At 40.3% G+C, this 116,215-nt stretch overlaps 3 protein-coding genes across 9 annotated transcripts in view; 1 reads left to right on the forward strand and 2 right to left on the reverse strand.

Moving 5' to 3' along the window:
- The window catches only part of CD86 (CD86 molecule), a 63,419-nt gene extending 61,633 nt beyond the window's left edge, over positions 1-1,786 (reverse strand). For 4 of the 7 annotated variants that reach the window (XM_040250590.1, XM_040250598.1, XM_040250566.1 and 1 more), the window contains exon 1: positions 1,636-1,766. In XM_040250590.1, coding sequence (XP_040106524.1) covers positions 1,636-1,649 — 14 coding nt within the window. In that variant the 5' untranslated portion in view covers positions 1,650-1,766. Of the gene's footprint in view, positions 1-1,635 lie in introns of all 7 variants that reach the window. The other 3 variants (XR_005722918.1, XM_040250559.1, XM_040250570.1) reach the window with 1 other exon arrangement.
- Positions 1,787-28,948: 27,162 nt separating this feature from the next.
- Positions 28,949-63,183, forward strand: ILDR1 (immunoglobulin like domain containing receptor 1). Its single transcript, XM_040250823.1, has 8 exons — positions 28,949-29,128; positions 43,345-43,515; positions 44,837-44,986; positions 48,505-48,624; positions 48,908-49,054; positions 55,508-55,639; positions 55,856-56,691; positions 60,773-63,183. The coding sequence occupies exons 1-8, from the start codon at positions 29,074-29,076 to the stop codon at positions 60,812-60,814; spliced, it is 1,653 nt and encodes a 550-aa protein (XP_040106757.1). The 5' UTR covers positions 28,949-29,073; the 3' UTR covers positions 60,815-63,183.
- LOC120871121 (solute carrier family 15 member 2-like) lies at positions 61,426-100,881 on the reverse strand. The gene is made up of 22 exons (XM_040250809.1): positions 100,716-100,881; positions 98,800-98,887; positions 98,000-98,141; positions 96,890-96,982; positions 95,719-95,818; positions 93,604-93,694; positions 93,253-93,330; positions 84,200-84,282; positions 83,700-83,786; positions 83,438-83,527; positions 83,301-83,345; positions 81,366-81,398; positions 80,566-80,654; positions 79,195-79,276; positions 78,488-78,622; positions 77,374-77,538; positions 77,176-77,222; positions 75,221-75,331; positions 74,463-74,559; positions 71,581-71,727; positions 70,860-70,964; positions 61,426-70,529 (listed from the first exon to the last, which is right to left on the reverse strand). Exons 1-22 carry the CDS (start codon positions 100,851-100,853, stop codon positions 70,353-70,355), a joined length of 2,223 nt encoding a protein of 740 aa, XP_040106743.1. The 5' UTR covers positions 100,854-100,881; the 3' UTR covers positions 61,426-70,352.
- Positions 100,882-116,215: the final 15,334 nt, after the last annotated feature.

Here is a 116,215-nt window from a genome sequence, read left to right on the forward strand (position 1 = left end):
GACATTTATTTCTAAGATTTTCCCTATGAGAAACAATGGCAAGAAAAATATGCTTGAATCCTTACAATAAATTCCTAAAAGTTGAACTACTTGGTTAATAGGCATATATATTTTCAGAGCTTTTGGTATGTATTACTAGATTGTCATCTGAAAGATTATCATTGTATTATCGTTGTGTTATCATCAACAAGTAACAAGGGTATAAATGTTCTTCCCTCCTTAGAAATGCATAGGATTCTCGCTTGCTTTTCAACATATTTGTCACTTTGCTAAAAGAAAAATGTCATTTCACTCTTAATTTGCATTTCTTTTATTTCAGATGGGACTAAACGATATTGGCCATTTATATTTTAAAATTTCCTGCTCATGATCAATTTTCAAGCACTGTGAAACAAAAAGAATCTGAACAACAACAATGTACACAGTGGCCTTTGGTTCTACACACATCTGTAGCATAATTAAGGGGTATCACTTCTATGGTTCCACACAATCTGTAAATTCTGAAATTGCTTACTTCTTATATGGGCAATAATTTCACTGGAGGCAAAAGAAGTCTTTACTTGGGAATTAAATTCTAATCTTCTGAAATAAAAGCAGAAAAGCTATCTACCAAACCAGTAAGCACTGGGTAGATGAGGGTTATGTAGATTTTCAAAGAATAGTAACCAGTAACCCCAGCTGCTACCATCCAAGAGAAGGGTATGTGTGACTTCCAGTAAGTCACTGCCTTGGGGGCCTGCTAGGGCTTGGAGAAACCCTGTGGTGCAGGGCAAAATGGAAAGAAAGATCTCAGCTTTACTCCTTCTGACCATCGTGATCTTTAGTTAATTATTTAGCTCCTTTAAGCCACAGTTTTCTCATCTATAAAACACAATGATGATATCATCTGTCTGAGAGTCATTGCAAAGATTAAAATACAGTGAAATCACAGTAAACTTAGAGTATATCACGCATATTTAATACCCGGTAGCAAATTGAATTATTCCACCTCCTTCTGCTACTTCGCCCTGCTCAGAATCTCCCATGGCCTGTTTGTGACTCACTATCTGGATTCTGTATTTTCTTCTTACACCTCTTCTTATTCCTCTTCCTTTTTCTTGGCCTTTCTTCTACTGTTTCTACCTCATTCCCTACCCCCAGGCCAAACTGAACTTGGTGTCCACTGAATTTACTCCCTGACATTTGTTATACCTGTGCAGACATTTAAAAATTTCCTGATTTGTGAAATCAATAACTGCAACATTTAAATATTTAAAAAGCAAATCTAAAAAATTAAATTATGTAAAAAACCCCTAACAACCAATAAACATTTTGATATGTCCAGTAATTCACATCTTGAATTAGGAGTCAAATGTCTTTGGTAGGAATTTTTTTAAATCTCCCCTGCCTTGGAGGTATGGGATCAACTTAGAATGGTAGAGCAAGAAGGGAAGAATGCCTTCAAGACTTTAGCGAACCTTCCATAGCATAGATGGAGCTTTCTCCCAAGTTTTCCTGTCACATAAGTATGCCCTTAACACATAATTAGCATTCTTGGGCAGGGAGGACAGAAAACAGCACTATCCTCAACCTCAGCCTGACACTGAGGTTACCTAATTCATAACTGCATTTCAAAGAATAAGAATGATCACTCACCATTTGAAAAGCATTTTCGCTATTTCTGCTGTTGGGGTTACTTCTGGGAATGGACTGCGCCTGTCTGTCCGTCTGTCTGTCTGTGCTAGTCCGCTTTACAGTGGCAGGAGGAGCAACCCCTCCTACACTCGTGAAAGCCTTCCTCCTCAATGACTGTATAATCTGTAACTTTCTGTATTAAAGGCTGTTCCTCTTTTTTTCTACAGATTTTGCCAACACTTGTGGAAGAAATTTAACCCTTTTCTTGCATTTGAATGTTTTCACCTAGGTCTAAATGTATTTAAAAAATAATAATTCAGTGGCTTGAGTTCCAAACATGGCATCAAGATGAGACTAAAAATCTTCCCTCTTGAAACTCCCTCAAAAGGCCTAAAAATTAACATAATTAACAAGAGGGAGGAAAAAGACCTCTGCATTTATAAGATGGAATAAAATAATATCCTATAGATTATGGTAAGACAATAAAAATATGATTTAATATGGATGCGTATTGGAAGTGGGTAGCCTCCCCTTGTGATTTCTACCACCAAGATGACAGAAGATTTCACTGGACTTCAGGGACAAGGGGAAGTTCTCATGTAAGCTCTGCACAACCAAGGAGGGCAAACAAAAACCACCACTTTTATTATGTCACTCCTATTATGGCCAAAGATTAAATTGGTCAAAGAAAGGATCCTGAAATAGAGATCTGAAAAAAAAGCAGTATCCTAAAATTAAAAGATGTGCTCTGTGATGGCTAGATGGGTGGGTTGGGGGGAGGGGAAGGAGCGAGGGAATATATAAATTCATATGGCTGATTTGGGCTTCCCAGTTGATATTGGTGATAAAGAGCCTGCCTGCCAATGCAGGAAACATAAGAGAAGTGGGTTCAGTCCCTAGGTCAGGAAGGTTCTCTGGAGGAGGGCATGGCAATTCACTCTAGTATTCTTGCCAGAAGAATCCCATGGACAGTGGAGCCTGCCAGGCTACAGTCCATAGGGTCACAAAGAGTTGGACACAATTTGAAGCAACTTAGCATGCACAAGACACAATTAAGGAACTCAAAGGGTTCAAACTGTCAAAAATATTTTTAAGAAAATGATTTTCATTTCAAGAAATCACCTTGAACATTTTGAATTCCCAAAACAAGGAAAACTAAAAAAAGGAAAGAAATTCAAGTGGGATGAATGCAGAGAAAGCTAAACCAGTTTGGCCTCTTAATCAACACTAAATGTCAGAAAACCACAGAATAATAGACATAAATTTTGAGGTAGTGTTCTCTACCCGGATAAGATGGCTGTTAAATGTGAGATCAATAGGAATATATTACCAAACAGAAAAACTGCAGCAATAAAAGACTACCACTAAGATAACCTTCCCAAATAAATTATTAAATATGTATTCCAGAATAGTTAAAAATGAATTAAAATTGAAAGTCTAAGAATGGAAAAGCTATGGTTAAAGAAAGCAACCTTAGGTGAGCTTGAAAGTCAGTAAAACATATAGAGATAACACTAAAAATAAGTGTTGTAAATTAGTTTAGAAGATTAGAATGTTTAGAAAAAATCATTAGAGATAGATTACCTGTGTTTTTATAGAAATTTGAAAGTAACAGGTGATAGGATTTGGGGAAGATGGCAGAGTAAGAAGCACCAGGAATCTCTCTCATTACTGAGACAACTGCAAAGTCAGACTTTGTCTGATGTAACTATTCTGGAACTCTGCAGTCTATTGAAGGCTCTCAATTTGCAAGGGAAGGTTTGGACTGTAAACTGTGGTTAATTTCTATACATTTCAGCTGTTGGCACAGAAGCAGATACTCATCGGCCACTCCCAGCTCCACTGCAGGCAACTGGGCACAGTTCCTGGAGCTGCTTGCACATAGCTTGCATGAGTCAGAATGGACAAGAACAAGGCCCCATACTCCAAATATCTGGGATTTATGTTCTGATCCCTGACGGCTGCTTCTGATACACAAGCACAGAAAAGAGATGAGAAGCCATTTTGTTCCACTTCCCCCTAGCTGAAATGGCCTACAGAGGATTTAAAGGACTGGTCCCCTTTCTCTTCCTTCATTTTTCTCTTTTTCCCCTTTTTGGAGCCAGATGTTAAAGACTAAGAAATTCAAAAGCAACTGCATATATGGGGAAATTGTGAAAGGCAAAGATTCACAAAAGACCTGTGAGAACCTTAACTTTATACCTCAGTCTGATCCTTAGCACAGAGACAAAAAGGAAACAATGTGAAAGGTAGCTAATCCGATCTCCAGGGTTAGTACATTATTAAGATTCAAATGTCCAGTTTTCAGTAAAAAAAATCATATCCAATGTATATAAAGAAATATAAAGTATTAAAAGAAAAAAAATAAATCAACAGAAACTGCTCTTAAAGACTTCACGGCACATCTACTAGACAAAGACTTTAAAGCAACTGTCTTAAAGATGCTCAAAGAACTAAAACAGGATGTAGAGAAAGTCAATAAAATGATGTATCAACACAATGGAAGTGTTGGTAAAGTAGGTACAAAACCTAAAGAGAAACCAAAAAAATTATAGAGCTTAAAAGTACAATAACTGGTATTTTAAAATTCACTAGGAGTCAAACCAAAATTTGAGTAGGCAGAAGAGTGAATGAACTTAAAGATGAGACAAAAAAAAATTATCAAGATTGAGAAACAGAAAAAAAAGATGAAGGAAAATTTTTAAAGGCTAGGTTACCCGTGGAACACCCTGACATTAATCAACATATTCACTGTGGGAGTCTAGAAGGAAAAGAGAGGGAGAAAGGGGAAGAACACGTCACAAATTTCATGTAAGACTTAAATATAAATATTCAAGCAGTTCAACAAACTCCAAGTAAGATGAACTCGAAGAACCCTATACTGAGACATATGATGAAATTTCTGGAAAGCAAAATACAAAGACAGAATTTATTTATTCATTTTTGGCCATGTTTGGTCTCATTGCTGCGAGGGCTTTTCTCTGGTTGTGGAGAGCAGGACTGCTGTCTAGGTGTGATGTGCAGGCTTCTCATAGCAGTGCTTCTCTTGCTACTGAGCATGGGCTCTAGGCATTCAAGTGTCTTCAGGCTCAAGAGCACAGGCTCAATATTTGTGGCTCATGGGCTTAGTCGCTCCCAGGCATGTGGGATCCCAGATCAGGGATCGAATTCATGTCTCCTGCATTGGTAGTGGACAGCGGATTCTTTACCACTGAGCTACCAGGGAAGCACCAGAGAACCTTCAAAGCATCAGGTGAGAAAGACTTGTCATATACAAAGTGTGAGTCACTCAGTCATGCCTGACACTTTGTGATGCCTTGGACTGTAGCCCGCCAGATTCCTCTGTCCATGGGATGCTCCAGGCCCAGAATACTGGAGGGGGTAACCATTCCCTTCTCTAGGAGATCTTCCCGACTCAGGTATTGAACCTGGGTCTCCTGCACTTCAGGCAGATTCTTTACCTTCTGAGCCATCAGGGAAGCCCCTTTAAGGTCCTTTATAAGATTATCACCATAATATTAATACGTTTTAGATTCTTTGGAGGCCAGAAGGCCATGGGCCAATATATTCAAAGCACTAAAAGAAAAAAGAAAAACCTATCAACCAACAACCCCATATATGGAAAAACTGTCCTTCAAATGTAAGGGAGAAATTAAGTCATTCCCAGGTAAACAAAAGCTGAAAGGATTGTTTACTACTTTATTTTCTCCACAAGAAATGCTCAAAGGAGTCCTGCAGGGTAAAATAAAAGCAAACTAGAAGTAACTCAAAGTTGTACAAAGAAATAAAGATCTCAGGAAAGTCTAATAAACTGGCAATTCTAAAAGCTAGTATCATTAGAACTCTGATTTGTAACTTGATGTTTTGTTTTCTATATAGTTCAAGAGGTTAATGCATTTTTTCAAAATAAATAAAACAGAATGTACTCATTTAAAAAGTGGAATGTTAAAAAATTAGCTGTATAAGATATACATCAAAAAATACCTCACAGAAATGTTGAAAATAAAAAAATCGAAAAATATATACCATGCAACTACTAATCATAAAAAGATGCTAAAACAAGATATTAATGCATTTAAAAGACTTATTAGTTTGTATTTTGGGCACACAATGAATAAAGATGTAATTTTGTGATGTCAACAACTGAAAGGGGTGGTGACAGAGCTATAAAGGAGCAAAGTTTTGTTTATTAAAGTTCAGTTCAGTTCAGTTGCTCAGTCATGTCCGACTCTTTGCAACCCCATGAATCGCAGCACTCCAGGCCTCCCTGTCCATCAGGAGTTCACTCAGACTCACGTCCATCGAGTCAGTGATGCCATCCAGCCATCTCATCCTCTGTCCTCTTCTCCTCCTGCCCCCAATCCCTCCCAGAATCAGAGTCTTTTCCAATGAGTCAACTCTTTGCATGAGGTGGCCAAAGTACTGGAGTTTCAGCTTTAGCTTCATTCCTTCCAAAGAAATCCCAGGGCTGATCTCCTTCAGAATGGACTGTTTATTAAAGTTAAGCAAGTATAATTCAAATTAGAATGCTACAATTTTAAGATGTTTAAATATAGTCCGCAAGGTAACCACAAAGTTTGGTGGTTATATATACATAGCTATATATAGTTATATAATATATATAAAATGATATAAGAAAGAAATTTGAGCATTTCACTATAAAAAAGAAAATACAACTAAACACAAAAGGAGACAATAGGGTAGGAAAAGAAGGACAAAAAAAATGTATAAGGCACATGGAAGACAAATAGCAAAATGACAAAAGTAAGTCTCATCAATAGTTAGTTGAAGACTTCATTAGCCACTCTCCATAATGGGTAAAACAACCAAATAGAAGATAAGCAAGGAAATAAAGGACAGGAATATAAGCCTACTAGATCTGATTAACATACATATAACATTTACCCAACAGCAACAGCATTGATCTTCTCATTAACGCAAGATATTTTCTAGGACAGACTATAAGTTAGGCCTCAAATTCACATTCAATGAACTTTAAGGGGTAGATATAACACAAAATATGTTCTCAGACCACAGTGGAATAATGTTAGAAATCAGTAACAGAATCAAAACTAAAAGTTCACATATTTGTAGAAATTAAGCAACATATTTTTAAGCAATCAGTAGACCAAAGGGGAAATCCCAAGGCGTATTAGAAAACCTTAGAGACGAATGAAAACAAAACACATCAAAACTTATGGAATACAGTGAAAACTAGGACTAAGGTGAATATTTATAGCTATAAACACTGATGTCAAAAAACAAGGATATCAAATTGACAACATAAGGAACCAGAAACTTTACAACTTAAGTAACTAGAAAAAGAAGAACACACTAAACCCAAAGATAGCAGAAGGAAGGAAATAACAGCAATTAAGACAGAAATAAATGAAAAAGAGAATGGAAAAAATAGAGAAGTCAATGAAATTAAAATGCTGTACTTTTTAAGAGATTAAAAAAATTGACAAACCTTCAGCTAGTTGGATTAAGAACATAGAAGATCCAAATTACTAAAATCTGAAGCAACCAAAGTGTCAAAGAAGGAATTTAGAAAAGGAATCGCAAAGAATCTTGAGACAGACAAAAATGAAAACACAAATTACCAAAATTCATGGTATACAGAAAATGCAATTCTAACAAGGTAGTTGACAGCAATTAATGTCCATATTAAGAAAGAAAAGAAGTTCTCCTTTAAATCTTTAAGAACTTATCAGTAAATTTTAAAATTGTGCTATTTTTGTCATCTATTTTACTTTACCCGTGCTTCAAACAGTACATTGTTATTATTTTGTTTTATACAATCACTTATTTTTTATCACATTTAAATCTAAGAAAAAGATTCTATTTTATTTATTCATTATTTCATTAAATTTTTTGTGTATACATTCATATCTCATTTTATTGCACTTTGCTTTATTATACTTTGCATATGCTTCATATTTTACAAAATGAAGGTTTGCAGCAACCCAGAGCTGTCAGATAATTGTTACCATTTTTCAGCAAAAAAAATTTTTTACTTAAGGTATATTCATTTTTTAGACATTATACTAATGAACAATTAATAAGCTACAATATAGTGTAAACATACCTTTACATGCACTCGGAAACCAAAAAAATTGTGTGACTCACTTTGTTGAAGTGATTTGTAATCAAATCAGCAATATCTCTGAGGTACGTCTGTCAATTTCTAATCAATACATATTCCTTTACCTAAATGACTGTTTTTTTCACATTTCTTGGGGATGAATTTTATCAACATTTATCTGAAATGGTATTTCTCCATCATTTCTGAAGACTGTTTTTTGCTGAGTGAAGACCTGGAGGGAATTCCTTGGTGATCCAGTGGTTAAGACTCTGTGCTCTCACTGCCAAGGGCCTGGGTTCAATCGCTGGTCAGGGAACCATGATCCCACAAAAAGAGTGCCCTCACCCAAGGAAAAAAAAAGAATTGGAATTGACAGGTTTTTTTTTTTTTCCAGCACTTTATTTTTTATTTAAAAAAATTTATTGGGGTGATAATTTGTTTACAATATTATGTTACTTTCAAGTGTACAGCAAAGTGAATCTATTATACATTTATCCACTCTTTCTAAGATTCTTTTCCTATGTAAGGCCATTATAGAGTAGTGAATAGAGTTCCCCATGCTCTTCAGTAGGTCTTATTAAGTATCTATTTTATTCATAGTAGTGTGTGTGTGTCAATCCCAATCTTCCAATTTATCTTTCCTCCTACCCTACCCCATGTAACTGTAAGTTTATTTTCTACATCTGTAACTCTATTTCTGTTTTGTAGATAAGTTTATTTGTAGCCTTTTTTTTAGCTTCCATGTTTAAGTGATATCAAGTGATATTTGTCTTTCTCCGTCTGACTTACTTCACTCAATATGACAAGATTGGGTCCATCTATATTGCTGCAAATGGTCTTTCAGCACTTTAAACATGTCACTCCATTGGGTTCCTACTTGGTTTCAGGTTTCAGGGGGAGAAAAAAAATCTACTGTAATTCTTTTTTTTCCTGGCTGTGTCATGTGGTATGTGGGATCTTAGTTCCCTTACCGGGGATAAAACTCAAGCTCCCTGCAGTGGGAGCATGGAGTCTTAATCACTGGACCGCCAGAGCAGTCCTAAGTCTGCTGTAATTCTTATCCCTGTTCTTCTGTAGGAACATTTTTTCCTCTATTTTTAAGATTTTCTCTCTGCTTTTGGTTGTCAGCACTTTGAATATTGGTATGGACTGAACTGTTCCCCTCCAGAGTTATATGTTGAAATTCTAACCCCAAGTACATGGAATGTGACTATATTTGAAGATATGGTCTTTAAATGAGGCTGTTAAGAGGGTTCCTAATCCAATCTGACTGATATCCTTATAGGAAAGAACGTTTGGATACAAAAAGAGACACCATGGGTGACAGCCATGGACAAAGTGATGGCCACGTGACCAGATAGCAAGAGGTCAGCCATCTGCCAGCCACGAGGAGATGCCTCAGATGAAGCCAACCCTACCACACCTTGATCTTGAACTTGGAGCCTTCAGAACTGTGAGAAATTAATTCTGTTTTCTTAAGTCATCCAGTCTGTGACATTTTGTTATGATAGCCTAGCAAATACAAATACCAACCATGCTGGCACCCTGATCTTGGACTTTCCAGACTCCAAAACTGTGAGAAATAAATTTCTGCTTAAGCCACCCAGAATAAGGAATTTTGTTATAAGAGCCTGAGTCAACTAGGACAGCCTCATAATTTTTTGTTTAAAATCAGATGTTTTATACAAAATAATAGATGCTGAGGTAAATATGTTTTGTGCTTAGAGATAAACATGCCTTCCTTCTGCTAGGTCCTTAGCCATGTGGGAGTTTGTGTTAATTTTGTCTGGAGTTGAGTTGGGTTTGAAGTTTGTTGTTGATATGGCTCACCTCAGTGTACCATAGGCTTCAGATTTCTCTAATGATACCTTGTGTGGGCCCACACAACCAACACCAGGGTGTTTCTTCACATGTCTGCTCGGCACATGGTTTTAACTCATTCTGTTTTGAGTCTTCCCTTTGAACTGCTCCCCAGGAAGAATCTGTCTTCTGCAGTTCTCCTAGCTATCAGTTAAATTCACTCGCTCAGTCATGTCCGACTCTTTGCTACCTCATGGACTACAGAATGCCAGGCCTCCCTGTCCATCACCAATTCCCAGAGTTTACTCAAACTCATGCCCATTGAGTTCGTGATGCCATCTAACCATCTTTTCCTCTGTTGTCCCCTTCTCCTCCCGCCTTCAATCTTTCCCAGCATCAGGTTCTTTTCCAATGAGTCAGTTCTTCGCATCAGGCCAAAGTATTGGAGTTTCAGCTTCAACATCAGTCCTCCCAATGAATATTCAGGACTGATTTCCTTTAGGATGTACTGATTAGATCTCCTTGCAGTCCAAGGGATTCTCAAGAGTCTTCTCCAACACCACAGTTCAAAAGCATCAATTATTCGGCACTCAATTTTCTTTATAGTCCAACTCTCACATCCATACATGACCACTGGAAACACCATAGCCTTGACTAGACAGACCTTTGTTGGCAAAGTAATATCGCTGCTTTTTAATATGCTGTCTAGGTTGGTCATAACTTTTCTTCCAAGGAGTAAGCGTCTTTTAATTTCATGGCTGCAGTCACCATCTGCAGTGATTTTGGAGCCCCCCAAAATGAAGTCTGACACTGTTTCCACTGTTTCCCCATCTGTTTCCCGTGAACTGATGGGACTGGATGCCATGATCCTTGTTTTCTGAATGTTGAGCTTTAAGCCAACTTTTTCACTCTCCTCTTTCACTTTCATCAAGAGGCTTTTTAGTTCCTCTTCACTTTCTGCCATAAGGGTGGTGTCATCTGCATATCTGAGGTTATTGATATTTCTCCTGGCAATCTTGATTTCAGCTTGTGTTTCTTCCAGCCCAGCTTTTCTCATGATGTGCTCTGCATAGAAGTTAAATAAGCAGGGTGACAATATACAGCCTTGGCGTACTCTTTTCCTATTTAGAAACAGACTGTTGTTCCATGTTCAGTTCTAACAGTTGCTTCCTGACCTGCATACAGGTTTCTCAAGAGGCAGGTCAGGTGGTCTGGTATTCCCATCTCTTTCAGAATTTTCTACAGTTTATTGTGATCCACACAGTCAAAGGCTTTGGCATAGTCAATCAAGCAGAAATAGATATTTTTCTGGAGCTCTTTTGCTTTTTGATGATCCAGCAGATGCTGGTAATTTGATCTATGGTTCCTCTGCCTTTTCTAAAACCAGATTGAACATCTGGAAGTTCACAGTTCACATATTGCTGATGGCTTGAAGAATTTTGAGCATTACTTTGCTAGCGTGTGAGATGAGTGCAATTGTGCGGTAGGTTGAGCATTCTTTGGCATTGCCTTTCCTGGGATTGGAATGAAAACTGACCTTTTCCAGTCCTGTGGCCACTGCTGAGTTTTCCAAATTTGCTGGCATATTGAGTGTAGCACTTTCACAGCATCACTTTTTAGGATTTGAAATAGCTCCACTGGAATTCCATCACCTCCACTAGCTTTGTTTGTAGTGATGCTTCTTAAGGCTCACTTGACTTCACATTCTAGGATGTTTGGCTCTAGGTGAGTGATCACATCATCATGATTATCTGGGTGTGAAGATCTTTTTTGTACAGTTCTTCTTTATATTCCTGTCACTTCTTCTTAATATCTTCTGCTTCTGTTAGGTCCATACCATTTCTGTCCTTTATTGAGCCCATCTTTGCATGAAATGTTCTCTTGGTATCTCTAATTTTCTTAAAGAAATCTCTAGTTTTTCCCATTCTATTGTTTTCCTCTATTTCTTTGCACTGATCACTGAGGAAGGCCTTCTTATGTCTCCTTGCTATTCTTTGGAACTCTGCATTCAAATGGGTATATCTTTCCTTTTCTCCTTTGCTTTTTGCTTCTCTTCTTTTCTCAGCTATTTGTAAGGCCTCCTCAGACAGCCATTTTGCTTATTTACATTTGTTTTTTTGGGAGGATGGTCTTGCTCCCTGTCTCCTGTACAATGTCACAAACCTTTGTCCATAGTTCTTCAGGCACTCTGTCTCTCAGATCTAGTCCCTTAAATCTATTTCTCACTTCCACTGTATAACCGTTAGGGATTTGATTTAGGTCATAACTGAATGGTCTAGTGGTTTTCCCTACTTTCTTCAATTTAAGTCTGAATTTGGCAATAAGGAGTTCATGATCTCAGGCACAGTCAGCTCCCAGTCTTGTTTTTGCTGACTGTATAGAGCTTCTCCATCTTTTGCTGCCAAGAATATAATCAACCTGATTTCAGTGTTGATCATCTGGTGATGTCCATGTGTAGAGTCTTCTCTTGTGTTGTTGGAAGAGGGTGTTTGCTATGACCAGTGCAGTCTCTTGGCAAAACAAAAGGTAAAGCCTTTACCCTGCTTTATTCTGTACTCTAAGGCCAAATTTGTGTGTTACTGCAGGTGTTTCTTGACTTCCTACTTTTGCATTCCAGTCCCCTATAATGAAAAGGACATCTCTTTTGGGTGTTAGTTCTAGAAGGTCTTTTAGGTCTTCATAGAACTATTCAACTTCAGCTTCTTCAGCATAACTGTTTGGGGCATAGACTTGGATTACTGTGACATTGAACGGTTTTCCTCGGAAACGAGATCATTCTGTCGTTTTTGAGATTGCATCCAAGTACTGCATTTCAGACTCTTGTTGACTATGATGGCTACTCCATTTCTTCTAAGGGATTCTTGCCCACAGTAGGAGATATAATGATCATCTGAGTTAACTTCACCCATTCCAGTCCATTTTAGCTCACTGATTCCTTAAACGTTGACTTCACTGTTGCCATCTCCTGTTTGACCACTTCCAATTTGCCAAATTCATGGACCTAACATGCCAGGTTCCTATGCAATATTGCTCTTTACAGCATTGGACTTTGCTTCCATCACCAGTCACATCCACAACTGGGTGTTGTTTGCTTTGGCTCTGTCTCTTCCTTCTTTCTGGAGTTATTTCTCCACTGATCTCCAGTAGCATATTGGGCACCTACCAACCTGGGGAGTTCATCTTTCAGTGTCCTATCATTTTGTCTTTTCATACTATTCATGGGGTTCTCAAGGCAAGAATGCTGAAGTGGTTTGCCATTCCCTTCTCCAGTTGACCACATTTTGTCCCTTCTCCAGTGGACTACATTTTGTCAGTATTAAGCAAGAATACTGATTGAGTACCCATCCATCTTGAGTGGCCCTACACGGCACAGCTCATAGTTTCATTGAGTTAGACAAGGCTGTGGTCCACGTAATTAGATTGGTTAGTTTTCTGTGATGGTGGTTTTCAGTCTGAATGCCCTCTGACGGAGAAGGATAAGAGGTTTATGGAAGCTTCCTGATGGGAGAGACCCACTGAGGGGGAAACTGGGTCTTGTTCTGATGGGTGGGGCCATGCTCAGTAAATCTTTAATCCAATTTTCCTAGCTATATTCTTATTTTACTTGGTGCTTATCAGAGTGGTTACAGAGGAGGGGTGTGAGGAAGGCAGAGTTCTCTGATGTTCTCTTTGTTTCAGTTTTAGTCAGACATTGTGAACCTCATGGGCTTTCACTAGTGTTCCCATCCCTCCTTCAAATCTAGTGCTGGGCTAGAACCTACTCTTGAATTTTTCTGAGGGGTAAACATGGTTTTTCTGTTTTCTTCCCCTTAGTAGCAATGGGCTTCCATCATGCCTCACAGACACAGTTTTTGTTTCCATTATCCCTGCCTTTTGCTCCCTAAGGGAGATAAGATAAATGGGTTTGGGCAGAGTTTTGGCAGCAATTTCTAATCCCCATCATTCACTCATTCCTGTGAGGAAAATTTCCTCAAGATTTTCTCCAGTTTTCCTTGTGAGCTCCTGCTGATATTTTTACAGAAAAACCCTGAGAGAAGATGAGAACTCCCAGGGACTTCACTGTATCACACAAACCTGCACTCACTCTTTAGCAACTTATTACAATTTTCCAGCTGATTCTTGTTGACATGAGGCATCTGGAGACCTCTACCCCAACTAATCGGATTCCTGGATCAGTTCAGTTCAGTTCAGTCGTTCAGTTGTGTCCGACTCTTTGTGACCCCATGAATCACAGCACGCCAGGCCTCCCTGTCCATCACCAATTCCCGGAATTCACTCAGACTCATGTCCATTGAGTCAGGGATGCCATCCAGCCATCTCATCCTCTGTCGTCCCCTTCTCCTCTTGCCCCCAATCTCTCCCAGCATCAGAGTCTTTTCCAATGAGTCAACTCTTCGCATGAGGTGGCCAAAGTATTGGAGTTTCAGCTTCAGCATCATTCCCTCCAAAGAAATCCCAGGGCTGATCTCCTTCAGAATGGACTGGTTGGATCTCCTTGCAGTCCAAGGGACTCTCAAGAGTCTTCTCCAGCACCACAGTTCAAAAGCATCAATTCTTTGGCGCTCAGCCTTCTTCACAGTCCAACTCTCACATCCATACATGACCACTGGAAAAACCATAGCCTTGACTAGATGGACCTTCGTTGGCAAAGTAATGTCTCTGTTTTTGAATATGCTATATAGGTTGGTCATAACTTTTCTTCCAAAGAGTAACCGTCTTTTAATTTCATGGCTGCAGTCACCATCTGCAGTGATTTTGGAGCCCAAAAAATAAAGTCTGACACTGTTTCCACTGTTTCCCCATCTGTTTCCCATGAACTGATGGGACTGGATGCCATGTTCTTCATTTTCTGAATGTTGAGCTTTAAGCCAACTTTTTCACTCTTCTCGTTCACTTTCATCAAGAGGCTTTTTAGTTCCTCTTCACTTTCTGCCATAAGGGTGATGTCATCTGCATATCTGAGGTTATTGATATTTCTCCAGGCAATCTTGATTCCAGCTTGTGCTTCTTCCAGTCCAGCGTTTCTCATGAGGTACTCTGCATAGAAGTTAAATAAGCAGGGTGACAATATAGAGCCTTGACGTACTCCTTTTCCTATTTGTAACCAGTCTGTTGGTCCATGTCCAGTTCTAACTGTTGCTTCCTGACCTGCATACATGTTTCTCAAGAGGCAGGTCAGGTGGTCTGGTATTCCCATCTCTTTCAGAATTTTCTACAGTTTATTGTGATCCACACAGTCAAAGGCTTTGGCATAGTCAATCAAGCAGAAATAGATGTTTTTCTGGAGCTCTTTTGCTTTTTGATGATCCAGCAGATGCTGGTAATTTGATCTATGGTTCCTCTGCCTTTTCTAAAACCAGCTTGAACATCAGGAATTTCACAGTTCACGTATTGCTGAAGCCTGGCTTGGAGAATCTTGAGCATTACTTTACTAGCATGTGAGATGAGTGCAATTGTGCGGTAGGTTGAGCATTCTTTGGCATTGCCTTTCCTTGGAATTGGAATGAAAACTGACCTTTTCCAGTCCTGTGGCCACTGCTGAGTTTTCCAAATTTGCTGGCATATTGAGTGTAGCACTTTCACAGCATCATCTTTCAGGATTTGAAATAGCTCCACTGGAATTCCATCACCTCCACTAGCTTTGTTCGTAGTGATGCTTTCTAAGGCCCACTTGACTTCACATTCCAGATGAGTGATCACACCATCATGATATCCGGGTCATGAAGATCTTTTTTGTACAGTTCTTCTGTGTATTCTTGTCACCTCTTCTTAATATCTTCTGCTTCTGTTAGGTCCATACCATTTCTGTCCTTTATCGAGCACATCTTTGCATGAAATATTCCCTTGGTATCTCTAATTTTCTTGAAGAGATGTCTAGTCCTTCCTATTCTATTCTTTTCCTCTATTTCTTTGCATTGATCGCTGAAGAAGGCTTTCTTATCTCTTCTTGCTATTCTTGGGAACTCTGCATTCAGATGCTTATATCTTTCCTTTTCTCCTTTGCTTTTCGCCTCTCTCCTTTTCACAGCTATTTGTTCGGCCTCTCCAGACAGCCATTTTGCTTTTTTGCATTTTTTTTTTCTATGGGGATGGTCTTGATCCCTGTCTCCTGTACAATGTCACGAACCTCAGTCCATAGTTCATCAGGCACTCTATCTATCAGATCTAGGCCCTTAAATCTATTTCTCACTTCCACTGTATAATCATAAGGGATTTGATTTAGGTCATACGTGAATGGTCTAGTGGTTTTCCCTACTTTCTTCAATTTCAGTCTGAATTTGGTAATAAGGAGTTCATGATCTGAGCCACAGTCAGCTCCTTGTCTTGTTTTTGTTGACTGTATAGAGCTTCTCCATCTTTGGCTGCAAAGAATATAATCAATCTGATTTCGGTGTTGACCATCTGGTGATGTCCATGTGTAGAGTCTTCTCTTATGTTGTTGGAAGAGGGTGTTTGCTATGACCAGTGCATTTTCTTGGCAAAACTCTATTAGTTTTTGCCCTGCTTCATTCCACATTCCACATTCCAAGGCCAAATTTGCCTGTTACTCCAGGTGTTTCTTGACTTCCTACTTTTGCATTCCAGTCTCCTATAATGAAAAGGACATCTTCTTTGGGTGTTAGTTCTAAAAGGTCTTGTAGGTCTTCATAGAACTGTTCAACTTCAGCTTCTTCAGCGTTACTGATTGGGGCATAGACTTGGATTACTGTGATACTGAATGATTTGCCTTGGAAACGAACAGAGATCATTCTGTCATTTTTGAGATTGCATCCAAGTACTGCATTTTGTTCAGCTTCCTGAATGGCTCAGTGGTAATAAATCTGCCTGCCAATGCAGGAGACACAGGACATGCAGGTTTGATCCCTGGGTCTGGAAGATTCCTTGAGGAGGAAATGGCAACCCACTCCAGTATTCTTGCCTGGGAAATCCCAAGGACAGAGGAGCCTGGAGTGTGATAGTCCATGGGGTCACAAAGAGTTGGACACAACTTAGCGACTGAGCACACATGCACACCCCAGGTAATCAGATCCTGTTTTTCTGTGTAGGAGCTTGTCTCTCCCTAAAATTTGGGTTCCCTTTTTGCCTTATTATGGCATTTCTAAGAATTCAAGAGTCTTCATTGGTTTGCAGTTTATCCATCATTTTCTTATTGTTAGGGTGGGAAGAAGTCTCCTTATAACTTTCTACATCTTCTGAGTTGAAACTAAAATTAATCTCTATAATTTTTCATGTACAATTTCTGGGCTCAACAAAAATGACCAGATACACAAGTTTGCTGAATACAAGGTTAGTATACAAAATCAACTTAACTTCTATATACCAACCACAAATAATAGAAAATAAAAATTTTTAATGATACAATTTGCCATCAAACATTATCAATAGAAATAAACCTCATGAAGATGTATGGCATTTCTACCAAGAAAAAAAAAAACCCTAAAGGAATCATTAAGATAAATTGAAAATATAAAAATAAATGGAGATATTAGAGGGCTCAAAATATAAAATGTTAAATTTCCCAAATTGACCTATTGATGAAAGGCAATCCCAATTAATAGCCTAGCAGGTTTTTTTCTGGAAATTATCACCCTGATTCTAAAATATATGTGGAAATGCAAAGAGCTAATAGTCTAGTCAGTCTTGGAGAAAAAATGAGGTAGAAAGACTTGCTGTAGCAGATATCAGGACTTTTTCTGAAGTTCTGATTAAAAGAATGTGGTACAGGCACAAATATAGACAAATAAATAGACCAGTGGAAGAGAATAGAGAGTCCAGAATCAGATACACACATGTATCAATACTTGATATTTTTAAATGTTGACACTGCTGAGCAATGGAGAAAGGAATTAGTTTTCAGTGATTGGGCTTTGTCAATTGGATATTCACATGAGAAAAGATGAAATTCAACTCACCCTTCCACCCCCTGCCTAATTCACACTTTAATTCTATGTGTATGATAGACTTAAAAGTAAAAACCAAAATATAGTCCTTCTAGGAGGCAACAGAGGAGAATATCTTCATGAACCTAGGGAAGGCAAGTATTTCTTAAATAAAATACTAGAATCTTAAGCACATTAAAGGAAAAGGTTTACAAATTTATATATAATAAATACATAAAAACATTAAAAAATATTTGTTCATCAAACTATATCATTAAGAGAGCAAAATGGCTAGTCAAAAATTAGAAGACATTTTTAACCACAAAAAGGACTATACCCCAAACACAGAAGAAACTCCTAAATATCAAGAAAGTGATAGAAAAATAAGCATAAGATTCCATTAAAGCCAAAAATAAGATATCCAAAAGGCCAATAAACATATGAGAGAGTGTTCAGTTTCATTAGTCATTAGGGAATGCAAATTAAACCACAAGGCAATACCATCACACATCCACCTATAGAGTTATACTTGAAAAGACCATCGGTTTCAAATATTGCCATGGATGTGGAACAATGAAAACTTTCATTGTTCACTGACATATGGGTATGTGGGTGAATTTGTAAAAAAATCTTTGGCGTTTTCTATGAAGATTGAACACATGCTTATTCTACTGGTAATCTATTGTTGATAATAGCAATAGTGTTTTGGTAAATTTAAATAATATATATTCTCTTATTCTTTCTGTGTGTCAGGAATTTGACAGTAGATTAGCTGTAGAATTTTGGGCTCAGAGTCTCTCAGGGTTAAGATATCAGCTCTTCTGTAGACTTGACTGCTGCTAGAAAATTTTCTCCCAGGATAGCTCACTCACACATCCATTGGCAGGAAGCCTTGCTTCCTCAGTGTGTGGGCCTCTCCATAGAACTACCTGAGTATCTTCATATATTGCAACTGGTTTCCCCCAGAGGAGACAAGGAAGAAACTGTAATGCCGTTTAGGACCTAGTCTCAGAGGTAACACAGTGTCACTTCTGTTGTTTTATTCATTAGAAGTGAGTCACTGAGTCCAGTCTATACTTGAGGGTCATGAATTTAGGCTCCCTCTTTTGAAGACAGGAAGGTCAAAGACTTCATGGACATTTATTAAAATCATCACACAGAAAAGGGAACCTATTACACCGTTGGTGGGAATACAAATTGATTTAGCCACTATGGAGAATAGTATGTAGTTTCCTTAAAAAAAAACTAGGAATAAAGCTACCATATGACCCAGCAATCCCACTACGGGGCATATACCCTGAGGAAACCGGAACCGAAAAAGACACATGTACCACCAGTGTTCACTGTAGCACTGTTTACGATAGCTAGGACACAGAAGCAACCTTGATGTCCATTGGCAGACAAGTGAAAAAGGAAGTTGTGGTACATATACACAATGGAATATTACTTTGCTACAAAAAGGAATTTCCTTCAAAAAGGAATTTTAAGTCATTTCTAATGAGGTGGATGAACCTAAGAGCCTATTATACAAAATGAAGTAAGTCAGAAAAAGAAAGACAAATATCATATATTAATGCATATATGTGGCATCTAGAAAGATAGTACTGATGATCCTATTTGCATGGCAGCAAAGGAGACACAGACATTTTGGACACAGTTGTGGGTAGGAGAGGGCGGGATCATATGAGAGGGCAGCACTGAAACATACACATTACCATATGTAAAACAGCCAATGGGAGTTCCATGTATGACTCAGCGACCCAAAGCCCGTGCCCTGTGACAACTGAGACGGGTGGGATGGGGAGGGAGGCGGAAAGGGGGTCCAAGAGAGAGGGGACATATATATGCCTAATGCTGATTCATGCTGCTATGAGGCAGAAACCATCACAACACTGTAAAATAATTATCATCTAATTTAAAAAATATAAAAAATAAAATCACCACACATACCCTATAACCTGATCATTTGACTGACCCTGAAATATAGAAGCGAAAATGGGTTGGTATATGGCCTCCAACTGTGGAAAATTCTGAAAGAGATGGGACTACCAGACCACCTGACCTGCCTCTTGAGAAACCTGTATGCAGGTCAGGAAGCAACTGTTAGAACTGGACATGGAACAAGAGACTTGTTACAAATAGGAAAAGGAGTACATCAAGGCTGTATATTGTCACCCTACTTATTTAACTTCTATGCAGAGTACCTCATGAGAAATGCTGGGCTGGAAGAAGCACAAGCTGGAATCAAGATTGCTGGGAGAAATATCAGTCACTTCAGATATACAGATGACACCACCCTTATGGCAGAAAGTGAAGAGGAACTAAAAAGCCTCTTGATGAAAGTGAAAGAGGAGAGCGAAAAAGTTGGCTTAAAGCTCAACATTCAGAAAACGAAGATCATCACCAGGCATCTGGTCCCATCACTTCATGGGAAATAGATGGGGAAACAGTGGAAACAGTGTCAGACTTTATTTTGGGGGGCTCCAAAATCACTGCAGATGGTGACTGCAGCCATGAAATTAAAAGACGCTTATTCCTTGGAAGGAAAGTTATGACCAACCTAGATAGGATGTTGAAGAGCAGACATTATTTTGCCAACAAAGGTCTGTCTAGTCCAGGCTATGGTTTTTCCAGTGGTCATGTATGGATGTGAGAGTTGGACTGTGAAGAAAGCTGAGCGCCAAAGAACTGATGCTTTTGAACTGTGGTGTTGGAGAAGACTCTTGAGAATCCCTTGGACTGCAAGGAGATCCAACCAGTCCATTCTGAAGGAGATCAGCCCTGGGATTTCTTTGGAGGGAATGATGCTAAAGCTGAAACTCCAGTACTTTGGCCACCTCATGAGAAGAGTTGACTCATTGGAAAAGACCCTGATGCTGGGAGGGATTGGGGGCAGGAGGAGAAGGGGACGACAGAGGATGAGATGGCTGGATGGCATCCCTGACTCGATGGACGTGAGTCTGAGTGAACTCCGGGTGTTGGTGATGGACAGGGAGGCCTGGCGTGCTGCGATTCATGGGGTTGCAAAAAGTTGGACATGACTGAGCGACTGAACTGACTGAACTGAACTGATGGCCTCCAAAACATTTATAAGTATTTTATACCAGCATTATTCATAATAGCAAAATTGTAAAAATAAACAAAATATCTATCAACAATATAATGGATAAATAAATTGTGTATTCTAACAATGGGAAACTATTTAGAAGTGAAAAGTAGTAAATTACAGATTAATAAATTATAGGTACATGCAAAACCATAGAAGAATCTCAGTAACTCTTTTGCTTGCTAACCTTTTGCTTACTAATATTAAGCCAAAAAGACAAACTCAAAAAAACTGTACTATTATTTCCTTTATATAAATATTAAAAGAGGCAAAATCAGAATGCAGTGGAAGAAGTGAAGATGATGATTACCTCTGGAGAAGAGGAAGGAGGGAATGACTAAGAGGGATAATGAGGAGGACCTTCTGAAATGGTGTTAACTGATCTATAACTTGCCCAGAATAGTGGTTGCAAAGGTGTGTTTATAGTGTGATATTTCATTGAGCAATACACCTTTTATTTGTGCAGATTTCAGAATTGTTTTATACTCTAAATTTGGAAAAAGTCTAAAAGCTACTAAGAAAGGAAAAATAAAAATACTCTTCAGGCAAAACCAAAACAAATCTTTGTGCTAAATTTGGCTTGCAAGTAGCCAGTTTGTAATATTTGCTTTAGACCAGGGTTGGTAAATATGATATTCAGTTGGCCTCGAACTATATGGGTTACAGTAGCCTTTGATGGTATCGTAAATCTATTCCTGTAGAATTTAGAATAGTTGAATGTTGATTCTGGACGAGAACTTCTAGATCATTTGATCCACCGATTTTGCAAACTCTACTATCAGGCAGAGGCAACCCCTTAGATATTTCACAGAATAGTTTCTTAGAACACAGTTTAAAATCTACTGATCTAGTTTAACTCACTTTTACTACAAATAAAGAAACAGGCTTAGAGAGCATGTGTTACTACTGTTATAATTGTTTAGAGCTATTACCTCGTGGTAATGACCTGACATTCACTACCATTTGAAGGTACTGTGTTGCCCTGATGGAGAAGCCAAAAAAGGGGGAAAGTTACACATCTCAGAACCATGATTTTTGAAGTAGAGACTTCTATTCTGTCACCTGAGACGGTGGCAAAGCAAAGTTACTAAAGAGAAGCTGAGATGGAAGATGTGTTGGAAAGTGTTTCATTTAGGGACTGCCCTGGGGAATACCCTGATTGGTAGCAAATACATGGGGCATTCTCTGATCCAGCACACCCTTCAATTAGCTTCTCAGCTCTGGCTGCACATTAGAACCACCTGGGAACTTAAAAAAAACAAACAAAAACTGTTTCCTGGGCCTCCCTCATAGACTATTGAATCAGAGTCTGGAATGTGCTGCAAAGAACTGGATATTCTGACCCTTATTGAGTTTTACAGAGATGTGCATGGACTGAGCTCATTTTCTCAGAAGAGCTCTGAGTTTACACAGCAAACCGGGCCTTGACAAAAGAGAAGGAAACATGAGAGAGAGAGAGAGAGAGAGAGAGAGAGAGAGAGAGAGAAATCCCTCTCATGGTAGCAAAATTGTGGGCTTTCTGCCTTGGTTGCTATGACCTGAGGTTACATGGACCTCTTCTCTATGGCTCCAGCCTCAGGAATGCAGAACCCTTCTCCCCTCCTTAGAAGAAAATATTAAAGAACCAGATTCTTGACCTTTCAATGACAGGTGTGATTAAGAATGAGTTTCATGCTTTGGCAGAACATGGAGTCTATCCCTCTGCTCAGAATCGGCAAAGCCTGGCAGGACCCTTCTCTGAAGAAGGTCAGTCTTAAAGATGTGTTGGCTCTGTATTTCTCTGTCCAGTCAAGGGACCCTGACGTCTCCTAATCCGGCTTCTTCTCACCTTTGAACTGCAGAATGCCAGAGGTGGGAAGGACCAAGAAGGTTATCTTATGCAGTTTCCCATTTGACAGATAAAAACCTCTATGCCCAAAGTGATTTACATAGAGTAACACTGAATGCCAGTGGAAATGTCGTGACACAAACACTTGGTGTGATTCTACATCCAGTGCTCACTCTCTTTTTTCGTCTTGAAAGTAAATAACTCTTACAATACCAGTTATAAAAAATAATATAACTGGTACCACTTATACCACCTAAATGTAGCTGAGTTTACACTTTTAGCATATTTGTTTCAAATATTTTAAAAAATAAAATATCACAGATTCAGCTAAAGACCCTTCCATTTCTCTCCTCCCTCCCTCTCAGGAGTAACAATACCCTAACACTGGTGAATCCCATTCCCCTGAATGTTTTTATACTTTGTTCTACATATAAATGAATCTTCCATAACACTGCACAATATTATTTTGTGTCTTAATATTTGACAGAGAAGTATCTTGCAACTTCTTTATTTATATAGCATCTTGCAACTTCTTTATTTATATAGCATTATATTTTTAATGTTCACTTATGGTATATATCTAGTTAATTAATTTTAACAGTGCAATATTATCTCATTCCATTTATAAGCCCCATATTATTATTTCCCTCCAGTAGAAAGTTGTTTCCAAGTTTTGCAAAAATTGCTTTGCAATGAACACCCTTGCACATGTGTGCACAAAAGTTAGAATATCTGTGGAGTGGAGACCTAGAGGGGAATCACAAGATCCTAGGATATGTGCATCTTTAACTTTATGAGGTTTTGTCAAATTGTTCTCCGAAATAGTTAAACCAATTTACACTTCTCACATCTTTACCAATACTTGGTAGGTTTAGACTTTTACATTTTAACCAGTTTGTCATATGTGAAATAGCATTTGTTGTTTTAAATTTCCAATTTTTGATTACTTATTAAGTTGAGCATCTTTTAATATGTATAATACTATGTCAGTTCAGTTCAGTCACTCAGTCGTGGCCAACTCTTTGCGACCCCAGGGACTGCATCACCAACTCCCGGAGTTTACTCAAACTCATGTCCATTAAGTTGGTGATGCCATCCAACCATCTCACCCTCTGTCATCCCCTTCTCCTCCCACCTTCAATCTTTCCCAGCATCAAGGTCTTTTCCAGTGAGTCAGTTCTTTGCATTTGGTGGCCTAAGTATTGGAGTTTCAGCTTCAACATCAGTCCTTCCAATGAAGGACTAAGCCAGAATACTAAGAATACTAAGTCAGATTTCCTCTAATGTGCATGGGATTTGCAAGGTCTTCTCATTGCAGTGGCTTATTTTGTTGCAGAGCACGGGCCTAGGGTATGCAGGCTGCAGTAGTTGTGGCATGTGGGCTCAGTAGTTGCAGCTCCCGGGCTCAATAGTTGCAGCCTATGGGTTTAGTTGCTCCGAGGCATGTGAGATCTTCCTGAACTGGCATCGAACCCGTGTCTCCTACATTGGCAGGCAGATTCTTTATCACTAAGTCACCAGGGAAGCCCTGCAAATATATATTTTAAAGTCCTATTTTCCAAATGGATGTTGCTGGTTGTACAAGCACAAGTGACATGAATATACTGACATTGTTTCCAGCAACATTTCTTGTTAGTCCTTATAAATAATTTACAAATTCTCTTCAATGTTCTGTGTGGATAATCATAAAACTGTGAGTAACAACATCATTATTTTTCATTTTCAGGCTTTTACTTTTAATTTTCTTATTATACTAGTTATTCACGTGTGCATTCTCAGTCACTTCAGTCGTGTCTGACTGTTTGTGACCTTATGTTATGGACCATAGCCCAGTAGGCTCCTCTGTCCATGGGATTCTCTAGGCAAGAATACTGGAGTGGGTTGCTGTGCTCTCCTCCAGGGGATCTTCCCAACTCAGGGATCTACCTCCTGTCTCCTGCACTGCTGGCAGATTCTTTACGGCTGAGCCACCAAGGAAGCCCCATACTAGTTTTAATATCCTATAAAATGTTGAATAGGAGTGGTAATACGTTATTTGCTCTCAAACTCCTTTCACTAGATTGTACCACCTGCTGCTTTTAGCCCTGCTCCAAGATAAACTGTCTTGTTATATCCCACTAATCCAGATTTCTCAGTCTCTACTAGCCCAGACCTCCCTATACAGGTATGCAGCTTCTACTAACCTCATCTAATCAATCACACTTAATAAAGATGTCCAACCATCCACAGGAGTTTCATTTGGATAGTCAACTATTCTCTAGGGCGCAATGTGTCTGAAGTGACTCAAAACTTTTCTATATATCTATGTTCTTTAATATACCAGGTTTTCCTGGTGGCTCAGATAGTAAAGCGTCTGTCTACAATGTGAGAGACCTGGGTTCGATCCCTGGGTTGGGAAGATTCCCTGGAGAAGGAAATGGCAACCCACTCCAGTACTCTTGCCTTGAAACTCCCATGGACGGAGGAGCTTGATACAGGCTCCATGGGGTCGCAAAGAGTTGGGCACGACTGAGCGACTTCACTTTATGTTCTTTAAAGGTATCACTGTCCACCTAGGCTCAACAGTCAGAAACATATTCTTCTCTCAATTTCCACATCTAACTTATTAGCAATTTTGTCAATTCTATATTCTAAATATCTGCCAAAGTATTTTCTCCTCTCCTTTCCCAACACTAATGACTGGTTTAAGCCCTCATTGACTATAGTAACAGTTTCCTAACTGGTCTCCTTGCCTTTCATCTCAATTTTCACCTACCATTCTTTTTACTGCTGCCAAGTTTCTTTCTAAAGATAAACTTTAGATCTGATCATGCCTCACCCAGCTTGAAACCCTTCACTGTCTTCCTAGTGTCTATTACATGAAGTCTTAGTTCTCCAGCTGGTCATGCAAGGCCTTTTATTTACCCTGGCTAGCTCTCTAACATACTTTCCTACCAGTCCCCCACCTTGTTTTATAGTCTAGCAGAACTCAAGTGCTTATAATTAAGCTATGCTATTTCCTGGTCCCATGATTCTTGACGTGCTGATCCCTCTGCTTGGATTACTCTGGCAAAATTTTATTTGTTTTCAAACCCAGATTACATGTCACATCCTCCAAAAACTATGGATTAACAGCTCAACAAATATTTATTGAGCACTACCTATATGCTAGGTGTTATGCTATATGCTTGGCATATAAAATGAATGACACACTCCAAATGGTACAACATTAGTTAGCAACTTTCTTTTCTTACCATCCTTTAGCTTTAACTGTCTGAAGCATAATTTTTATTTACATGTTCTTTTCTTTTCTCCTTTCTTAATAAATATGCACATAGATGTATAAATATGACAATATTCTCAAACACAGAGGCATATGCATGTATGCACTCAGTATTGAGAATAGTCATGAATACAGTTTCAACTCAAAAGTACATTTATACATGGTGGGATCATAAGCTCAGTACTTTGTTTTAGAGCCTGGACTAGATGACACAAAGAAGCACAGTATGGCTAGAGCAGTAACGAAGGGAGTGCTCTGAAGATAGATTGCCTAAATTTGCATCTCAGCTCTGTTACTTACAAGCTGGGTGATCCTAGGTAAATAACTGTATCTTTGTGCCTCAAGTTCCTCAGCTATAAAGTGGGGACAATGACAGTCTTTGCCACATAGTATAGTTGAAAGAATTATTGAAGTTAAAATGAAAAGTGCTTAGAATACTGCCTAGCACAATGTAAGTGTTTAATAAATAGTAGCTATTATTATTTTGCAGATGAGGATACTTTTGTCTCAGTCACTATCAGCAGGTCAAGTGATTTTTTTACTTCTATATCTAGCCATGAAAGAACTATTTGTTGTTCTGAGACAAAGGTATACTCTTATGTAATCTTTATTGAATGAGTGGCACAAGGTGGCAAAATCATTGGCCCAGGAGAGCTCATGGCAGTGGAATAGGATTTTTCTTTGGAGCTAAATAGTTTAAGTGGAAAGAAACTATTCTTTCCACATAGAGTCAACTATACACACTGAGACACAAGTAAGTGAGAATGTATGATGGTATAATAGTTAAGATCACAAGGTCTGGAATCAGACTGCCTCACTGAGACTCAAAATTCCACCACTTACCAGCTTTGTCACCTTGGGAAAGTTACTTCTTTGTATCTCAGCTTCCACATCTGTAAAATGGGATTAATAATAAGTTTCTATTTCATACAGTTATTGTGAGAATTTAATGAGATAATCCATGTAAAGCACTTAGGACATTACTTGGTACATAATACTTAATAAGTGGTGAAGAAAAAAAGATATACCATAGTAGACCAAGGACCGTATAAAGTTAACGTAAGTGTTCACTCCAAGGGAAGCAATGGAGGTAGATGTTCAGTTGACCAAGTGATTCCCAAGAGAGAACAAGAAAATTTTTAAATTCTACTGCACTTGGCATAACTTTTGTTAAAGGTGTGTTTTTGTTGTTATTCCTATGGATATACATACATTCCTATGTATCCCCCAGTTATGTTTGGATTAGACCACCAGGCTTTCCCAAAACACATTCCATGGGACATCTGTCCTAAGATATGTATGAGAAAAAAGTTTTTATGGTTGAACAATGCTGGGAAATACTGTGTGACATATTCCCTGGGATATGCAAATGTGTAGTAGCAGCCCTAAGGGATTGACGGGGTCCTGAAAAAATGTTTCATTTAGCTTAATCCAGCATTTCTTGAATATATTTGATCAAAGAGCCCTTTCCCCCCATATACTATTTATTAACATTCCATGGAACTACTGTTCCATGGAGTAAATATGGAGAAATGCTGACTTCAATGAATATCAAAATGACCTTAATACTAAAGCAAGGGCTAAGTGAGGTAGGTTTAAGAAGAAGAGGGCTCATACGTTTTTAGAGTGGAATTGAAAATTTCCCTAGCACAATTCTCTAAGCCAGGAGACACACAATCCTTCAGGGTCACACACAGTAAAGCACCCACAGCGTTCCTGGGAGCATGTACAGGGTACCTGGGAGGTGGGGAGAATCCCTCACTCACATTGCATTCTGTTGCTCCTGCTATTCTGGGATCCCACTGTGGGCTTTTAAACATCCTGTACTATCTGCTTTTAGCCATGCACTTCCTGATTTTACTTCCTACTTTATAGAAGAGAAAAGGCTACAAGAAAAACATTTAAAGTGGAAAGGCCCTATTAGGGAACCAGAGGCCAGACCCAGGAGTAGAGGGGAAGGAGGAGAGTTGGAGAGAAGAGACTGGGTTGAAACCTCCAGTCAGATTCAGGAAAGGATGCTCCTCTGGGTGGAGGAGAGAGGAGGGACTCCAGTAGTGCCAGGAGAAGAGGAACCTTCCCAGCAAAGTAAAACATGAGATCTACTTTAGGAGAAATAACACTGACTTCTAAGGTTGGTGAGCAGAAGGGCAGTTCCCTGAGGGCAGAAGCCATCTTTAGTGGTAGTGTTGGTCACTCAGTCCTGTCTGACTCTTTGCAATCCCATGGACTATAGCCTTCCAGGTTCCTCTGTCCATGAAATTTTCCAGGCAAGAATCCTGGAGGGGATTGCCATTCCCTTCTCCAGGGGATCTTCCTAATCCAGGAATCGAACCCGGGTCTTGTGTATTGCAGGCAGTTTCTTTACAGTCTGAGCCACCAGGGAAGCCCAGAAAACCACGTTTAACAGATCTTTCTTTATAACTATTTTCTTCAGGTAAAAGGTGGTGGCTAGGAGAAAGGAGAATTGTGTTCTTTACATAATGAGGAGCACAGTGAGAAATCCCCAGTAAAGGAGAGGTGTATAAAATGGCTGTCCATTTGTATTGGCCAAAGTTTATGTTACTTTCCAAATTAATGTCATTGGTTGGCTGCTTCCTGAAGGCAAGCTGCCTTTCTCTCTGTTTTGCTTTATCCCTACAGTAGTTTCCTACCAGGGAAGGAGAGGCTGGGATTACATCCTAAGTGGCCTGATGCAAAGAAACTTAGAATCCGTGGCTGAGGTCTGCAAGGGGCTTCTGAGCTGCATGCAGGATGGCAAATAATAAAAAAAAGGCTAAACCAATATTAACGATGCCTAACTATGGGTGGTGGGAGCAGGACTTTTTTCTCACTTCCATTAATTCATATTTTCTAACTTTTCTGTCATGAACATCCTTTTCTTTTAAAGCTTGGAAGATTAAGTCTATTTCTCTAGTTCATACCCCGCATCTTTATTTCAAGAAAATCTGAACCATCATTGCATGTAAACTTCCTATAAGTGTGTTTTTAGCGGGGAAAAAAAGAATTTCCCCAGCATGTATGAGTGAATGGAAACATACGGCAGGAAATATTCCTTAAAAAGTTATATCCACAGAATTTTACAAACAGAGGGAGAAATTTGGTAGGCATAAGATTCCCCGAGAACTTCTGGAAATACACTAACAGGCTCCGTAGACAAAGCGGAGAGTGGCAGGAAACGCTGTTTCACTGAGGAGAAGCACCTGGCAGCCTGCCTGGGGGCGGAGGCAGGTATGAAAGGTGGCCGCGGGCGGGGGCCGGGGCGGAGCAGGAAGCCCCGGCGCTGGGAGCGGGAGGCGGAGCCGCGAGGAGCGCCCCAGGTGGGCAGGAGGCGGCGGTACCTGCCCCGGGCCCAGGGTCGGTCCAGCGGCCGCGCTGCGCCCAGTGAGGGCAAAGCGGAGGGATTCCTTGGAGAAGAGGTGCGTCGCGGCCGGGTCGCTGATGAAGAAACACACAGTGTCCCCGCAGTCCCTCAGCTGAAAGCGGCCGGAGAGCGCCGGCATGGGCCCCGAGCTGCCCGCACCTTGGCTGCTCCTCTTCACCTGGCTCCCAGCAGGTGAGCCATGGGAAAATGGGGCCTAGCCAGGCCCAAGGAGAGAGGAAGCCGTTGTCGCCTGGCCTAGCAGAGTGGGCCGCAGGCGGGACAGTGGAGGCCTGGGCCGCGCTCTGGTGGCTCTTGGCCTGGGCGCCAGGATGTGCGGAGACTGGATCGAGTTTCTGCCTGTGGGAACCTGTTTTCTTTTATTAGGTTAGGCCTTTACCAAACAGGTGCAACTAAGGAAGAAACTCAGAGCCTCTGGCCTCCTCCTGCTCCCTAGGCACTTCTTGGTCTCTAAAGCCGGAGTGATAGAGGCAGAAGCGCCCCTCTTTCAATTCCTAATTACTTTTTCATCTGATACTTGCCATAGGTTTTAGATACGGTGACAACCATATTAGCTCAGAAATACTTATTTCCTTCCTGAGAGGTATATGTATCCTCAGTATATGATGGAAAGTTCGATATGATTCAGAATCTATTAATATAATTTTATAGGATCGCAACAGGAGGTTCTTTGCTAACCATATTCAGTGTCACTTTTCTACGTTGTATCCGCTCACTTCCCTAACTTTACCCCATGATCATTGTCTCCCCATCAATTCTCATCCATCCACCATCTTTCATTTCCTTAACCTCCAGGCCAGTCCTCTGTGCTTTGAAAGCATGGTTTTGTGTGTCTCAGCGTATCAGTAGGGGAAATGGCAGGCTGTGATCTGCATGAGTGAAATCAGGTGGGAAGAACATAGTGAAAGAATGTGTAGGTTTTTTCAGCCCTTTTCAATTGAGATGTAGGTGTGACCTTGCAAACCGGAACCTGAGTTCCCTTGGAAGTTCTGCCCTGTTCTATTTCATTTTACCTTTTTTACTTCCCTCTTTTAGGAATAGCTGCCCTCTCACTTCTTAGTTGTCAGTGGGTGGTCAGCTCAGTTTGCTCACAGACCAGTTTGAGTCTTGTATTTCTCTGCAGGAAAAGATATAATATGAAGGTACAGGAAGAATTCCGTTTTTACAAGCTTGAGAGGACATGAAGATAGCTCAGATGTAATCAGATCTCATTCAGACAAGATTCTATAATTCTTTTCAAGCTTAATGCTGAGAATGAAAGGGAGGAAGAATTGCAAAAGGCTAGAAATCTGTTCTCCCTAAGGTCTTTTGACTTACCACATTTTCTGTAGAATGTGGGTCCTATAAATTGTCTGAAGCTGAGGAGGGTGAATGTTGGATGCTCATGATACACCAGGAAATGGACTGAACTGTACCGACATGGAAGTGCCCGAAATTCTACCAGAGCAGGCACCAGCTTAGACTGTGAAAACAAATTCGTAAAAATCCCACAGTTTTGCACAGACTTCTCTCCTGTGCCTCACGTGTTTAGCTCAAACTCCATAGCAGCTAGGGATTTCTGAAGCTGCTTGAGCTATCTTTTTAGGAAAGTTGAAGTCTACTTTCACTCTGGCCCTGGGCATGCCATCCCCAGAATTAGGACTTGTAGCCAGCAGTCATTTAGGAAAAAAGAATAAGGAAAGAAGCCTTACAGACAAAAATCCCATTAGGGTATAAACCTCAATCCTTAAATCACCAGCATATTTTAAAAGCTGTCCTGTTTTTGTGAGGAATATTGAACACTGAATATTTTTCAAATACAATTACCATAACCAAAGGGTATTCTTAAAGTAAACAGATTGCTAAATGGACAAAGTCTTCGGAAAGTAGAGCTCCATGTGTTCATGAACTAGCCATGCTGTGTGAGTAGCCAGGATGCTGGGGTGGTCAAATAATACAGACTGCCGTGTTTGCCTGGTATTCATTAAATGGAAGCCTACCTGCGTGACACATTTTAAAACCAGAGAATGCTAAACACGGAAAAGTTCTAAGTCCAGAAGAAATATAGTTTGCATTGTGATATGTACACACATATGAGATTTATAAAATAGGAACAAGAGGTATACACACACAAAAAAAAAAAACCAGTCACCATGTTGGATTAAAAGTCTCAAGTTAATATTGCTTTAGTAACATTTAAATTCATAGAAAGTAACCCCCAAGTTAGCAGCATTAAATAAATCTGGATTTAAAAACAAATCCAGTAAACTGATTTTTTTTCAAGATCCACTGCAAACTGAGGTATGAACTTTGGAAAACCCTGCACTAGAATGTATTCATTTTGGTCTGTCACCTTTTTGTCTTCTGTTTCTAAAGAAGAGGCAGCCCAGCCCTCTGATTAGCATCCAAGTTTCTGAAGTTACAAAGTGTGGATCAGTAATGAGATTATGTCAGCTGTGGGTACACTGGGTGGTCAGTGTGGCTTGGCCTCTGACGAAGACTCTGAGGTCAGGAAGTCCTGTGAAGTTACCATAGTCTTTATGTTTGGAGCTGTGGCGAGATCAGAGGGTTTGTGTGTGTAATTCTCCAAACCTTTTTTCTTTAAAAAGAAAGAAATTTTTATCACACAAGTAATTATTTGCTTCTTAAAACAGACTATTAAGTTCCTGCAACCCTTTGCATTAATGGCTAATAGCACTTGTTATCATCATCCAACCTCAAAGTTTATTCCTGGAAAGAAAAGTTAGTTTCCGCCCCCCAGATTCTAAAAGGTTGTGTATCATTTGTGCTTTTGTGAATTTTTAAAAAGATCTTAGAGGGGTGTTAACTTATAGATCCATGTAGCTATCAACTTGTGTTACCATTCTTTGGGAAATCAGACAGCTGACTTCTAAAGAACAAGATTCTTAGCATCTAAACCATTAGCTTTCATTTGGTGGTGGTTGTGAAGGTTGGGATCATACTGAAGACCTAATACACCTTGTGAAGTTTCTCAGTCGTGTCTGACTCTTTGCAACCCCATGGACTATAGCCTGCCAGCCTCCTCTGTTCATGGGGTTTTCCAGGCACGAATACTGGAGAGGGTTGCCATTTCCTTCTCCAGGGGATCTTCCTGACCCAGGGATTGAACCCAGGTTTTCAGTACTGCCGGCAGACTCGTTACCACCCGGGAAGCCCTAGTACGCCTTGGTCCCTGATATAGTAAATAGTAAAGTGGAGCTTCTCAGGTGGTGGATAAGGGACTGCCTACTGCTCCTTTCCCTTGCCCCACCCCTCACCTCCTGTGAGCCTCCCTGAAGTACCTCTCAGAATGCAGTGCTCTGGGAACACAAGTAGAAATCACCCCCAGTCCTTGTCTTCCCCTCCCAGCCAATTTTACAGATAAGTAAATCTGTGCAGAGAAGTCAGGTGTCTAAGGTTGACACAGTGGAGTTGGCTTGAGGGCTGGGATGAGGATCCTGGCATCCTCACTCTTAGTGCATTGCTCTTTCATCTATTTCATGCCATGGAGCAGGTTTGTTCTGTCTCACTGAATCCTGGTAGAAATGGAAATCGACTACCTCTGGGATGTCTGCGTGTATGCATGCTAAGTCACTGTAGTCCTGTCCAACTCTGTGACCCTTTGGACCAGGCTCCTCTGTCCATGGGATTCTGTAGGCAAAATTACTGGAGTGGGTTGCCATGTCCTCCTCCAGGCGATCTTGCCAACCCAGGAATCGAACCCATGTCTCTTATGTCTCCTGCACTGGCAGGTGGTTCTTTACGACTGGCGCCACCTGGGAAGCCCCTGGGATGTCTAACCAGATGTTAATTATTAAACATCTTGCCCCAACAGCAATGCAGTGGGATGAGATGGTGGGTAATTACTGTACTGTTTGCCTGGGTTTCTTTCAGCCTAATACTTTCATTACTTGCAGTCCTTAGGGGAGAAATAAAATTGTGTGTTTTAAGAATTAAAAAGGCTGATCATGTCTTTCTCTGGTACTCATTTTTAGATCTTCCAAAATACAAATCTTAGGTGGTGTCAAGGAAAGGATTTGACACTTTCTTCTTTTCCCAAACCCAGTATCATGTTCTGTTGCTTAATCTCAGCAGCGTAACCATCTCCTTACCTCTAGGCCTGCTACTACTTTGGCTAGTTCCAACCATTCTCCACACAGATGATAGGTTAACCAATCTGGGTTAATTTTTCCCACCTTCACTTTAGTGGGCTTCCCAGGTGGCACTAGTGGTAAAGAATCCATCTGCCAATGCACGAGACATAAGAGACAAGGGCTCCATCCCTGGTTCAGGAAGATTCCCCAGAGTAGGAAGTGACAATCCACTCCAGTATTCTTGCCTGGAAAATTCCTTGGGCAGAGGAGCCTGGCAGACTGCAGTCCATAGGGTTGCAAAGAGTCGGATATGACTGAAGCAACTTATAGCACGTATGCACCTTCACTTTAATGCTCTAAGAACCTCTACTAGATCCCCATAGTCTGTATGAGTGGATTAAAGCTCTTTGGAATTCAAGACCCACTCATTCTGGCCTCACTAACTTGGGCAGCTATGTCTCCACTGCTATGAGCATCCTCTTGTACCCTTCCCACCCCCAACATACTCTCTTCTTCCTTGCTTTTTGCTTCTTCCTTGCTTTTTGTCTGGCCATATTACAAATGGTTAGCTGTAACCGTTTATTTTCTGTACTTTCAGAGCACTTAAAATTTGTTCCAGGCAGTTTACCCTTTCTTGTATGAATTTGTTTATTTGCCAGATGTTTAATGTATACCATGTGCCAGACATGCTCTCAAACAAAAGTAGACATGGCCTTGGACTCCATGGTATTCATGGTCTGAAGGACAAACAAAGAAATGTAGAAATACAGCTATGACAGGGACCATGAGAAAGAGATACAAGGTACAACAAGAGGTTGTAATAGATGGATTTTGCTCATTCGGGAGGCCCTCTCTGGAGAAATGATACTTGAGTTGAGAGCTGAGGTGTAATCATCCCAGACAAATGAATAGCATGTGCAAGGCTGCTGAATAGGAGCTCAGTGAGAATGAGGGATGGCAAGAATGTCACCATGACTCAGAGGAGGAAGCCTTTCCATGTGGTGGAAAGGAGGCAGGGGTTGGTAGGACCAGATAGTGTGGTCTCATGGATCATGATAGGAGGCTTTGTATTTATCCTGAGAACAATGGACAGCTTTTGGAGAGTTTTAAAGAGAAAGATTTGGGAGATGGACAGCAGTGTGCTATCCACATGAAGGAAAACCAGAGTGTGTGCAGGTACCAGTTAACTGAAGCAGTATCCAGGCTTGAAGTGATGGAGTTTGTGCTGGGGTGATGGTGAAAATGGAGAGAGAGGGATCCCAGAAATAGGGAGATAAATAAACCCAATTTGATAATAGATTTTGTATGGAGTGTGAGGGAGAAAGAGATGTCAAGGACAATACCTAGTTTTCAGTCTTGCCCATTGACTGAGATGGGAAATAGGGAAGAACCCAAATTTGGATAGGAGGAGGAAGATTTAGATTTGGGGCCCAACTTAGATTCTGAAACAGCCAAGAAGAGCTATGAGGAGGATTTGAGCCTGGATGTCTGTCTTGGCTCTTATTGTAGAGTAATAGGACTTGTTATACAAAGCTCTACCAGTTTCTAAGCATCCTATAAAGCTTAGCCATGACCAGATGTACCTGGTTTATGTGTTTACTTGTTTATTATTGACTTGCCCACCAAGAGTATAAGTTTCAAGAGTTCAGGGACCTTGTCTCTCTTATCAGCCACTTTACCCCTATCATCTGGAACAGCGCTTGTCTCATAGTAGGTATTCAATAAGTGAGTGAGTGAGTGAGTGACCTCTGGAGGCCCAGGGCACACAGAAATTTGTCATTCTGGTGAGACTTAAATTTGCATGTGCTCTGAGATTAGCATGTGGGTACACGATTGAGTCACTGGCCTGAGCGAATGACTTTGGGAAACCCCACACATCTGCCTCTCAGGGCTTGTTGTCCTCTACTCATAATAACTAAAGGATACCAAATTCAAACCCCCTGAGAAGCTATTTTTTTCACTTAGTAGGTTATCAAAATTTTTTTTAAGATTGATATTCTCCCCTGTTGGAAAGATTGTGGTGAAACATGGGAGTGTCACACACTGTTCATGGGACTATAAATTTCTTTACTGAATTATTTATTAAAAGCCTCATCCCCTTTGACCTAGCAATCTCACTTTGAGAAATACATCCTACTGGAATAAAAAAGCACATTTGTGAAGAGATACCTAATATAACATAAAGGTATTCACTTCAATAAATTATTTTGGCATTGTTTGTGATAATGAAAATTTAGAAACAACCTAAATGCCCATCATTAGCAAAAGGGATAAATTATTGTTCCTCCATGTAGTGAATTTTCACGCAGTCACTAAAAAAATTATATCTATTTATATTGATAAAGAATATAATGATATTTCATTACTTTGAAGAAAAAACAAAATTGTGAGTCAATGCACATAATATGATTAATTAAAAAAAAAACAATGTAGGAAAAGATGTGGAGGATAGACACCAAATTATGGTGCTTCTGGAGACTAGAGTTCATGGTGAGCAAGGAGGAACTTTTTACTTTATACCCTTCTCTATTGTTTAAGTTTCTTATTATTTATCTTATAAAGAAAAAAAAGAAAAAAGGGATTTCTCTACAAAATGATTGAAGTAAATTTGTAAATGTCCCTTAAAGGGTTAAACCTCTGCCTACGAAAACTTACCTAGGAAACTTACCTAGAAGGCAAGTGGTACAGTGGAAATTGTAGGATTTGGGATTTTAGAGGTATAAGCATAAATTTAGTCTTGCTGTTTATTAGCTGTGTGACTTCAACCCAGTTATTTAATCTACCTGAGGATTTTCCTCATCTATGAAACTGAGATGAAAAGAAGGCTGATCTCATGGGGATTTGCCAAGGTTAAGTGGCATGCTGTATAATAAACCCCCAGTACCATGCTGAGTAGTTACCATTTTCCTCCCCAGGGCAGGCTTCTGCCACTCCAAGCCCAACATTGCTAAGTGCACCCAGATCTTTGTTAACCACGTAACGCGTAGACGTAATCCCTTCTCCATCCCAACTGGTTTCTTCTCCCCTTTTCTCCTGCCCTAGCTCTCTCTGTCCCTTAACTCTTGTCCATGCATTGCCAGGCTCTCTTCCTCTGGATTCTTTTCCTGTTTGCACTGTTATCTAAGGAAATATGACAAGTACCGATGGTAAATATACTTGGGGAGATAGCTTGCCCTGACATAAACTCTGATAGGATTAAATCTGTGTACTTTTGTTAACCTGCTGAGTGGAGCAGAGGTCCCTGGGTGCCTGAAAAACAGGAATCAAGACCTTCCATCAAGGCAGCAGTAGGCTACTGCCCCTTGCTGGGAAAGACTTTGCTCTCTGCCCTGCCTGCCACTCCCTTCCAAGCAAGACCCTTCGTGTGAAAAGGAGGGGAAATGCCAACCAGTCCCCTGAAAATGATTTTTAGTTAAAAAAAATTTTTTTACCTAGATCCCGATGCTGTATGGATAATAATTTCTAGAAACTTATTAAACATCTTTCCCACTCTACTACATGGGGAAAACAGGCTGAATAAATAAATGTGCAAAGATATGCATCTATTTGGGAACACATGGCTTTGAGTTGTAAAGATACTCTTCATTCTTTGGTATATTCTCTTTCCACCTTAACACAGAATGATAGTCCCCACTCTGCGCATCAGCGTAGTCTTGGAAAGTACCTCATGGCGGGAAACCAAGAATCCCCTTCCCCTTCTCTCCTTGCCATGGGCTCTGTTATCTCATCTGAAGTCACCTTTCCACCCTTACATGACAGATCCCTCTTCCTCTTTCACAGAGGAGACCAGCTGAATGGGTTTGCCAGGTAAGACACAGCTTTAAAAGCTTTTAATACAGTAACTCATTTTGCAAAAAGAAGGCAATAATGACTGCTTACATTTGTATTTTTTTAATTCTTTCAAAAATGCTTTTGCATGCTATTCTCAGTTCATCTCAACCTCTTAAAATGGGCAAGATAAAAAATGATACAAATAATAGCTGACATTTATCAAGTGTCTATTATGTGCCATGCTCTTTGCTAAATGCTGGACATATTTATCTCCTTTAGTCCTCACTATTACTTTATTGAACACATATTATCATCATCCTAATTTTGCATGTAGAGAAACCACCTTAGTTTGGAAATAACTTTTCAGGTCTTTCAGCTAGTGGGGGAGTGGAAGCAAAATTTGAACCCAGAAAATCAGTCCCAGAATTTAAAGAGAAAATTATAGAGACAACTAGGAAATTCGATGGTGATGAATTGGGGAGAAGGCTATGTCACATGCTGAAGAGAATGAGAACAGAAAATCTAAGAATTTGATAACTCAATAGAACTAAATTTAAACGAGCAAAGATGCAACCAGGACATGTATAAATGGAACACTTATCTTTTTTAATCTCTTCATATTTTCAGCCCAGATTCTGCTGCCCTTAGTCTTTTCTTGAAAACTTTACCTGCTTGGTAGCGTGCATGCCCAATGTGGTTAGTTTTACAGAGAAATTAGAGGCTAAAGGAGAAGATGGGAGGTTTCTGACTTTGAAATGGGCTGTCTTGCTACTTCCCTCCACTTCCTCCCAATCTGGAAATTCCTCCTGCTTTTTGAGAGTCCAGTTCCTGACTTCTGCTTGGAAGGTCAGGCTTGCTTGCTTGGGAAAGATTGAGTTTTGTTGTGAGCAAGACTCCAGTTCAAAATACTGAGGCTGAGAGGGCTTGGCTTATTATAGTCTCTGAACTTTTGCCCACAGCTATGGCCAGGACTGACCCCACCCTAGGGGTCTTTGTGAGGACTGGAGACAAGTGTATGTTTATCACGTGGCACACAGTAGATGCTGAGCTCCAGAGTAGCAGCTGAGAAGAAGGGAGAAAGGTTTGCTGGTCGCTCAGTACCTTTGTCCTGAGAGATGCCCTCGCTCTCCATGTTGGGCTGGGCAAGGGGTGAAGGTCTGGGAACTGTGCAGGGTGCTGTGGGGCTAACAGACCCCTGGAGGGAGTGTGAGTGCGATATGGTCAAATACATGGCAACCTGGCATAATTAAAGGCTTGAAATTCACTTAAGGGATGAAATTAAAGAAAGGATAAAAGAGCAGCAAAGCCAGTTCTGACGGTAAAGGTGAGTCATGTCACCCCACGTGTGGTTTGTCCATAATAAGGGCATTCATGGAAGAGACGCTGAGTGAACATTTGGTAATGAAGGTGATCACCCTTGTCCCCATTCTTCTGCCTCAGGGTGTCAGATTCAACTATCTTCAAAGTTACCCCAGAGTAATTTCTGGCTCCAACCAAATACTTGTCTCTGACTCCCGGCACACCTGTACTATCCACCCCGCCCCCCGCATATATTCCACCTCTGTACAAATAAAGTTGACTGGAGTCCTTTGAACAAGCTGTTGTTTGTATCAGATTACCATTCGACAAAATCAAGGACACGTAGTTTACTAATGACGGTATTAGAGTAACTGCTGCCTGTAGTATATTAATTATTGCCTGTGTAGCTTGGCCCCATGCTCTGATTATTTGCAAGCTATCGAATACCAGACATCTTCCTCTATTTAAAGAACAGCCCGATTCTGCTCCACCTTAGGAAATGAATGACCACAGACAAGCCTCTTGCCTTGTCCAACCTCAGGTTTGCTGTGCATGCAGTGGCACAGCTTGTCTCTCCCCAGGGCTCATAAGATAGTAGAAGGAAATATATGAAAGTGCTCTGTGAGTCTAGGATTTTGTTTAGATTGCCAGTCAGTGTTTTTTCTCTCTATTTCAATCAGTGCATGTTACTGATCAAAATAAACTAATGTTGACAATGTCATCCTATTTGTTGTCAGATCTTACTGCAGCTCCTTCTGCTGTTCAGTTAAAGCTGTGTTGGGTAAAAGCTCCAAGGTTTAATCCAGGTCAGTTCTGGAAAAAAAGAGGTGGTGAAGGTGGAGAAGCAAAAGTAAAAAATCAGATTATGAAATAATCCATGTTAAGCTTCAGATACTAGTCATTAGCTCTTGATTCTTATTGGACTGACTTCTAGGAATCCTACAGGTAGTAGAGACAGCAACTCTTTCCACCGCCCACCCCCCCCACCACAAGCTCCTCAAGGCTTATTTTCAAAATGATGTTCTTTTCCATTCACAGCTAAATAAGGAAGTCATCCATCTTCCTAAAAACACCACTTTCACCTTATTATTCTTTTTCAGAAAAACCTTCAGTGGTTATCCATTAACTAGAAACAGATTCTGCAGTGCAGTTTACACACCACCCCATTTGCCTACTCCCACTCCCCACCATCATCTCACATTATTTATCGTCTGTCTTCGTAAAGCCAGAGGCCCCAGCTGAACTGGTTCCTTCAGATTCCCCAAGGAACGGCCTCTTCATGATAAGTGCCTTTGCTCACTCCTTTCTTCCATCCTGACTCAATGAGTCTCTCTGCCCTTTTCCTGTTTTTCACATATCATCTTAATCCTACCTTGGTTTTAGAATCTAGCTTAACTCTCTCTTCCTTCTGTGATGGTTCCCCACCCACAGGTCTCCCCCTACACTTCTGCAGACCCTCTCTAGCATGGCTGTCACTGGCACATCCTCATTACAGCTCAGCCCTGAAGAGGGCTCAGGTCATTTCTGGCAACCAGAGTCTGTCCCAAGCAGCACAGCATCTTGCTGTCTCTCTGTGGACATGAGAAAAGTGGATGCTGATCCCATCATAAACCATAGTGTTCTGTATTAGGGTTGTGTCTAGAAGGTGAGGCAGGACCCAGCATCATGCTCATGGTTCTGGCCATTGAGCCAGGCCCACTCAGCAGCTCTGAAAGGTGGGGGGTGACCGTTTTGTTTGTAGGAGTAACTCAGTCAAAATGAACACAGCTCCACTTGAGAACTCTATTGGAGAGACTTGTAACTTAAACCCCTTTCTCCATGGCCCTCAGAATAAGGGGAAAAGGAAAAAGACTCATACATTGTCACCGACATGGCAGCATATATGCCAGCACCTTGCCAGTTACCATGGCAGGTGCCAGAAGTGTGGATTAGTTCACTGCATTCTTACAAGGACCTGATGAGGTTAGTACTTATACAATCTCTGTTCATAGCTGAGGAAACACAAGCTCAGAGAGAGTAAATAACTTCTCCACTGTCCAAGTGAGTAGTTCAGTTAGATTTGAACCCAACTGTATCTGAGTCCAAAGCCTGGGTTTAGTTTAGGTAGTCTATACCAGTGGTCCTCAAAGTACGGTGCCCAGAGAAGTAGTATCAGAATCTCCTGGAAATTTATTAGATGTAAGTTCTTGGGTCCCACCCAAATCCTACTGAATTAGAAACTCCTGCTGACAGTGATCTGGGCTGTCACAGGTCCTCTTGGTGATGTATGCTCAAGTTTGAGTACTATTTCTCCACATTAAACCTGCTATAAGAAGGCCCCTATAACTGGGCCTAGAATCCATATTGACACAGGAACATCTGACGATGCTGGCAATGTGTGGACCTCTGACCATGTCAAAGTCCTACCTGACATTTCTGTGCCACCTGGTTCCTCATCAACACAGACTTGGAGCTTTAAGTATATCTGTAGATTTAGGAAGGTAAGGGGAGAAAGTTTTTAAAAGTAAAAGAAAAATTGTTAGTTCCTTGAAATCTTTGGTGAAAAAAAATTGTCAGTCTGATCATTTTTTTAAAAATTTGTTTTGTGCTTATGTTGGACCAGTTGTACTGCCAATTTTCACTGTCATTCATTCCATCATGTATGCAACATGAATGAACATACATTTGTTGGGTGCTAAGGGCTTCACGATGGTGTGATCACTTACCTAGAGCCAGACATCCTGGAATGTGAAGTCAAGTGGGCCTTAGAAAGCATCACTATGAACAAAGCTAGTGGAGGTGATGGAATTCTAGTGGAGCTATTTCAAATCCTGAAAGATGATGCTGTGAAAGTGCTACACTCAATATGCCAGCAAATTTGGAAAACTCAGCAGTGGCCACAGGACTGGAAAAGGTCAGTTTTCATTCCAATCCCAAAGAAAGGCAATGCCAAAGAATGTTCAAACTACAGCACAATTGCACTCATCTCACACACTAGTAAAATAATGCTCAAAATTCTCCAAGCCAGGCTTCAGCAATGTGTGAACTGTGAACTTCCAGATGTTCAAGCTGGTTTTAGAAAAGGCAGAGGAACCAGAAATCAAAATTGCCAACATCTGGTGGATCATGGAAAAAGCAAGAGAGTTCCAGAAAAACATCTATTTCTGCTTTATTGACTATGCCAAAGCCTTTGACTGTGTGGATCACAATAAACTGTGGACAGTTCTTCAAGAGATGGAAATACAGACCACCTGACCTGCCTCTTGAGAAACCTATATACAGGTCAGGAAGCAACAGTTAGATCTGGGCGTGGAACAAGAGACTGGTTCCAAATAGGAAAAGGAGTATGTCAGGCTGTATATTGTCACCCTGCTTATTTAACTTATATGCGAGTACATCATGAGAAACACTGGGCTGGAAGAAGCACAAGCTGGAATCAAGATTGGCGGGAGAAATAGCAATCACCTCAGATATGCAGATGACACCACCCATATGGCAGAAAGTGAAGAGGAACTAAAAAGCCTCTTGATGAAAGTGAAAGAGGAGAGTGAAAAAGTTGACTTAAAGCTCAACATTTAGAAAACGAAGATCATGGCATCTGGTCCCATCACTTCATGGGACATAGATGGGGAAACAGTGGAAACAGTGTCAGACTTCATTTTTTGGGCTGCAAAATCACTGCAGATGGTGACTGCAGCCATGAAATTAAAAGATGCTTACTCCTTGGAAGAAAAGTTATGACCAACCTAGATAGCATGTTGAAGAGCAGAGACATTACTTTGCCAACAAAGGTCCATCTAGTCAAGGCTATGGTTTTCCCAGTGGTCATGTATGGATGTGAGAGTTGCACTGTGAAGAAAGCTGAGGGCTGAAGAATCGATGCTTTTGAACTGTGGTGTTGGAGAAGACTCTTGAGAGTCGCTTGGACTGCAAGGAGATCACCCCTGGGATTTCTTTGGAAGGAATGATGCTGAAGCTGAAACTCCAGTACCTTGGACACCTCATGTGAAGAGTTGACTCATTGGAAAAGACTCTGATGCTGGGAGGGATTGGGGGCAGGAGGAGAAGGGGACGACAGAGGATGAGATGGCTGGATGGCATCACAGACTCGATGGACGTGAGTCTGAGTGAACTCCGGGAGTTGGTAATGGACAGGGAGGCCTGGCGTGCTGTGATTCATGGGGTCGCAAAGAGTCAGACATGACTGAGTGACTGAACTGAACTGAACAGAAGAGCTTCCTGGTGGCTCAGAAGGTAAAGATTCTGCCTGCAGTGTGGGAGATCTGGGTTTGATCCCTGGGTTTGGAAGATCCCCTGGAGACGGGCACCGATCCAGTATTCTGGCCTGGAGAATTCCATGGACAGAGGAGCCTGGCAGGCTACAGTTCATGGGGTTGCAAAGAGTTGGACACAACTGAGTGACTTCAGTTTTTAAGGAGGTGACAGGTGCCAATATGAGGCTCTTGTGTTTGAACAGTGAGCCAGAAGCAAGCCCAGTAGGCCTTCTCCAAGCCTACAGTAGTCAGACCCTCCCCAAGAACTGTGAAAAGTGCTGCCAGAGGTAGGACAGGGCACTTTGGGAAAACAGAGGAAGTCTCCTCTTCCAGACTCTAGTCAGAGGAGGCAAGGGTACAGCTGAAAACCTAAGAAATAAATCTTGCTCAGCCTGGTGAAGGGAGTGGAGTGGCAACTGGTGATGTGGAAGAGTGCTCCAGCCAAGAGATGTACACCTGGGATGACCTGGGGAAGACATCGATCCTAGCACGAGAAGGACAGAGGCAAGGCTAGAGTGCCCAAAGCCCTCTGTCAGGGTGGGGCATGAAGGGAGATGAGGCCCCAGAGAAAGGCTGAAAGCAGACCTGACTGGTCTCCTAGGCCAGGGTGCAGAGGGTGAACTTTATCCTTAGGGAAGTGGGAAAACATTTTACCAGGAGAAGTAACATGAAAAAATATCTACACCAGCAAAGTCATTCTTTTATGGCCTTCTTTTTATCATTGTTGGATGTGTCATCACTCCATATGGACTATAGCCAACTTAGGAGTCATGATTCTTCCTCTTTTTTTCCCCTCCATCTCCTCCAGGGTGTCTGTGCAATATCCACCACAACCCCTCCCAGGCTGAGTAAGACAATTGCCTATGAGCTGCTCCCAACCAGCCAGGCAGTGTGTTTGCTTATGGGCATTGCTTTTCTTGCCCCATGAATATAAGGAAGTCACCCCGTAGAGTCCTGGTCTGCCTTCAGCATTGCCTTCTGCTCTTGGCTGCAGGCTGCACGTCCTTGCTGGTGACGGTCCAGCACACGGAGCGCTATGTCACCCTGTTTGCCTCGGTCATCCTCAAATGTGACTACACCACCTCTGCCCAGCTCCAGGATGTGGTGGTGACGTGGCGCTTCAAGTCCTTCTGCAAGGACCCCATCTTTGACTACTACTCTGCATGTGAGTGCCCTCCTCCCCACTCTTGCCCCCAACTCTCCCAAGGCCCCCCACTCTCACAGAGGGTGAATTACTGCCATTAGGGTGTAGGAATTATTTAGGATCACAAATCCTTATAGTGAGAAGAAGCCAGAAAGATTGCTTATTGCAGTTCCCTCATTTTATGGATAAGCTGAGGCCAAGTAGATGACATAACTTATTCAGGGTCACATACCATTAATTTATTTTAAAATTTCTGTTCCACTTTGTTCTAAAAAGAATGAAGGCAGCTTAGACATTAAGTAAAAGGGCAGAGCAAGTCCTGCATCCTAGTTAATGTCTGGTGCACTCGTATCCCCCACCCCACCCACTAGCCACAGGATGAATGAGGAACGGTCATTTGTGAGCCTCCCGCCCACTGCCACATCCCCTTCTAGGGCCAGCCATCCTGTAGACAGTCATGCCTCTCTTAGTGACTGGGAGCACACTGGCCACAGGTAGCCTGTTCATTGTGGGCATCTCTGAATGCTGCGCTGCTCTCCCCTACACTTAGCCAAGTTCTCCCTCTCGGTGACAACTGCCCAACTCATGTCAGTCTTGCTGTCTTGAACTTAAGTCCTTCTCTCACTGCCCACCTCTGCCTCTCTCGAGAAACAGAAGAGCCCAGACTCCCACCACCGGCCTGGGACAATTGACCTTTAGAAATCTGGAGAATAGAAGTAGACCCTGTTCACCCTGAGCTTCCCAAGATGAGACAAAGGAGGGGGAGACATCAGCTTTACCATATTTAGCCCCAACTAGTATCTTGCAATATGAGCTCCAAAACCTAACTTACTGAGCCACCCACAGAGCCTCACCTTGTTCCCAGAACACCCCCTTTCTAAATTGAAGCACTGTTTCCTGGGGGCTATTCTTAAAATGCCTGCATTAAGTGGGAAGGTAGGAGGGACCAGGTAGAAGGCATTTATCATCAGTAGATTTAACAGCTCTCAATACTTTTATTGAGAGGTCAGGTTAGAGGAACCATTTGGGAGCAGATTCTGGAGTCACTTTGGAAATGAGGCAGGGGACATTTGGATGGGAGGTGGTGATGCAGTTCAGGATTTGGAAATTTTGGCCCAATAGAGGGGTCTGGAGTCTTGCTGCTCAAAGTGTGAGTAATGGTTTCACCTGGGAGCTCATTAGAACTGTAGACTCTCAGATCCCCATCTTTGAGAAGGTGCCTAGGAGATGCAGACACTCAGGAAACACTGAGAACCTTCACTGCTCCAGGGACCACTGAGGGCACTTTTCTTGATGGGAATTCCTCACTGCTGTGTGACTTGCCCATGTCCTCTTTCTCCAGCATACCAGGCAGCTTTATCCCTGGGCCAGGACCCGTCCAATGACTGCAATGACAGCCAGCGGGAGGTTCGCATCGTGGCCCAGCGGCGGGGGCAGAATGAACCTGTGCTGGGGGTGGATTACCGGCAACGCAAGATCACCATCCAGAATCGTGAGTTCGGAGGCAGCTGGGGCCTTGGGGTGGAGAGCTGTGTAGACACCAGGCCCAGCGGGCTGAGTCATTGTGGGGATTTCCCTTTTCTTCTGTTGCTTGATGGTCTACTTGGTCACTTTCATTTTTTGAGGAAAGTGCCAAATGCACAGAATGTGCCACCCTCTCTGAAGTCAGTACCCTGGAGGCTGGGCTCAGACAAGAGGACGGTCTACAGCTTTGGCTAAAGGTCTGGGACTGGGTGTTTTCCTTCACCTTCCTGAGATTCATAGATGACGTGTGGCTCAGGCTCCCTTGATTCCTTCCAGAAAGTGCTCTCCAGGCCTGCTCAAACCCCAGATGCCTGAGTTCCCCTCTGGCTACCCTTGTTTCCCAAATCTATGGAGTGGGGGTTTTTAAGTAGATGGCCACTTATGGACCCTTGCCCTCCACTGGTAGAGGAAAGAGCACTGGGTGTAGAATCAAAAGACGGCGTGGTGATTCCATGCTTCCACCCCCTTGCTTAGTGACATATTCTTTTCTCTGGCCTCTGTTATCACATCTGAAAGATGGGTATAATGGTCTTTGTTTGTCTCCCCACACTGAAGTAAACATCAAATATGACATCTGAGAGCTATGTGTGAAGCATATGCATTCTTTGCCGGAGTACAAGGAGTAGACTCAGGTGTCAGACTCACGTGTAGGTCCCTGTTCTGCACTCACAGGGGTTGTGAACTTGGGCAAGTCCCTTTCATTTTTTAAGCCTCAATTTCTGTAAGGTGGGACTTGCCATAGTACTTGTCTCATGGAGAGTTGTCAGGATTAAGTGAGATGATATGTATAAAGCACGTAGCAAACCACATGTGTGTGGTGAACTTTCATTATGACCATTCAGCACACCTGTGAATGAAGGGCCAGCACCCCACATTCCTGAGGGGGGGGTGGATTCCATGTCCAATGGATTATTGGCACAGAATTCAGAGCCTATTTCAATGAGCTTTATGTATAGTGTTAAAGAAATATTGACTGGTTAAAAGTGGGGGGAAAAAGTGGGAGAATACACCTAGCAGGCTACTCAGGGTACCCACAGCAACAATCTGAAGAAATCAGTGAATATTCTATGACTGTTTAGAGGTAGATCAACCTAGTTTAAAAATTGTTTCCAACTTTGTATATAGTACTTTGGCTGCAATATGTAAGTCTGATCTGTTTATATTCAACCTCTGACCTTCCCAAGTCAGCCCTTGAGCATTCAGCGTTAGGGAACATCTGTCCTTTTCCAGTTTTTAGGTGCATCAGAGGTTCAGGGTGACTACTTTTTCCAGAGCTGAGAAACTTAACTCTGATCTGACCCCAAAGTTTAAAGTGTCCTTTACAGTTTTTGAAGGACGAACATCCCCATAGGTGATAGTCTCTGATTTTCTGTCATTTTCTTCTTTCTAAATGAATAACACTGTCCACTACCCCAACTCCCAACCACCTTTGGGTCAAATTCTGCCTCCTATTCCCATGGGAAAGTGGTATTTCCCCTTGGCTTTAATTTCTATCTCCAGGATTGTTGTGACTTCTTGGAGCCCTTGTTTTCTGAAATTTTTATGCCTGTGTTTGCATCATTTGAGAAGACCCTGTCAAACCAGTTCTTGGATCATTTGAAATATTAACATATCTGAATGTCCTCATTATTCTGACATCCCTGAAATAATCTTTGTCTCTAGTAAAATTGGGGGAGATTTATAATACACATTAACCTTGGAGGGTGTATTTCCTCCAAAGCACTTTCACCATTTTTCCAAGTCTGGGGTAAGCTTGTTTCTGGGAAAGACAGCAGGTTGGAAAATCATGAGTAGGAAAAAAACCATAAGGATTGACGTAGCAAGAGAAGGAAAGAGAAGTCAAAGTTAGCTCCAGTGGTGCATGACCTTGCATGTTTGTTTCATTTCCTCAATAAATATTTCTTGACAAACAGATAAAAAAGAATTGCAACTATGACTGCCAAGTAATTAAGAGCAAATCTATAACTAAGGTCTTTAAGAATTTGAAGGTGTCCCCTGGTACTTTGTGTGGCTAAAGTAGCTTGGATATGGGGGCTACCCTGATGTCTCCGACTGGACGTTAAGCTCTTTCAGGACAGACACACCACAGGTCTTGTTTGAGCTTCCATACAGTCTGACATAGTGCTGGACCCACAGAAGGTCTTTAGAGAACATTTGCCTTTAATGTGAACATAACCTTCATCTATCTTAATGGGGTAGACACTTGGTGCTCACAAAAACTCATTCTTTTCTTGAGTAACACTTACTCTGAAAATATTGGCATTTTATCCTTACCTATTTCTCAAGTTCATCTCAACTGTGCCATCAAGATTCAGAAGTGTATGTTCACAGCTGGTGAGGAACCCAAGCTGTGGATTTTCCTACCCAGTTTGGAGAAGACATTAGAGCTTGGTGGTTGAGGGCACCAGCTTTGAGGCAAGACTGAAGTTTGAACCTACCTCTGTTACCTCTCTCTGTTCCAGTTTCCTCTAGTCTTAGTTTCCTCATCTGATATGCAGCTAATAATCCTACCCCTTGTATCAGGATTAAATTTGATTGCATAAGCAAAAGCCCAAAATATTAGTGACTTAAACAATAAAAAGTTAATTTCTTCCTTGGTGGCTCAGTGGTAAAGAACCTGCCTGCCAATGCAGGCGACGCCAGAGAGTTGGGTTTGGTCTCTGGGTTAGGAAGATCCCCTGGAAGAGGAAATGGAAACCCAATATTCTTGCCTGGAAAATTCCATGGACAGAGGAGCCTGATGGGCTACACAGTCTGTGGGGTCACAGAGAGTCAGACATGACTGAGCAACTGAGCAGGCACACATACAGGTATAAATTTGGGGCCAGACAGACCAGAACTAGTGTGGTGGCTCTGCTCCATTAATTCCTCAGGATCCCAAGCTCCTTCCCGTTCACTAAGAATGTCATCTCTTTCCTTATGGTCCAAGATGGCAGCCATCACATTTGCTTTCCAGGTAACAGAGTGGAGGAAGAAATGAAGAAAAGAGCAAAGATGTTCCCAGGCTGTTTCCAAGAAGGTTCCTGAGAGCCATCATGTGACACTTCTGTTTCTATTCTGTCCACCAGAACCGATTCACATGTCCATGTCCATCTGTAAGAGAGGATGACAATTAGTGACTTTATTCTGGATAGCTAAGGATTGATACATGAGCAAAAATTCTATGACCATGAGAGAAAGGGAGAATAGACATTGGGAGGTAGCTAGTAACCTCTACCTCACCCATTTAGAGAGTTGTGGAAGGAAGGAAGTGGGGTGATGTATCCTAACTCCTTTCAGGGTACCTGGTAGAGCTCACTAAGTGGTCAGTTTTACCACCTTTATGCTGTTTGGAGACAGAAGAGAATCTCGAAGGAATAGAGGCCTTTCTCTATGAGAGGCCCTTTTAGGTTGTGGAAGTATAATGCTGGGGACCTGAAGCTGCTAGAAGTCAGAAACCCATGCCCTCTCCTTTAATTGCTGGCACTTTCCCCTCCCTCACTGCAGGAGCAGATCTGGTGATTAATGAAGTGATGTGGTGGGACCATGGAGTGTATTACTGCACCATTGAGGCCCCAGGGGACACGTCAGGAGACCCAGATAAGGAAGTGAAGCTCATCGTCCTGCGTAAGTGCTCTTGGAGATTTCTATTTGGCCACCCCCACTGGGACACTTTTACATAAAGGAGAAAAAAAAAAAAAAAAACAGAAACAAGCAAACCTAGGTTTATTGTGGTTGTTAGCCAGCCTCTGAAGTTACCTTACCAAAGCTAAATTTTTAATTCTGCGTGTATATTGCTCAACCTTACCCTATAGGTCAAGAGCTGTGTAGATCAGACCTTTAGCATGCTACAAGCTAAAGCATGCCCCTGCAGATTTAGTTCGACCCTTGCTTGGCTTGCCCCCTGCAGACTGGCTGACCGTGATCTTCATCGTCCTGGGAGCCCTCCTCCTGCTCCTGCTGATTGGAGTGTGCTGGTGCCAGTGTTGCCCCCAGTACTGCTGCTGCTACCTCCGCTGCCCCTGCTGCCCCGACCGCTGCTGCTGCCCCCAGGAAGGTGAGAGGGGACAGACGAGCAGTGGGACAGTCAGGGAGGGAAGCCGAGTGCCCCAGACATATCAGTTTCACATGACCACATCAAAACCTTGCATTCTCCCAGGTTCTTCTCCATGCTCTTCTCATCACAGGCTCAGAGGTCTTTGGGCTCAGTTCAGAAAATTATGCTTAAGGAAGCCATAGAGCCAGGCAGGAAGACTTATGCTTGTTCACCTTCTAGACTGCCTAAGGCCCCCTTCAGATGGGTCTGCCCACTGGTGTCCTTTCCTCAGCAGCCCTGATAGGCCTGTGCTCCAGTATTTGCCCCCACCTCTGACCTTGCTTGGACATAAGGTGGCTGGAGGGAGTGGTTTGCATGGAACAGTGAGAGAGAAGGCTACTTCCTAGAGATTACTTGAAAACAACAGATCAGAAGAGAGAGAGGTGTTGGAGCAGGGCTCCTCAAACTTAAGAATCTCCTGGAGGGCTTGTTAAAACTTGGTTGCCGGCTCTGTCTTTGGAGTTTCTGATTTAATCGGTCTTGGGTGGGCCTGAGGAATTTTATTTCTCAGAAGTTCACACTGCTGGTCTGGGGGCCACACTTTGAGAGTCTCTGTTTTAGACAAAGGAAAGAGAAGGCAGAAGATCTTGCTCTAACAGTGATCTTTCTTTGGGCTTGAATTTGGCCTTTTATTAATAAAACAGAATTGTGACATGCCCTAAAACATTTGGTGAAGACAAAAGAAGAAAGTTTATTCCACAAAGATCTTTTCTTACTGAATGGATGGAGCAGAATCAGCAGCTTTAAAGGAAGGATTTTTTTGTGTTTTAAAGTAGCATTTCCTTTTCCTGGTGGTATAAGTAAAGTATTACCTCGTAGAAAATCTGAGAAATCCAGGAAAATGAAAAAAACTGATCTGAGCACCCAGATATAACCACTGTTATCAGTTTGGTCCATTTGAAGGATATTAAAAGAAACCCAGAAATTGGCTTTTAAGATAGAAACAAAACCTAATCTATAATGTCAAGAAGGTCAATGGTCTGAGTCTGGTTTCAGGGCTGTGTTCTGAGGTTGCTGTCTTACAGGAAAAGAGAACTAACTTTTATTGGATGTCTGTTGTGTGGGGCCTTTGCATATATTTCCCTTTTGAATCCTCACAACCCTAGAAGGCAGGTATCATTGTTACTTAACAATGAGGAGACTGAAGGTCAGAGGAGTTGCACAAAGTAAGTAGCAGAAACAATGCAATGTTGCATTTGTTCTCATCTGACTTACAGTACGTGAATTTCCCACAACAGAGACTGCCGCAGCCTCTGTCTGTGTAGATAGCTATGGGATTGGCTGAGATGCCAATAGGTTCCTTCAAGAGATAAGAAATGGCAGAGAACTCGCTACTGGGCCATGGAGCTCCTTGCCTTTCTATCCCTCCTCTGGGAAGGAGGTCATGTAGGAGTCACTGCTCTCAGTGCTGTAATATGCAGACTGAGATGAGAGAAACTCTCCCAGGATACTTCCTCGGAATCCCTAAGTCTGTGGGGCACTCAAAACAGGCAGGGGCTAGGGACACAGTCAGCACCAGCGATAAATGTGTCCACTGTCCGTAAGCTGATTAACAGGTTCTGGGAGAAAGTGGTTTCTCCCAAGTGGTTAGATTTCATTTAGAAGAGCTGGTGAGATAAGGAAATGTGGGCCACAAAGAAAGATCCTTGAACTTGAGCAGATGAGGTCACTTTCAAAGTGAGTCACCTGGGGAGTCTGTCCTGAGAAATTTGGTGACAAGAAGAGATTACATGGAGGGGGCAGGACTTGTCAAGTTAAGCTCTTGGATGGGGAAGAGGGTGGATGTGATTGTCGACTTTTTTTTTTTTTTTTAATAAGGTAAGCCTAAGCAAAGCTATGGTTTTTCCTGTGATCATGTATAGATGTGTGAGTTGGATTATGAAGAAAGCTGAGTGCTGAAGAATTGATGCTTTTGAACTGTGGTGTTGGAGAAGACTCTTGAGAGTCCCTTGGACTGCTAGGAGATCCAACCAGTCCATCCTAAAGGAAGGCAGTCCTGGGTGTTCTTTGGAAGGAATGATGCTAAAGCTGAAACTCTAATACTTTGGCCACCTCATGCGAAGAGTTGACTCATTGGAAAAGACCCTGATGCTAGGAGGGATTGGGGGCAGGAGGAGAAGGGGACGACAGAGGATGAGATGGCTGGATGGCATCACGGACTTGATGGACGTGAGTCTGAGTGAACTCTGGGAGTTGGTGATGGACAGGGAGGCCTGGTGTGCTGCGATTCATAGAGTCGCAGAGAGTTGGACACTACTGAGTGACTAAACTGAAGCATACTTGTAGATGGAGAACCAAGGCCAGTAGAAAGAAAGGAAGCATTGTGAAGTGAGGCAGTGACTGAGGAGGGATGGAATCAGTGGGAGTGACATCAGGCTTACCTTTCACTGACATCAGGACTACCTTTCACTGTAAGAGAGGGAAAGAGAAGGAAGCCTGCCCTCTGGAGAGAGAGAGGAAGTTGTTAACGCAAGGAATATGATTAAAGTGTAAGGGAAGAAGCTGGGGGAGTGAGTTGACACCAGCCTGTCTCGATTTCAGCAGATCAAAATTCTAGACACAAAAGGCAGCTTCGAGAACAATGTCAGTGATTCTTGAGCTTCTGTGACCACAGCCCACCCCCACAACTTGCTCCCACTTTCCAGTGAGAAGACCAGGGAGGAGTAAAACAAAAATGACACCAAAGTTTAGTAACCCCACTTCAGCTGAGGGAAGTGGGGCCTAGACAGAGATTTCCACAGTTACATACAGCTTGTTAGTGGTAAGCCTTGGACTAGTCCTAGTTCTCTTGATTCCATGTCCAGGACTGGTTTCTCTTCCTTAACAAAGACATGTCATCAGCTGAAAGTTCATACTGAGGGGAAGGCATCAGAAGTGGGGAATGTTTAAACTGATACTCTGGAGGAGGGAAGCAGGGTTGCTGAATCAGTCAAGGAGATCTACACATATTGGAAAAAGGGCAATTTGAGGTTGGTTGCCTGACAGTGGAGCCATCATGGGCCCAGGAAGCATGGACTTGTTGTTCCTGAAAGCTGAAATAGCAAGGGTTCAAGGGGTGTGAGATTCTAGGACGCTTCTGAGGATGTCCCTGAAAGGACTGCCCGTCAAATCAGTATACTATGTATACTGCCAGTATATATAAACAAAGAAAAAGGACTGTATGACCTATGGGTCAGGGAGGGCGAAGAACACTCTGTAAGAGTGGAGAGGGGGTGGTAAGGAATGGAAAGAAGTTGGAGGTCCTCAGGGTGATTCAGGCACCATGGGTGATTCACACAGAAGATTCTGGCTGCGGGTCTCTGGTGGAAGGGAGGTGTTGAGCGTTATTTCTGTCACAAACGGTGATCTTAGAGCACATGCCCCGGGTTTTCCTCAGAAATGAAAATGATTATGCTTTTGATGATTTGGTCTCCAAATGTGTACTTTTTGTCTTCTATGGGATCTAAGGTGAAAGTAGTGACTTATGCTAACCATTTGTTGTAACAACATGAGCCACGACCCACTGAATATTTGCCAGTATTAGGCATTTCATAGGTATTACCTCATTTAACTGCAACAACTTTATGAAATAGGTATTATTATCCCTGGGGCTTCCCTGGTGGCTCAGATAGTAAAGAATCTGCCTGCAGTGCAAGTGACCTGAGTTCGATCACTGGGTCAGGAAGATCCCCTGGAGGAGGAAATGGCAACCCACTCCAGTATTCTTGCCTGGAGATGTCCATAGACAGAGTTGCCTGTCGGGCTACAGTCCATGGGGTCACAAATCAGTCAGACATGACTGAGTGGCTAACACTTTCACTTCACTACTTATTATCCCCAGCTCAGAAATGAGGATGTTGAGCTAACATACTGTGGAGACTCAATCGAAATTACACAGCTAATACATGCTGGGATTCCAGTTGAAGTCCCTGTGACTATTAAAGCCTGCGTTTATGGAAACCTATCCTTGAGGACCATAATTCTCAGAATGTTGTTAAGAGTTGTGGAGAACCCACAATAGTCAACTCCAACTCCTGTCTTAAAGTCAAGGAACTTGTTGAAAACATGGATTTTCTCACATTGTATTTGACTGAAGTCCAGTCTGGGAGTGGGATCCAGGAGTCTGTATATTTAACTATCTCATTAAAGGTGACCAAGACAGATTTTACATCACTGAGATTCAGAGATAAATTATTAGGAGTCATTTAAGGCTTTGTTAATGTCTCCATGTTTCTTATTTTATTGCTTGATTCACCATTAGGTGAGCAACAGAAAGCCTGATAGTCTAGACTTCCCCATTGAGCTATTTTTTTTAGGGACAGGAGGGCAAGGTAGAAGCTCAGAGACTATATTTTTTCACTCCAGTGCATTAGGGAAGGGAGGGATCCTAGAATGAGGTGGCGGCAGTTAAGAAGGAAGCAGGTGGGTTAATCTTGGGAATGTGTGAAAATTTGACAGGAAGCCTGATGGAAGATCCAGTAAAGTCTCTAGGAAGTCATCTCTGCAAAGGGTCCCATTAATTAAGAAGTAATTTGGAGAGCAAGAAGAGAAGCCCAACTCTCCTTTTCCCTCCTATTGAATTTGAGGAGCTGAAAAAGGAAGTGGCCCAAAGAGGGAACAGTACCATCGGGAGGAGATCAATATTCAGTTAAGAGGGGTAGGGGGCAGTGAAGGTTGTTCCCAATGGGATCAGATGTCCTGAGGCCCTGGAAGCAAGATTAGTCTGGAGTGAGTTTTGAAAGGTGTGGTGCTGAGGAGAGAAAAATGTGAGAAGGTACTGCTGGGAAAGGTTTTTTTTTTTTTTTGCTTTATCACATAAAGGAGTCTGGGGACTCTGCAGTTTGGCAGAAAGAGTAGAGGCTTGACAGACACAGGATCACACACTGGCTCTACTGGTCGGTCACCAGCTGTGGGACATTGGGCTGGGAAGGTAACCTCTCTAACTTTCTCATCTGATGCTCACATTTAAGAGATTTCTCTGAGGATTAGTTAACTCATGTGAAGTGACTGGCTCATATTAAGGAGGGCATTGTATGTGCTGAAGGTGGCATGTTATACGGAACTGGGGGAGGCACGTGTTAGCAAGAGGAAGAGGAAAGTGCTGAGTAGGTGAACTTGTCTTCAGGCATGAAGGTGTGGCAGGTGGGTGAGCTGCTCTAAGCTTGTATCTGACTTCCTCCAGCCTGGGCTGTGACTCACCATCAGGGCCAGAGCTCCACAAAAGTCTGGGGGCTTGGCTACAACCACTTCTTGTTGTGTTGGAAGTTGGTTTTATACTGGAGCCATTGGATAGCCTTCCAGATGACCCTTATCTGCTGGCCTCAGCAAATCCCCCACCCTATGCTGGGTCCAGAATGCCTGTCTTTTGCCTCCTCGTACTATGGTAAGAGGAAGCTCTGCCAGAGCTCTGTAGCTTTAGGGGCATTCAGAAGGTTGGAGAACCCAGGAAGAGGTGAGAGTACCATGGTGGGGGCCTGAAGCGGGCACTTCCTGCACTTAAGCACACAAGTGGATAGACCTGGGACTGTTCTACATGCATGTATACACAGGAACCTTGGGAGACATGTGCACTCAGTCACAAAATAGAATCACATGAGCAAAACAACTAAATGCATTTGTTTTTAATTTCTATGTGCTGTGGGTTGTGTGCTTCAGATCAGCTGCAGAGGGGACTGGAGAAACATTTCTATGGACTCTTGGGCTGCTTTTTTTAATACTATTTTCTTTGCCCTGAAAGGAAATGGTATTTCCCTTCTCTCTTCTCTGCCTCTACCCCACCCATTAGAGATTCCCCTTACTTAGGGAAAACCCCAACATTTAATAAAGTGAGGAGAAGCATAGAAAGGATCTACTTCAGGTTTTTGCATTCTCTGCCTTCTTCCCCGTGGTTTTCTCCCACCCAGGGCTGGCATTACCAGCTGGAAACATTCATCAGTCCCTTTTCCTTTACCAGTAATTCTGCCCATTGACCTCAGCATCTGTGTCCTTTTCTTCCACTCTGAGCAGGTGATCCTCCCAAGAAGCCCCTGACTCATCACCTGCTGAAGCCCTTTGCATATGTGCCTTCTATATTTGGCCTATAGCCTGAGATTTCACTGCCTGCTAAGATCTACATTTCTACCTATACATCTTGGGTGACCTTGGAAATTGGCAGGATGATGAAATGATTCCAAGACTAGGAAGTCAAGTTTCAGGAGGATATTTCCTAGGGTGCAGGTACTGCAGTCTTTCCAGGGAATTTATTCCCAGAGTTCTGACAGAGGAACAGTGGATTCACTACTTCCCTGAACTCTTCTACCCATATAAGAGAGGACACAGTAAACTTCAAGGAGAGAAAGTGGCCTCTTGGCAAGGCTGCTGGGTGGAGAGAAGTGAAGTGGGACGTGTGGGCCTTGCCCTGGCTCAGGGTCTGCGTTTCTCCCTTTTCCCCTGCAGCCCTGGCCCGCCACCGCTACATGAAGCAGGCTCAGGCCCTAGGCTCTCAGATGATGGAAAAACCCCTGTACTGGGGGGCGGACAGGAGCTCCCAGTTTTCATCTTATCCAATGAACCCACTGCTGCAGCGAGGTAAAGCCTGCCAGAGATTTGGGGTGGGAGAGGGTAAAGGGCAAGGATAGGAGCATGGGCTGCATTGGGGCCTTAATGACCAAACGGTGGGCATCTTTGTGATGGAGGACGGGAAGGTGTAGATTCATGCTAAATAAGGCGGCACTTGGGGGCCCTGATTCTGAGGAGTGTTTTGGACGAGCAGTTCTGCATGTTCTTATTCTTGTTTTTACTCAGATTTGTCCCTGCAATCCAGCCTCCCCGAGGTGCCAGTGACCCAGGCAATCGCTCACCCTCCCATCCCCAATGGTGTCCTAGAGTATTTGGAGAAGGAGCTGCGGAACCTCAACCCAGCCCAGCCTCTGCCACCTGACCTCCAGGCCATATCTGGCCACCCCTGCAGCATCCTGTCCTCCCTGGGCTCTGAGGTTGTGGAACGCAGAGTCATCCACCTGCCTCCCCTGGTCAGAGACCTGCCAGCTTCGCGGAGGACCAGCAGCTCCTCCCGCCAGCAGTGGCTCCCCGCACAGCCATCTCCCCCCAGACCCTGGGATCTGAGGGAGGGGAGAAGGCAGCACCGCTACTCTGATTTCCACCAGGAGCTCCGGGATCCTGAGGCTCAGTGCTGGGAGTTGGAGCAAAGGGAACTGGACCGACTGCGGCGTGGGAGGCACCGCGGCTCCAGGCATCGCTGGTCACCCAGGCCCTGGTCGGACAGGGACAGCCTCAGCGACGGCGACGGCCCCTCATCCAGTGAGGCCCGCTGGCGGCCCCACCGCCCCCCTCTCCGGAGCCGCTACCCAGAGAGAGATCCCCGCAGGCCCAGCCCTAAGGAAAGCGCTCAGGGGCACCAGAGGCGCAGGCCCCGCAGCTACTCCCCTCCCCTGCCCTCTGGCCTCAGTTCCCGGAGCTCCGAGGAGGAGAAGGAGAGGCAGCCCCAGAGTTGGGAGACCCGCCACCATCGTCGCTCGTGCTCCCCAAACTGGCCTGAGGAGAAGCCACCCAGCTACCACTCGCTGGATGTCAGCTCAGGCAAGAATGGCAAGAAAAAAGGGAGTGTGAAGAGGCGCTTGGTGAGCCTGGGGCTTCCTGCTGAGGGTCGGGAGTGGGCAGTAAGGACTCTTCATCCAGGCTGACACAGGCCACCTCATATGCCTCCATGGAGGGCCCCTGGTCCCTGTTTTGCACTGCTCGCCCTCTGGGCTCCATGAGACACCTCTTGTAGAGTTGGAAGGAACTGTGAGCGCTCAGGGCAAGCTTGATGCTTCAGAAGGGGCTTCTCGCCCCCAGCCTGGCTCCACCCCTCATCACAGTTCCCTGAGGCCAGTTGGGCAGGGTCCCCCCATTTCATCACAGAGAGGAAACCAGGCTCAAAATAATTAAGTACCTTGTGAATAGTGGAGCTAGGACTCCAAGGTAGGCCTTCAGGCTCTTTACTACTTGTCATAGCTGCCTTGCTTTACTTTGCAACAATATCCATTCCCCAAATCAGAACAGTGAGCCTGACAGGGTGCAAGGGCCTGTTGTATTTGAGGATGCAGCCTTTTGAGACCCCTCTGGAAAGTATCATTACAATGATTTAGAAACAGACCCAAAACAAAACAAAAAAACCTGATATCCCAATTATAGGTCAAAACTTGAGGATTCTGTGAACAGGCAAGGTGCCAATGTCAGAGCCTGAAAGGGGCACAAAGGGAAATAGGCTTTTTAATGCCTCTGAATATAGACCCTTTTCCACTGTAAGGTGTGACTTTAAAAAGTCATTTTATAATTAATATACATCAGTGATAGTATTCCTTCTATGTTGTCTCTTTGCAAGTTATGCTGGTTGTTGCTCAAAAATATTCATGAATTGCCTTCAGAACCAACTTACAAGCTACCCACAAAAATCTATTTCTTTATTCATTCAAAATCCTTTTTCTGTTTTGTTTCTGCTGAGATAAAAGGATATGAAGCGGTTGTGAGGGAGGTTCTCAGAGTAGAGGGATATTAGAGGAACAAGAATTTTAATCTCTCATGCACTTTGATACAACTCTCATTTGGAAATGCAGGTTCTGCTGTGCCTTGTTTTAAAATCAGTCATCTGCGTAGTGTGTGCAAAGAAACAGGCACCTTGTGTGCGCCTCAGTGCTGGTCTCTCTAGGGAAGAACCTTGGTGAAAGAGTGATTTGTGAGGAAGATAGTGAAGGCCCACAGGCATTTCTGAAATAATCAATGGCAATTATATTCTCACAGATGTCCCATGAGAGAGGCAAAGAGTAATAATGAAACTTATGAAACTAAGTGGCACTGAGCTATGGACATTTATGCAGTGTTTCATTTAATCCTTTCAACACCCTGTTCATTTACAGTGGATACAACTCTTCCATGTTACCAGTAAGAAAATTATATCCTGAAAGAAAATACAAAATCAGAGTCAAGACAATCACTGTTACTTTGGTCATATGGTTACTAGATGGTCTCTTATCTTCACTGTAACAGAGAAAAAATTAAAAGCCACCTTCAAACCCAAATCCTATTTTCTTCTAAGTTAAAGAAGAAATTTAAATTTTCCTTTATTTTCTTCTAAATTATATAGTTTCTTGTAAGTGAAAGAAGGGTGAAGTGAGGTATCAGTTATGTTCTGGATATTGGGATAAGCCATTTCTAAGTCTTATTTCACTTAATCCTTGCAACCGCCCTGTGAGGCTTAGTGAGGTTAAGTAACATACTCAAGGTCACACAGCCAAGAGGGAGTGAAACCAAAATTTGAACAAAGCCCTTTAACTCTCAAGCCTGTGCTCTTTTCAATTCATGCTCATTCAATTAGAAGAAAATCTGTGGGGCAGTGTTTTCTTGTGACTTTTATTTCTCCCTTATTTTCTGAAAGTATTATAGCTTCCTTTATAGTACACCTTCCTTTATAGTACACCTTTCATCAGGGTGTACACAGAATCATTCTGTCATAAGCAAACCAAATTTTCAATTGTAAAGTTGCTTGTGAGAGGAAAAGTCCACTCAAGATAATTCTAAAGGCCTTCATTGTTTTGGATTTCGCTGAGCTTATCTCCAAAAGAGTTTTCACTTCAATTTATCACATTCAACTGTCCACTCATATCCTGAATGACCAGAGGCCCAGGACCAAAGCTTGATTTAGAAGGGTGATTGGTTTGGAGGGCACCGTGTTTTGTTTGTAACTTGAATTTTGAATGCTTTTGTTGTTGTTGTTATTTAGTAAGTTGTATCCAACTCTTTTGTGACTCCATGGACTATAGCCCACCAGGCTCTTTTATCCATGGGATTTCCCAGGCAAGAATACTGGAATGGGTTGCCATTTCCTTCTCCAGGGGATCTTCCTCAACCAGGGATTGAATCTGTGTCCCCTACATTAGCAGGTGGGTTCTTTACTTCTGAGCTACCAGGGAAAGCCCCTTGAATGCCTTTAATGGGGCCAAAATTTCATTCTTTGCTTCTCTCCTTGATGGGGCTGGAGCTTTCAAAACACCTTCTAACGTTTAAAGTCTTTGGAGCCTGCAAGCTAATTTTAGAAGTTATAATATATTTGGGCCACTAGATGGTGATCTTTAATTATATATAACTTAAAGTTTCTCTACTCAGGTTGATAAAATGTATCACTATTTTCTTAAGATTTTTTTAAAAAGATTTATTTATGGCCATGCTGGCTCTCGGTTCTTGTGCCGGGCTTTCTCCAGTTGCAGTGAGCAGGTGCTGCTCTCTATTGTGGTGCATGGGCTTCCCGTGGCTTCTCTTGTTGTGCAGCACTGGCTCTAGGGTACACGGGCTCAGTAGTTGCAGCACGTGGGTGGGCTCTAGAACACAGCCTCAGTAATAGTGGCTTATTTGCCCTGTGGCATGTGGGATCGTCCCAGACCAGGGGTTGAACCCACATCCCCTGCATTGGCAGGTGGCTTCTCAACCACTGGACCACCGGGAAAGCCCTCAGGCTTTCAGCAGGTGCACTTTACCATAGCTTTTTACAAAATACTTATTAAGAATATTAAATATTCAGATGCTCTAGTGGCTGATTTTCCTGATGCCTGATCCCCAGGCTGGGGAGCCTGACATGGGGCTCAGAACACTCACTCCTGTGGAAGAACTTCTGCAATATAACTATTCTCCAGTTTGTGGGTCACTCACCCAGGGGGATACGGGATTTGATTATATTGCAGGTCTGCCCCTCCTACCTGTCTCACTGTAGTTCTTTATGTGTTTGGTTCCAGGAGGTATTTTCATATAGGTTCCAGTTTGTTTTTTGTTTTTTTCCTTATCAATGGTTATTCTGGAAATAGTTGTAATTTTGGTGTGCTGATGAGAGGAGGTGAACTCAGGGCCTTTCTACTTTGCCAGTTTGGCCACTCTCTTCCATCCCACATCATTTTGATTAGAAACCATGTCCCCTAAAACTTTCTTGATAAAATGGAAACATAAAAAATTTTTGAAGCAACATGATGTAGTACATACGTGTACATTTTGAACACTATGTTTTGAGACAGATACCTTGCCATTCCAACAAGAAAGGTCACATTCATTGATGACAGCTGTAGATATTCAAAACTAGAATAAAAATAATCTCCAGTACATAGAGAAATATGAGAAATGAAAACCATGCTCTTTGAAGCCCTCGTAGCACAAGATGAAAAAACCAAAAGATCAAGTGGAATAACTTCTGAAGAAGAGTCACTGAGTTTGGTCAGCAAGAGGTAATTAGTGATCTGAAAAAATAACTTCAGAGAAATACCATGGTATGAAACTGTTGAGAACAAATGGTTCAGGAGAATATAATTAGAGAAGAGAAAACTGGGCCATGTCTTCATGAACGAATGATAGAGAAAGGTGCTGATGAATGAACAGGGTATCTTTTTTTTCAAGAGATTTAAAGATGTCAAAAAGCAATACGAGGCAGAGTGAATGAGAAGTTTTCAGAAGTTAAAGGTGGTTGAGGGAGGCTCAGAAAGGTAGGAAAAGCAAGAAACCAAAGCCAGGGGGAGACACTGGCTTCACGAAGAGTCAAGAAGTAATGTTTTAGATTCAGAGCTGCTGTCCCAGCAGCCACCACTCACTGAGGATTTGCACCCGAATCAAGCCCACTTGTGTATTGTATACATAGACAATAGAGCAGAGCTGACTGGATTTTTGTGTTCTTATATTCCCCAGGAGAGAGAGAGCTCCCATAGTGGAAGGAGTGTGGTCATTTAGTCACCAGGCACAACACTGCTTCTGTGGCGACTTCTCAGCTCCTGTGTGTCAGCAGCAGCATCTAGATTTCCAGTTGGCTTGAGATGGACACCGCAAGTTTGTATCTAACATCTTTGGCTTAGATTCTGACAATCAGATGGAAGAATTTTATAAACAAAGTTTGAGGAGTTAATGACTGTTGTTTTAACCTTGGTACACTGCATATTCAGGTAGTCAGACTTGTAATGAACCCTAACTGGGATGTGATCCCTCAGGAACTTAGTAACCTGAGTCTTCAACTGGGTCACATTGCTCAGAACTGTGGCCATTCTCAAGGTGAGAACTCAGGAATCTTTAAGAGGAAATCAAACATGTCTCAGAGCAAGAAATCTATGGAGCACTATAGGGAAATTTCCATGGAACCTTGTCTCCCTCGATAGCATATCTAGAGGATCCCTTCATGTTATGAGTCCACTTTACTACCCCCAAGACTGGTCCTGAGTGCCTTTGAGGGTCCACCCAGAGATGGCACAGGAAATGTTCTAGCATTGCAAGTGTACAAAGTCACAGAGAAGCACTTTTGCACCAGTTTTATTCCTTTCCTTTGTTTTCTTCTTGCTTCTTTTATTTTTCCTGTATCTGTATATTTTTTTATATAGTATATATCCATTAAAATCACTTTAAATGCTTTTGGAGAATAGCACAGTACATAAATAAATAAGAAGTGAAAGATACTAGCTTGAGGATTCTGTCCTAGATATCTATTTTGATGCACTTGAAATTAAGCCTTCCCCAACTAAGGCTCAGAGAAGAGCCAGTCCAACCCCATAGTTGTGGAGCCACCTTTCTCTTGGCACCAAAGCCTTGCGGGGTGGGGATTTCCCAAGTAAAGGCATCCAGACAGGTTTTGTCACTTGGTGCCCCAGGAGGAAGGATCTGTGCCTCTCTGTAACAGGCCCTACATCTCTCTCATTTTCCTTAGCCCCCTCTGGTGTCTTCATGAATCCATTTATGCTTCATGTAGAGACTCTCCTCCAGCAGACCATAAGGAGATGTCCTAAGATGAAGTGTGTGTGAATACATGTGTGTTCCTCAACAGTATCTTTATGTGTATGGCCTTAAGCTCATTTTAGATCCTTTTGTATTGACATCTATTTTTTCTCCATCCATTTTTCTCATTAATTACATATTGGAGAAAACTAGTTAAATGCCTGCATTGGGCAAATGTTTCTTTGAGATTATTTTAATATCTATAATGTAACTGAGTCTAAATTGGCAAAATAGAAAAAAATTAAAATTTTAATAGATAATTCAGTAACTGAGAGACTTCTGGTCTGGACAAGCTGACATAGACCTCTTTTCCTCTGTTCCTCCTCACTAAACACAACTTTATAAATCCTAGAAATGTTACAAGAGACAAAGAAGAAATCTGAAGAGTGCTAGGAAGAAAGTGACCTGGTTTGGGAACCCAGGACCAGATGACAACACAGAGGCAGGGCATCTTGTGTCCCCCAACCAGCAGAAGGCAGCCACCCAGACCTGGTCTTTTCTGACTTCCCATCTGGCAACAGACGGTAGTCTAGTAGCTTCTTCTTTCCCCTGGATCTAGTGGAAGCCCCTCTTACAACCTCAGGGAAGCGGGACCTACTGGGAGTCCTGTCAAAAAATAAGTGACCAGGGGAGGCATTCTCCTTCCCTGCTGAATCAGAGATTCCTCTTTTCTATGGAGAGATGCTGATGTGGATGGGAGGACCCAGTAGGCTGGTGGCCCAACTGGAGAAACCTCAATTGACCCCAAGGGCTGGAGACTTCCCTCTTCTGCCCAGAGATATGAGGGCTCTCTGGTGGAACCAGAAGAAAGAAGCTGTCACAGCTAGTAGCCTTATAGCTAGCAGCTGGGTCCAAGAAATCACTTTATTCTCCTCCCTGCCCAGAGAAACCTGGGTAGCTGAAGCTAGGGGGAGTGTTACTGACTGAAGACTTTCCCCACCCCCCTCCCTCACCAAGAGGTATCTTGGCAACCCAGCCGGAGGAAATTTCAACCCTCAGGCAGTCACAAAGACTCTGAAAATTAAACAGTTAGTGGAATCAGCCCATAAAAGTAGGCTAAGACTCACGTTAAACCTAAATAGAGTAACTTCCTGTAAAATATTTAGAACTCAGATTTTCATAACATAATGGACAAAATGTCCAGGATATAAATCAAGAAACAAGAAAAATCACAACTTGATTGAATGCCAACACCAAGATGAATCAGATATTGTAATTAGTCTGATAAGAATTTAAAGGCAGGCATTATAGAAATGCTACAATAATCAGTTACAAATTCGCTAAATACAAGTATAAAAAAACCACAGAAAAGAAATAGAAGTTATGCAAAAAAAAAAAAACACAAGTGGAAATTATAGAACTGAAAAATAGAAATTAAAGACTTACTAGATGGGCTCACAGTAGAGTGGAGATGATGAATCAGTGAACATGAGGACAAAACAACAGAATTCGCCCAATATGAATAATAGAAAAGAGATTGGGAAAAAGTGACAAGAGCCTTAGGGACCTGTGGACTAATAACAAAATATCCAACATTCATATCACTGGGGTCCAAGAAAGCAGAGGAAAAAGAAGGAAGAATGAATAAACATTTGAAGAAACAATGACTGAAAACTTGCCAAATTTGATGAAAAACATCAACATAGAGATTCAAGAAACTCTAAAGAGGATAAATCCCAAGAATCCATGTCAATACACATCATAATTAAACTTTTGAAAACTAAAGACAAAAAACCTTAAAAGTAGCCAGAAAAAAACAATGAAGTCCCTGTAGGGAAACACCATATGAATGGATTTCTCATGTGAGATCATGAAAAAGGAAATGTCAAAATATTTAAGTGCTGAATGAAAAGAACTATTGACTCATAATTTTGTATCTGGCAAAACCAGTTTTTAGAAATGAAGGGAAAATAAAAACATTCACAGATGAAAACTAAAAGATTTTGTGACTAGCAGATAAATCCTGGAAAGACTGGATAGAAGTTCTTGAAACAAAGAAAAGGATAAAAGGAAACTTAAGCATCAGAAAGCAAAAGAAAAAATAGGTTAGAAATATGAGTCCATACAATAGACATTCTTTTGAGTATTAGATAGTATTAGAATTTGTTTCAATCATAAAATATGATTTATAACACCTCAAAGGGAAAAAAAATCTCGCAAAAGAAATGGAGTTATACAGTGAGTTAACAAAAATAGGAAAAGGTGAGGAAGGTAAAGAAACCTAACTAGAAGTGAGGTTTCTATACTTCCTTTTAAGTAGTAAACAGTGTGATACCAAGTACAGAGTTAGAAGTAGTATCCAGAGCAACCATATGAAAACTACAAAGAGATGAACTCAAAAGTGCTATAAATAAATCAAGATGAAATCTGAAAACATGATCAAGTAACCTGCAGAAAAGTAAGAAAGAGAATAAACAGCAACGACATCCAAAAGAAACAAGTAGGAAATAATAAAATCCTAACGTGCTAACATAATTGCCTTTGTTGTAAACTGTCTAAATATGCCAATCAAAAGACAGATTAGCAGAGCAGATTAAAATATTAAAAAAAAACTAAATCCAACTATATGTTCCATATAAGAAATTCACTTTGTATTCAACTACAGGTAGCCTAAAGTAAGATGGAAAAGATATACCATGTACACATTAATAATAAAAATTAAAAGGAGTGACAGTATTAAAATCTAAAGTGGACTTCATAGCAAAGAAAATTATCAGAGACAAAAAGATATTTTATAATAGTTAAAGGATCAGTCTGTCAGGAAGACACAATATACTAATGTGTATAAACTAAACCATAGAGCTTCAAATACATGAGGCAAAACTGTTAAAGCTGAAAGGAGAAAGAGAAGAATCTACAATTATTGTTGGGAACCTTAACATTGCTCCCATTCAGTAACTGATAGAAGTATTAGGCAAAAACATCTGAGCAACACAATCATCAAGATCTAATTAACATATAAAACAGACCATCCAACAACAGTAGAATATAGTTTTCTCAATTTCTGTGGAACATTCACCAAGTAGAAAAAAAACCAAAACCCATAAAATATACCATAAAACAGACCTTGACAAATAAAAAATTGAAATCATAAAGCTTATATGCACTGACTACAATGGAATCAAACTGGAAATCTGTAATAAAGACAACAGGAAACTCAAAATACTTGGAAACTAAGCAACACACTTCTAAATAATTATGGGTAAACAATAAGCCTCAATGAAAATTAAAAAGTAGATAGAACTAAATAAAAATTAGAACACAAAGTATGTAGGAGGCAGCTAAAGCAGTACTGAGAGGGAAATTTATAGCACCAAATGCTTACATTTAAAATGAGGAAAGGTGTAATATAATTTAAATTCTTTCATCCAGAAACTAGAAAATAGAGCACAATAAACCCAAAACAAGCAGAAGGAATGAAATAATAGCAGAAAATAAAACTGGAAATAGGAAAACATGACTGGAAAAAAAAAAAAAACCCAAGGAAACAAAAAGGTCGTTCTTCAAAAAAAAAAAATCAGTAAATTTTATAAGTCTCTAGCAAGACTGACAAAAATAGAACACATATTGCCTTCATCAGGAATGAAATAGGATATATCATTCCAGATAGTGCAGCTGTTAAAGGAATACTGCATATAACTATATGATCATAAATATGACAATGTAGAAAAAAAAACAGAACAATTCCTTAAGCACCAAGATGATGAAATAGACAATCTGGATAGCCCTATGACCATTAAGGAAATTGAATTTTTAATTAAAAAGTTTTCCAAAATGAAACTCAAAGCCCAGATAGTTTCACTGGAAAATTCTATCAAACTTTTAAAGGGTAATTAAAACTAACTTTATACCTCTTCCAGAAAATAGAAGAGGGGGAAACATTTCCCACCTCATTCAGGAAGACAGTAGAGCCAGACAAAGATATGGTCAGAAAAAAAGAAAAAACTGCAAACAGTCCTCCTGAACTTAGGTGCAAAAATCCTTAACAGAATATTACCAAATATTTTAATACACAAAAATAAGTATATACCATGAACAACTGGGATTTATTCTAGGTGAGTGTTAATCACTCAGTCGTGTCCGACTCTCTGTGACCCCACGGACTGTAGCCCACCAGGCTCCTCTGTCCGTGGGATTTTCCAGGCAAGAATACTGGAGTGGGTTGCTATTTCCTTCTCCAGGGCATCTCCCTGACCCAGGGATTGAACCTGGGTCTCCTGCATTGTAGGCAGACTCTTTACTGACTGGGCCCCCAGGGAAGACCTCGGTGGTATGCAAGACTGATTACCAGCATAGTCAATCTTGAAAAGTACAATTGGAAAACTTATATCTTCTCATTTTAAACTGTATTATAAAGCTATCATAATTGAGATAGTGTGATACTGACATAAGGACAGACATATTGGTCAATGGCAAATAACTAAGTAAGTTGATTTTTTGCCAAAGCTATTTAGGCATCTCAATGGAGAAAAAATAGTCTTTTCTACAAACCGCTGCTGGGTCATTTGCATAGCCACAAGCAAAAAGGTGGATTTGTTGCATACACAAGCAGTTAACTCAAAATGGACAACAGACCTAACTGTAAGAGTTAAAACTAAAACATCTAGAAAAAACTAGTTGGAATTCTTTGTGTCCTTGGATTAGTTAAATAGTTCTTAGATATGACACCAGTAGTATAACCCTTAAAAGAAAAATTTATAAATTGGACTTCATCAAAATTTAAAACTTTTGCACTTCAAAAGATACCATTACGCAAATGGAAATACAAGTCACAACGTAGAGAATATGATGACAAATCATATTTCTAACAAAATATTTCTAACCAGAATAAAGAAATCTCACAACTCAAGAAGATAAACAACCTAATTTTTAAAAATAGGCAAGATTTGAACAGAGATTTCACCAGAGAAAACAAAGATGGCTAATAAGCACTTGAAAAGATGCTGTTTATTAGTAAAATAGAAATTAAAATGACAATGTAACACTACTTCACAACCACTAGAATGATGATAATAAAAGACAATAATAAGTGAAGGCCTAGACATGGAGAAATGGAAATTGCTGATTGAAATGTAAAATGATGTAGCCATTTTAAAATGCCTTTTGGCAATCAAAAAAACATATCAAACATAAATTTACCATGTGACCCAGCAGTTTCATTCCCTGGCATATATCCAAGATGAACACTCTATTTGTGTGAAAACTTATACTTGAACGGTCATAGGGGCCTTGTTTTTAATAACTAAAAATGCAGTTAAAAAAAAATCTAAATTTCCCTCAACTGGTGAATGGTTGAACAAAATATAGTATATCCACACAATGGAATTCTATTCTGTAGTTAAATATATACATATAACTGATAGGTGCTACAACATGGATAAACTTCAAAAACATGCTCAGTAGAGGATGCCAGATGTAAAAGACCACATACCATATGATCCAGAAAAGGTAACTCTACAGAGACAGAAAGTAGATTAATGGTTGCCTGAGCCAGGGGTGGAATAGGAATTGACTGCAAGTGGACAAGAGGTTCCTTTTTGGGGTGATGGAAGTATTCTAAAGTTGGATTATGGTGATGATTGTACTAAAAATCATTCAATTGTACACGTATAAGGAATGAATTCAATGATATATCTACTGTGCCTCAATAAAAATCTTTAGTAGATGAATATCATTCCAAAATGTTGTCTATGCATATATAGAGTGATAAAAATTCTTTTAAAATGTGTTCAGGTTTCCGAGGTGGCTTAGTGGTAAAGAATCTGCCTGCCAGTGCATGAGACGCAGGAGTTGCAGGTTCCATCTCTGGGTTGGGAAGACCCCCTGGAGGAGGAAATTGGAGAATCCCAAGTACAGAGGAGCCTGGAGGGTTATAGTCCATAGGATCACAAAGTCGGGCATGACTGAGCAACTGAGCACATACGCAACAGCAACCCATATTAAGAGGGATTCTGACCCACTGTTGCATATCAAGCAAAGAATATTTTTCAGAATTGGAAAAACAGTTGTGGAAGGTCTAGACTATGCCCTGTGAAAAGCCATGAAAAAAGCTGAGAATTTTTAGCTTGATGAATGCTTACTTGAGGCAACATGAAAATTCTCCCCAAATAGCAAAAAGAATACTGCATAAAAGAGAGGTTTATGCTAATTCTAGTTAGCCATAAAGGAAAGAACCAAGGTAGGCAGTTTCATAAAGAAAGCTTTTAGTTCAACATAAAGAATTGTCTGCCAGTTTTTCCCAAGTCAGTGTTCTGGAGAACACTATACCATATGAGGCTAAACAAGCAGTCTTATGTCTTTGTTGAAGGATTTCTCAATCTTTAATATCCAGGTGTTAAGAAGAGGATGTAATATTCTTCTTTCCAAAATTTGTCCAAAGAAGCTATTAGCACTGTTAATATCTCTGAGATAGTAGTTCATAGAACAGATTGAGTTAAAGCTGCTGAAATGGGGAGAGAGTATTTTCTGAAGAAGCAAAGTCAGGTTCAAATCAAGATATTTGTGGAGGGACTTGCCTGGTGGTCCAGCAATTAAGACAACACACTCCCAATCCAGGGGGCCTGGGTTCAATCCCTAGTCAGGGAACTAGATTCCTCATGCCATGACCAAGAGCCAGATTGCCACAATGAAGATCCCAAGTGCCGTAACTCAGACCCAGCCAGTTAAGTAAATGAGTAGATAAACATACATAATTTTAAAAAGGTTATCTCTGGAAACTGGATAGTGTTGCTGCCACTTCAGTACTTCTGAAAACTTGGTAACCAGGACCAGAGTATTAAAGCTTGGGAAAACGGGACAACTTTTCTTGTTATGTTTATAATGTGAGACTGACTCAAAACAGTTCTAGATGAGAATAATGGAGCAAAACCAATGGAAATGAGACTTTCTAGGACAGTTATTCTGAACTTTTCCCCCAGCAATACTTTCCCCCAGAAGTCATTATATTCCCATGTCTGTCCACTGAGTCATTCACTGTGTGCAAGGTATTATTTCTCAACTTTTTTCACCAACACAGCAACAAACATATTCTATCATTTCTTCCTTCAACTCTGGATTTTGCTAGAATCCTGATATGGGACTATGTCCCACATTGAGCACTGCCATTTTAGAAGCCCAAACCTAGAGTACTGGGTTTACTAGAGTATTAACTTTTTTTTTTTTTTAAATAAATAGGGCATTTAAAATTTGAGGGGAAAGTAAAACAGGAAAAAATATCAAAACAGATCCACTACTTTGAAGCTGAAGGAAGTACCAGTAAGAGAGGAAGTTGTTTTCATGAAAAATACTGTTATTATTAAATATTTGTAGCAATAAATACAGAGAAGGTAAAGGCACCCTATTCCAGTACTCTTGCCTGGAAAATCCCATGGATGGAGGAGCCTGGTAGGCTGTAGTCCATGGGGTCGCTAAGAGTTGGACACGACTGAGTGACTTCACTTTCACTTTTCACTTTCATGCATTGGAGAAGGAAATGACAACCCACTCCAGTGTTCTTGCCTAGAGAATCCCAGGGACGGGGGAGCCTGGTAGGTTGCTGTCTATGGGGTCGCACAGAATTGGACATGACTAAAGTGACTTAGCAGCAGCAGCAGCAAAGCGACTTAGCAGGAGCAGCAATAAATAAGATAATATAATAAGAAAAAGGTGGCCAACAACACTGAAAATGAGGATTGGAAAATGATAATTAGTATCTATACAGTTGTCCACAGGGGAGCATAATCTAGAGTTAAAACATTATAGTCCCTAAGAAAAGCATATACTGTATAACAATTGTTCATCAGGACTTCTACAGTTAATACTTTTCTGTTTTGTAGAACCATGTTTACTGTCTTTAATTTGGTTTCCAAGGACCTATCAATACTGAGAAAGAGGTGTTTGGATTAGTAGATAAAATACTGTAATTATCAGAAAGATATATCTTATCTTGTGTGTTAATAAAATATCATTTTGTCTTTTATTATTTGTACTGAAAAATTTACTACAGTCTTACTGAACCTGAATAGCTGACAAGTCAGGCCCTGGATGAGATCACACCAGACATACCAGTTCTTGAAGTCCTTGTAAACAACAAATACGCTGTTAATGAAGACATTTGAAAATACCATTTCTCTGTTATTCTGAAATTTAGTCCTAAATCAGCACTTCAAAAGGTGGCGTCATCTGCTCTAAATGGTAGGTAAAAGAATTCCTACAGAACTTTGATAACCAAAAAGATCAATCTCAATTATACATTTGTGTTTTTGGAGATACCAGGCCAGCTGCAGCAAAACCACACAAGGTTTACTGAGTTCAGTGACATATAAGAAGACATAGAGACTCAGGGACCTTGCTTTAATGTACTGAAAAACTCAGTCCTAGAACTGCCTCTATCATCAGAGAAAAGTGAAGGAGATCAGTTCATTGTGATGCTGTTCTCTCTTCCAACCAAGATGCAGTAAAAAATGCTTGAAGATGGTGATGGCCAAGACCAGAGTCAGGAACTAGGGTCTGGGCAGAGTCTAGGGAACCATTAGAGCCTTGTCTTCTTGGTTTCCAGGTTGATCACATTTCCTTGGATTTGGGGTGTCTGCTTATCTGCTGACCCCTGAACATCCTCTGGTTTTAAAGGAACATAGTAGTATCCCATGATGGAGAAGATCAGGCAGACCACCAGCATGAGGCAGGAAAAGAAAATGAATTCGGCCCACTGTAGGAAGAAATACGTATAGGAGAAAAATATGGAGAACCTGATACTAAGCTGATCTTTCTAACATGAAGACTGCGGAGCAGACTGACCTAGGGTGACCAGTTTGGGAAGAGCTTTGGTAGGAAAAGACAGGACTAATTGGCCTCTCCTCACATGGGCCTTTGGTGGCCATTATTGCAGCTTACATGTCTATTTTCCTGGTAAAGTCTATGTTTAAGACAGAGGGCTGAGTGGGGAATGTGGCAAACAGAGGGGTGGGGGAAGGGCAGCAGAGGAAGATGGAGGGAAATCCTTGGGTAGACACGTGCTCCTGCTTCTCTTAGTACATACCTGGGCCAGGCCACTGAACTGCGCCACAATAAGCACGATGATATTCCCAAATGCTATAGTCAACAACCAGGCTGCCTGGAGTACAGACTTCATGCTAGAGGGAGCCTAGAGAGGACACAAATCTGTGAGTAAAGAAACTCACTACACCACCCTCCTGTACCAAGCATCTATCCAGAAAAGTTCTCCCACCCAAACTTCCAGATTTGAACTTCCCCCTCTAAGTTCAGCATTCACATTGATTCAGGGAATATGTTTATAGTAATCAAACACAGTAAAATGATTCAGGTAATAATTTTCATAGTAACAACAAGATGGCACTCTTGACTGAATATTTTAATTCATTATATCATATAATCTTCATTATAACCCTAAGGGAAAAGTTCTATTACTATTCTTATTTTACACATAAAAATAGCTTTAGAGAGATGATAATTCACTTGCTAAAGGTTACACAATAGGTATGCAGCCAAAATTTGAACATGGGCAGTTTGATTCCACAGTCCTTATTCTTAATGTTTAAGTATCGCTTTCTGGATCCTAAACAGCATGGATCCAGCCTGCCATGTTCCTGGAGGTCAAGCTGATCCTCTGCTTAAGATCTAAAGCCCCAAATAATGGAGGTCTTGGCCAAGGTCACATAAATAATTAAGACAGTGTCAGGATTAAAACTCCATCCTCTGAGCAATAGCTCCACCTCCACTTTCCACTTGCAAAAACCTACCTGAGAATAAGAAAACTCAAGTCCTGTGACAGAGAACATGACCTCCCCAGCTGTAACAAGGGCATATTGTGGTAGCTGCCATCCGATGGACATTTTGTTGGCTGGGATGTATTCCATCTTCCAGGCCTGAGGACCCTGATTGGTTCTCTTAGTGAGGGAAACAAGAAATGGGCTTGTTAGGAGTCTCAAGTAAATATTCCTGGCCTATGGCATTTATGATCTTGTATCCATCTCCTCATTGTATTGTCATTCTTGTGGTACCATGAAGAAACTGAGCAATTTCTACACAATTTCAGGTTTTTGAAATTCCTTTTGGTAACTCCACTCACTTGGCTGGCTTCAGTCAATCAGATACCATTATTGCAGAGCCCTTAAATGGCAGACTATTTGATACTATAGTATCCCATCATTTTTACCTACTGGGTATTTTGATTCTGGCTAACATTTAAATGTAAAATGGCATCTGAATTATACAAACAATGAATTTTCAGAAAAGCATGTACTTAAAAAAGCTTAATTCTTTGTTCAATTTTCTATGTAAGTACAATTAAAATATTTCTCACATTTTCCATTTAAATATTTATTTTAGTAAAATTACTTTTATCAGAATATTATAATATCAGAATAATATCAGAAATTATTTTCTTGGTAACTCTTACACTGAAGATTTTCTTGATCAATTTTTAAAAATCCATATCAAATACCATCTACTATTTTGTATTCTATTTACTGGCCATTATTTTTAAACTCACACATAAAAATTTTTTCCAAAAGATGCAATTTTCCTATAAAATTTTGCTCAAAAAGAATCTTTTCAGGTCAATATTTTGTTATTAATGTTACCAAATATGCATGATTCTACAATCTTTTTTAAAAAATTAGTTTCACTATATGAAGGTTTTTAGCTGAGTTGGTTTTCTTCTATATAGATTGTATTTAGTAATATTTATTATAATAAATGAAATGGAATTTTTGAAATTATATATTTCCTTGGAGTAAAACCAAGTTATTAGGTAGTAAATGTTATTAGATAGTAGGTATAATATCTGGATATATCATGAGATTAATAATAGCAGAGACAGAAAGTAGACAAGTGGTTGTCTTGAGCTGGGGAGTTTGGGAGGAAATGTTGAGTGACTGCTAATGAGTATGTGGCTTCTTTTTGGAATGAGGAAAATGTTCTAAAATTATACAACTCTGAATTTATTAAAAACCACAGAATATATATTATTAAAAACATATTCTGTATGTATTGAATATACAATATATATTGAATATGTTACCTTTACATTTAAAACCATTATATACTTTAAGTGGGTGAAATGTATGATATGAATTATATTTCAATAAAATATAATAAAAATGGAATACTAAAGATATCATGCTAAACTAATTACATTAATAAAACTTGATAGATGATTCTCATCACACTTCAAGAAATTTTCATCTTTTTCTTACTCATGGTCCTCTTTTTATATTTCATACAATGTCAAAAGTAATTAATTAAAATTGGAATCAAGGTTGACATCAGAATTAAAATTCAGAGGTATCAAAAAAATAAAAAATAAAAATAAAATTCAGAGGTATCATGCCTAATTGCTGACACGATTGCTTTTGAGGGACCATAGATACCTTTGCGTAGAGATTGACATTTGCTACCAGTCTTGGTATTTCAGACTGTGATATGCTAGCAGATCAGTTTTCTAGGAGCTAGGGAAATCACATGTGAAGTCAGTCAAGAAGACCAAAATAATTTTTGTTTTCTTGGTGCCATAATGAGACTGGAGCAGACCATGTCACCTCACAGCAATGACTCAAGGTAAATTATGTCTACCATTCCCCAAGACCTTGGGCCTCTTGCCAGTGTTCTTTTATGTCCTCTGTTGAGATCTTAGGAGTTTTTTAAAGTCACTATAGTAGCTATTGAAGAGTTGACTCATTGGAAAAGACTCTGATGCTGGGAGGGATTAGGGGCAGGAGAAGGGGACAACAGAGGATGAGATGGCTGGATGGCATCACTGACTTGATGGACGTGAGTTTGGGTGAACTCCAGGAGTTGGTGATGGACAGTGAGGCCTGGGGTGCTGCAATTCATGGGGCCGCAAAGAGTTGGACACAGCTGAGCGACTGAACTGAACTGAACTGATAGAAGCTATCACCCTACACTAGAAATAAGTGAAAGAGTCATTTCCTAGGTAGGTTGATAAGAAGTCCAGGGTCCCCAAGGAAGAGAAAGGGGTCTGGGTCTTTCAAGGAGGAAATAAGGTCTGGAGTTCTCAAGGAGGAGAAAAGGACAACCTTTTTTTTTTTTCTTTAAGCCCAGAGCTGATGGTTGCACTACAAAACAACTCATGTTGCTCAAGGATATGTTTTTGCTTAAACTCTGTAACAACAATGTATCCTGCTTGAGGACCTGTTTCTCCTTGAGAAACTTCTGACTAATCCTGTCATTTTAAAATGTATATTATGGGAGTGGGTCTGGTAAGACCTTTACAACCTTGAGACATTCTTTTGATTTACTGTAATAACCAATTGAAAAAATATATAGCTTCCTTGCTAAGACTAGCAAGGGGGGCACTCTTCGTCCGCCTTCTGTTGTCTATGTCAGAAGCTTTCTCTGTCCCTTTTTCACTTTAATAAAACTCTGCTACACTAAAGCTCTTGAGTGATCAAGCTTGGTCCCTGGTCCTGAAGCTAAATCTTCTTCAGAGATCACAAATCTGACATTGTTCACCATAAGCCATCATAAGTATGTGATGCTGTCTTGCCATAGAGTAAGATAGAGATAGATATAGGTTATATATAAATTTAGATATGGTATAGTTACATAGATATAGATACAGATAAATAGAATAGAGTAAGAATGGTCATGAGCTACTTACATTTGTAATAACAAACAGATAAGCTGCACCAAAGTCTAGTAGACCCAAATTCAGTGAAAAATCCTCATTTTTTGTACTACAATGCACCACAGGATATCTGGAACAGGACAAATTTAGATTAGATGAAACATTAGTTTAGAAAGCACTTCCATTTCTGGTGGAAGGAGTGATTTTGTCTCTATTGATGGTGTATCAAGCAGCAAAGCTACACTTTCTCTTTGAGAAAAGGAGTCTCAGAGTGAACTTCTTTTCTATAGAAAAGAATAAGTTCTTTTCTATGCCTGATCTGAGATTTCATTGCCTGTTCAGTAAGGTTTTTTAACCTTAAACCTGAATGCAAAATGCATAAATTGCCTTCTATTGTGAACTTAAGACTCTAAGTCTTCTCATCTAAGTCTTATGAATTTTTCTGAGCATTATAAATTAGTGAAATAGCATAAAACAGTGAATCTGAAAGGATAAGCTCAAAGTAACAAGGTGTTCATAGGAGTTACCAAAGGGTAGGAGTGGGAGCCAATGATAAACTGGCAAACCTCCAGGAGATGGTCTTGTTAAGTATGTACAACAAGCATGGTTTCAATATATCTGTGCAGAAAAACAAGAGATTGAGGAAAGGAGGTAAAGGCTGAAACAGAGCAGGAGTATGTGTATATTTACAATTAGGTGAGATAAACCTAATCTGTCCATCTATACACAAAGAAAGTATTTAAAAATCAATTGTTAGTAAAAGTAAAATGTCCACTGGGTAGTGCTCTTACTCTCCTCTTTGCACAGTTCTGTAAGCAGACACACCATAGTCTTCAGCAACAATGAGGGATGCATCTGTACCCAGGGAGACATTGACCTCTTCATGCAAAGTGTTAACAAACCTAAGGATAATAGAGACATTGTTAGAGATCAGACAAAATCTCCCACCTGATAAATGGGCAGGGGCCTTTTCTGTTTTGTTTATTGCTATATGCCTAGTGCCTAGAACAGAGGCTGGCACATAAAAGGTACATGATATATATTGTTAACTGAATGAATAAAGGAACTCGCACATAAGTAATTAGTAGTCTTAGCTGTCCCTATCTTTTTCTTTCTTTGTGTGTTAGCTTTTTGTCTGCTATACTCTTACCTGATCTCCGCTAGGATGACACTATTGTGATCACTCACGGCAGTCTGAATCTCAACTCACCACTGGTGCAACCAATTTCTTTCCCTTTTATAATGATGGAATTCATCAATTGAGACTCCATAAGAAAAATAATTATGTATATATAAATAAATACTGCTGCTGCTGCTAAGTCACTGTATTTATATAAAACGGATACTTCATCCTCTTATAAATCAAGTCTGATTTGCTTTATGCAAAACTCAGACTCCAGCTCACAGAAGGTTGAGCTTTCATTGTTTTCAGTCTTCAGACAAACTTGAACTCTTCCAGAACCATTTTTTTAGTCTTTTGAACCGAGCCCCCAAATTGGTCCCTCAGTTTGGATTTTCGGTAGCATTTGTGTTAGTCCCTGGCCCATGGGATTAGAAGGGCAGTTCCCTCTAAAACCCTTGATGTTGATTCCTGGGCTTTCAATCATCCTGCACTAACCTAGAAATTGCTTCATTTCATCCTTTCTGGAGGTTCCCATTGCTCTTTGAACCAGGGAAGTCCTGGCCTCACTGTTGTATGACTTATTTGGATCTGTTTACTTTTTATGAAGCATATATGCTGCTGCTGCTAAGTCACTTCAGTCATGTCCAACTCTGTATGACCCCACAGACGACAGCTCACCAGGCTCCCCCGTCCCTGGGATTCTCCAGGCAAGAACACTGGAGTGGGTTGCCATTTCCTTCTCCAATGCATGAAAGTGAAAAGTGAAAGTGAAGTCGCTTGGTCCTGTCTGACTCTTAGCGACCCCATGGACTGCAGCCTACCAGGCTCCTCCGTCCATGGGATTTTCCAGGCAAGAGTACTGGAGTGGGGTGCCATTGCCTTCTCCCTGAAGCATATGTAAAAGCAGATTAATATGACTGTTCCAGCCTTTAGTGACATTCAACTTTTCATTAAAAGTTCTCTAAAATGCTGTTCTCTACAGCAACCATCTAATCTTGATGGCTGTAGACACATGCCTCTATATCATGTCAGATTCCTGCCCCAGTAAGCAGGTGACCTCTTCATGGCTCCAACTCTGTAATTGTCCCATGGTGCCTAACAAGACCTTCAGCTTTATCTAGATTCAAAACCAAGTCTTTTGAATCCAAGTATGTTACCCTCACTAAACCATGATGCTTATATATGTTTATTTTAAACTTTACTTTAAAAACACAGTACTATAAAAGATGTTCAACTACCAGCAATGAAGGGAGGATTATTTACTTCTAAATTTCTCTCTGGTGATCACAGAGAGGATAGTACTCAATTATTTTCTTAAGAGCCAGATAAGTGGATAACATGCAGCAGAAGCAATTTATGTGGCAGAGCACAGAGGGCATTCATAGGCATAGGGTCATCTTTGAGTACCACATGAAAAAGCAAGCCAAAAGACTTGGTTTTGAATCTATGCCTCTCACCTCCCTGGGAAATGTGTTCTGACACCAATGCTCCTGATATTCTAGGAGAGAGAATCCTAGTACGAGACAAGCAGAATGTGAAGTTTCTTTATGTGAAGCCCCACAACTCAGAAGAGACCCCAGATTCAAGAGAACAGAGAGGCCTGGTTCTCCTTGACATCCAAACCTCATGGCTGTCATCCCATTGGTTGTTTTGTTTTCTTCATCCTTCACCTACAATAGAGGGAAGTAAAAGTCAGTTACAGGTGACTAGAGGGAACTAATAATCATAAAATTTGATCATCAGATATATCCTTGGTAAGATATTGATGAATCAGTCTTCATACTCTAAGATGATTAGAAACTAGGCCATTCTTCAACTTACCATCATGCTAGAAATACTTTCCCCATCTTCTCGAATGATCAGAGTGTACCACATTTTCTCTTCCACAGGATGCTCAGTGTAGACAGACACATTGTGATATTTCAGTTGAAAGTGGAAATTCTGGCTTTTTGTCTTCAGGTGGAGTTTGGAGTAGTGTGGCATATTCTGCAGAATAGAGCCTGTCACATTCACCTTCTACCCCACCTTGAAAACTGCAGTGTTATAGTACCCCAGGGCAGGTGACCTCATCAGATACTTTCAACATTACCCTTTAACCTCATAATTCCATTTCTAGGAATATACTATAGGAGTAATTAGAGGCATGAATGAAGATTTATGAGTGAGGATATTCATTACAGAAATATGTATAATAATAAAAAATTAAATGCCTATTAAGGAAATATTTTACTAAACCATGATCTATCCATAAATGGAATATTATGTATCCATTCAATTCACATTCTCAAAGTTTATCTAAGGACATGGGAAAGTCCTTTTGATGACGATCGTGCTAAGGAAAAAATCAAGGTCAATACAGCATATAGTGTTTCAAGACTTTTTAAAAAGTAGTTTGTTTACTCATTTATAAAAAAAATGCTAAAGCTAACTATGATTATCTCTGTGTGATGGATTTATAGGTGATTTTTCGATCTTTTGACACAGTCCCCAATTTTCAACAGTAAATGTATATTACTTTTATTATTTAAAATATTTTTAAATGAATATTTCAGAATATGTATAGTATAGCAGTGAAAATATGTAAGCCAAACTCTTCAATAGGGTGTGTGTTAGGAGGCAGTTTGAAATAATAATACAAATTCAACCTATTGAGAGCTTACAATGTTCCAGACACTATGCTAAACACGTTATATATAATATTTATTCTTACAACAGTTTATGACATAAAAAGTATTGCCATTTTACAGATGCTAAAGTTGAGACTTATAGATAAAATAACTTCTTCAGGGTCTTACAGTTAGGGAGTGGCAGAACCAGGAACTGGACTGGGGCATTTCGACTTCATAGGTGCATGCTGTAAACAAAGCACTGTATATGCTGCTGCTTTGGCACATAATCTGAATGTGTTTCTAATTCACTCATGTCCATACGTCACCTGAAAGGATTTGATGGACTCTGCCAACAGAGTATTATTTTCATCACCCAGCACTGTTACTTTGACCTCATCACCTGCCAGATTCAAGACTTGTAGGAAAATCTCTTGGGAATTTGGCTGGCATGTGGCCATTTCCTTAGGAGAGAGAACATGTATTAGAAATACTACAAAATAACCCTTCAAATACAGTGAGAACACATACTTCAGTCCTATTTCGATAGCCAAGTTTATTAGGTCAAGAGAACACAGTTTTCTATCTCTAAAGAGCATTTAGCTTTGAAGGCTCTAAAGGCAGTTTGGAGGAGGAAATTCCAGCTCAGTGTAGCAAGCACTGATGCCAGGTAACAAACTCCATGCTTTTAGACTCAGTTGTGGCCCCGTACATCACTCCCCAACAGTGGCTATTCAATCTGCCGAAATATATTTGAATGTCTGGTAAGGTATGAAAGAAATGGTTCTATATCTTGTATACTGGTATTTGGAAATTCCTAGACAATGTACTCTACATCACTCAGGTGGGAGGTGGGCTTCATTTTGCACCGCTGCTCTACCTCTATATCTACTCATTTACCACAAACACTTACTATGCACCTTTTAAAAAACAACTACTGTGGTAGGGCCCAGTGAATCCAGATTGAACAAGTCAGAGAAATGAACAAAACAGATTTCATCCTGCCTTCATGGAGCTTAAAATTTACTGTACTCACATTAATTTTTATCTCTACAGCAGCAGCAACTGCAAAGCCCAGGCATGCTAGGATCATACCAACAGCCATTTTCCTAAGTGATCTGAAGAGGAAACAGAGAGGCAGTCATACCTAAACTGTAAATTCTAAAGAATAAAATCTAAACTTCCTAAGCTTACTTAATTTGTTCTCAATTACTTTCAAAGTATTTCCTAGTACTCCCCTTCGTATATCCTCCTTTCTACCTTTACTTGAGTCACACTGAACTGTTCTTTGTAACACACCAATTTTTCCCTCTTTGTTTATGATTGTTTTCTATCCACTATGTCATAATTACAAAAATAATAGTAATATAACCAGATTCATTGAACATTTACCATATACCTATTACTGTATATTATTACCTTCTTTTCCTCTTCTTCAGAAGACTTTCTTGACCCTAGCCACTCTTTTCCATCTCTGCATTTCCCTGGCACTTTGCTTCCATTCTTAGAGCACTTAACATAATTCATCATTTTCAATAATTAACCTTGCATATTTTCTAGCTCCCTTACTAAAAAGTAAATTCGTAAGGAGCAAGATTTGTGCTTCTACATTTCCATAGCACTTGGTACTGAACTCAATAAACTGCTCAATAAATGAGTAAATGACAAACAGTCATTTGAATATGGTAAGTGGCTATCAAAAGGAAATTTCTGTCAAACTTTCCAAAGAATAACACTTCTATTTAGACTAGGGAGAAAGCAGTAATTAGGGACAATTCTGTTGTCTTCTGAGGTCCCTCATTTGTTTCATAGGGACAGTAGGAGATTTAAGGGGATTAGTTTTCATCAAAGGCTTTGGACTTCTTTGAAGAGGCAACTTTCAAGAACAAAGCAACAAGCTGGTTTAGAAGCCTAATCTCATATTTTTGACTATTCATAAAGTATAGCCCTAATCCTTCAACATCATGTTTGTAAGTCTGCAGTAATGGATTGGACTCTCTGTGACAAGTATTAATTAGATCTAATTCCCATTCTCCAGTATTGTTGTTGTGATTAGTCACTCAGTCACGTCCGACTCCTTGCAACCCCATGGACTGTAGCCCGCCATGGGATTTTTCAGGCAAGAACTACTGGAGTGAGTTGCCATTTCCTTCTCCAGGGGATCTTCTTGACCCAGGAATTGAACCCACAGCTCCTGTATCTCCTGCATGCAGGCAAACTCTTTACCTGCTGGGCCATCAGGGAAGCCCTGTTCTCTGGCATTAATAGGCATTTAATCTATCATGAATAAACAGAAGCAGAAAAATGATAAAACAAATCATCACTAAACAAAAAGGATAGTGACTCTTTATCAAACTGGACAAATATAGAGTCAAGCTGGAGCAACAAAGGCACAGTGAGCACTTACGTGAAGTTAACGCCACACTTGGAGACCAGACGATAAATGACAAGGTCAAACAGTGGGATGAAAATAACAATCAAAAAGGGATTTAGCACCTGTAATGCCATGGTAAAAAGATTAGTTCCAAGTGTTTTTCTATTATGAGTGTGAGCATGTGCTCTCATTCGCATGTGTGCACACTCTCTCACATCCAGACACACTTTCATCAACAATGTACAGAATGACTCCACATCTTTCAGTCCCTTTACACCCAAGACTCTATTCCCCTGCCATTAGCTTCCAAATATCCCAAGGAACCAGTTTCACTCTAAACCTGTTTTTCTATCAATTGATTAGGAGCTCTTCCCTCCCATTTCATTCATTTCCTCCAGTTCCACAGCTAAGAGGAAAATGTCATAGTCAGGAGAAAGGAAGGAAAGAAAGAAGAATTGGGATTGTTGAACAAGCAGTTAAAAAATAACCAGGAGTCACCAACAAGCAGAGACTCTGAATTTGTTGCTTACAAAACTAAGTTGTACATTTGCTTTGACAATATTTCCATGATACTTGACATGGAAATAAATCCAGTGTTTACACTTTCCTTGTGAGCTCAAAACTCAGTCTCCCTTGAGTTGAGTAGGAGCTACTTACTAACAGAGAATGTAAAAGAGAAGTGTGGGGCTTAAGAATATTTTCATTTCTATGTTTAGTCCTCCTCAGCATACAAGGGAAAAAACATCAAATTATGGTTGGTAATCCTCCTACTACATGTTGAGTTATAGATGAGGGAAGAAATAAGTACCTGGGAATATAGAGAAGTCTCTTACCTGTATCTGGTCAGGCTGAAGCATGAAAAAACCCTGAAACATGGTAACAAATCACATTAAGATAGTGGCCTAAAGACAAACAATTTTCCAGTAGTCATGTATGGATGTGAGAGTTGGACTGTGAAGAAGGCTGAGCGCCGAAGAATTGATGCTTTTGAACTGTGGTGCTGGAGAAGACTCTTGAGAGTCCCTTGGACTGCAAGGAGATCCAACCAGTCCATTCTGAAGGAGATCAACCCTGGGGTTTCTTTGGAAGGAATGATGCTAAAGCTGAAACTCCAATACTTTGGCCACCTCATGTGAAGAGTTGACTCATTGGAAAAGACTTTGATGCTGGGAGGGGTTGGGGACAGGAGAAGAAGGGGACGACAGAGGATGAGATGGCTGGATGGTATCACTGACTCAATGGACGTGAGTCTGAGTGAACTCTGGGAGTTGGTGATGGACAGGGAGGCCTGGCGTGCTGTGATTCATGGGGTCGCAAAGAGTCGGACATGACTGAGCGACTGAACTGAACTGAACTAAAGACAAAGTCTAATCAACAAAATCAATAATATTGACAATTAGCAGGTGAGAAGCATAACATAATATCCATCAGGTCTTTTGTTCAGGACCACTATTATCCTTGTAAGGGTATGTGGGGGAATAGGCTAGAGATGGCTTTAGGCTACAACTTCTGAAGGTAGATGGGCATAAGGGAGAATCTTATTTTCTGTGAGCTATGCTTTCTTTAACTTGAAAGAGACTAGAGTCAGTGTGTTTTTATTAATCCCAGTAACTGCAGTCATAGGTGGTAATAATGTGAAGGACAAAAAGGTATGATGGTTAGGGTGACATCTCCCATTGACACACAGTGTTTCTAAAGTTCACAGAGGCTCAAAAAAGAAGACAACCAGGTAAGTCCTGGACAGTCAGAGGAAGGGAAAAGGTGAAATTATATTAGGGAAGCTTCAAACAGGCCGGCTGATAAAACCCTGGCGTTATTCCTCTCTGCCTTCTTCATAACTGAGATGGCAGGAGAACATACAATAATCTAGACAGTGGGAACAAATGAGGAAGAGTTTGTCAATGTATGGAAATTAGAAAAATAAAAAATTGTGTTTAAAATTTTTCCATTATTTCTGTATCTATGTACAAAATATCCGCCTCTGGATCCTCTGTTGTGAGCCCTGCCTGAGATGCGTCAATTGTGTTGTGTTCTTATTGCTCACTTGCTAACTTGTGTCCAACTCTGCCACCTAATGGACAGCAGCACGCCAGGCTCCTCTGACCTCCATCTCCCAGAGTTTGCTCAAATTCATGTCTACCGGGTTGGTGATGCTATCTAACCATTTCATCCTCTGCCCCATTCTCTTCTTTTGCCTTCAGACTTTCCCAGCATCAGGGTCTTTTCCAAGAAGCTGGCTCTTTGTATCAAATGGGTAAAGTATTGGAGCTTCAGCTTCAGCAACAGTCCTTCCAATGAATATTCAGGGTTGATTTCCTTTAAGAATTGATTGGTTTGATCTCCTTGCAGCCCAAGGGCCTCTCAAGAATCCTCTCCAGCACCACAATTTGAAAGCATCAATTCTTTGTCACTCAGCCTTCTTTATTGTCCAGCTAGTTGTGTTGAAGCAGCAATCAAACCTGCTGTGCCCTGGTCGGGCTTAGATAAAAGAAAATATCCATGCCCAGGCTTTATCACTTCATTTGCTATCTTCTCAATGCTTCCTGTGTACACTGAAAACTTTCCATCCTTACATTTCTGATTTCTAAAGATAAGATTCTGCCTTTTATTTCCAGATTCTCTTTACTTTGTTTACCTACTCAGTATCTGCATGCTAAAGGCATCTCTCTTATAATTTTATGTCACTTTTCAGGTAAAAACACAAAGAAATTTTTCCTTAGTGTGGATTAAAAAGAAAATGATATTGGAAAAAAATCTCTTCTACTCACCAAATTCCCATTCATCCTGGTGGCTTGCAAGGTCCATCGTGAGCCCTATGGCAAACAGATGCTATTAGAGAAAATCTCTTTTCTTTGAGAGAGAAGGAGCTGGAAGAACAGGTAGTTTTCAAAAGAACTATTCTTACCTGCTGATCCAAAAGCGCCCAGAACATGGGCAATGGGATATAAAGGAACAGTACCCTGGTCAGTGCCTTCACGTCCATAATGAGCTGCTTCTGCAAAGAGGAGGAAGAAGGAATAGGCTGAATTGGCATTTAAGGATTTCTCGCTTGGAGTAGAAATGGCCCAGAACAGTAAGAGAAGAGGTCAAATACAGTAGAAGAGAACCAGTTTGGTTATTAGGAAAAACTCTATGAAGGCATCAGATGTTTCTGCAGTTCAACTTACTGGGTATTTCTCAGCTGCCCAGTCCAGCCAGTGCTCTCGCTTGGGATTGTCCCCAGAATGGTTCTTGAAACGGCTGGAAATGGCAAACTAGGGCAGAGCATAGATATCAGAAGTGAGGAAAAAAACAAACAAAAAACCCATCCCCTGCCTTTTCCATTTCACTGTATCTTCCCTTAGACACACATACTCTTGAGTGACTTAATCTAACCTTTTGATTTCATCACACATTGAATTTCAGAATATTTGAAATATAATTTCAACATATGTAACTACATTTCAGAAAACTTTTGCCAGTTTTTAAAAATGATTATATTCTTTTCAGCTTAAAGGTTAAATAGAGGTATCGAGTGAAGTTTGATCAATCCCACTTTCTAAAAGTCACAGAAGCAGCGCAGAGGTCATTGAGAAAAGTGTATAGCCATGTTTGAAGGCCTATAGGCTCAGAACAGCATTTCTTTTCTTGTGATTGAAAAAGGCAGGCAAACAATTCATGGACTTACCCAGATACATTTGACTACTTGATTCAGTATGTTTCCTTCAGGAGGTGGTTTTCTGTATAGTTTGCTTCCCATTGCAAACACAACTGCAGTAGATAAACAGAGTTCTCAGCTTCTCATTTAGCATATTTAGTTGTCAACACTAAGGACACACTTCTGAAATGTAGGAATGATTGACACGTCTCATAAAGGGTGGAAACTGACTGATGCTCCCTGACTTTGGAGTCATAAAAACTATGGGAGCCAAGAGAAAAATAAAATGGTCAATGTGTAGACTTTCCTGTAATCACAGAAATGAAAGTCACCACTGAATTCACACTATTCTTCTCCATCTCTACATCTGATACACTACCAACTTTCACCGACCCTCTCTTTTGAGTGTATTTCCTGCCTGCCCCTCTTCTGCATCACCAGGACTATGACTCATTTTGAACCTCACAACTTCTACCCTGCATTTGCAAAATGGCCACCAACTAGTTTCTCAATCTCTGTTTGCTTCTCCTCCTTCTAATCTGCTGCCAAATTAAAATGTTGTTTCCAAGACCTATCTAATAAGCCCAAACTCCTGATATGGAAGGCCTTCCCAAATTCATTATTATCCTGATGTATATAATTATCATTAACAATCTCTTGAAGGTTTATTATTATATGTAAAGTGTTAAGCATTTTACATAATAGTACTGATTTAACCTGACAAGGATTTTGCACATGAAGAAATCAAGGGTTAAAGTAGTCAAGCAATTTCTACAAAACTTTACAACTGTGAAGTGCCAGAAACTGCATTTTTGACCTTAGGCCTGTTGCCTCAAAAATTTATACTCTTAACCAACATAAAGCACGTCAGTCATTCATTCTTGCATCACATACTTTGCTGGACACTTTGTTGTTGTTTAGTCAGTCAGTCAGTCAGACTCATCTGTGACTCCATGGACTGTAGCCCACCAGGCTCCTCTGTCCGAGATTTCTCAGGCAAGAATACTGGAGTGGGTTGCCACTTCCTCCTCCAGGGGATCTTTTCGACCCAGGGATCCAACCTGTATCTCCTACATTATAGGTGGATTCTTTACCACTGAGCCACTGGGTAAGCCCTTTGCTGGATACTACAGAGAAGAAAGATATAAAAAGACGTGATCCTGTCTGCAACGGAGCTCCTCTCAACTTACCACTTTCCGCTTTTCCCTCATTACTCTCCATTTGGTACTCTGTCCTCTAACCACTGTTTGTCATTCCTACTAACAGTTCTGTTTTATTTCTGCTCTTGAGCTTATTCTCTTTCCTTTAACCCTCATCTTTAATCACATCTCCAAAGCTATCTATAGATGAATTTAATTTTCTTAATTTCTCCTTTATTTTCCAAATTGCCAAAATAAGAAATTACTTTTACAATTATAAAAAAAAAATTTGTTCATGTTTACCAATTTTAAGTAAAATCTGTGGGAAACCTCCACCACGGTACCATCTCCAATGTACTTTCCTCCTGAACGGATTTCCCAGCTCCAGCAAGATGCCTCTCTAGCAGCTACTCTACCAAAGATGCCTTCCTCAGTGACCAGTAGCAATTTCCAATATCCTTACATCTAGAAGGCCTGAATCACTTTACTTTTCTCTATCTCAATTTTTTAATTTCTCCAGTCATCTCAGTCAGATTCACTCTACCACTTTTACTTTATTCATCCTCTCAGTTTCACCAAACTTCCCCAAATAGTATGCTTTACCTACCACAGTCTTCTTATTTCTGATAGAAAAAATAGTTCTGAGAAAGAATTCTAATCCTGTGAGACATGTCTGCAGATAAAGAGGTATCTAGACAAGCGGAAGTTTATGGAAAGGAAGTAGACTGCTCTTGAAATTAAAAATGATCCTAAAAAGGGGCTGAAATTCTCGGGAACTCTGGTCTAAAAAGTGACAATGGAGTGACAAAAAGAAGACCTTGACAAGGCTACACTTAAATTTCAAGACCACTTAACTAAAGAAGGTAAATAGGGACCTTGAGTTTCTTTACCATCTCCTCCCATGAGCGGACATTGTTGCCTCTTACTTCACCAACAAAACAGAAGGCTTCAGATGTAAACCCCTCAGCTTCTTGCCACCACGTCTCTCAGTCTCTGTGTTCTCATCTATTCCCTCCTCTCTAGTTCGGTGACGGTGATGTTCCTCCTCCTGTGTAAAGGTAGTTGCGCCATGTGCGCTTTCATACTGGTTACACTGTCTCATCTTACATCTTCATCTTACATCTTATCTTACGTCTTCAACATCTTTCTTCACTGGAGTGCTTCTAAAAATATTCAAGCATTCTCAAAATCCTCTCCTGACTTCATGTCACTTTCAGTTATAAATACTTACCATCTTCCCTTTCATCCCTCTAGTCACTTCCCAATCTGCTTTAATTAGTCTTGAATCTCCACCGATCTACCATAACTGATATCATCAAATAAAGCTGGGAAAGCATTATCTTGCTTTCCCAGTCACATTTGTTACTCTGAATGATTCCCTTCTTGAAATCTTGTTATCCAAGGCAAAACTACTATCATTTTGGCCGTTTTCTTTTCAGTCTTATTTACGGGTTTTTCCTCTTTTCTTCTTCTTTTTTTTTAACCCTTTACCTAATTCAAACACAAAATTTCACTCAACACATTTTTGTTGTAAAGGAAATACAACAACTTATAAGTAAAGGCTGACTTGTATAAAGGTATGCTTAATACTGAATAATCTCATTTAATATGAATAACATAGACACATATCAAAGATTTGACAATCTATATACTGGAGAAAATAACCAATATTAAATTTTCACTACATTAAGACTCATTCCCTTAAATATTTGAAACATTATTCCAAAGATTTATATCAGAGGTTGTCCCCTAGAGATTTGATTCTGGCATTATTGAAATCACAGTGGTTCTTAAACTAATAGGTTCTGTTTTCTGCCTCTCCATTTGCAGTTTTTCCCCTACCTGGACAGCCCTTCCCCAGCTTTTCTTTAGTGAATCTTTATTTGAATTGTTACTTGTACCTTTGCTGCACCTCCTTTTAGATGTTTATTTCTGCATTTATCAAGTGAAGAAAACTTAATTGTTCACTTTTCTGTATCTTTACCAGGACAACAACATTTCTTGTGAAACAATTACTATGACCTGTTTATAGTGCCTAACTCATTTGCTTGTCTTTTAAATACCTGGGTTCCTCAGGGTTCTATCCTTGCTGTCTATCCTACTCTTATTATCTCTTAGTTATTCCATTTATTTTCAAGCTTAACTGATGTCCATATACTAATAGTCCCAACTCTTTATAGCCTAAAAATTTCTCCTGAATTTTAAAAGTGTATTTCCAAATAAATGTTTGATACTCCTAATAATATGGTCTAAGGACATCTAGAATGGAACATGCCCCAAACTAAATTCATTAGTATTGCCCCCAAACCGATTCTCCCTTATTTACTCAACTCAGAACCCTACATTCAATCTTGACTTAACATTTCCCTTTCTTTCACACAATGTAACATATCAAATTTGTCAATTCTGTCAGGGCTGAGGAAGATGAGCTAAGGGAGGCACTCACTTTCAGTAAAAATTTAAAGAAGTACCAAAAATTCAGTAATCAAGACAGGGTATCCTTGTCTTACCCTTATCCCATTCTTTCTCCACATTATAGTCAGAGATACCACTGAAAAATAAACATCTAACAATCATTCCTCTGTTCAAAATCCTTTTGAAGCTCTTTAATATTCTCTTGATAAAGTTCTAATTCCTTAATAAGTTAAAAGCCTTTCATTATCTGGTTTCTTTTAGTTTCTCCTCTTTATCTTTCTCATTTATGCTCTAGGCAGTTTGAATTCCTTGAAGGCCTTCAAATACATCATACTATTTGTCAACCCCTTGTCTTATAGACACCATGTCCTATTTCTGTTTCACTTGCAATCTGTGATTCAGTTCAGTTCAGTTCACTTGCTCAGTCGTGTCCAACTCTTTGAGACCCCATGTACTGCAGCACACCAGGCCTCCCTGTCCATCACCGACTCCCAGAGTTTACTCAAACTCATGTTCATTTACTTGGTGATGTCATACAACCATCTCATTCTCCGTCGTCCACTTTTCCTCTCGCCTTCAATCTTTCCCAGCATCAGGGTCTTTTCAAATGAGTCAGTTCTTCACATCAGGTGGCCAAAGTATTGGAGTTTCAGCTTCAAATCAGTCCTTCCAATGAATGTTCAGGACTGATTTCCTTTAGGATGGACGGGTAGGCTCTCCTTTCAGTCCAAGGGACTCTCAAGAATCTTCTCCAATACAACAGTTCAAAAGCATCAGTTCTTCGGCACTCAGCTTTCTTTATAGTTCAACTCTCACATCAATACATGACTACTGGAAACACCATAGCCTTGACTAGAGAGACCTTTGTTGGCAAAGTAATGTCTCTGCTTTTTAATATGTTTTTAATATGCTATCTACTCCTTCCAAGGAGTAAGCGTCTTTTAATTTCTGGCTGCAGTCACCATCTGCAGTGATTTTGGAGCCCAGAAAAATGAAGTCTGCCACTGTTTCCACTGTTTCTCCATCTATTTGCCATGAAGTGATGGGACTGGATGCCACGATCCTAGTTTTCTGAATGTTGAGCTTTAAGGCAACTTTTTCACTCTCCTCTTTCACTTTCATCAAGAGGCTCTTTAGTTCTTCTTCACTTTCTGCCATAAGGGTGGTGTCATCTGCATATCTGCTGCTGCTGCTAAGTCACTAAGTTATTGATATTTCTCCTGGCAATCTTGATTCAGCTTGTGTTTCATCCAGCCCATCATTTCTTATGAGGTACTCTGCATATAAGTTAAATAAGCAGGCTGACAATAGCCAGCCTATTTGGAACCAGTCTGTTTTTCCCTGTCCATTTCTAACTGTTGCTTCCTGACCTGCATACAGATTTCTCAAGAGCCAGGTCAGGTGGTCTGGTATTCCCTCCTCTTTCAGAATTTTCAGTTTATTGTGATCCACACAGTCAAAGGCTTTGGCATAGTCAGTAAAGCAGAAAGAGATGTTTTTCTGGAACTCTCTTGCTTTTTCCATGATCCAGCAGATGTTGACAATTTGATCTCTGGTTCCTCTGCCTTTTCTAAAACTAGCAAGAACATCTGGAAGTTCACGGTTCATGCATTACTGAAGCCTGGCTTGGAGAATTTTGAGCATTACTTTACTAGCGTGTGAGATAAGTGCAATTGTGTGGTAGTTTGAGCATTCTTTGGCATTGCCTTTCTTTGGGATTGGAATGAAAACTGACCTTTTCCAATCCTTTTCTTTGGGATTGCAATGAAAAGTGACCTTTTCCAATCCTTTTCAGTCCTGTGAGCACTGCTGAGTTTTCCAAAGTTGCTGGCATATTGAGTGCAGCACTTTCATAGCATCATCTTTTAGGATTTGAAACAGCTCAACTGGAATTCCATCACCTCCACTAGCTTTATTCATAGTGATGCTTTCTAAGGCCCACTTGACTTCATATTCCAGGATGTCTGGCTCTAGGTGAGTGATGACACCGTCATGATTATCTGGGTCATGAAGATCTTTTTCTCTAGTTTTTCTGTGTATTCTTGCCGCCTCTTCTTAATATGTTCTGCTTCTATTAGGTCCATACCATTTCTGTCCTTTATTGAGCCCATCTTTGCATGAAATGTTCCTTTGGTATCTCTAATTTTCTTGAAGAGATCTCTAGTCTTTTCCAGCCTATTGTTTTCCTCTATTTCTTTGCACTGATCACTGAGGAAGGCTTTCTTATCTCTCCTTGCTATTCTTTGGAACTCTGTATTAAAATGGGTATATCTTTCCTTTTCTCCTTTGCTTTTTGCTTGTCTTCTTTTCACAGCTATTTGTAAGGCCTCCCCAGACAGCCATTTTGCTTTTTTGCATTTTTTTTTTTCTTGGGGATCATCTTGCTCCCTGTCTCCTGTACAATGTCACGAACCTCCATCCATAGTTCTTCAGGTACTCTGTCTATCAGATCTCGTTCTTTAAGTATTTCCTACTTCCACTGTATAATTGTTAGGGATTTTATTTAGGTCATACCTGAATGGTCTAGCGGTTTTCCCTACTTTCTTCCATTTAAGTCTGAATTTGGCAATAAGGAGTTTGTGATCTGAAACACAGTCAGCTCCTGGTCTTGTTTTTGCTGACTGTATAGAGTTTCTCCATCTTTGGCTGCAAAGAATATAATCAATCTGATTTCAGTGTTGACCTTCTGGAGATGGCCACATTAATTGCGATTAATTGCTGTTAATTCTTTAGGTCTTATCTTCCGTTTCATTTCTTTAGGCCAAGCTTTTCTGAGCCTCAAAGCCTTAAATATCCCTCCTATTTATTCCTATAGCTTCCTCTGTATTTCCCCAGTTGTGACAGTGATCATACTATATTGAAAATTCCTGTTTACATGTCTGTTTCCCTGCTCCTCCTAGGCCACATAAATTCTTTGAAAGCATGAATGCTGTAGCTATTTAATTCACTAACGTAATCCCGATAACTAGAATAAAATCTAACACATAAAGGCTCATTAAATAAATGTTTGTTGAATGAATTAATGAGTGAAAAAATCTAATGAATAAATTATAGTGAAAAGTCAGAGAACTGAATTATTAGTACCAAGAAAACTGAAGTAGTTGACTAACAATGACAGCTAATACCTGTTTGAGTGAGTGAAGTCGCTCAGTCGTGTGTAACCTTTTGTGACCCCATGGACTATAGCCTGCCAGGCTCCTCCCTCCACGGCAAGAATACTGGAGTGGTTTGCCATTTCCTTCTCCAGGGGTTCTTCCTCACCCAGGGACTGAACCCAGGTCTCCCGCATTGCAGGCAGACTCCTTACCGTCTGAGCCAGCAAGTACTTGTTTAATATTTCGTAATTTATAGAACATTTCCATTATAATATTTCTTTTGATCTTCATAATTACTCTGATATTAAATAATATTATTGTGCAATGATCCAAAGAAAAGGGCATAGTACTAATCAGAGGAAAACTAATCAGAGGAAGATAATTTGGCTTTGAAGAGAGAAGGAAACAGAGAATGTATTATCACAGGGCTCCTAAGATAATGCATAAATTTCTTGGAATTGACATTTCAATCTGAGTAATACTATTAGCCCCCTCCCTTAGTTGAAAATAATCAGATGGAACATTGAGCTTTTGGGCTCTTTATCCTCTATTGAGCTTTTTATGTGTTTGGACTGGATATCTTCCAGGGGGGATGTCACACCCAAAGGCTCAGTGTGGGAACAAGTCTCCAGGTCAATAATTAGAAACAATCATGTCCAGCTTTCCCCTTAGACTGTGTAAACTAAGCAACACACACATTCCTCTTCCTCTTCCATTGCTGGGTTCTTGGTGGTAAAGAGAATAAATGCCATTTGATCTATGTGGCATCAGTTTCCCCCTACTTATACAACTCCTATTTATTTGTTTTTAATCTGAGTATAGTTGCTTCAGTGTTGTGTTAGTTTCTGCTGTACAACAATGTGATGCAGCTATATGTATATATATATCCCCTCCTTCATGAGCCTCCCTCCCACCACTCCCACCCCTTTAGGTCATCCCAGAGGGCTCAGCTGTGCTGCCTGTGCTATATAGCAGCTTCCCATTAGCTATCTATTTTACACAGGGTAGAGTCTATATATATGTCAATACTATTCTGAATTTGTCCCACCCTCTTCTTCCTCCTCTATGTCCACAAGTCCATTTTCCATGTCTGTATCTCTATTCCTGCCCTGCAAAAAGGTTCATCAGTACCATTTTTTTTTCTAGATTCCATATATATGTTATATATATGCATTAATATACAACATTTACTTTTCTCTTTCTGACTTAGTACAAGCTGTATGACACACTCTAGGTTCATCCACATCACTACAAATAATCCAGTTTCGTTCCTTTTCATGGCTGAATAATATTCCATTGTATATATGTATCTTATCTTCTTTATCCATTCATCTGTCAATGACATTTAGGTTGCTTCATGTCCAGACTATTGTAAATAGTTCTGGAATGAACCCGGGGGGTACATGTATCTTTTTGAATTGTGGTTTTCTCAGGACATGTGCCTAGTAGTGGGGTTGCTGTGTCCTATGGTAGTTTTAGTTTTTCAAGGAAACTCCATACTATTTCCCTTCATGGCTATATCAGTTTCACCAACAGTGTGAAAGGGTTCCCTTTTTTCCACACCCCCTCAAGCATTTATTGTTTGTAGATTTTTTGTTGATGGCCATTTTGACAGGTTTCCCCTACTTATCCAACTACTCTTATTCTCTTTGCTCAAAAGGAAACTTCTTGGGAGCATTGCAGAGCAGGGCAGAAACAGCTAAATCTAGAAGCTTTAAAAGGCTCAAAGAATTTAAAACATCTTCTAATTATTAGATAAATAGTTATCAGACAAAATAAGATGGTTTGAGTGGAAGGATTATTTTCTTTGCTTCATGATATACTGCAGTATAGATCAGTACATCTCAACCATGACTACCATTAGAATCACCTAAATACTTAAGTTTACAGATGCCAAGGCCATATCCTACAGAGATCCTCATTTAATTGGTCCTACATGGCATCCAAGGATCAGTCCTTTTTAAAGCTCTCTAGGAAACCTATTAGGACTTCCCTGGTGGCTCAGATGGTAAAGCATCTGCCTACAATGTGGGAGACCCAGGTTCAAGCCCTGGGTTGGGAAGATCCCCTGGAGAAGGAAATGGCAATCCACTCCAGTACTATTGCCTGGAAAATCCCATGGACAGAGGAGCCTGGTAGGCTACAGTCTATGGGATCGAAAAGAGTTGGTCACAACTGAGCGACTTCACAGGAAACCTGTTAGTTATGTAACCTTCAGTATTTTTTTTTTTAGATTTCTGACTTTATTCAGTTAATTTATCTACAATGTCTAGTGAAACCCCTAAAATAATATTTACCTAATAATGGCCATCATCAAAAATTCGAATAGGTTAGTGTGAGGACTGAATGCAAAAGTTTGTGCAAAGTGCTTACATCATGCTTTCCATGTGGAAGGCATCAGTGGTTATTAGTTTCCTTGCCCCACTGCACGTACCAAGAGCCATCAGCATAAGCAGTCCTGGAACTCCAAAGGCCAGTGCATAGCAGTCCTTCCCAAAACACTTCACGTCTCCTACAGGAAAAAATAAAGCCAAATTATTCCTGAATCTTAAGTCTCTGATGTTCTAGCCTATAAGCTCAGGTTTTTGAGGTCATAGACATACCCATCCTCTTTCCTCCCATCACCTAATCTATAATCCTTTTAGGGTAGACAATTCAAGATTAAAAAAAAATACACTCAGATTTTCAAGCCCTTATAAAAGAGGATGGAGAGTAAGAAGCCTTGAACAGATTTCTGGCTGGCCAGAATAAAGCTTATGCAGAGGCCCTCAGAAAAGATCCCAACCTCTCAGCATGGGTGTGACAAATGTAGAAATCAAGCTCCCTGCATTGATGGAGAGGTAGAAGACTGAGAAGTATCTAGTCCGTTCCTCTGCCTGAAAAAAATAAATAAATAAAAAGGACAAATCATCAGTTCGAAGTGCCTACTCGGTCCATCCCCATCTCATGTTCAGACTAAGTGAGAGGTACATACACTGATTCAAATACTGCCTCCATGGTTTGTGACTATCATATTAGATATTTTAACACATATCTTGCTGACCCCAGACAAATATTTCTCTATCTTTCAAACACTAGTATAAGCAAGCACCTTTAATATTTTTTATCACTTTATCTTGGCAAAAATGGTTATCTTTTATGAAAGTGAGTGAAAGCATTAGTAGCTCAGTTGGGTCTGACTCTTTGCGACTCCATGGACTACATATAGCCCACCAGGCTTCTCTGTCCATGGAATTCTCCAGGCAAGAATACTGGAGTGGATTGCCATTTCCTTCTCTAGGGGATCTTCCCAACCCAGGGATGAAACCCGGATCTCCTGCATTCCAGGCAGATTCTTTGCCATCTGAGCCACCAGGGAAGTCCTATCTTGTATACTACATCTATGCATTGTGTTCAGCAAGTAAGTAAGTAAAGTTGCTCAGTCATGTCCGACTCTTTGTGACCCCGTGGACTGCAGCACATCAGGCCTCCTGTCCAACACCAACTCCCAGAGTTACAGACTCAGTAAATATTTGTTAATGGAATTAAGTGAATGAATAACTGAGATAAAAATTAAATAGATTTTGTGTAATGTGTGGTAGGAATAGGACTAGAACATGGTTCTAGTAAACTGTTGATCAAACAGGATAATTTTCCTAATGCTTCCCTAATGCTTATGGGAAGTCTGCCAGAGAGTAGAAAAGGAAGTCTGTGAGCTTGGAAGTGCCTGGTGGAAACTTGAATGTGGGTTTGTCCTATTTCTGGGATATCTCTGTGGAGCGCTTACAAAATTAAGTAACTTTCAAATAAAGTTGTTGACACTTTATTTATTATGCACTTCTGTGCTTCAGTCTGACTTCCCATATCTTTTCCTGACACATCAGCACAATCTCCATTTTCTATATATGGTGTATTTTGCTTCCTCTTCTGGTCCCCACTTAAATCTGTTCTACTCACCCATGTGTATAATTCATTACACATAGAATCCCACTTGCCAGAGGCTGGTTATTTCTCCAAGGTTAGCAAGCAGTTATATTCTATGGACCCTTAGGCAGATGAAGAATATAACTCAAATGTTCTGATGGGTTAGAGGAAAGAAGGAGGACATATCACAGAGAAAGAACAGAAAAACAGATACATGATAAATAGCTATAGAAGAGGAAATAATACATGAAGAGAATCAAAAAGGAAAACTGAGAGGTAAAAAGAAGTTAGAAATGTTGTCTGATCCAAGAATAGACTACTTCCCTTGCCTGGTTGTCACTGCTTCCTTAACAGACCCATTTTTGCATTTATTCATACTGCTTTTTCCCCACTGACAGTGGAAGGTATTTAGGAAAAGAAGAAATGATCATCCAGACATGTTCATCTAGAGAAGCTCGTTCTGTTTTATTCCAAATGGTCATTTTCCCCTTTCATAGAATCCTAAAGCTAGAGATGCTTAAATCATCTCCACACTACTCACCACCTCCCATTCCCAAAGTGATGACCATGTATCTTCTAAAATACCTCAAGTGAGAGTAAATTCACTCCTTGCAGCTATTTGAAATTTCTCTTTCCATCAAGCAAAAAGCTGATTTTCTATAGCTTTCTTTTATTGATCTTTGGATTAATTACTGACATCCTTCCAATATCTATAGACAGTTGTAATATTCTCTTTAATCTTCTCTTATCCAGGCTAAATATCTCCTTTTACTTCAACCTTTCCTCATAAGATATGCCTTTTAGTCCACTTGCTACCTTGGTCACTTTCCTTTGAAATGTTTCCATTTTTCTCTCTATTAATGACCAGTACCCAGCACTGAACACAACTCTTCAGATATGATCTGATAGTGGATTACTTCATTCTTGGCAAATGGCTACCTGTCGTTTAATGCCTGTTCTACTTTTTTTTAAAACATAGAAATGATAGGACTCTTACATGTTTTTCTTCAAACTGGTCTCCACCAAAAGCTGCCACACAGGGTTTGATACCTCCTGTCCCCAAAGCTATTAGACTCAGGCCGACCATTGACAGGACTCTGAAATGGAAATGTGAGAGTGCTAACCATACTGATACTAAACACAACTGTAGAAATGGAATATAGAGGTATAAGAAAAAAAATATGTGTACAAGGGCACGACCTCCTTCACATTTCTATACTGTGGGCACTTCCCAATGGCTTCCTCCTAGGAGAGACTTGGGAGCATTCACAATCTTCATAATCCTTGAGTTTCTGCCAGAAAGTATCATTACATGAGAAGATTTTGTCCCTGATACTCTCATTTACCTCATGTGTACAACAAATAGAAACAGATACTCAAGGAATTCCAGAGTTAAGGCACTGGTTCTCAGTTTCACTATAGTCAAAGGGACACTTCAATAGAAAGTCCTTGTGAACTTTTATCCCACATATCCTTAGTAACTACAAAATAAAATTTTAAGTTAGTCATAACTAATAGGAGAAATGTCAGTGATTTCTGATGGGACAACAATAATAAGGTATCTAATATCCATTAAATCTCAAGCAAAATTCTTAACTCATTGGAAAATATACATATAAGCATATGATAAACAAGAATATATATTATCTGCTTCTTGGACAAGTCTAATTCTCTACTGAGCCAACAGAAATCAGAACCTATCAAGAGTTTGGCATCATAAGCATCAATAGCTTAATAAAGAACAGAGCAACTGGAATATATGGACTACACAGAAACAGATCTACACTATATTATAAGGAAGTATCACAGGCATATTTTTTTGACTGTCTCAAAGAACAAAGTGTGGATGGGTGAATAGGTGAGGGAATATAGAGGATATGAAAGTTTTCATGTCTTCAAGCATATGAATAGTTTTCATGGAAAGGATACTAACTGGGCATCCTACAAGTCCCCAAATATTTAATAAAAACAAATGAGCTCAGATAATGCAGGAAAGAGTTCAACTGATCAATTTTTTTCCTCAATCAATTTGGTGATAAAACAGTATGTTAGAAATAAAGGGACATCTCTGGTAAGAAGATAGAGAAACATCTATAATGAATGCATGTGACATCTACCTGTCCAGTGGAGAAAAAGTGGTTCAGTTTTTATTCCATAATTTTACTCACATGTGTAAATTTTGTCCCGCCAGTATTGGTAAGGCACTCATAGATTTGATCACATGGCCAAGCACATACACCAAGGAGAGATAGATGATTGTCCTGTTGAAAGAGTTAAATCAATCAGTCTACAAACAGAATTCAGATATTTGAGTAATATAGACTCAGAATTTATACTGTTCTCAGTGCCAGGGTAAATGAAGCAGGAGGAGGGAGAGTTGGAGGAGAAAAGAATTATCTGAGAAATGCAAACAGATTTACCCTCAGAAATTTTTGATATTAATTAGTAAGGTCAAGGCGACAAGAAATCATGCAGTAAAGATACTTTTTAGCTTTATTCAACCTAACATTTTCCCAAACTTATTTGACTATGTGAGTTTTATGTTCCTACATACCATTCATCAGATCCTATGCAACCAATTTTCAACAGAATGGACTTTGAAAAATGCTAATTTAGACAATTCCGGAGATGACAACACCACAGAAAATATCTGAGTGATGAATACCTGAGATCCATCTCTGGTCCATGAGGATGATGTTATAGGGAACAACTATAACATTATTATCCCCAAACATCTCTTGGTACCATTTTCAGAGACTTAAAATATATTGAAATGAATAGATCATTAGTTTAACTCATGAAAATATTTACTGTATTCTTAAGAAAGCAACTATAGAGGGAAGTCAGAAAAGAGAAACCGAAATGGTAAAAGAGCTGTAAAGAGGGACTTATAAGAAGATACTAAAAAGGTTGAAATGACTCAATCTGGAGAAGAGATGGACAGTATATCAAATTACTATTAATACATTGAATTTTACATTTTGTTGTCGACTATCTCTGTCACCTGAGATCAGAACAAGAATTGGTCTTAAACTTCGAATGGAAGGTTAAAATTAGATACAAGAAAAAAACCCTTCCTGATGGAAAAGGGGATAAAAATATTGGAAACACTGATTATGAAGAGACAAAACCTTTCTGTATTGTCAGTCTGACAGAGATTCTTATTTGTCATGGATGACACAAGTATATTCTTGCTTGGAAGCGAGAGGCTAGAAGTGATAGTCTCTGCGCGATTAATTGATGAAACTTCTTGGAACATGACCTCCCATCATCCTTACTTGAATTTTCCCAACCATGAGTCAGCAATGGCTGCTCCCAGGATGGGAGTGAAGTAACAGAGGCTGCTGAAGGCGTGGTACACAGATGTGGAAGTGTCTTCACTCCAGTTCAGGTAATACAGGAAATACAGGGTCAGCACAGCTAAAGCAAAAAAAAAAAAAAGGGGAGAGAGAGAGAGAGAGCCAAAACAAAATAGATACATTAAAATATTTATGGAAGAAAAGAACATTTGATAAGATCTTTGAAGGTGATCTTGACCCTCAACAGTCCAATCTATGAAGCAACTGAGGAGTGACTGTTGAGCAGTAGAACGGCCCTTGGGAATTGTGGTAGTAAAAGGGGCTATGCTTAGTCTACAAACGCAATACTGCCTTCAGTCTTTGTGCATATATCATCATTTAGGTCAATCTGAAAGATAAAATGAGGCTTCTAATATTCCTTCCTTCTCCTTCCCCCAAGAATCGGACACGACTTAGTGACTAAACCACCACTCTCCTTCCCAGCAACAGTATAATCCATAGACCTGAAGGACAGAAATGAATGCCACTGGTCAGAGTTTTTCCACTTATATTCTCATAGGCTGTATTCTGGTTTCCAATACTTTCCTTTCTGGTTTTGGTCTTTATGAATTAGTAGGTGAAAGCCCATCAGGTATTTTGGGGGACATCTTCACCAAAGGAAAGGACAAACTGGATGAAGGCAGAAAGAATAGATAAGGGAAATAAGTGCATATAAGACAGATTGTTACAAACATGGGGTGAGAGTGAGTGGAGAAAAGTGGATTGGGACACAAAATTACCTTTCATGCCATAATAGGAAAAACGCTCACAGAATTCATTCACCACAATGAAGACAATGCTCAGTGGATAGTTGGAGCCACAGATTTTCTAGGAAACAAAAAGACACTGGTTCAAGCATGAACAATATTTCCCTGTTTAGACCATTATACTGTTTCACAACAGAAAAAACCATTTAAGTCACCATGATAGGTCATGCGAAGCAATGGTCCCTACTCTTCATGAACAGCCAGTATCATACTAAAAGTGCTTGCATTGCTGATTTAGCACTCAGAGAAACCATTCTGAATATTCCTTTGTCCATCATTCATTTAATAATATGCAACTGCTCAGGCATTTCTTGATATGAGACACCAGGACTTGTTCATCTTTCCACAAGCACTAAATGGAAAGCCTGGGGCACTGGGCATGAGAATAATCATCCTTATTTCTAGGAACATAACAAAGAGTTGGCCTCCAGAGCCCGTGATATCCAGGTAGTTACACGCAGATGTCAGTACCCTGCTTAGCTCCACTGTGTAGATTAATCTTTCTGTCTCCACTTGCGCATTCATTGTGCTGGGAAGAATCTGAGCAATATGAAGACTTTTTGCCAGGCACAGAACCCAATACAGTTTCCTAAAGGTGAGATGATTGGTCCCCTTCGCCTTGGGCAGAGAATTCCTAAATCCTGTCAAATTAAATGTCCATTCTTTCTATGAAATAGAGATTCTGTAACATTTTCACACTAATCCTTTTGGGCATTAAAAGGACTATGCTACTCAATGCACTGTATCAGTCAGAATAAAAGGAATATCATGTTTTATTTCAAATCCCTACCCATTATGATAGTCCAACCAACATGAGAGATGGAGGTATGTGTTCTTGGTTCAACTGAATCTTATCATGAGATTTTCTTTTAGTTTTTTCATATACGTAAGACGTATGTATGTATAAGTAATGTACAAGATGTATATGTACATACATCTTTGTAAACAGCCTTAAATTCTTTGGGACCAGAAGATATATGACTAATTAAATAAATGATAAATTAATAAATCAATACACTCATTCTTTTATCACATGGATATATAAACAGCCCTCCAAAATATGAATATATATTAATATATAATAAAAAGTTGCTTGAAAGAGAATAGTCTTTTTATTTTTCCAGGTCACAGCTTAAGAGTCATGCAACCTGAAGTTTACTTAACATGCTTCTACTAGCTATGTAACACTGTCACTGGTGGTACTCAGATACTGACCCAGTCATTGTCACTACACCTGCCTTTCTATTTTAGTTTTATTATTCCAAAAAACTACCATATCTAGGATACTACTTAATACTACTTCTTTGCTTGTAGTAAGAACTCAATAATGCTTGCTGTAGGCTCTCTTCTTACAGGATTTTGATATGAGGATTAAATCCCAAGTGTATAAAATAAAACATTATTGATACTTCCTTGTTTCTCTGTCCTTTTGCCTACTGTAAACTGAAACACAGTAAGAGAGGCCAAATCTATTCTAAAACTTCTCTTGGTGTCCTGCATAGACTCTGTGTACAGGGGAAATTAAGGGCTGAGTTTTGGAGTTTTTTTTTGGTAAAGAAAGAACAATCATGTACAGTTCTCTAGAAAGAGTATTTGCCAAGTTTTCATGGACATGCAAATTGTTTTTCCTTAGAAACTCAGAATATACAATGAAATACAGCCAAGTCCTAGATACCCACTGAAGAACTCTGACCACCTCCTGCTGCTGCTTCCTCTCCTAAGTTAAAAGAAACTCCTGTTTAGATCTGGTCTACAGGTTCAGTCTAACTCCAAGAGAGAAAAGTTTTTAATATTTAATACAGCTCAACCTGAAGCTGCAGGGGCCAAGGAGGAGAACCAACAGAGTACGTCTGTTCCTGTAAGAGGCAGAGATGAATCCCAGGACTCACCGGAGATGGTTTCTTTGGAAAGTTGGAGGACTGAGGTGGTACCTCTTCAGTGGAGACAGGTAAAAAAAGAGTTTCCTTGGATTCGTTTTTCTGGAAGGGATTCATGGTTGGCTCCTCACTCTCTCTCTCCCCAAGCATTTGGCTTTGGTAGGCAGTTGGGACAGCTGACAGCTACCGTGAAAAAGGAGGACTAGGTTTAACCCTGTACCCAGTGAGTGTCCTGCTTTAGCAGCTGCCTGCAAAGCAGAAAGCTATAGGAGAAGAAAGGATGGTCTCAAAGACTAATTCAAAAGAATGTTTATATAAAAGGTAGAGGTCAGGAAAGTGAGACTAACAAATCATGGAATGAGATAGTATAATGCTGAAGAATTGCAAATGAGTGAAAATAGTTAAGAATACAATGCCTGAAGCATAGCCTGGAGCATAGATTTTAAAATCGATTTCAGGGTGATAAGAGCTGCCATTTACTGTACAGCTACTGTGGGTTTTTCCAGTAGTCATATAGGGATGTGAGAGTTGGACTATAAAGAAAGCCCAAGAATTGATGTTTTTGAACTGTGTGGTGTTGGAGAAGACTCTTGAGAGTCCCTTGGACAGCAAGGAGATCCAACCAGTCCATCCTACAGGAAATCAGTCCTGAATATTCATTGGAAGGACTGATGCTGAAGCTGAAACTACAATACTTTGGCCACCTGATGTGAAGAACTGACTCATTGGAAAAGACTGATGCTGGGAAAGATTGAAGGTGGGAGAAGAAGCAGATGACAGAGGATGAGATGGTTGGATGGCATCATCGACTCAATGGACATGAGTTTGAGTAAACTCCAGGAGTTGGTGATGGACAGGGAGGCCTGGTGTGCTGCAGTCCATGGGGTCACAAAGAGTCGGACACGATTGAGCGACTGAACTGAACCGTGGGGAAGGTTTTTATATACACACATTATATCTACATGTTCTAATTCTAACTATCCTCATTTTACAGGAAATAATGTCTCAAGAGGTTATGTTATTAGTCCAAAGTCAGGTGGCCAGTAAGTAGCAGATCTGGAATTTTCAATATGCCATTACAGATAGATTAGTATCAGTAATGCCTAAGGTCATTACTTAAGAATGAAATCAATGGAGATAGAAACATAGGAACATAGAGAAATTGAAATGCATTGAATAAGCTGAATTTGGACAGATCAAAAAATGTTGATTTTTGGTTTTCAATATTATAAAGTTCAGCTAGAAGAAAAATGGAGACTAAACCAAAAAAGAAGCCAAGAAACAGGAGAATCCATTATTTTATTTTAGAATAGGATATCCTAAGACTTTATCCCTCATCATAGATGGAAGAAATGCTAAATCTAAAGGAGAACATGTGTTTAGCAAGGTGTATGAATACAAAATCATCACATAGAAATTAACTGTATTTAAATATCAGCAAAAACAGATAGAAGAGAGAATTTTAAAAATTATACCAGCTAATAGCATAAAAATACCAAGGAATAAATGTATTGAAAGACATTGATGTGAAACACTAAAACATTATTGAAAGAGATTAAAATGTCTAAATAAATGGAGAGACATACCATGCTCATGATTTGGAAGGCTCAGTAAAGATGTGAGAAACCCCCAAACCAATCTATGTTTGCAAGACAAAATCCAACAGGTCTGTGAGTGTAGAAAATGATGAGTTGATTTTTAAAATGCATATGGAGATACAAAAAGCCAAGAACAGCAAAGGCAACCTTGAAGAACAATAATGGCAGATTTGCGCTACTCAGTGTGTGTGTGTGTGAAGTCCTCAGTCGTGTCCGACTCTTTGCGACCCCATGGACTGTAGCCTACTCTGTCAATGGGATTTTCCAGGCAAGAATACTGGAGTGGGTTGCCATTTCCTTTTCCAGGGGATCTTCCCAGCCCAGGGATCGAACCCGGGTCTCCCACATTGCAAGCAGATGCTTTATCATCTGAGCCACCAGGGAAGAACTACTACTAGCACTACTCAGTAGGAAACCAATTATAAAGCTATAGTAATTATAACAGAGGGAACTAACACTAAGATAGACAAGGCAACCAATGTAACAGAGCAGAGTGCAGAAAAAGACAATTGAGGCATCACTGAAGACAAGCATGACACTGCAGTGCAGTGGGGAAAATGACAGTGTTTTCAGTGAAAAAGAACACCATCTGGATACTCATATTTACCCTTATTTTACATCATGCATAAAACTCAGTTCTATATGGATTACAGATCTAACTGTCACTGCAGATGGTGGCTGCAGCCATGAATTAAAAGACGCTTACCCCTTGGAAGAAAAGTTATGACCAACCTAGATAGCATATTCAAAAGCAGAGACATTACTTTGCCGTCTAAGGTCCGTCTAGTCAAGGCTATGGTTTTTCCTGTGGTCATGTATGGATGTGAGAGTTGGACTGTGAAGAAAGCTGAGCACCAAAGAATTGATGCTTTTGAACTGTGGTGTTGGAGAAGACTCTTGAGAGTCCCTTGGACTGCAAGGAGATCCAACCAGTCCATTCTGAAGGAGATCAGCCCTGGGATTTCTTTGGAAGGAATGATGCTAAAGCTGAAGCTCCAGTACTTTGGCCACCTCATGCGAAGAGTTGACTCATTGGAAAAGACTCTGATGCTGGGAGGGATTGGGGGCAGGAGGAGAAGGGGACGACAGAGGTTGAGATGGCTGGATGGCATCACTGACTCGATGGACGTGAGTCTGAGTGAACTCCGGGAGATGGTGATGGACAGGGAGGCCTGGCGTGCTGCGATTCATGGGGTCGCAAACTGTTAAAGTTTAAAAAATAAAGTTTTTAGAGGAAAACATAAGAGAACATCCTTACAACTGTATAAACCAAGGTTTTTTAAATAAAACATAAATGGCAATCATAAAAGAAAAACAACTGATATATGGGACAGTATTAAAATTAATAACCTTTTTTTCCACTTTAGTCAGTTCAGTCACTCAGCATGCTAGGCCTCCCCGTCCATCACCAACGCCCGGAATTTACTCAAACTCATGTCCATTGATTTGGTGATGCCATCCTGAGAGAGTTAATTCCCAGGCAGGTTAATAAGAAGTCTGGGGTTCCCAGAGGAGGAGAGAGGGGTCTGGGGTTTTCAAGGAGGAGGAAAGGACAAACTTTTTCTTTTTTTTTTTTTTCTCTACATTCTTTAGTCTTAGTCACATAAAATGGTTTTTTTTTCTTTAATCCAAGAACTGATGATTACACAATAAACAACAACTCAGTTTAAACTCTGTACTAAGGATTATATAACAACAATGTATCCTGCTTGAGGACAGTTTCTCCTTCCTGAATACCTTCTGACTAATCCTGATATCTTAGAATGTATATTACGGGAGTGGGTCTGGTAGGATCTTTCTATTGTTAAGTTGTAATCCTGTTATCCTAAAATGTAACTTGTGGGAGTGGGTCTGGTAAAGTTTTCACAAATTCTTTTGATTTATTGTAATAATTAATTTTAAACATATATAACTCCCTTGCTAACACTGGCGGGGGGTGCAGGGGGGCACTCTCCATCTCCCTTCTGATGTCTGTGTCAGAAGCTTTCTCTGTCCCTTTTCTTACTTTAATAAAACCCTGCTACACAAAAGCTCTTGAGTGATCAAGCCTGGTCTCTGGTCCAAAAGCTAAATCTTCTTCTTTGGAGATCATGAATTCGACATTGTTCACCATAAGCTATCAATCCAACCATCTCATCCTCTGTTGGTCCCCTTCTCCTCCCACCTTCAATCTTTCCCAGCATTTTTTCCACTTAAAGATACCATTAAGAGTAAAATGAAAACTCACAAAGTGGGAGAAAATATTCACATTACCTTACATATAATGTCAGAGGATTTGTGTCCATACTTATAACTCACTTCAAAAATCAATAACAAGATTCATATTCAGATTTTCAAGTCTTTTGCAAGTATAAATAATACTGCAATAATAGCCTTGCAAATAAATTGAATGCATCTGTAGAACGAATTTCTGGAAGTACAATTGCTGTGACATAAAATGTTTTTAAATTTTTTAGAACTGCCGATTCATTTCCTATTTTCTATTGAGTTGTTTGTTCCCTTCTTGTAAGTTTGTAAGATTTACTTTTATATAGTTTATATTAATTCTCTATCACCCTCTATGTTGCAAATATGATTTTTGTGGACTTTTAAAATTAAATATAACTTAAAAGGCACAACTGTAAACCTCAGTACTTCTTACATATGTGTAACTCATACAGCCACCACACAGGTAAGATCATATATATATTTAATAAATATTTACTTATAATAAATATAATAATATATATTACATATATTATGTATTAAGCTACTCCTATGAATTGAGTCACTCCCTTTGAAGAAATGTAAAATTTAAAAAATATGTCAGGAAAAAAGTGATAGGAAGCTATATTAAAAACATTAGTAAAATATTGATAATTGTTACAGCTCAGTAAGTTCATTATACTATTCTATTTTTCATAATTAAAGGTTAAAGGTTCATTACTAATAACCTGTATCTATCTCCATGTTTCTCTTCTATCCTTTGTCCCTGCCTCTCAACCCTAATGAATTTTTTGTTTCTCATTCTACTTTATCCCACATAAGTGTATCCCTAAACAAACAATATATTGTTATAAATGCTTGGCTTTGAACTTTTAAAAAGGACATTAAATTTTTAAAGCTCTGATTACAATAATTTTGTCAAATACAATAGTAATATTAGGTCAAGTTAGAAAAGGGTGACTTCTGAAAAGACTAAAGGGCATATCATATATTTTAAAATTTGACAAGCACTAAAGCTTTAACACATGACCACAAAGAGGAGTATGAGATAAATTGGTAATTGAGGATGCCATTTAAAAAAAGCTGGGTAAGTTAGAGAACTTTAAGAGCTTGGGACACAAAATGATGAAACCGAAAGAAAGGAACAGTATTTTCTAAGACAAAAATGATCCATAGAAAGCCAAACATGCATAGCATATAGATGAGGACACATCTGGAGTGGCCCTACAAGAGTGAGATGTGGATCACTTAGGAGAAGCCCTGGTAAGGTAGAGAGCCAGTAGCATGGTCATAACAAAACTAAGTTGGGCCTACTTGGCTGGCAAGTGTATTTTTCATATGCCTTGGCTGAAAACAAGTGAGTAAGATACCCCAATAAGCAACTCAGGAGTTCCAAATTACATTAAAGAGATTCATCCAATATATCCTTAAAACTACTTGTATTCTTACTTAGAATAGAAAACATTTGAAAATACAATTCATTATGGTACACTGAGTTTCTGAAGGAGGAGAACTGGCTTACAAATATTTTTATTGCTCCAATCAACTAAAGTATTAAGCTCTTCACAGATACTCAATGAATGTTGAATATGAACATATTAAAATCATAAACAAGTTAAATAAGCCATCGCAGTCCCTGTATCTGTCTTCTACACTCTGAACAAGTTTTTCTCATTAATTTTTTTTCCTCATTAAACTGAGCACCATCTTATTTTAAACTTCCATTTGTGCCTGTCTCTTATTTCATATCCCCCCCAAAGTGGTATTAAATTACTAAGGTGCCAGGAAACTCCTAAGCATATGAACTGTCTTTTCCCCTGATTAATTATTGAACACATCTACCACCTCCATCCATCAAATCAGTCACTCAGTTATGTCTGACTCTTTGCGACCCCATGGACTGCAGAACACCAGGCTTCCCTGTTCATCACCAACTCCTGGAGCTTGCTCAAACTCATGTACATCGAGTTGGTGAGGCCATCCAACTATCTCATCCTCTCTTGCCCCCTTCTCCTCCTGCCTTCAATCATTCCCAGCATCAGGGTCTTTTCCAATGAGTCAGTTCTGTGCATCAGGTGGTCAAAGTATTGGAGCTGCAGCTTTAGCCTCAGTCCTTCCAATGAATATTCAGGACTGATTTCCTTTAGGATAGACTGGTTTGATATCCTTGCAGTCCCAGGTATTCTCAAAAGTCTTCTCCAACACCACAGTTCAAAAGCATCAATTCTTCATCACACAACCTTCTTTATGGTCCAACTCTCACATCCATACATGACTACTGGAAAAACCATAACTTTGACTATATGGACCTTTCTTGGCAAAGTAATGTCTCTGCTTTTTAATATGCTGTCTAGGTTTGTCATAGCTTTTCTTCCAAGGAGCAGGCATCCTTTAATTTTATGGTTGTAGTCACCATCTGCAGTGATTTGGAACCCAAGAAAATAAAGTCTCTCACTGTTCCCATTTTCTCCCCATCTATTTGCCATGCAATGAAGAGTTGACTCATTGGAAAAGACTTTGATGCTGGGAGGCATTGGGGGCAGGAGAAGAAGGGGACAACAGAGGATGAGATGGCTGGATGGCATCACTGACTCGATGGACGCGAGTCTGAGTGAACTCCAGGAGTTGGTGATGGACAGGGAGGCCTGGCTTGCTGCGATTCATGGGGTCACAAAGAGTCAGACATGACTGAGCGACTGAACTGAACTGATGAGACCAAACGCCAGGATCTTCGTTTTCTGAAAGTTGAGTTTTAAGCTAGCTTTTTCACTCTCCTCTTTCACTTTCATCAAGAGACTCTTTATTATTTTTTAAATTAATTATTTTAATTGGAGGCTAATTACTTTAAATATTGTAGTGGTTTTTGCCATACATTGACATGAATCAGCCATGGATGTACATGTGTCCCCCATCCTGAACTCCCCTCCTACCTCCCTCCCCATCCCATTCCTCAGAGTTGTCCTAGTGCATCAGCTTTGAGTGCCCTGTTTCATGCATTGAACTTGGACTGGTGATCTATTTCATATATGGTAATATACATGTTTCAGTGTTATTCTTTCAAATCATCCCACCCTCACCTTCTCCCACAGAGGCCAAAAGTCTGTTCTTTACATCTGTGTCCAAGAGGCTCTTTAGTTCTTCTTCACTTTCTGCCATAAGGGTGGTGTCATCTGCATATCTGAGGTTATTGATATTTCTCCCGGCAACCTTGATTTTCAGCTTGTGATTCATCCACCCCAACATTTTGCATGACATACTCTGCACATAAGTTATATAAGCAGGGTGACAATACACAGCCTTGATGTACTCCTTTCCCAAGTTGGAACCAATCTGTTGTTCCATGTCCAGTTCTAACTGTTGCTTCTTGACCTGCATACAGATTTCTCAGGAGGCAAGTCAGGTGGTCTGGTATTCCCATCTCTTTAAGAATTTTCCACCATCTCCATATTCACTGCTATAACCCAACTTCAGCACCCAGTCATCAGCTCACCTACATTACTGTTATCCTCCTCCCTATTCTCCTTCTAGTTTCATTTCCCATTTGCTGACAGGCAAATCTAATATGCTGTACTATGAACCGTTTTGTTTAGTCGCCCAGTTGTGTCCAACTCTTCGCGACCCAGAGGACTGCAGTGCACCAGGCCTCACTGTCCCTCACTATCTCCCAAAGTTTGACCAAGTTTATGTCCATCGCTTTGGTGATGCCATCTAGCCATCTCATCCTCTGATGCCCTCTTCTCTTCCTGCCCTCAATCTTTCCCAGCATCATGGACTTTTCCAATGAGTCAGCTGTTTGCATCGGATAACCAAAATACTGGAGTTTCAGCTTCAGCATCCGTCCTTCCAATGAGCATTCAGGACTGATTTCCCTTAAGATTGATTGGTTTGATCTCCTTGCTATCCAAGGGACTTTCAGGAGTCTTCTCTAGCACTGCAGCTTGAAGTCCAGTTCTTTGTCACTCCACCTTCTTTACCATCCAGCTCTCACAAACTTACGTGACCACCAGAAAGACCATAGCCTTGACTCTATGGACCTTTGTCTACAGAATAATGTCTCTGCTTTTCAACACACTGTCTAGGTTTGTCATAGCTTTCCTGCCAAGTAGCAAATGTCTTCTGATTTCATGGCTGCAGTCACCAAATTGGGAAAGGAGTACGTCAAAGATATATATTGTTACAGCTACAAAAGTGATTTTAGAGCCCAAGAAGAGGAAATCTGTCACTACTTCCACCTTTTCCCCCTCTATTTGCCTTGAAGTAATGGGGTCATTAATATATTAAGAAGATGTGGCAAGAATACACAGAAGAACTGTACAAAAAAGATCTTCACGACCAAGATAATCATGATGGTGTGATAACTCATCTAGAGCCAGACATCCTGGAATGTGAAAACAAATGGGCCTTAGAGAGCACCACTACAAACAAAGCTAGTGGAAGTGATGGAATTCCAGTTGAGCTATTTCAAATCCTGAAAGATGATGCTGTGAAAGCGCTGCACTCAACATGCCAGCAAATTTGGAAAACTCAGCAGTGGCCACAGGACTGGAAAAGGTCAGTTTTCATTCCAATTCTAAAGAAAGGCAATGCCAAAGAATGCTCAAACCACCGCACAATTGCACTCATCTCACTCGCTAGTAAAGTAATGCTCAAAATTCTCCAAGCCACGCTTCAGCAATGAGTGAACTGTGAACTTCCAGATGTTCAAGCTTGTTTTAGAAAGGGCAGAGGAACCAGAGATCAAATTGCCAACATCCGCTGGATCATGGAAAAAGCAAGAGAGTTCCAGAAAAACATCTATTTCTGCTTTATTGACTATGCCAAAGCCTCTGACTGTGTGGATCACAATAAACTGTGGAAAATTCTGAGAGAGATGGGAATACCAGACCACCTGACCCTCTTGAGAAACCTATATGCAGGTCAGGAAGCAACAGTTAGAACTGGACATGGAAAAACACACTGGTTCCAAATAGGAAAAGGAGTACGTCAAGGCTGTATATTGTCACCCTGCTTATTTAACTTATATGCAGAGTACATCATGAGAAACGCTGGGCTGGAAGAAGCACAAGCTGGAATCAAGATTGCCAGGAGAAATATCAGTAACCTCAGATATGCAGATGACACCACCCTTATGGCAGAAAGTGAAGAGGAATTAAAAGCCTCTTGATGAAGGAGAATGTGGAGAGTGAAAAAGTTGGGTTAAAGCTCAACACTTAGAAAACTAAGATCATGGCATCTGGTCCCATCACTTCATGGGAAATAGATAGGGAAACAGTAGAAACAGTGTCAGACTTTATTTTTTTGGGCTCCAAAATCACTGCTGATGGTGATTGCAGCCGTGGAATTCAAAGATGCTTACTGCTCCTTGGAAGGAAAGTTATGACCAGCCTAGATAGCATATTCAAAAGCAGAGACATTACTTTGCCAACAAAGGTCCATCTAGTCAAGGTTATGGTTTTTCCAGTAGTCATGTATGGATGTGAGAGTTGGACTGTGAAGAAAGCTGAGCCCCGAAGAATTGATGCTTTTGAACTGTGGTGTTGGAGAAGACTCTTGAGAGTCCCTTGGACTGCAAGGAGATCCAACCAGTCCATTCTGAAGGAGATCAGCCCTGGGTGTTCTTTGGAAGGAATGATGCTAAAGCTGAAACTCCAGTACTTTGGCCACCTCATGCGAAGAGTTGACTCATTGGAAAAGACTCTGATGCTGGGAGGGATTGGGGGCAGGAGGAGAAGGGGACGACAGCAGATGAGATGGCTGGATGGCATCACCGACTCGATGGACGTGAGTTTGAGTGAACTCCGGGAGTTGGTGATGGACGGGGAGGTGGCGTGCTGCAATTCACGGGGTTGCAAAGAGTTGGACATGACTGAGTGACTGAACTGAACTGAACTGAACTGAACTGAACTGAATCAGGCCATATGGGCTTCCCTGGTACCTCAGCTGGTAAAGAGCCTGCCTCCAATGCAGGAGACCCCTCTTCAATTCCTGGGTCAGGAAGTTCCCCTGGAGAAGGGATAGGCTACCCATTCCAGTGTTCTTGGGCTTCCCTGGTGGCTCAGAGAGTAAAGAATCTGCCTGCAATATGGGACTACTAGGTCGATTCCCACCTAGGTTGGGAAGATCCCCTGGAGGAGGCCGTGACAACAGACTTCAGTAGTCTGCCACTCCAGAATTCCCAGGGACAGAGGAGCCTGGTGGGCTATAGTCCATGGGGTTGCAAAGAATTGGACACGACTGAGTGACTAAGCACAGCATGGCAAATGGGGCCAGATGCCATGATCTTAGTTTTTTTAATATTTAGTTTTAAGCCAGCTCTGTCGCTCTCCTCCTTTACCCTCATGAAGAGGCCCTTTAGTTCCTCTTCACTTTGTGCCATTAGAGTGGTATCCTCTGCATATCTGAAGTTGCTGATGTTTCTCCTGTCTATCCTGATTCCAGCTTGTAACTCATCCAGCCTAGCATTTCTCTTGATGTGCTCAGCATATAGATTTAAAAAACCAGGGTGACAGCAGACAGCCCTGTCATACTTCTTTCTCAATCTTGAGCCAGTCAGTTGTTCCATACAGGGTTTTAACTGTTACTTCTTGATCAGCATACAGCTTTCTCAGGAGACAGGTAAGATGCTATGGTATTCCCATCTCTTTAAGAACTTTCCACAGTTTATTAGAATGAATAACAGAAAGAAAAGGAATCAGTAATGGAATGGAAGAGTACAATAGTACTCCCAAAGAAATACAAGGGAATACAAAGAAAAAGAAAAGAAAGAAGAGATGCTTTATAAAACAAAGAACAAAAAAGAAAAAAAATTAACATAATGAACAACATATACTATAAGAGAAATAAAAATCAAGTGTATCAACTTTGAACTAAATGTTGATAGAATTCTCCTAATAAAAATAGAAAGTGTCAAACTGTTTAAAAATGAAACACAAAATACACTGTTAACAAAAGATATAGTTAAAACAATGTAAGCTAAAAAGTAAAGCAAGAGACACTAAGATTTTGTGAACTTGCAAACTAAAAGAAAGCAAAGGTGGCAAAATTAGTATTAAACAAGGTGGTATTTAAGCTTAAAATCACAAAAACAAAAAAACAGGGTAAAAAAATTATTATACAATGATAAAAATTTTAATTCATTTAAAAGTGAAACTATAATACGGTGTTAAAATAGAACTCTAGTCCTAAAATAAGCTGAAGTCTCAAGAAAGTGGTAGGCTATTTTCCCATGGGAGTTAAGTAAATGTAAAGGAAACAATCAGACTAGGTTCATCTTGGAAGAGTCTTTGACCAATAGGGTCATCTAGGGTGGCAGAGTAGCCATCACACATATGGAACTTTTACCCAGTTTGAAGTTTGAGGGCCAAAGTTGTTTAGCAACCAATAGACATACATTCATTGCATAATATGACGTGTAGCTGGAAGTTTCCTGTGGGTTATTTCACTGAAGCCCAGAAAAGTATCTCACAAGATAACACTAAATATATGCCAGACTTGGACAGATCAATGACAAATTTTAAGAGTCAAGTATCTCTTTTCCTTTCAAAATTCAACATTTTGAAATTTTATAGTCAACCATAGAGAGTTGTTTGTAAAAAAAGAGAGATTTGTAAATGCCCAATGCTGACCCGCTTAAGAGTCTTCATTATTATTAGTTTCTTCCATTTGATACTACCAAAGAAAACCTAGAGGAATGAGAATTAGAAAATCTACCCTATTAAACAACCCCCAGTACCTTAAGGTACTGTACTCTTAAAGGAAAAATAAAAGTTCTATTTTATGGAATTCCTCCAGATTCTTGGTGTTTTCACTAAGATGATGAAAGTAAGTTGATAAAGAAAATAGGAGAATCTAAATGCCTCAAACTATAATCAATACTTCCACAAAATACCCACAATATTAAGAAAAGTGAAGAAAGGTAATGCTCCTACTTATTTTAAAAAGTTCTAATGAAGGGGGAAAACCCCACAAAATTTGAGAATATACAATTTCTATTATTATCCATAATAGTTCAAGGATCATATGCCCAGCAGAAAACAAAAAATGTTTTTTGCTCTTAGCAAGTGGTAATTTGTACAATTCTCTTCCATTCCAGCTATCTGAAAGAGTCACAGGATAAAATTCAAATTATTTTGCATTACACAATAGGCCCTTCTTTAACTCCTGAATACCTTTCTATCTCCCACTATGTCCTCATAGGCACCCTTTCTTACCTAGGAATAGTGACTTATATGCAGTTCTTCAAATTTTAACAGGTTCCTTGTTGCTTTGTCTTAGCCCATATCTTTCTTTTCTCTGCCTAAGAGGTCCTTCCCTCTTTCCTTCACCTGGGTAATTTCAACTCATCTCCAGGACAGTATTACTGATGTCTCCTCTCCCTCTCCAGGCTGAATTACCTCTCTTTTGTACTCCCATAATATTCTATGTATACCTTTATGACAGTCCTTACATTACTAACTTGTCTCCTATCTTCCTCACTGAAGGTTTAGTTGCTAAGTCATGTGCGACTCTTATGACCCCATGGACTGCAACCTGTCAGGTTCCCTTGTCCATGGGATTCTCCAGGCAAGAATACTGGAGTGGGTTGCCATGTCCTTCTCCAGGGGATCTTCCCAACCCAGGAATTGAACCCAGGTCTCCTGCATTGCAGGCAGATTCTTTACCAACTGAGCTACGAGGGAAGCCCATCTTCCTCATTGAATGGTAATATTTTTAGGACATCTACCACATCTAGTCTACCTATATATTCTTTTCCTTTGCAGCTCCATGTGGCATATAAGATCTTAGCTTGCTGACCATGAATTAAACCTGTGCCCCCTGCATTGGAAGCTCAGAGTCTTAACCATTGGACTGTCAGGGAAGTTCCTAGTTTGTCATTTATATAACAGGTCACATGTTCCCTAACACATGGCCGACTATCTTTTTGATAGATTGTATTGCCAAGCCCTGATAAATGTTTTTTGAAAGTCTAAGTAAATTACATTTATTTGTACTCATCACATACACATTATTATAACAATTCAAAAATAATGGTAACTGCTATTTATTCTCTGCTGCTGCTGCTAAGTTGCTTCAGTCGTGTCTGACTCTGTGCAACCCCATAGACGGCAGCCCACAAGGCTCCCCCATCCCTGGGATTCTCCAAGCAAGAACACTGGAGTGGGTTGCCATTTCCTTTTCCAATGCATGTAAGTGAAGTCGCTCAGTCGTGTCCAACTCTGTGCGACCCCATGGACTGCAGCCCACCAGGCTCCTCTGTCCATGGGATTTTCCAGGCAGGAGTACTGGAGTGGGTTGCCACTGCCTTCTCATTTATTGTCTACTATGCACCAAACACTGTGCTAGAATGTTTTTACTATCTATTTACTATTTGTGACACTCTGAAATGTAGATATCATTATTATCATTTCACATTAAGAAACTGAGGCTGAAAGCTCAGAGAATATTCCCAGACCTGAATTATATATATAGGTGGTGAAGGTCAGATTTCACATCCAGGTTTTTCTAAAACCTCAGCATATTGAACAGGAATAATTATCCAAGTACATAAAGCTAGAATACTACTTTCTCCCCAGTAACATTAATTAGAGTATTTGTTATAAATTAGGTATACCCTGAAGGAAATTAAGAGATACAAACTTCTAGTTACATAATAAACAAGTTATGGGGATATATTATAAAGCATAGGGAACATGGTCAGTGATACTGTAGTAACTTTGTATGGAGATAGATGGTTTCTAGACTTACTATAAATTTGGAAAACTCAGCAGTGGTCACAGGATTGGAAAAAGTCAGTTTTCATTCCAATCCCAAAGAAGGGCAGTGCCAAAGAATGTTCAAACTACCGCACAAATGCACTCATTTCACATGCTAGCAAGGTAATGCTCAAAATCTTTCAAGCTAAGCTTCAACGGTACATGAACCAAGAACTTCCAGATGTACAAGCTAGATTTAGAAAAGGCAGAGGGACCAGAGATAAAATTGCCAACATCCGTTGGATCATAGAAAAAGCAAGAAAATTCCAGAAAAACATCTACCTCTTCTTCACTGACCATGTGAAAGCCTTTGACTGTGTGGATCACAACAAACTGCAGATAGTTCTTAAAGAGATGGGTATACATCACCTGCCTCCTGAGAAACCTGCATATAGGTCAAGAAGCAACAGTTAGAACCATCCATGTAACAATGGACTGGTTCAAAATTGAGAAAGGAGTATGTCAAGTCTATATATTGTCAGCCTATTTATTTAACTTATATGCAGAGTACATCATGTGAAATGCCAGGCTAGATGAATCACAAGCTGGAATCAAGATTGCTGGGAGAAATATCTACAACTTCAGATATGCAGACGATACCACCCTTATGGCAGAAAGTGAAAAGGAACTAAAGAGCCTCTTGATGAAAGTGAAAGAGGAGAGTGAAAAAGTTGGCTTAAAACCCAACATTCAGAAAACTAAGATCATGGCATCTGGTCCCATCATTTCATGGCAAATAGATGGGAAACAGTGGGAACAGGGACAGATGTTATTTTTTTGTGCTCCAAAATCACTGCAGATGGTGACTGCAGCCATGAAATTAAAAGAGGCTTGCTCCTTGGAAGAAAAGCTATGACAAACCTAGATAGCGTATTAAAAAGCAGAGACGTCACTTTGCCAACAAAGGTCCATATAGTCAAAGTTATGGTTCTTCTAGTAGTCACGAACGGATGTGAGAGTTGGACCATAAAGAAGGCTGAGCGCTGAAGAATTGATTCGAATTGTGGTGCTGGAGAAGACTCTTGAGAGTCCCTTGGACTGCAAGGAGATCCAACCAGTCCATATTAAAGGAAATCAGTCCTGAATATTCATTGGAAGGACTGATGCTGAAGCTGAAGCCCCAATACTTTGGCCACCTGATGCAAAGAACTGACTCATTGGAAAAGACCCTGATGCTGGGAAAGATTGAAGGCAGGAGGAGAAGGGGGCAAGAGAGGATGAGATGGTTGAATGGCATCACTGACTCAGTGGACATTAGTTTCAGCAAACTCCAGGAGATGGTAAAGGACAAGGAAGCCTGGCATGCTTCAGTCTATGGGGTCATTAAGAGTTTGGACATGACCACATGATGAACAACAACAAGATATTATTATCATTTCATAATGAATGCTAATGTCAAATCATTATAAAGCACACATGAAACTAACATAGTATTATATGGCAACTATGTTTCAGTAAAAGTTTTAAATGTCTTGTTAAAATATATTTGAACCATCATTACAAACTATCTGATATTTTCAATTTATACTTTCACAGCCTTACCTGTTAAAAACATTTAGAAGATTGTAACAATTTTACATTTAGTGAATGAATGAAAGCTTTGAGCATTATGTAAAACTGGTGCTGAAAATATTATATTTTTCACATACTTATCAATTTAAGGGCATTTCATAATTTTAATAAAAATGGCTGAATTTATTGCTTTGTTCTATAGATGAGCTCAGCAATTTAAGGTGAATTGTGTTGTTACATAGTTGAATACAAAAGTTGAAATTAATATATTATCTTTGTGTATTTTGTTCATCACAGAGCTTAAACATATATATATATTTTTTAAAATAGAAAAAAGGTTCTTCTTCAATCTCCCTGAGGAAAACATATCTTTATGAATAGTACGGATAATTAAAAAAATAATAAATATTTTTGGTTTTCAGAAGGCAAAATGTACCTTTAAAAA

This window comes from Oryx dammah, unplaced genomic scaffold, assembly GCF_014754425.2.
Source record: "Oryx dammah isolate SB20612 unplaced genomic scaffold, SCBI_Odam_1.1 HiC_scaffold_2, whole genome shotgun sequence".
Lineage (NCBI taxonomy): Eukaryota > Metazoa > Chordata > Mammalia > Artiodactyla > Bovidae > Oryx > Oryx dammah.

Coding starts and splice junctions, on each gene's coding strand:
- ILDR1 (XM_040250823.1), top strand. CDS start 29,074: ATGGGCCCCGAGCTGCCCGCACCTTGGCTGCTCCTCTTCACCTGGCTC. Junction 43,516..44,836: donor CTTTGACTACTACTCTGCAT/GTGAGTGCCCTC, acceptor CTCTTTCTCCAG/CATACCAGGCAGCTTTATCC. Junction 55,640..55,855: donor GAACCCACTGCTGCAGCGAG/GTAAAGCCTGCC, acceptor GTTTTTACTCAG/ATTTGTCCCTGCAATCCAGC.
- LOC120871121 (XM_040250809.1), bottom strand. CDS start 100,853: ATGCTTGGGGAGAGAGAGAGTGAGGAGCCAACCATGAATCCCTTCCAG. Junction 95,819..96,889: donor GCGGGACAAAATTTACACAT/GTGAGTAAAATT, acceptor TTTCCATTTCAG/AGTCCTGTCAATGGTCGGCC. Junction 74,560..75,220: donor AGAACTGTGCAAAGAGGAGA/GTAAGAGCACTA, acceptor GTCCTGTTCCAG/ATATCCTGTGGTGCATTGTA.